The sequence below is a fragment of the Notothenia rossii genome (genome assembly GCF_949606895.1).
Source record: "Notothenia rossii genome assembly, chromosome: 5".
Classification (NCBI taxonomy): domain Eukaryota; kingdom Metazoa; phylum Chordata; class Actinopteri; order Perciformes; family Nototheniidae; genus Notothenia; species Notothenia rossii.
This window is the reverse complement of record NC_136903.1, coordinates 84,982,584-85,096,134: the sequence shown is the minus strand read 5'-3', so window position 1 is coordinate 85,096,134 and position 113,551 is coordinate 84,982,584. Positions and strand designations below refer to the sequence as shown.

The 113,551-nt window shown below is 41.2% G+C and overlaps 2 protein-coding genes across 3 annotated transcripts in view; one reads left to right on the top strand and one right to left on the bottom strand.

The window, feature by feature from the left end:
• Nucleotides 1–31,126: 31,126 nt before the first annotated feature.
• Nucleotides 31,127–98,384, top strand: LOC307040545 (semaphorin-3F-like). 2 transcript variants are annotated; one of them, XM_079683489.1, is made up of 19 exons: nt 31,127–31,519; nt 33,823–33,983; nt 71,250–71,410; nt 71,734–71,796; nt 72,260–72,379; nt 74,560–74,649; nt 76,316–76,409; nt 79,261–79,380; nt 79,605–79,744; nt 81,087–81,201; nt 87,492–87,561; nt 87,669–87,813; nt 88,298–88,520; nt 89,636–89,724; nt 90,595–90,636; nt 91,566–91,725; nt 92,103–92,183; nt 93,395–93,528; nt 95,079–98,384. In XM_079683489.1, exons 2-19 carry the CDS (start codon nt 33,866–33,868, stop codon nt 95,529–95,531), a joined length of 2,418 nt encoding a protein of 805 aa, XP_079539615.1. In that variant the 5' UTR covers nt 31,127–31,519; nt 33,823–33,865; the 3' UTR covers nt 95,532–98,384. The 2 variants fall into 2 exon arrangements, with proteins under 2 accessions (XP_079539615.1, XP_079539616.1); XM_079683490.1 differs by lacking the exon at nt 74,560–74,649.
• An 8,114-nt stretch (nt 98,385–106,498) lies between these two features.
• The window catches only part of LOC307041193 (caM kinase-like vesicle-associated protein), a 43,674-nt gene continuing 36,621 nt past the window's right edge, over nt 106,499–113,551 (bottom strand). Inside the window, exons 5-8 of the mRNA XM_079684518.1 lie at nt 112,787–112,923; nt 112,537–112,615; nt 109,872–109,959; nt 106,499–109,264 (exon numbers count right to left, since the gene is read on the bottom strand). Coding sequence (XP_079540644.1) covers nt 108,914–109,264; nt 109,872–109,959; nt 112,537–112,615; nt 112,787–112,923 — 655 coding nt within the window. The 3' untranslated portion in view covers nt 106,499–108,913. The remainder of the gene's footprint in view (nt 109,265–109,871; nt 109,960–112,536; nt 112,616–112,786; nt 112,924–113,551) is intronic.

The window sequence follows — 113,551 nt, the reverse complement described above, 5'->3', positions numbered from 1 at the left end:
TATTAGCAATTAGCATTTCTAGTAGAGACTGTATATACTAAGTGGAGGTGGAGGATTTGCCAGGTACCATCTTGTTTTTTTTGCAGCCAGAATTTAAACAAGAGAGTCAAGTTATACAAAATTCAGAAAAACATCACAATACAGAAAGTGAAAATATATATACTGTGGAATCGACCTTCACCCTTCACACGGTAGCCATGCCCTAAAATGCCCTGAGATTAAACATTTATGGTTACCCCTTTCAGTGAGGTAATAAATCAACTTAGTTCTGTCATTTTTTATAGATTTTTATACAATTGTACTTATTTTTGAAAGCAGTTTAGTAAGATTATCATGGCTGCTTTATTTGGAGATTAAGTGAGCACACATAAATATGGATAATAATTCCTTATACTGTACGAACAGGACAGTTCGGTTAATTTCTCTGTTTTTATGAAATCCCAGTTAGGAGGGTTCGGCTCACAGTTAAACAGCTTTGTCCTTACCTTTATTTCGATTCAGATTGGACAAAGTTCAAGACAAAGCAATCATATCACCAGACCTTTTAGGTAATTGAATCTTATTGTAAAACCTTCTCCCAAATAAGTAGGAGTTTGATTAAAACCTGTATGATCTTCTGCCCTCTCTGTCTCTTTTGTAATGATGTTCGCTCGTTCTAATCCCAGCAAGAACTGCAGTGTGCATAATTATATCATAAAAGATAGAAATGATGGTTAAATACACCAATTCAAAAGTATTGGTGGTATTCAAACTCAGACGCCTTTGTTCAGTTGGTTCGAGGAACATCATTAACCTATCCATGATTGAACCATGCATTATTTAGTAGGAACATCTAACATGTAAGCCTTTGCAAATATTTCCAAGGTGGTATACGAGGCGCTTTGTTTGGTTTGACGAAGATGGTGGATGATTTAGTTTCCTCGGAGAGAAAGTGAAAAGCTCTTTGTGTGTTTTGTGTCCTGTGTGTTTTCTGTGTGTGTGTCTGTATATGTTTGAGTTGGTGAGAGTGTATTAACCAGACTCTTGGGCTTGACAAGTCTCCTTTAGAGAAGGAAGGAGAGGGGCAGCAGAACAGGGCCGAGGCCTGTCACAGCGCATTCAACTGCCAACCAGTTAGGATTAAATTCAGCCAAGTTTAACACTTCGGCCTTCAGATATCCGCTACACTGTAATACGATAAACCGAAAAGGAATTAGCGGCCATTTCCGCAAATGCAAAAAACAGAAAGCTGCTCTGGCTCGAGTTCATGCTTATTCCCTGATGCAAGTAGGACGTGGAGGCTCATCTAAATGCTCGGTCAGGCCTTCACCATCAGGGCTGTTTATCCACCCCTCCCCTCATCGTGACCTGGCACTTTCTCAGAGTTCACTTTTCTGAAAGCTTCACAGAGCCTCTGCTGGCGTGAAGCGACTGCACCTCTGCTTCAGATCACACAACGTTGCCTGTCCTGAATCGTGTTCGTTTATAGGTTTTGAGGCCCCATATGTTGTCATTCATCCTCTTTTCCTAATCATGCTGTGTTGTTTTGCCAGTGGTAGTGTTTCCCTACATCTGTTTCCGATTCCTCTGAGGAAAGCAGGAAAATAAATGCATCTCTATCAGCAGAGATTTAGTAGGAAAGCGTAATTGAGATACGGGGATCTAGGATCAGATTACTCCTTTAAAAGCTTTTATTTCAATAAGAGTAATGGCTTGCTTCAACTCATTTTCATTTTCATTTTGATCTATGTACATGTATGGTGTTTGTAAAAAAAAGTGAACCTCTACCACCATTATGGCTCCCTAAAATCACTGTTACACACTGTTGTTAGTTCTCTTGCTCTGCGGCAGGGCAATTCATTTTTTTGTATGTCTTTGATGAAATATATATATATATATATATATAACTATATAAATCAGTTTTTCAAAACAGAGCATTATTTTCAAAACAGAGAAACATTCATATTCCTTTGGAGTCAGAAGTGTAAGGTAGCATACCAGCGGCAATCTCTGAAATAGTGACCCTACTTCTCAATGTATTTATAACCTTGGCAAACATGAGTTCATGGTCTCAATTACCAGCTTCTTCAATTCAAAATGATTTTCCTTTTGTATACATTTGTCCCATTTAGAGTACAATAGACAATAAAGCAGCGTATTGGGTGTGTCCTTGTTTTCGTCCTAGAACTTAACTTTCATATTACGAGTGACCTCAAATATCTTGTTCAGCATTCGATCCCACACTCAGCAATTGAGCTTGTTTAAAAAAATGGAGACAGCCAAAATGGCAAACCCAAGGCTTCAAAACCATAGTCCACAAACCATTAGCTGATGTCACATTGACTAAGACTGCTCCTTATTTTATATATACTAACCCTAATCCTATGTTGGCATACATTGGGTGTATTACCTTAATTTACCTCTTGACGATTTTGTTCAATAGAAATATACAGTAAAAACAATATAATGATGTGTATATGTTGTGTATTTATTAATGCTGCCAAATTATCGCGTTAACGGCGGTAATGATTTTTTTTAATGAATTGTTAAAAATATTTAACGCATTTAACGCATGCGCAGAATGGCCCGCCCCATACATCCCACCAGTGGGAGCACCACCAGGGTGTGGCTGGGGTAGGCTACAGCCATACCAAGAAATGGCTTAGCCCCACCATGAAAAATGATGTTAAAATAAACAAAATAAAGTCCGCCAACTCGCGCGGAGTAAATTGCACAGACGGCAGTTAGTAAGATTGATTTCAGCAGCCGCTTGTCTGGAAATACCGAAGACTAGAAACGGTTTTGAAAACTTTTGTCACGTAGTGATCGTCTTCTCAATAGAACATCTTTGATAATGTTCTGGCCAATCAGAATCAAGATAACGGCGTGGTGTTGTTGCACGAAGTCCAGACGGAGAATACTTTTGCTGTCGTACATTCTACATCGATACAACATTACGTTTTGATAGAAATCAACACGTAATGAAATACGGTTTGATGATTGATAGGTGTGTGGGCTGTCTTTCATTTTGACACACAGAACAATGTTATAATAAACATACATACTGTATGTTAGATGGATATATCCGCCTTCTTTCATTTATCTTTCCATTCCCACAAAAATATACATAAAGAAATGGCATATTTTGGACATAGTTCGAATGGTGATTAATCATGATTAATAAATTTTTAAGCTGTGATTAATCGGATTAAAAATGTTGATCGTTTGACAGCCCTAGTATTTATTTACTTCAAGAATATGTTAAGCAATATTCATTTATTTTTATTTTTGTTTAATCCCACAGAAACATCAAAACCATTAAAAACCATTTTAAGTACTTTCCTTCCTTATCTTGTCCTTTAACTTCTCGTATTTAAGGACTAATGGACTCACTTACTTGTAGTTTTGAAAGATAGAGGTCAAGGGTGCCGCAACAATCAGCGAGAAGGAAACTGCGACAAAACCAGGGTCTTTCTGCTGCAGACCCTGTTGTACATCAGCCAAAGTGATGGTGAAATGTTGTCACTTACGGTCCTGAAAACAAGGCACCTCCTTTCAGCACTGTGGTTTGGTCTGACTCAACTACTCTTTAGTCACTGACCTTTAACTTGACACTTAGCTGTGACACCCACTATTTATTTATTCATGTTTGGGTCGAGGTGATCGAATTCTTTGGCTAGATTGTACACTGGCGCATTATACAAAATGGATGGCATCAACAGAAACTCCCTGATACTTTGCCAAATTGCCAATTCTCTGCAAAAACAATTTTACGTGTTGCTCATTATTTCACTGCTCTGCCCAGCCACAACATCTGTGTTTGATGATGCTTTCAAGCTGAGTTCAAGGTAAGGTCTTTGCAAATTACAAAAAAAGTCACTACATTTTATTACAGAATGACAACAGGTATTTTAACTGAAGACAGTGAGTTATAACCATGCCTCCCATCGAGGAGAGTGGTATTCCTGTGCTGAGATATTATCTTTTATTGGATGTGTTACTCTAAGACCAAACACAAATGTCAGCCAACCCCCGATACCCACATTATTTCCTCAAAACAAGTCTTCCAATACTTTCGGACTCTAGCCAGTCACCGCAGTATCCTGTGTAACTTCCCTCGTGGCACAAGTGTTGCTTCTAATTGCCCCCAGGCATACGGGTGATGAGAGGATTCAATGGGGCAGTATTAGTTGGTGCCCTCTGCCAAACAATGATGACATCAGGATGTTCGTTTTAATTACCCTCTAATCCTCTCTGCTTTGAACAAGGCTCATGTTAAGCCTGGTGGTAATGGGCTGTCATAAGCCAGAGTAGACATGGTTTAGGCTTGTTGGGATAATCAACCAGCTGATGAAGAATGGAAAATCTGGGAGGAGGAAGCTGGCGGTCAACTCCCACGAGGCTTGAAGTTTCAGTAACTCACTTTGTTTTCTCAGTGTGTGAGGGGAACACAGACATTGAATGTATTAAAGTGTTTTAACTCTGCTACCTTTGTAAGCAGAATGATTGATTTTGAAACAAATTGATTTGGTTAAGACAACATGAGAATGATTTCACTTTTATAATACTTTGTTTTAATTTGATTGTTGATATTTTTGAGTTTTAGCACAGGTCAACTTTTCAACCTGTGACATATTATGCACTTTTTCAAGGTTCTTATTGGTATGTTGTGCCTCTCCCGTGAGATGTTTAATGTTCAACAAGGTCTACATTTTTCTCACACTGCAATATCGCAAAAAATCACGTACCATTTGTTGGAGGGCACGCCAATAGAGTGCCACAGTGACGCGTCCTAAAACCCGGAAGTAAGTTAGCATTTTTACCACTGCCGGTTACTTCGACAAAAAGCAATGCAATTTCTCCATAGGGTTTTGGAAAATATGTGGAAATAAGGTCTGTGTTTGACACAAATTGAAGAGACAGATCACGTTTTGTTCTACGACATTAAATACATCAGCAGTGACCCCACTGGTGATTTTTGAAGAGTTTACGTGTGTGAAAAACAATGGTTGTTAGCATGTGGCTGAATAGAACTACAGAAGTTGTCGATGACGTCATTACACCAAACACGTAAACACTCCCGCTAAGTTTGTTTGCCCTGTTCTGCTTAAAAGCAAGTACCTGCCTCCTGCAAGCTGTTCAAACAAAAGCTTCAACTTGTACAATTTAGAATCTGTAGTTTTTAATATGGATCTTAAGTTGGCGTGACGTTGAAGCAGCGACACTGCTGTAGTTCGTTTATAGCATAACGTTAGCATTTTGCTTCTGGCGATTCGATTTATGATTAGAAAATTATAAAAGTAGGAGACATGTGGATATTATACAGCTGAACAAAACGTGATTCGTCTCTTCAATGTGTTTCAACCACAGACCTTATCCAGCTATTTTCCAAAGTCCTATGGAGAAATTGCATTGGTTTTTTGTCGAAGGAACCGGAAGGAGTTTACTTCCGGGTTTTAGGATGCGTCTATAGAAGAGCTAGTGTTACATCGTGATGTCACTGTCACATGCACAAAAACGTATATATAACACACGCAGATACTAAAAAATACATCGAAGTAGTACAACTCATGTATCTGTTTTCTGAGTTTAATATAACGAGGGTTTGCTCAATAAAGAACAAGAAATATGCACATGTGCAAGAAATAAGTGTAATGTGCCAGCTCTCCTTTGTGTGAATCCCTTGTTTAGAGAATGGCAAATCCTGAAGATACAAACTACTATATAGATCAATGACTGATTTAATGAATACAGCAAATTAAATAACAGACAAACTAGCAGGAGAAATTGGATTTTTGAGTTTTGACCAAAGCCATAATTGCTTCTGCATGCGAGCACTGTGAGAAAGCTGGTGGTGGAGCTGCAGGGAAACTGAGCGGTGAATTCTTATTCAGATTGTATGTAAATTACCTATTTTCAAAGCTTCCAGAGGGGTGTAATGGATTTAATAACAGCACATTGTGCAATAGCAAAAATGTGCACATAGCATCCTACTTTGCATTGCCAACCAGATAATACATATGTTTAAAGAAATGTATCATTGTGTTTTTAGACAGCTTTACCCGTTGCACTTTGGTACAAAGCCATGTGCAATACATTTGGAAATGGCTGGAGGCCAAGCGAGTGTCTGTTGCTCCACACTGCGCACAGCTTACCTTTGATAATCAAGGCTTTGTAATACAACACTTTATCAGTGATTGCCATGCTGCTACTGGAACTGTGGTCAATGCGTTATAGTTGCTACTGTCAATTAAAATGTAAAAATATCATAATTAGGCTGTAGTTTATTCATTCTAAATACATTTTAATACTTTAATTTCCGTGTTCATTTTAGTGTTGTTGCAATAAAGTTAGTGTTTGGTACATTTCTACTTGTGGTACCAAGATTTGTGTTCACATCAGTGTATACCAGCATTCACTACACATTATAGCTGACCACATCTGCACTCGTTAACCTCTTAAATGGATGATAAATGACATTCATTTTGTCTTTGCTGGAGAGACAGAAGATGCACACAAAGTCTACTGAAAAGTAGGAATTTGACCTCTTGGAGCTGTTCACCCTCAGATGATATCGTAACAGCTGTATTAATCTGCAGAGTGAGTGTGTGAGGGACGCTCTCTTTTGAAGTGTGAAGGGGACAGCCAGTCAGTCTTTGCAGGTCAGAGTAATTACAGAGCGGCTTTAAGAGAGAGGTCAGAGAGAAGTGTCTGTTCTGGCGTCAGATTGCTGCGTGACAGCCTGAACGCACTCCAGAGGTTAATGCTAATACTGTTAACGCCTTTTTGATATGTCCTACTTTGACATTACGTTGGAATACTTGTCAGAGTTTAGAGTCAAGTATCTGGGATCAGAATAACTTTACTTTAATTCGTCACAGAATCAAATATTTGTATATTTGTTACAGCAAGTAAAGAGCGAATCAAAGCTTAATATTAATTAAGGAGCATGCATACACATATTTTCAAAATAAAAATAGAAATTACATAATCTAAAATTTACAAAATACACATCCACAACCAGTAAGCGTTTTGAGATATAGCACCAGGTGTAACAAGAGTTTAACCGGCAGAGAAACCTCGTCTGCGTGTCCACAGTCAGGTTTAAATTTAGTTTAGGCTCCAATTATCACTAACCACCTAAAGCTCTGAAATAAGTTGAATAGTTCAATAGGGTTGTGATGGTATTTGTGTAATGTTGATAAGACTTGTTAATCTGATTAATCGTTGCTGGAAAGAATATCTTTTATACCGCTTTCTTTTTCTTCCTGGGTTAAGCTATAACTCACCAATCTCCCTACAGAACCATTTCACATAATTAAAATAACTAACATTGTACTGTTGGATAAAAAATAAATCATGTTAGGTCCGGTCATTTTTGATAGCCCCTTTTCAACGTTTTAGAGAAATTCAACAAATGTATTTAATAAACATTTGAATTATTATATCAATTATTAGTTGAAGTTGTATTTTTCGAGATATTTTTTTATTTAAAAAAAATAAGAATGTGTGATACTATTATCAAAGTCAATTTATTCACAAATATATGATAGACTGAATGTAAACAGGTTTTGTTTTTTAATGCATTTGTAAACAACAATTAAAATAGAGTTACTCTTCACTGCTTGTTGGATAAACCCAAGATGGTGCAGATGCTGAAGCAGAGGTGAGAGTGGATCTGTAGCGGTAAGATTAAGCCTGTCGTTTGTGTCTACTTTATGTTTTGTGTGGAGCTTCTTGTCGGTCGTCCATGTTACTGTCCCGCTGTGTGACAGAGCCGCTGCTGCTCCACAGCTGTCTCCTGGCTTACAGACGCTGAGATAAAACACTGTAACATGTGTGCCAAACATGAGGTCAGTGTGTGGGAAAGCATGTCAGTCTGTGTGTGTGAATGTGTGTGATAGGTCACAACCCTGGACTGCCCCATGCCGTGAATTGTCCTATGACAAGTAGCTTTTTAGCACTTTCATAAATCAATTTTAGATCAATGCAATTCAGTTCGTCCTTGTTCTAACATCATTGAAGCCTGATTCAAGCAAACATTTATGAGTGTGTCATACAAATGAAAACAGTTTTTTCAACCATTGCCCTAATTGAATCTTAGTAAAAAAAAAATGTAAGCATATATTGCTCATGCATAGAGGTCACTACAGTGGACAGCTATTCAAAAGGTGTTTTCTTGTATATGCATTGTTTTTTTTGCATAGTTGCACCATCAACACCTGAGTGATATGCAAATCTCTTTGAAAAAACTAGATAAAAAAAAACTAAAGTTCAAATCTTATTTTTCATGCCCCAAGAGCAATAAAAACACTTGGTAAAAAAATCCTGACTGAGGTTTTCATAATTCATGCATGAAAGGGTTAAACACTGTGAGGTGTGTCTACTGATGGCGCCAAAAACAAAACTTTACTGTGCAAATACAGTTGCAAGAAAAAGTATGTGAACCCTTTGGAATTACCTGGATTTCTGCATAAGTTGGTCATAAAATGGAGGAAGCCGCTGCTGTCCAGAAAAAACATTGCTGCACGTTTGAAGTTTGCAAAAGAGCACCTGGATGTTCCACAGCACTACTGGCAATGTATTCTGTGGAGAGATGAAACCAAAGTTGAGTTGTTTGGAAGGAACACACAACGCTATGTGTGGAGAAAAAAAGGCACAGCACACCAACATCAAAACCTCATCCCAACTGTGAAGTGTGGTGGAGGGAGCATCATGGTTTGGGGCTGCTTTGCTGCCTCAAGGCCTGGACAGATTGCCATCATCGACGGAAAAATGAATTCTCAAGTTTATCAAGACATTTTGCTGGAGAACTTAAGGCCATCTGTCCACCAATTGAAGCTCAACAGAAGATGGGTGATGCAACAGGACAACCACCCAAAGCACAGAAGTAAATCAACAACAGAATGGCTTCAACAGAAGAAAATACGCCTTCTGGAGTGGCCCAGTCAGAGTCCTGACCTCAACCCAATTGAGATGCTGTGGCATGACCTCAAGAGAGCGATTCACACCAGACATCCCAAGAATATTGCTGAACTGAAACAGTTTTGTAAAGAGGAATGGTCCAAAATTCCTCCTGACCGTTGTGCAGGTCTGATATGCAACTATAGGAAACGTTTGGTTGAGGTTATTGCTGCCAAAGGAGGGTCAACAGTTATTAAATCCAAGGGTTTACATACTTTTTCCACCCTGCACTGTGAATGTTTACATGGTGTATTCAATAAAAACATATAAACATATAATTGTTTGTGTGGTTTTAGCTTAAGCAGACTGTGTTTGTCTATTGTTGTGACTTAGATGAAGATCAGAACACATTTTATGACCAATTTATGCAGAAATCCAGGTAGTTCCAAAGGGTCCACATACTTTTTCTTGCAACTGTACATACGCACAGTAAATTAAACATTGTTTGTTTGACATCTCAATATTGCCCGGTACTTTTGCTCTATGAGCAGAATTTGTACCTCAGAGTCTTCTTGGCCCTATACTAACTTAAAAAATGGATAATTCAGTTTGAAGCTCTTCGAGGCTTTTAACGAAATCGGATGTCATTGATCAAATAGTACAGTGAGGCGGGTCATTTTAGGGGTTGGGGGTGAAACTCAAAACAAATAATATTCACAGTTTTACAATCCCAACAGCAGTGAACAGTCCGGGCTTGATGGCTGGAAACATTTGAACTGATTTTTTACGTTATATGTGACCAGGTCATGCTATGCCAGATGGCCAGTACACCACAAGATGGATTTGTTTATAGTTGTTTTGATGGACTTTTGATTGAGTGATAGAACCAGTGAAATGCACTCTATAGTGTTAGGGAAGCGTTATGCAAAGCATGGCTCTAGTGCGTCACCAAGCCATGATTTCAGACCCTCCCAAATAATACTAAACAGAAAAATCTTATAAACACCAGCCTGGCTCCACAGTTTGGTACTATGAGCTTCACAGTCTTTTCACGTTTTAAACAATTATTTATAGCATTTTTTTAGAATCAAATAATTAATTTTACTGTCCCCAGACTTGAATTGTTTCCGTAGCGTTTGCATATTTCTTTCGGTGGCCAAATTGCACACATGAGAAGACCTTTTTCATGTGCTTAACCAAACAAAGAGTTAATCAAAAGCCACCTTCTACTTATTGATGGTGATCTCATTCATGGGCAGCCAGATGACATGTGTCACCATGGTGGAGACATAATGTAGTCCCCCCTCATCTATTTTTCTGCAGCTCTCATTATGTGAGGCTGGGTCCCATGAAAGACATGGTGGAGACATAATGTAGTCCCCCCTCATCTATTTTTCTGCAGCTCTCATTATGTGAGGCTGGGTCCCATGAAAGAAAGAGCAGGTCTGGGCCTGAGATGAAAGGGTATGTCAGTCAGCATCTGCAACAAGGCTGCCCACCTGCTCCTGATACCACACAGCTAATGAGATACCTGCTTGGATTAGAATACAGTATTTCATTAAGGGTCACCGCTCGCTTGCTGATTTCAGCCCAGCTCTGGTATTGAGCGGTGGCAGGACATGGATGCGGGACAATGAGGTAATTATCCGTCACTCGATAACCCTGCCAAATACCAGCAATGCCATGTTGATTGAGATGCTATCAAATGCCAGGATCATAGGGCTCTTGGGAACAGGTGGTAAATGCTTATCAGAGCCTCAAAAGCCCCTCCCGGGTCCCTCCTAGTCGACTAATGCTTATCTTATATAATGTGTGACAACTGGGTTTATTCTTTTGTGCGATTTTGCCACATTAAATGCACAGGGTTACCTTACTATAGCTAGAATCGCCCCTTGTTCCCTCAACAAAAAGTGATTTTCCGTTTTGATTGGATTATTGTAGTAAATAATCAGAATCAGAATCAGAATACCTTTATTAGTCCCACAGATGGGAAATTTGCAGCGTTACAGCAGGAAAGAGCCACAGACAGCTTAATGTTGCATATCTTAAATGCGTTAAAAAAAGTACTACGTTATAATATAATAAACAATATGCTAAAAAAGTTCAACCCTGTGACAAACATTATCATCATAGTGCAATCTGACCCAAAGTCAAGAGATCTTGCACTATAGTCTTCCAGCATCTCTGGTCGCCTATGGTAGTCACAAGGACCCCTCAAAGGCTTCCATAGGATAAGATCTGAAATGAGTTCACATTTGGTGGAGAAACAGTGTCCAGCAATCTAGTCCGCCATTGAATTAGGGGTGTTGCCATATAATAATAATAATACATTTTATTTGGGGGGCGCCTTTCATAACACCCAAGGACACCTTACAGGGCATAGGGGCAATATAGGGAACAAATTAAAACAGTGGATTTAGTGAAGTGAAGTATCAGTCGGGGTAAGACAAGACAAACAACAGGAAATGGACTACAAAAGGACACAAAAGGACACAGGGTACAGATTATAAAGAAAATGCCAGTTTGAACAGGTGGGTTTTGAGTTGGGTTTTGAATGTTGTTATGGAATCAGACTGGTATTCTATCTGGTATCTGGTAACCTATCTGGTATGTTGGGTAAATCTTCAGGGATACATTTTGTACCTTCATCATCATGACATGTCAAGGTCTCGGAGCCCTCCATTAGGATGCGTTCACAGGTGTCCTGAACTGATAACGTCTCATTGCGTTCGTCAGGTCAGATCGCAATATTTGTCCAGTTTATTGCATGCCAAACAGGCTTTGGGAAATTGGATGTAAAAACAACACATACTACATATGTGTATTTCAATATGTCATTTAAAAAAAATCCTATTTTATTGAGTGCATTCCTATAGAAGCAGCGTTACTGGAGCTGTATACTTCTTTGAATTGCTGTGGGCTAACCCGGTGCAACAATTCTTGACTCAGTAAAGAGGAAGCTGCTCAAAAGTGAATAGGTCTATATTATTTAAAACAACTTTGGTGCTTCTCACACATTAGCATTTCTAAATAAGAAAAAGGTTTTCTTGCCAGGTTCATTTGTAGTTGCAGATGAAGTCAGCAATTTACCAATAAGATTAAAGCTGAATTATTCACCTGTAATTTCTCAATTTTGTTTCTTAAGACCTGCTGATTTTGCCATTGCTCTTACAAACAAATAAGAAACCCAAAAGTGTTATCCACAATCCAGTGGCGAACCGTGTCTATCCCAACTGTACCTTCTGTAGACACACACACACATCCCCCCCCACCGTTATAATGTCCGTCTTTTCACTGAATTGTCAATGAACTAGCGGGCCTTCTAGACTAGAGTACCCTGGAACCGAGGGAAACTCTGAAAGAATATGCCCATTGGCTACAAATCAATATATGATTGGTTGATCAAAGTGTCAATCAAAATGTAGGCTCTCCTTCAGTGCAACGGCCAGGGCATTCTATCAAGGATACAGAATACCTTGTTTAAGGATATTCTACCCAGAGACCCAGAACAAGATCTGATTGGTTGCTTTCTTTTCTAACACAAAACCACTGAAATGCGTAGTGCATGGTCCGAGAAGGACAAACAAATCAACGTAACACTGTAATATTACAGATCAACAACACAGGTACCATTCTCATTTATTCATTTTACATACATTTTATTTATATAATTAAACTGATTTTTTTGTTTGTTTTATCTGAGTGTTCCAGGGTATTCTCTGAATACCTTGAAGGCCCTGACGGTTCGCCACTGCCACAATCACTGGTTGCTATGGGCACTTTCCAATTAAAGCGAGACTGAGCTGAGTGCTGCTAATACAGTTCTGTTGAAAGTAACATTAGCATGGCTCTGATCTAGCACATGAAAGCGATGTGTGCCAGACTCGCTTCACCCAACTGGAGACGCTCACATGGTCTAGACACACACAATGCTGGCAGAGAATCCCTGCCTTTAACTATGAGCTGGTCACCATGGATACCACATACTCATCACCAATTTCTATTACTCTCCACATGGCACTGTGTGAAGGCCACACTACCTCAGAGATCCAACTCAAAGCATCTGAAATGAAAGCTTTTACTCTTCGTGCCGGTTAAACTATCACAGGATAGAGATCATTATCAAACAGACTGTCATTAACTCCATCTTGTCATGTTTGAGCCACGAGCAAGGCTTTGAATATGGGGAAAGAAATCGAGGTATGACTGGATTATGAGGGATTTGAATTTGACTCAAACAATGTTAACTCCAAGGCACACCTTCAGTATCACAGCCCATGTGCTACTACAGTACTGCATATGCGCTTTCATTCATGAGGTCTCCCACATACCCACACTACAACCACAAAATGCCTCAATAATTTACAAAGTTTCTTTGCCTGTATCTCCTCTGTTTTTATCAGATATTCCTTTTGCTTGGTTGCTCTCCTGGGAGAAACAGTGCAGGGCTTTTTCAGAATTGAGAATTTCAATCTGGTTTATTAATTCCCCCCCATTCCATCTCCATGTCAATCTGAATCCAATAGTATTATTTCGTTAGCTCAAACTCACTTAGCATGCCATTGTTCAGATTTGATTTTACAACTGGCTTTTGTGCACTTTCTGACCTTGCAAATAGTGCCATTGCAGATATTGGTAGGATACTGAAATCTTGGAACTAATCGGCTATCAGTCTGACCACAATTAGCATCTTGGGGCAAGGGGCTATATTTCTGGGGTTTTGGTTTAGCGAGCGGATATAAGCCGAGACTTCCTCTGCCCCGAGCAGGTCAGTTGTTTATAGCTTCATTAGAAAACTTGAAATGCGAGACTTGACCTTACATTTTAAGCTAATAAATAGCAACAATTATCTGTTGTGTCCAACCTGATTAGCCGGACATGGTACATAATTCAGATAAGAAAACAGCTCAAGTAAAAATATGATCTCTTGATATTTAGCTTGTTAGATGTTTACCCTGCTCACCACCTTAGTTCAGCTTAATAGCATGCTAACTTTTGCTTATAAGCTCTTATAAAGTTCAACTCAGGTTAAAGAGAATGGAAAAGTTTTGCATTTGGTCACAAACTAAAAGTTTAAGGCAAATTTATAATTTTGTACCTCATAATAGCGCTACAAGTTAAATTAATGAATCATTAAAGTTAAACTTGGTCATTATCAAAACATACATTTCTTTACAAATGTAATTTCTTGGATTTCTTTCTCAGATTTTTGTTGAGATATTTAAATCTAGAGCAACATGTTGATCGCGTGGCTAAATATTTGTGCCAAATATCTTAATTTAGCCACAAATAGGATACTTGCGGAAAGTTTGGGATTTGGTTCTTCAGTCCGGGCAGAAGCAATATGTCTGCAGAAAGTCAGGCTTCATGTGGACTTGATGAATTGTGAATTGAAAAAGCCCTTCGCACAAAGTCTTTAATAACAAATTCCTGCACGATCTGAAAATCTGAAAGTGCTCGGAGATGTGGACATTTGGATTCAGCCTGTATCATTGTCAAACAAAGTGCTGTTTGCCATTAAGAACTCCATGCTACTTCATTTCACATGACTGTTTCTTAAAATTAAATATCTATAATATCTAGAGGCAGCAGTCTGCAACAACTGAAAGTAATAGGTGGGATCCACTTATATTGATCCGTTTGTTGTTGTTAATAAAACACAATTTCCTCTTAACATTCCCATTTCCCCGTCAATAGACCACCAGGGTCCTGGGGCTGATTGTGATGCAAATACCCGCAGCAGGAAAGCCTAAGGGTGAGGTACAGGTAGTGGTCGAAACAGTGTTTGTCTGCATGTTTGTGTGTGTAGTGGGTTTGTGTTGGGTTGTTGTGAGTGTTTGTTTTGACGTGAATACTGAGGAAGGAAACAAAGAGGCAGAGAAGAAATGGTTTGAAGAGGCAGAACAGGACTTCTGTCAGGCATGAGCTCTGTCAGTCACACCAGGCCAGGTCAGAGGTCACTGAGCAGTGTGTTCACTACAACCTCTGATGATGTCAGAAAGTGTTTCTTCAGACTGAAACATGATGGATGGGTTTGTTTCTGTAAACGGAGGGATTTCTTTCGTCAGTGTCTGAAAGGGATGCATGTTTTATGTAACAGTGCTCAAGTGACTGACCATTTAACACAAAGAAAGTGTGTGTGTGTGTGTGTGTGTGTGTGTGTGTGTGTGTGTGTGTGTGTGTGTGTGTGTGTGTGTGCGCGCGCGTGTGTGTGTGTGTGTGTGTGTGTGTGTGTGTGTGTGTGTGTGTGTGTGTGTGTGTGTGTGTGTGTGTGTGTGTGTGTGTGTGTGTGTGTGTGTGTGTGTGTGTGTGTGTGTGTGGTATTCAGTTTGATCAGCTGTTGGTAAGCATCACCATGCTGTCATTGTAAGCCAACCCAGTCTCACGGCATTTCGTGTTATAGTCACGACATTTCATCTATTGATTCGTGTCCACCAACAAGATTTCCCCCTTTTTTTCTTGTCACACAGAACGATTTTAAAAGCAATGTATTTCTATTGGTAGTATGTTTCGTGCCTGCAACACGTCTTTTTGTCTGGAAGACCGGAAGCTGTGTGGTTCATAAAAACATGTTCTTACTCAATATTTTTATTTTAAATCGTATAATGTCAGACTTTTTTTGCCGTCCGCGAGGAAAAGAAATGGGGCTCAGAGCCTCAGAATACTGAAATCTGTATTTTTAAAATATTATTTTCCTTCTAATTTGTTTAATCTCTCTGGCTTTTTTGGCGCCGTCAGGAACTGAATTTCAAATTAAAATAACCGGAAACAGATACACAGCCAATGATCTGATTACCCAAGATCCTCAGCTATGGTTTAAGCTCGGTGATTGGATTGTTTAGCCGCAATGCACGTTGGGATATGGTGTTAATGCGATATGAAATACGAAAAAAATAATACTTTAATCCGAGTGTGCTTGCTTTTCTCTTTGGAAGTCATCACATAAAGGCATTGTAATAGACGGTTAGGCTGCATTAAATATTACACATCTGCCGTAGTTCTTTATTTATAGAGCCCTGATGCGAAGACCTTTGGACAAACTGGAAGAAATGCCGCCGAAACTGAATATGTGACGTGGATCATAAATATATCAGCAATTAAACAACATCTTACATTTCGCTTCACACAATACGTCTCCTTGCAGTATCAACACTAAGTCGGCTGACTTTTATATTTGATCTAATTGGTAGATTGGATCAAATCTACCAATTTGGTATATTAACCCCATAACGGTGCACAGCTGATATAAAATGACTTTTTTCTTATATAAGAATGTAAATACTGAGTTGAAAGAATAGTCAGGGGTTTTTCCCAGTAGAGACGTCCCGTAGAACATTTTGCGAAACACAATAGACAGCATGTGTAGTTCTGGGGGGGAAGTCCAGTTTTGGATAGTCTGCCGTGATTTCGTTCCATTTCAAAGAGCTGTTTGACGCTCGGCGTAACCTTGGCGCACTGCCACTCCAACATCCAATCCCAGAGCTTGAAGATTAATCACGGGGTTTTTCAAGCAAAGGGACTGTAGTCCCAAACGATAGCTGAGGATTATGGGTAGTGTATAGTGTTTTCGGCCATCCTAAACTCCGAAATGTTTTTCGGATTTAAAATCGCATTAACACCATATCCCAACGTGCATTGCGGCTAAAACATCCAATCACCGAGCTTAAACCATAGCTGAGGATCTTGGGTAATCAGTTTAGTGGCTGTATACATGGCTGTGTATCGCGATGATGCTCGAAATGTCCCATATAGGCCTACGTCTGTTTCCGGTTATTTTATTTTGAAATTCAGTTCCTGACGGACGCCAAAAAAGCCAGAGATTATAGAATTAAACAAATAAATAAAAACAAGGATAATTGTGTGTTATTGTTGAGTAAATAACAGTGTGTCATTTAGAAAAGAATAACAAACTAGAAGGAAACAAATATTTAAAAAATACAGATTTCAGTATTCTGAGGCTCTGAGCCCCATTTATTTTCCTTGCGAACTGCAAAAGAAGTTAATAAAAAAAAACAGTAATCGTGGCTTGATATTGAGTAAGAAAATGTTTTTATGAACCGCACAGCTTCCGGTCTTCCAAGACCCGACCGGACAAAAAGACGTGTTGCAGGCACGAAACATACTACTAATAGAAATACATTGCTTTTAAAATCGTTCTGTGTGACAAGAAAAAAAGGGGAAAATCGTGTTGGCGAACACGAATCAATAGATTAAATGTCTTGACTATAACACGAAATTCCGTGAGACTGGGTTGTGTAAGCATGCTAACGTTAGCATTTCAATGCAAAACAGTGCCTGCAAGTCCAGCATCAGAGCTGCTAGCATGGCTGTAGACTAGTTTTGTATTGTGCATGCAAGTTATTCGATTTTTTGACAACCGTTGAAATACACTATCGTAGAGAAATCCTGGATGCTCCTCAGATTTTATTTAGTTTAACTGATGCTAAGCACACGTCAACAATGCAATTGTTTCTCCAGAAGTTAAAAGAAAAGACACAAAGTGCTGCAGGTCTGTGCATCTCTTCCAGGACTTTTGTTGTGAGACAATATGTTTAATCTGATTTGTTAATCCTTCCTCTCTCATCCCTGGGCTGTGTGTATCTAGACCTCCATCAGAGAGGAGTTTGCTAATACCTGAGTGTGCTGCTGGGCTTCATGCTGGATAGGGGGATTATCTGATCACCTGTTCACGCTGCATTCCCTCACTCTCTATCTGGGAGAGCTGCAGGTTTTAGATGTTTCCCTCTTTAGCCCTCCCTCTGTTATATATTCCCTCGTTACCTTTCCTCACCTACTAAGTAGTGACAGTCCTCAAATTAGTCCCTATTTGCACGCATCCCTGCAGGTATTTCTCACGAGAAAAAAAACGTCTCATTCAAAGGTAAGGAGTCCTTCCATTGCCACAATTGTTACTCCAGAGCCAAACAAAAGATCCTTTCATCCTTTCGTATTCAGGAGGGAAATAGTGTGTGTGCCCCGGAGACATTTGCTAACACGTTCAGGTAGTGGGTCATTTCCTAATGTAGTACTTCCAATAAAGACAAGCCAGTGGCGTTTACATTTAAGCCAGATGGCAAAGTACTACACTGGAGATATAACAATATCAATGCCCTTCTAGTCATAAACCTCAAAGTGTCGATGCAGATCATGCTGGGACGGATTTTTTTAACCCAAACCCCAATTTCTTCACACCCTATCTCCTAATCCATTGAACACATTGAATTGCCAAGAGGGGGAGATATGGAAGGGGAATTGTTGGGGATTGACCATTTAGATACACTTCATCCTACAGGCCTCAGGGAGGATTTTGATTGAGAGCTATGCAGTGATCCACGGTGTTTCTTTTCTTCATTTCTCTTTAACATGGGAGGTCTATAGTTCATGATTGCAATTGCCTGAACCCCATCCATAAACATTTGTTCCATTTTTGTTGTATTTTTGCTTTGACATGCTTGTAGTTTCTTATTTATCCGGGGATCTCTGATATGTTCTGGCCCAAGACTGATCCTTTCAAAGCCCCTTTTACAATCTGATGATATTACATGATACTTTTATAATGTGCAAGCTGATTACTTTCGTCAAGGAGGTCATGTTTTACTCTGTTTGTCCGTCAGGAGGATTATAGGAAGAAAAAAAAGGCATATTTGATTAGACTGTGAGAAGAGTGTAGTATGTGTCAATGAAGAACCAATTACAATTAGCAGCAGATGATTATTAATCAGGGGCTGAAAGTCAGTCAAAAGGCCCCTCAATTTGGAACAGCAATTCAAAAACAGCTATCAAGATGTTATTTAATCTTGATAGCTTTTATGTGTCAAAACAAAGTAATCTTTTGTGTTGCCTCTATGGTGTCAACACATTGCAACGTAAAGCTTTTGAGCATACCAAAGTTGGAAAACTGACTTACACATCTATGCCTAATGGACCATTGCGGATGTCTGAACTCTTCTAGTGCCATAGTAGCTAATGCTTCCTCTTTATTCTCCCTATCCACCCCTTTTTGTATTTTAGAGGATTGCAAAGGTGTGTTGCACACTGGCAAGGATTTGTTCACAGTCTGTCTGTTGTTCAATCATGTATGCTCGGATAAAAGCAACGTTCAAGTCCTGTCCTAAAAGTTTGAGTAAAGTGAAACAATGCAGATAACTAAGTGTACGGATATCTCTTTTAGTGTTTCACACACTCCCCAAGACACGCACCCCAAGACATGCAAAGACTGATGGCCCCTTCAATAGTAACCAGGCCAACATGCTAAGCCATTGGCTCCAGTCTGTGCTGTTGCGATCTGCTCATCAATCATGTTACAACTCATAGAGTCTCTCTGCACAGCAGATTTATTTCCCCCTTTTTTATGAAGCGTATATGACGAGTTCTTTGCCTGTCATCAATACTGCCTGCAGAGAACTAAGAGCCACAGATCCACCCTTGGAAATAAGTAGTGTTTTTGAGTTTGTTCCATCTGCGGCCTGTTTTAATGACCTGGCACCAGTCCGAATGGGTGACATGCTTACATTGTCCTCAAACTCCCCTCACACTTTATACCATACTAAGACTTGAACTCCTGGGGCAAATATGTTTACCTTATGCAAAACTTTGCGAGGGTGCTTTGAAGTTAAGTATTTTCTAACTGTGGGTGAAAGGGTGTTTTCCGGACCATGAGTCATGCTAAAAGACTTTGTGTCTTTTGTACATCAGGCTAATGTTTGATGCCAGGGAGCAGATCCGCACTGGAAATCCCTCTGGAGGTGAGACTGCCAATAGGTCGTATAAGGAAAGCGTAAAGGGTCTTCGCGGAAGGACATAAATCCAGCCAAGCCTAGAATCCAAAACAGTTTGTGGCTCAAAAGGTTCACGCAGTTTGATGAAGTCTTCTGCTCTGGTTTTGAACGAAATGAAAGCCATGGTGTCATTTCACGCAGCGCGGTACTGACAGGATTGCTGTGTTATTGCTAAATTGAAAGCTATTAAAGGACATGACAGATGGTGTTTAGAGGGGGGGCTTTTTAGCACAGGCTTTGACGGAACTTGCTCGTATATCATCTTAATAGAGGATGAGCCACCATGGCGCTCAACACTACAAATGATTAGAAAGGCATAAAACCAAATGAGTTTGTCACCTGGAGCACTGGGTAAAACATCTGTAGGATATGAGCACGGGATGATATCTGATCATGATGTGTTTCCCAACTGTCTGCTGAGTCATCCACGCACAGCTGAACCTGCAGTGACTCTTTTTTATAGCTGTAAATGGAAAATAATATAAATTGAAATAAGAGACCGAAATAGAATCACATTTTCCAACTGCGGTTTCTACCCATAAAGATGGTTTCATTTGGACAGGTTTGGAGATTTCGGTTGCCACAACAATACAATGAAGGTAACGCGATCTTTCTCTGAGACTACGGAAAAGGATATTTGACAGTTTACGAGGTTATTTTAAGCAGAGGGGCGGGTCTACACTTGTTTTACTGAGGTTGCCCAATTGGAGCACACACACACACACACACACACACACACACACACACACACACACACACACACACACACACACACACACTCACGATTCCATCATTACATTGAATTACAATGATTTCCCATAACCCTAACATTGGGAATCCCCTACTGTATCTTACCTAAACCAAACCCTCACATAACTTAAAAACGAAATTTTCAACCTATATTATTATAATATAAATCAAAAGTCGGATTAGCACCAATTTACCATTTCAGAATTGTATAGTCTCATACTGTATACTTAAATTACTACGCATACCATTATTGCAGTGTCTTGCTGCTACCCGCACTAACACATCCCCTTATGTGAGTTTTGGATTTTCTTCTAACATGGGTCTTTATTTCTCTCTTAATGCATGATCATTTTTGGCACCTGTCACATGACTTTGTGTTTTTATTGAAGAGAAGATTGAGGACATCCAGGGACACACAATGTGTTCAGCCCAGCCGCCTCTCCCATGACATCATTGAGTCCCGGTGGGTTTAGTTCACACCCAACACAATAAAGGATTAATGTATTATAAAGGATTGATCCTGTTCGCGTAAAATCTGCAAAAGTATTTTGTAGTGATTAGGGATAAATCAAAACTTTAAACCAGTAAAGTTAGTGTATCTTTTAGTGATGTTGACAGTGTTACTCTGTTCCCAACGAAACTAATTTAATCCAGGCTTTGGCCTTTAGCGCTGTTGGCGCTGTGTAGTCTACGAACTGAGAGGCAGAGCTGCACAGACATGCAGGCCCACAGCCCCTCCGGCACTATGGCAGACAATACAAGTACCTCACGTAGAGATGTATCACTGTACTTGACACACAATGTTACTAAATCTCCCGTCACCCTCAGATCTCACATGCAGCCATGTTCCATACAATTTAAGGAATGTGGGGTTATTTGTTCTCATTGCTATCGCTGCAGTCAGAGATGGCTTTAAGGAAATCTTTAGGATGCTGATAGAAATCCTTCCCGTTTCCAGTTTTTATTAGATTCTAGCTCAGAGATTTATGGGTGATACTGAAGTGCCAGTATTTTCCTCAGGCTCACACCTACTGTATCTCTGTCAAAGTAGCACAGCAACGGAGACACAATGTGAGTCAGCATACTTGGATTTGGTATAGGAGCGAACAATTGGTTTCAGGATGCCATGCTGTAATAGTTTACCCTTTTTGTAGTGAGTTTCCGTCACTATTGGGTGGTTCAATGCAAGGCACCGACTAATGTGTGTAGGGCACACCCTTGAATATTGGGACTGTTACCATGGCGCTGGTGACATGTGAGCTGGTAAAGAGGAAAGGACCCAACGTCAGAAGGGAAAGGGAAACAAGGAGTGTTCCTTAGCATCCCTGCAGCTGTAACCTATATGTGAGTTTTTTTTAAAAAGTGTGACATGGGAAATGTACCTCAGGTAAAGTTCAAGTGAAAACACAAATTTGAACCCACCCCTGTAACTTTGGGTCAGGGTTTTTAACATCCACACTTACCTGCTGTACAAAGGCACCCTTTACACTTTGCAATTATACCCAAATAAGGGTATATTGCATTCAACAATTAACTCAGAATTGTAATTACTTTGATTATTCAAGGTTCAAGGTTCTTTATTTGTCATACAAACATAGCTACAGAGTAGTTGTGTCGATGAAAATCTTGGGTCAAAGGCTTCTCCAACAGTGCAACACAATAATACAGAAAAACCGAAAAATATAGTGCAAGTAAATATTAAAAAGTAAATACAAAAAGAAAAATAGTTAAAAAAAAGTGAAATAGTGAAATGAGAGTCTATATGCAAGCAATTGGAATGATATATTAGATAAATAATTACTAAGTAGCAGATGAATGTTACGGATGTTGTTTCAACAGTTCAAGTTCAGTTCGCATTATTAAAATGATTAGTAATAAGAGTATATGCTTTAAATTGTATTTACATGAGTTTGGCTCATCCATTTGGGTTTGAATCAGGTCATTTTAATTTGGTAGAGATTCTGGGGGTGACTTCATGGTGGGACGGGTGAGGGTGTGGGAGAGGAAGGGAGTATCCTGTCTCTGCAGAAACAATAGATGTCAAGGCCAGTATCGAAGGTTTGCAGGATTAGGTCCCATAGAGAGTTAAAGATAACCTTTCAGCTCAAGCAGCGGGAACTCCCAGCACTTCAACCAGGCTTTGCATGGTTGGCATGGAAATAGAGATTCAGATAAAAAGTGGCACTGCCTTTGTTTTACTGGTTGGGATCATGCCACTGATTTACCCTTGCATAGTTATACTTTTCTTTAAAGGTACAGTATATGCTTTCTGGGGCAATTAGTGTCAGAAGTTTACACTGAGTCACATCAAGGAGTAGTACATTTGAAAATCATATATCAAAATGAGAGATTACCTAAAGAAATGTTTTGTTTTAATCCCTATAGGAAGTTGACAGGGAAAACGTACAAAAAAGTTAAATTGGTTGTAATGTTTAGGTTTTCCGTCGCTCTGCTAAAAACACTGTAGTTACGCATGCTTATATGGGCATTTGATCATTTAACATTGAACCGGTCAACTATCTGAATGTGTTTCAATACTTCACTTGAACTTACATGTCTTTGCTATTGATGTCTATAATCAAATCACGGTGCAATGGGCCGAGCAGGTTTGAACAGTGATCACAGTATTTAGCGCCAATGTCAACATGCCAGGAGCTCAGTCAGATTAGTAGAAGCTGAATATGCTTGACAGGGTCAGGACCTCACAGTTCCTATCAAAAGGCAGGAAGTGAACGAGAGCCTAGAGAGGAAGTATTGCGCTCTTACTCACCATGACATCCTCAGGAAACTTCCATGGAGTGGAGCAGTATCAAAAGCACAATAGATAATTAGCCAATGGGAGAGAGGGCACAGATTGTTCCTAATTTTCCTGGTCTCTTCTCTAACCCTGACCCAAATTCAAAGGAACGCCACTGGGCCTAGCCACTTTTTGGCAAAGTATTACGTTTAACTTTGAAGAGGAGAGTTAATGGCATGGTCTCTCTGCTTCTCTGTTAGCCAGACTGTCACAATACATGAGTTGCTGACAGAAGCGGAAAGAGTGGTATTAGCTATTAGTGCAGTGGTTGTGTAATGGGTTTCTCGTAAGTGTTTGATATTTGTAGAAGCATCTACTGCAGCTGTGGGAACAAAGTGGATATAATGTGGATAGCTTGTGAATATGAACACAAGATTAGGGAGCACTTGAGTTCTGACCATGCATTAAATCGGTCAAAGAAACCACCTTAACTAGAATAATGGCAGCCTAGCTCACTATACATAATGTTTATCCATCTTTAATTTGTACAAAAACAAGTAGGTACCAGTAAGTATATAAACATGTTGTGGTATTACAGGGGGGTCATGTGTGGGACTACTTTGTGGCAAAGTAGTCCAGTAAGTGAAATAGTACATATGAAGTATGAAGGTATGCAATAGCAGACAATTTGTTGGAGGAAATAGCTTTTGTCAGAGTCTTTACCATTTTTCTGGGACTGTTATGCTTTTATTGTCCCGGGATGGTAGCTGGACCTCCCAGATAACTACTTTTACAGATTCAGATATATTTTGATTATGTGTGAAAATGATTTCTCCAACATGCGTATCTAAACACTTCAGTGGCGCAGTGATGTAATCCAGTTTTTACCCCTCCCGAGAGTCCTAGCAGCACAGCATAAACTCTGTCCTCGCTCAGAACCTCCCAGAAGGTTGGTGTGAAGAGGAAGTATGACGCATAGTAAGTATGAATCATATAAGACCCACCTAGAGACTTTTTTACAATCAGACCCAGTCCTCTGCTGAATGAAATCACCATTCAAACTTGGGTGGATGGATTATTTGTTCAAATTGTGCCACTCAACTCTGCAGTGACAGCCAAAAAAACACCGGCCTCGGAGAACAGAGGCGTATTGAGAATCTCAAAGTGGGTTGGCTTTTCTCCCGCAGGCCGATGTCTCGGTTTGTGATTTTATTCAATTACACAGTATTTACCTTTCACATAATGTCAACACTGATGTAGAGCAGCGGCGGGTAGAAATTAAGTCACCTGTTCGTTAGCACACACGTTATATTGTATCCAATGGACCACAATTTAAATGACACAGAAATATGTGCTCACACACCGTGGTTTGCGTTTGTTTATCCGGCTCGGTCAGGACCAGCTCGGACTTTGTCCCTTTCCCAATTTGATGTGTGAAAAGTGGAAGGAAATCAAAGCCATTTCCTTTATTCTGGCCGCTGTGGGTTGTGGTTCCCTGGGGTAGGAGGGCCGAGGCTGGCAGTAAAATATCGTTGAGCGTGCAGAGTCTGGGAAGTGTATGGAGCTCCATATGTTGCCAAAAACAACAGAGGAAACCATGGCTCAAATGCACCAACCGCAGGACGGGGAAAGGAAGGTGGTCCAACCGCTGAATTGTAATCTCCGCTCCAAGGAGTTGCATACCCTGGTTCAGTGCGATCAGAGCCTCAAATCCCCTTCTTCCATCCTCTTCTACCTAATTGGTTCTTTTGGTTGTTTAAGTGCACACACTCACATTCAGTCACTCACCTCAGGAGATGAGAAAAGTTTGTTTTAAACACTCTTGAAATGTTGAACAAGTTTTACATTGTGGAGTGTCCCTGTGATATCTAGATATGATGCTTTTCTTTTCTCATTTAAATGCTAATAACTTTGAGAACATCATCACAGAAAGTGCTGGGAGCAAAGCTGTTCTGCTATCTTGTTGCAGCACAAGGTGAGCACCTGCCTGCTGAATTTGAAATAAGTCTTGTTGTCGGCGCTACAGGGCAGCCTGAGCTTTGTTTGAACGCTGTGTGCATTCAGTGTGTGTTTATGCGAGATAGAGTGTGTGAGGCGCAGACGTAATGCTTTCAGGAATCAGAATTATGTTCAAATGCCTAATAATGGGTTGACCAAGCCGATGTGAAGCAAAGAGCACATTGTGATTTAGATGCACTCCTTTTGAAAGAGGGCCGTGGTCTGTGTTTGAAACAGTACCTCAGGTTGTGATCAGAAAGCATCACTTAGCAATGCGTCAACATGTGATTGCCTTTCTTCAGCAACAAGTAGGGATTACTTCTAAATTCAGTATTTATACAACAGTTACTAATCCCAGTAACTATCCATTTATTTTGGGGCGAGATTTGTTTACAGGAGTTTCGTTCAACACTGATATCAATAATATTAGGAGTAGGATTTTTAAAAAACAATATATTGACAATGTAAATATTAATGCGTAATGATTATTAAATAAATATAGAAGACTATGTTAAGATCGACATGACAACTTTTTAAACATTTATCAGCTGATACTTAAGTACTTTTACTTGATTAACTTTTTATACCCATCATTCATTTACTTTTAATACAGTATTTTTAAAATATTGTAATGTTTTTTAACTTATGTAAAGAACCTGGATTTTTGTCCACTACTCTTTCTTTGAATCAATGCATGTTACATACCATTGATGCAATGTATTTTGGCTTTGTAATGATTTAAAGGCAAATTTAATTAAGTATGTGTACGTTTAAAAAGAAAAGTAACAGTTACAGTTTTTTAGGTAAAAGGCCAAACACTGGTTGTCACACATATTTCCCTCAAAACAGAAGTTAGAAGGAAGGTTTATCAAGAGGTGGAAAAGACGAATCAGAGCAACAGCAAGAGAAGAATCTTGTCACTGCATTTTCACCTCCCCAGCCCAAGATAGAAGCTGACACCTTTCATGGTTCAACCCTATACAAAAACACAAAGCAGCCTCTACAGAGCATGCAACAGAGTGTCACATCTTTCCACACACATTGAAACTGAGATTGTGATATGGATGATCTTTTCAACCATGTAAGAATCACAAATGCTGATATAACACCTGGCATCTGTTCATGCCCTGCAGCAGAGACCCACAGAAAGCACTGTTCACACCTCGCTGGAATGCAGGCTCCTCTGCAGAGCATTAAAACAACTTCATACCCCACTAAGATAGATGTCAACAGCGACTTGGAATCAGGCACTGGCAAGATTTTATCACAAATATTACAGTTAAGGCCCACTTAAGAGCAAGAAGTCCTTCTGCGTATTGCACACAACTCTCCTTGGATTCCCATGAAGCAGAAAAGAGGAACTGTGGGCAATCAGGGCCGACAGCTGACTTTTAAAAATGTTTTCAAGCCCTTTTCACTTTCCTTTCCATTGCACTGCAACACCTACATGTGTTACACATTCCCCAGAGGAGCTGTATGTGATAATTGATCGTTCAAATGTGCCATCATTCGTACCCAACATCATACTGACCCTATCAGACACTCAAATCCAGCACCTGACACTTTTTACGCTGCTCTGGACAATCTTGCACTAATGAATATTTCCCAAAGATATCTAAGTGGCTGTTATTTTGTATATAGTGATTGTTGTGCTTCTGTTTTTATTTGAATGTGTGCATATGTATACATGTGTCTGTTGATTGTGTATATATAGGATATACATATTTTATACATATTTTTATATATATTTGTATTTTTGTATTCGGGATTGTGGGAAACGGTATTTCGATCTCTCTGTCTCTACACACAAACTGAAAGATTGACAATAAAGTTGATTTTGACTTTGACTATCCTACCAGCTCTCTAAGTCTTTGTAATGTTTGATTGAGCAAATGTGTGAATGGAGCTGATCATGGTTGGAGCATTCAAAGCCAGATAGTGGACATGTTGAAGAAACTCCTATCGTGGCATGTGCGGAGCTAGAAGAAAGCAAACATTGGAGGGCAAATAGGAAGGTTCATTTCCATGAAGATTCTAAGGAAATTAGTCAGACAAAAAAACGTTGGTCATGAACTCAAGTAACGTCTAGAGACGTGGTTGTTTTTGACCAAAGTATGAGTCAGCTTTGTGACAGGGATGTTATCTGTGCCATGACCCACTAGGGCATTGAGTTCCAATAATTCAGGGTTATTGATGGTTCCTAGAAGTAAATCCAACTCAACATCCGACTGACTTTACCCTGCCAGCTCTCCTAATATAAACTCGGTGTAATGTCAGATTGAGTCAAAGTGAGAATAGAGCCAAATGTGATCAGGAGCATTAAGCCTTGAAAGCATAAACCCCGGTTGACCTTCAAAAAAAACGAAGAACTGTAAATGTAAAAGAAGGGGCACTTACAGAAAGATGCTGAGGAAACTTGTCAGACTAAAAATCAAGGAATGATAAGTGACTTGGTTGTTTCTGATCAAAATATGAATCGGCTTCATGACTGTGATGTAATCATCTTCGTGTCCCAGTAGGGCATTGCATTCCACGAAATGCAGAATAATTATGGTTCTCTGAAAAGGAAAATGAATGGAACATTTGTACCAGACATCAAAGTCACTTTATCCTACCAGCTTCATGGAACACAATATGAGTAATGTCCGATTGAGCCAATGTGCAATAGAGACTATCATGATCAGTAGCATTATAACAAGCAAATGACTTGGTTTATGACCAAATTCTGTAACCGTGGTTTAATCTGCATCGTGTCTTGCCTGCTGCAGGACACCAATCCTCGCCTAAACCAAACCATACCTCCAGTTCCAGAAAATGCTTCTGACACAGACAATCTTTGGTTTTGTTCACTAGATGTTGTCCGGAGTTCACGTGAGAAGACATCTTTAGAAGACTGAACCAGATGACGAATGTTTACCGATCTTGCCTTGGAGAAGAGAAAGGGCCCAACTCTCACAAAATCTGCCGTGTCCTCACTGGAAGATGACTTGTCTGGAACAGGAAGACGTCAACTCGGACTCATCAAACTGATCCCTTTCTATTTTACCTTGGCCAAGTCACTTAAAAACCAACCTTAATGTTTGGCCAAGCTGCAGAGTGGAGGCGACAGTGCCAACGTCATGACTTTATATGGAAGAAAAGTTGGGCAGGACAGCTTCCTTTGACCCCGTTGAGTCGAACACCTCACTAACTTTCTCTCTAACTCCCAGGCGTCTTCATGGTAAATCAAGTACATGCAATTTAAAGCTCCAGATTGAATGAGGGGCAGATAATGCAGGTGTGAAAGGACAGTGAATGGAATATGATTAAAAATGGGAAAAATGTTTAATTTTCTCAATGAGCTTTAGAAAATCTGAAGTCGCTTTGAAGCGTCCAATCAGTGTTTGAATAGAGAAGCAAATTAAGCATTTTAATCGTGTTTTCCGTGTAGCATCAAATGAATTACATTGCTCACCCTTTTCTCAAATCAATGGGTACATAACCAAGATAAGACTTTTAATTTCTGATAAGTTGGACCCATTAATTCTTACATTGTCAGTGCTCTAAGTGGCTCAAATGGACTTGAGAGGTCAAATATTCAATGGGAAGAAATGAATGAAACAATGTTATAAACTTGTATAATGAACTTTTAAAAAGTATAATTCAGGCAAGAAAAGTCAACTTGCATTAAAAAAGGATGTATTTTTAAAAGCACTCACTTGTTGATTGAGAGAAAACGAACACATGTAGACATCCCTTAAGCCAGATCCTGTTGAACAGTTTCCCTCCACACCTCACGTGTGGGTGGCAGACGGTAGCTGAATGGTTGTCACAGTGAAAGAAGATGAAAATACAGGCGACTTATTCAAAGCAAGCAAACACCCCTTCTGTGAAAAACACATAGCAGCTGTATAACATATACAATATGAACATACTGTACATTCACAGTCATTTTTTCTTTCTAATCGCTAAAAAGGAAAGCATAAGTTTAAAGTGTCCTACAAATTGATAAACACATTAGTAAGAACAACACTCTTTAACCCTCCTGTTGTCTTTGGGTCAAATCTGACCGATTCACTACTTTCATCACACTTATTTTTTTTTTTTTTACATTCGATTGCATTAAGGCTTTATGATATCCTTCACAGTAGACATTTGAACAATTGCTGATCCGAATGATCACCACTTTCATTCAATTTTGGATGATTTAGTCAAGTTTGAAACACCCATGGTGTTCCCAGTCAAAAATGACCGCCATAAAGAAAAGGAATTAGTAACCATCCGGATCAGATAAAACACACACACACCAACACAAACACACACACAAACACACACACTCTAGATGTGTTCCCCCCCCCCTTATGTGCCCAATCCCCCGATGTGAATCCTGGCACTCACAAACACACACACACACACACACACACACACACACACACACACACACACACACACACACACACACACACACACACACACACACACACACACACACACACACACACACACACACACACACACACACACACACACACACACACACACACACACACACACGGAACAATTTGACACATTTCCCGCTCTTATGTGCCCATCCCCCCACATGGATCACACCTGGCACACGCAATACATGTTCAGTGTCTGTTCTTTGTGTATTTAATGCAGTTTTTCATGTATACCAGTAGTCTGATACAATATGTACAGTTTGAAAGGGTGTTAAATGAAATTTGGTGATGATTAATGGTTTTTGTGTTAATGTAATAGCAGTTACAGAACACCAAAGTAAGGGGGGGGGGAATGAAGACAGTAGCCTAGTAGTTAAAAGTAAAAACTGCAAACATTACAACTCCAAGATATAGGCATTTTTATATACTTAAAAGTTGATGGAATATATGTTTGTGTACAGTACAGATTATATTTATGGGGCAATTTCACATTCCTATAAAGAGATGGATGGACTCCAAACAAGCTGTGCCTTCCAGCTGTTAATAAACTCTCAATATCCAAGGAGACAACATCTAATTGGATGAAGCATTAACAGGTAAACTATCTGTAAATTATTCCATTTTGTTGTCCACTATACTTGGAAAAGGTAGGTATAGCCTACTGCCTGCATTTTCATTAATGTTACTTTTATTATCTCTTTTTTTTTTACATTTGTTACCGCATGTAGACACCTAATGTATCAAACAAAAATACAATTCTCTTCAATTTATGTTTTAGACTTAAACATATTTAGTTGAATTGTATTGGCATTGCATTTGATATCGAAGTAATCCTAAAGTAACTGAAAGTAAGGTTACATTACTTTTACATTGGGATACTTAGTTACTGATTCCATTACAGGTTATCAGTCATTGTAATAGCATAATATTTGTTAACCAAACTTGAATGTTGTCTATATGTTCATAATGTTCTCTAATAAGACATTCTGAGAAAAAGTGTTTAAAAATGTAACGTGCAAAAAAATCTATTGGCCTACTGTTTATATATTATGGTCTTGGAAAGGTCAAATTGAGAAAGAAAAATAAAAAAAATATTTCTATTGTAACGTTAACCTCTACATTTGATATAAAGGTAATCCAAAAGCAACAATAAGTAATCAGATTACATGTAATATACTATTGTGTGATACTTAGTTCCAGATTACATACAAGTAATCAGTCATTGTAATGGAATACATCTTACCATCCCTGAATTTAATGTATCCTATTGTTGCATGTTATCTTTATATTGGAATACATGTAAACTAAGACTCCAAAGTATTAATATAGGATGTTCAATCTAAAAAAAAAAAATATATAAAATAATAAAAGACGTAACGGAATACATTTTTAAAGAAACCCTCCCAACCCCTGAATAAAATGAATGTTGTTCACATGTTTTCTTGAATAAATAAGATCGAGAAGAGATCCCTCTCTCCCGGCTGGCCGAGGGGCGGCTCTGCTCAGCCCGCCCTGTGGGTGTGTTTCCGGGCCTCTGCATCCACCTGCTCGCGCTGCCTCCCTCCAGTCAGGAGCGCCCAACTTTCCTGAGGAGGAGCACGCGCCGCTGGACCTCTCTACACCACAGGGACTTTGTTTCCAAAGCTTTTTCCCACGAGATGTTGATTGTGCTCGTGCGACGCCAGTATCTCCTCGCCTCGCGGTCTCGCACAAGCTAGAGAAGATTTTCTGCTTTACATTTTTATTTTTTCATTTTCCCATTGTGCACTGCCAAACTCCGGGGCCAATAACCGCGCAGTGTGCACAGGTACGGACTGCCCTCCTGAGCAGCACCGGGATTTTATATTCTTATTTCAACTTGGAGACGAAAGTGAGCGAGCTGTTGGATTTGGTTTGTTCAATGACTTGCGGGGTTGGATCTGAAGTTATATTCGGAGAGCTGTAACAATAAGGTAAGCGTTATTGTGCTCATTCATATCTATTTAAGCTGCGTTTTTATGTCTGGTTAAGCGTTTTTTTATTTATTTCTAATGCATTATTTTTCTCTCATACACATTTCAACTAAAACATCTTATCATCCCGATAGATCACACCGTTTATTCTTCATTATTACTATTTAGTGTATTGCTATTTCAATTTACGCTGCGCTCTAATACCACACCAGACTGTTTACAGTTCTGTCGTCCATGTGTGGCCAAGGCTGCCAGTCTGTCACACACAGTCTGTATCATTCAGCAACATTCAACCTTTATTTCTGCTTACATTTAGTATCATTCACTGCTGAACAACATAGAGCTGGAAATATACTAATAAAGTTTGATATTATTATATTTTTGTTGCATTTATTCTGATAAAGAAGAGTATTATTGTCTTTTAAGTTTTCCACTGAATATACCAGCAGGATTCAGGAGGAAGGTTATGTTGCCTCTGCCCTTACTTGTGGTTAATAGCTGTTGTTTTATTGGTTGCATTACATTTGTCCAACATGTGGCAGTTAATGACTTGCAGGATAATACGAAACTGAGAGCATTAGTGGATGTAATATCTTCTGAAGGAGCATGGATTGAAATTATTTCATGATGACCTTACGTATTCATTTTACAACATTAGAATCACCTGAGGACAGTATAAATGTTTATCGTTATAGCACAGTTTGAACCAGTGGACTCAGTCTTTCAGGCTCCTCGGTGCCTTGTTTGATTTAATCTGCTAGTGTGAAGGACTTGGCCTCTGTCTCAGAATAAACAGCTGGATGGTTAACAAATTGTCAGTAAACAGCCGAGGTTTAAACAGCTGGGTTCTGCTCATAAATCCACTTGCAGCCAAGCAGTCTGAGGAATCTTTGTGGCTCTGAAGGTGCGTTTGAGATGGAGACCTTTTCCAAATATTCAGGGTTTGCAGTCAAAGAAAGAGAGAAGAGATTTATCAGCTATTTTGGGAATAGTGAGGTGAAAAAAGTTTCATATGGGATATAAAAATGCAGTGCAAATGACAACATGGTCCAATGATTGGATGGGGTATAGCCATAGGGCAGAGTGGCTGTTAGACAAGCCTTTTCGGCTGATTTGTGACATTGTGGTTGCTCTCTGGTGTCGATGATTTATTAACTGGAGACTTTATTGATGACCTCACCTCTTTGTTTGTAGGACTTGTTAAACTGAACGCTTAAGCCTGTCATCATTTGTAAACCCTTTTTAGTTAGGAGTTAATATTTTACTTAAATTACACCAATCACAACTTTTTGTGTCTCTTTCGTTAGACCACAACCCGGTATTAGGTGATAATTACAGAGCAGCACACTCTCATACCGTGTCATGACGTAGGAATGTGTTTTGGGTGCGTGGAGAAGATCACTAGAGTCAGCATGATCTTCCCACCAGTTTGTCACACAGGCACACCCCGAAAAAAAAAAAACCCTAATAGTTCCCAAATGGAAGTGTTTACAAATATCTCTAACAGCTTGGCTCTTCTCCATCAGGACTAATCAGTTGTTATGAAGCTCTCAGAGATCTGGGCGTAATCTCTTCACCTCAGCAGGGATGGGTCCCTTGGGAGCTTTGATTTGACATGTCATATAAATTAATTAAAAAAACGGTGGCAGATTTTCTGTTATTGCAGAGTACAGTTGAAAAAGCATCTTGTCTTCTCACGTGTTTGTAGACCTGTTGAAATAATAACATTACCCTGTTATTCTACAATATATGGAGATCATCTTTTCGATTTATTCTACGATTTACATGGATGATTTTCACACTAACATCTCATTGTCTTATGAACATAACCCTGATCATTTTTACGTTTACGACTGATTGTATACCTTATGGAATTGAACCTCCAGTTTATGTGTTTTTGTCATTGTTAAACCTATACAGTACCTAACTTGTAGCTAATATCATTTCACATGTCCCAATGGTCCTAACCATTGGGAATCAGGATTGGTCGTATTTTACCTGTGAGGAAAGAATGACTTTATACTCCTGTGCCAATTGTATTTTATTAATTTAGCTGCAATTACAAGAGCCCAACAATCCTTTGTATTTATTGTTTGAGCTTTGTGGTTTTATTTAAATTATAATTCATTCACTTAGTTCCTTCATCCAATGTCTTGTGTGAATAACTAAACGTTGATTGATCTTTGAAAGTCTGTACTTGCACTATAATGCTAGTATATTGTCATTATTATATCAGGTAGACAATACATCGTCCGAATAAAGAGTCACAGAACAGCTCTAATCATTTCTTCTCGTCCTTGCAGGTGTTTTTTTATCTCTCTGTGTGCTGCTGGAGGTTGCTCCACCATGCAGCCGGCCGGTCTGTGGACGGCCCTCTTCCTCCTGGCTCTGTCCAGCTCCGCTCTGGGGAACCTGCTGATCAACGACCCGCTGGCCGCGCCCCGCGTCTTCATCTCCTTCAAAGGTAAGAACCAGAACCTGATCCTCTCCTCTTTACTCCCACCTGCCTCTCATTCCTGGTTTGCAGCCGTTGTTGGGACTCTTCTAATCCTGTGCTGGTTTAATCAACTCCGCCATGTGTTTGCTGGTTGTATGACTGATGACTTGACAGCTGTGTAATTGGAGCGATTGTGGCTTCGATAAGCGCTTAGGGGTTGTTGCAAATGGGGAAACTTACAGCATCACCGGACTCGTGTTTCACTGCAAGGAACACCGCAAACAAATCATGCAATTCTGATTTGCTGCCCCCCTCCAATAGACCTCCAGGCGTTTTAATAACCACCAGATGCTTCCGTTGGCTAATAATGTACAAACAATTAAGAAAAGCAGCTGAACAGAAGCACATATTGAAGATATTGTGCGTCTTGTTCCCTTCGAAACAATATGCTTGATTGTTGTTTTAGCCGATCAAATGCAGCGTCTTTAACTTCAATCATCTTTATAATGGAATCCCTAAATTGGAGGCACGAAGGGAGACGGGATAATAAGCAGCATGTAATAACTCTACGGTCATTATGTGATTATTCCCCGGGGATGCAGACGTGTACTTTAGTGGAGCTGCGTTCCAGCGCCCGTGCTTACGTTAGGTGAGATGGTTTCCAAAAGGGGTGCAGAGTGAGAGCGAGGGTATTATCAAGAGCAAATTGCCAGGATCAGCCGAGCAGAGCCACGTCCCCGAGGCCTGTCCTGCTCCGAGATCAAGCCTTTGATTAGCATCCAGAAGAGAAAAGCCGAGGGAGCGAGCAGAGCGCCCCTGTTTGCTTTGCTTTCCATTTCCCAGCGCTCCCCGCGTACAAGTTGACTTAATTAAGTGGACTGGCACAGTTCATTGTCGAAGGCGTTTTCCTGCTTTAATCAAGTAGGATTTACCACATCAGTGAGCACACATCCAGAGCTCAGCAGTATTTTTCTTTTTTCCCCTGAATATCATTTTAGTTCCACAAACGCTGTGTTGTTTTCAAGAGAGTAAATTGTGTTTCACTCTATAGGCTGTTGTATAGGTGCGTCTCTGGATGGCTGAACTCACTAGAAATATATGTGAAAGCAGCGGATATACCGAGGAGCAAAGTGGAAAAAGCTCGGCTCTGCTGCTTACCTGCGTGTTTGCCTCTCCAGTCAATATGAATTTCACAGTCTACTGCCGCTGCCTCTCTCAGAGGAATGCACCCCCCCTCTCCATTCAATATTATGACTCTCTCTCCCTTAATTGCTTTCTGAGAGGCCCTTGTAGTCCTTACCTTGGCAAGAAGGCTGCACTACTTCCCCTGATGCATCATGATGTGTTAAGTTTGTGCTTGAGCTACTCGCTGTTTTCCTCTGAGCTGCAACTTTAATGGAACCAGGATGAAGACAAAGTGTCCAAGCTTGTATTTTACGACACTCAGGAAAAGAATGTGTTAATAATCAGTCCCCTGTTTATTGTTATTGATCATTATGGCAGCACTGTTAAGGGAAAGTTAAATTGAGGCTATAAAGCGGGATGTTTCTCTCTGCGTTGAACACAACACATGTTTCAAACTGATTAACTCGGTAGCTTGAGGAGCGAAGTTGAGAACGGTGACCTCCATCTGGGAGGCTCTCACTTCCCTATTAAAGCAGGTAGAGTAAATCATGGGACCTAATTGCTTTGTTTTGGCTTGGTGTAATGCGCACAGGAGGAGGTATTGGGTGTCCAAATATTTAGAAGATATAAGCAGAAAAATGCATCCACTTGTACACATTTCAATGAGATTAGAGTGCGTGGAGTCTGGGGGGGATAAACCTTGGAAGTAGACTTTGTTCGGGCTTATCAGGTTTTTTCTGAGCTAGCAAGCTGAGTCGGCAAAAAGAAAGAAGTCTGCCTGAGTTCAGACAGCAAATAAATGAAATCAATGTCAGACGAGTGTTTTGTGGAACGAGGGAAGGAGCAAAACAAATCCGCCGTGGATAATCAGTAGATTTTAAGGTTGGTTTTGACAAGACTGCTGTCGCCAGAAACCCCCAACAGAGGGGTCAGAGCAAATAGTTGAGAGGCTGAGAATATGCTAGTTCCACGCCCCAAAGTGACTCATGGTCAAGACACTTGATTGTAAAGTTCAGTGTTTGGAACAAATGCCATCTACAGTATGTGAGCATCTTGGGCTTACTTTAAATATTGATTTTTCTGCTGATTCTTATAGAAAATAGTGTAAAATGTCTGTTATAGCGTCCCACAGCTCAAGGGAATGTATTTAGATTGCATATTTTCTACGACCATGTGTTCAAAACCTAAACGTATTCAGTTCGTTGACATATGTTACAAACAAAGCAACAAATCTTCAAATTTGAGAATCTAGAAACAGTGTGTTTTCACCAATCTTTGCTTGAACAGTTGCTAAATAGATTACCAACTGCCTTCACTAAAACGCCAATATTGACTTATTGATAAATCAACTACGTGTTGCAATAGCATTTTTATCCGAAGTGGGAACCATTTATTTTGTTGGTGAATATTTCTTATCTGGAATAGTTTAAAACTTTCTTTGAAGACATGTAGGTGTTTAAGCTAGTGACCAAAGTGTGCAGGAGTGAAGTACTAGTATAGTCAAGCCGTCACTCTTTAACTCCGTTACAATCTAGTCCCGCCAAATCAGCCCGCTCTTCTTTTTTTTTTAAAGCTTTCCATCACTAAAGGGAACTAGTGAATTAACATGTGAAAGGATGGTGTGGGAGCATCGCCTCTCCGTGAGACTCCTAAGTCATGCAAGTGCCTTTGAGGCGTAAATCCATTAAGAGGTCGACTGATTTAAATGTGTTGTTTTTTTTAGATTCTTGCTTTTGTATTACACTGTGAAAAACACTGCGTTTTCTGAATGAACAAAGCACTCTCCAGGGAAGTTTTGCCATGAGTGTAACATATCGCTGCTGGCCCACATTCCCTCCATGACATATTTGAGTTCATGCATTAAGAAGATCCCAATCTAAATCCATGCCTATGGCTCTGGCAGATAAACCACTGCTTCCACAACTTCATTCACTCACAAACTGAAGCACTTTGTGCCATCGTTGACACGGTAGAGGTAACAGGCGACTAAAAGCCTTCAGTGGCATTTTTAAGGTCTTTAAACAACAGCTTTTTTCAGTCTGCTTAGATAAACAGACAGCAGGTAAACATTTGTTCGGAGTAAACAGAGGCGCAGGGTCAAGTATCCCCACGATTGTACATTTTTGTGCGGACGTCATCTCCTGCTGAGGGTGGGGCCATGCATCGCACCATGAAGTCACGTGAGAACCGTCAACACCTCACTGGGTGTAAATGAAACTAAAACTGCTGCTTTTACGGCTACAGCGATTGAATTATGGTGTGTCAGTACAAAAGAAAAGTCCCTTAAATGCCATAACATAATAAGGATTACAGCCTAAAAGCCCCCCCCTCCTCCTACTGTGTACATACAAGGCCAAATCCACACGTGAAACACCACAATGTGGGTCAGCTTTGCCACAATGCACAAAGCTCAGCACTGACGGGGCAGGTGGCAGTGAAAGGAAGCAGCTCTGGCCCGTCATTACTCCACATATTTCTCATCTGCACGCCCTCCTGTGAAGGGCTAACAGCAGGCTCCTATTTTTACTCCTCAGCAAAAGTATTTAGTCTATATCGGGTGTGACTGTGTGTGACTGTGTGTGTGTGTGGGTGGGTGGGTGGCAGCGTAAAAGGTTAGAAACTCCCCTTTGGGGTTAAATGCCAGGCATTCTGATATGTGTCACCCCTTGTTATGCAGTCATTTGTCTTTTGAATTCCCAGGAATAACAACAGATAAGGATTACATATAATAAATGTGCAGTTTAGGAGTGAGGTAATTGTTTTGATAAGTCAACAGTTTGCTATCAGTTCATCTCTGGGCTTGCCCCATTACTGCCGCCCCATCACTCATACTAGTCAATGATTAAACTGTTATTACTGTCGTGCACACAACACTCTCCGGTGGTCACTTTCTTCTCTGCGCCCCGGAGGTACATCTCAGTGGTCAGGGTTTTTCTTATCAGACCTGATTGGCTGTGGCAGAATGCATTTATGAGGCTGGAGCCAAGTATAATCTACATAGATTTTTGGGTCTACATAATTATTATTTTTTATTTAGTGAGTTTGCATCTAGGCCTCTTTTGCTAAAAGCAACCTGATTTATTTTTATGTTCAATAACAATCATTATAATCTTATATTATTATTATTATTATTCTCTTTTTTTTGTAACGTATATTTGAAATGATTGATTATACTATTTCTATTATTATTTATGTTTCATTAATATTATTATTATTTTGTTATTTTTCTTTAATTTTCTTCTTTTTCTCTGTCGATCCCACACACACACTTTGTCATTTGTTTTCGATTTACCTTGTACATTTTCTTTTGTCTGTATATCTGACACTGTACTTGTCTCTACCTGCACTGTCAGTATTTAAAATACTCAATAAAAATACAATATGCAAAGTATCTTGTAGAATTGCTCCGGGTGATTTTCTATTATGATTAGCCGCTGTCTAATTTCCAAGACACCCGGAGCACATTGGCATACCTCCGCCCTAACTGAAATGTTGCAGTATTGTTGAACCACATGCAGGAGCTGCTGCCCCAGTAGTTTGGCACTGCCGCTGTGATCTCTAATTACACTTTGTGAGAGCTGAGTCCATATATCCCAACGGCAGCAAAGTAATGACTGACAAAGCACTGAAAACCACTATTGCTTTGGCCATGTCCCAGACCTCAGCTTCTCTCCACACACAGCAGCTAAGCCAGGTTATATTTAGTGTAAAACTCTCTTCTCCCTCAGCAGGCGCACAGCGGTCATTTGTAGCTCAGCGGTTCACCATTGAGCGCAGTCGGCAGGGTGGTGGCGGCGGTTTAAGTGCAAACGCAGCTTGGTTCAGAACAACTTGCACTCTGCTGTGATCTGGCTGTCAGGAATGTCACTTTATTGTTAGGTGCTGGCAAGCTAGGAGCCATCTTTGACTGTGTAAAACATTTGAAATGTGTGTGGGTGTAGAGAAGACAGCGCGTGATGAAGCAAAAAGTGTGAGGCCCAGAAGCAGTGTTAATCTTTTTCATTTTCACATGACTTGTATGTGTTTGTATCTTGGAGGTCACCGTACAGAAGCTCCCTAAGCTTTGTGGAGTGGAATTTGCACCACATTTAAATCCAAATATCAGACATAGTACACATGCCTTCACCTGTTTTTGTTTAAAAAAAATATATTTATCAGGCCACCAGTGCCTTTGTTGAAGTGACAGTGTTGAAAGGGGGAGACAGAGGCGATGGCATGTGGTAAATGTAGAGCTGGATTTGATCCTGTGTCCTCCACACGGGAACCATGTTTAGTTCATTCAAAATCATGTTGCAGATGCTTAAAAAATCGTAAATATCAGCTTGAAATGCATTCATCTCATTCGAAAAGACTTTGTTCTGAGCTCATAGTTTGATCTCGAACTGTCATGGTACTCTTCATTGCATTTTCAATCAGCAACAGCCGTGCTAAAGTGACATGTGATGGCTGACCTGCCGCATTCCTCGTCCAAACTCGGAGCATGTATGATTATCTAGTCATAGGTAATCGTTAGACGCCTACATAGCCAATAGTCTCAGGTTGACAGGTCCAGGAGATCGATTAGCTATCTGCCTGTGAGCCTCTGTCACATCAACTATGTCACCTATTTGGTGTATGACTGATGGGTCTATGATTGCAAATTATTTCCGGACCAATTGGTACATTGTTTGAATTGGTAATGCATTGAATATGATTGTGACAGCTGGAAAAAAAGTGCACTTTGGTCCCATCTGAAGCACACCGCCAATGGAATTCAATAAATCTATCTGGATGGTATTTCAACGCTTCATAGAGTTTGGGCACAACATTCTGTATATAAAGCTTTTAGTAGCAATTTGCTTGGAAAGATTTATGAACATCAATGCATTTTATGTTGGCATGTTATCCACACAAAGTAATGTAATGTGTGCAATGCTTTGTTCATTTGAATATGTCTCAAATTCTTCTCCATGAATCTTTGCAATTCACTGTTATATCTGTCAGCCTTGCGAATCTCTGTTATAAAAGGCAATATTGCTCCTTTTCTCACCCCTCTCTCCTTGTCAGGTGTATGTGTGGGACAGGAGTGTGATTTTTCCCTCAAAAAAGATGAGCATGTTGGCACCTTTCAGCACATTGCCCCTGAATCCAGAAGCAATCTCTGTGCTTGTCTCTGATGGTGCCAGCTTCCCTTTGTAGATAACATCGCGGTCACAGTGTCATCTCAAAGCCGAGGCAGCCACTGTCTGCCTCCCACCCAGCGCTGATAGAATATCTGTTTTATTCTCTCCTTCCCATGGTTGTTAAACGCACACAGCTCTTTCTTTATTAAGGCAGATGAATCGAGTCATTGTGCTTGAGTGCTATAGAATATAGCCACTTGACACCTTGGTGTAGTTGATTCTGACACCATATGGCCGAGAGGTTGTAAAGTGTATCGCTGGCAGTTTGGGTGGTCCTAATATTTGATTAAGAGGAAACTGTATCAACGCTTGCCTACTGATTCTCCAACATCTGGCCAATGGTTGCTGGATATATCTTAGATGTGCATGTGTTGGCAGGTAACAAGGCTCTCTAAGGGATTATTGTGTGCAGGAGAAGGTGAAGGTGTCGTCTAAATATAGTCCAACTCATCTTTGAATGCTCGGTTTCCTGCCGCAGTTCTGTCTGTCTGTCTTCCCTCCCCTTCTCATTTCTCTTCCCCTGGAATGGGAACGGTAGTAAATGCACGGCGCCCGAGGTGTTTGGGATTCCTGGCATGGAAGTCCTGCTCTCTTTTAGCATCTGCAGAAAGAGGGATGTGTTGTGTTGAGAGCGTGGTGTTCCCCTCTTTGGTCAGGGCTTCACCTGTGGAGCAGTCCCCTGAGTCGGGTTACGGTGCTCTGTCAGTGCCTCGCCTCCAAAGGACTGAGGACCCAGTGTTGTCTGTCCGGCTTGTCTTTCACAGGCATGTTGTTGCATCTGTTGCACACCCCCCCCCCCCCCCCCCCCCCCCCCCCAACCTCTCCTCTCCTCATCAGACTGTACCAGCCGAATTGTCCAGATACTGTGAATCACTTTCTCCTCACTAGTGCACCACATCCTCCCATGTGCTCTTTATTTATGGGACTACAATTGTACGTTTTCAATTAAAATGGCCAAAACTACAGAATTAGAGCAGCAATTACAAACAGAGCGGAGCGCACGCAATTATGTATTGCAGAATGTAGGCCAACATGATAGAGATGTAATTGATTTCACATGTTCAAACCAAAGACAGTAGTTGGTTATTTCCTGTAATCAAAGAAGTGCCAGAGGAAGGTTTTACTCTGACTCTGGTTGCTAAAGTTACATCATGGGAGCCCTGTCAGGTGGCATTACACTTTAAGAAACTCCTCAGTGCTGTAGAGAAAACTGTCACTCAGCATCCTTTGTTATTATTCTACCCCTTTGTTCAAGAAACTGTCAACAGATAATGATGAAGCGCTCTCAAGACATGACATTGTTCTCAATCTGAGCCTGCGACTCGGTATCTAGCACACCAGCCAAGCTTCTAGGTTGGTCCTTTTTCTAGGTGGCATAATTACAACTTCCTGTGGGATTTTGTGTCTTTTCTCCCGTGTGAAAGCAGGGCATTATGGGGACTGGATAAACAGGTTGAGGAATCAGACTGGCTTTGTCTCTGTAACGCCGTTGGGACTGAACACTGTATATTCTTAGCGCTGGTGTTTCTCTTGTGGCAGATTAAGGTGTCAGGTAGAATAATGGTCCAGGCGGATTAGACACGTTCGTGCAGCCGAAACCTGCCCTCGGGTTTACACTTTACAATGTGACGTAATGTGATAGATTAATCTCCAACTAAGGATCTTGTGTTGAGCGAAGGAAGAACCCAACATTTTTTGGAGCAGATCCAAATATTTTTTACTTCAAAATGGCCTTGGCCCGAAGTCTGCCCTCTCCTAGTACCGTTAAGTGTTTTTTAAGGGAAACAGTAACATTGGAGAAGAAGGCGATAGGGTTAGAGGATGTCGGAGAATATGCGTGAAAAGGAAATCATTTGGCACTAGGTGAACAAATATACATTGAGCACCTGCTAGGAAGTGCTACTTCTGTCTACCCATAAGCCCCCCCCCCCCTCTCAATCAACTTCCTCTTGACTGCCTTTTTATTTTTTTATTTTACTATACTTACTTGTTTGCCTGTCCTTGTTTGTCTACCCTCCCTCATACTGTAAAGCGTCTTTGAGTTGTGAAAAGCGCTATATAAATAAAATGCATTATTATTATTATTATTACTCGATTTGACCATGACGGCCTAGCATTTACCAAACCCAGACAAATCACGTTGTGTTAGTTCAACAGACAAGGACATGCACTTTATATTTGCTGTTTTAAAAATGGACAGTCAAAGTACTCCCTTCGGCCCCTGTCTAACTCATCCAGAACAGGGCAAACTGCCTGGTCTTCCACTTCTGCAAATTCTCCCAGTATCTCCTCCCTCCCTCCCTTCCTCCCTTCCTCCCTTCCTTCACTCACTACCCTTGCTGTCTGTTACTTACTGGTATCATATTCAAAGCCCAGTGCTGTGGCATACCATCCTTTGAAGGGATCTACTCCCCCGTACTTCCAGGCCTGTAACTCCAGCCCTACACAACACAACGCCCCCCCCCCCTGCTCTGCGTTTAGCTACAAGAAGACTCTTGGCTCCCACTTTGCTACAAAAAGCCAAGTCATCACTTGTTCACTCTTGTTCCTTCCTTCCGGCTCCCGAAAGGTTACATCGCTCTGGTCTGCCCAGCGGTGTCACTCCCAGTTTTGCTCACAGTCGTTTTTATTTAGAAAGAAACACTTACAGTGTCCTTGGGTTAAAAATGTTTTTCATGCATCAAACTTTTTTCTTTCATGGACAAGGTGTAGTTATGAGAAACATCAGATTCATGCGCTTGTTTTATTAGTTGGCTGCTTTTTTTTGTTGATCTTTGAATAAAATACCAAAGACTGATTTGATCTTCTGGGGCTTGGTTGTATTTGGACATTTATAGTGTTATTTTTACATCTTATATGTAGGGGGCACTTCCTGACCAATTCAAGGTTTGCTTAAAGCCCATCTCCATGCATGTGTAAATCCCTGAAGACTCTAAGTATATGGGAGTTTTGGGGAAAGGTCAAGTGGTGAGGCATGACCCTGACTGAAGAGGTCAAGGCCACTGCACCCACTCTGATCTACAACCTCAACATCATTTCTCACCCTCTGTCAGAGGGGGATTGAGTTTCAGATACGTCTCACTGCCTCGGAGACTCGGGCCCACTAATGTGACCTCCCTTCATTGAGTTCTACAGTAAATACACCTTGACTGAGATGCTCCACTGTACCGTAACCTCCGACTGAGGCGGAAAACAATTGTGTGTGATTCACAGATCAAACACAAGTGATGAGCATTTTGCAAGTAAAGCGGCGACATTGTGACAGACAATCAGTTTGTACTGCAGTTGTGGCAAAACATATTACCCATACTCAAGGACTGTGCATGCAAAATGGAACGATCACAATAAATTGTTCTAGTTTTCAACATTTTAACCATTTATTCACTTAATAAAATAGTCCAACATCTTGGTGGAACGGGAGGTTTTGATTATTGTCTTATTTGTTCAGTTCTGACCTAGAACAGAACTTAAAATGTACAACAATGTAAACCCTAACCTAGGCTGCTCGATTATGGAAAAAATCATAATCTCGATTATTTGGGTCAATAATTGATATCACGATTATTAAAAACGATTATCCATTGAAAAAAAAAATGTGTAGTATGTTTTTAACAGTTAATTACCCGGAACTTTAAGTGTAATTCAATTGAAAAACCAATAAAAAAATATCTAATCTTTTTTATTTTTTAAATAAATAATAATACAAAATTAAAGAATTAATCGATTATGTTGTTTTCATAATCGTTGCAAGCCAAAATCGTAATTGCGATTAAAATACGATTAATTGAGCAGCCCTACCCTAACCTTTACTCCCCATATAGTTAAAGGGTTAATACAGATGAAGTATTTGGATTAACTGCAGTATTGTTATAAGGGATCGTACGGTATTTATTGGATAAGATGGCTAATAAGTTATTTAAAGTTCACTTGCACCTAATCTTTGTTTCACAGTCTTCTTGAAAAAAGGTTGCAATAATACTGATTACAAAAGTAAACATTATGTCACGCCAATGATGATGAGGTAATGGGAATTAAGTGAGTATATAAACAGCTGAGTATGTTCAAAACAGAGCTACACATGCAAGATTAGAAGCTGTGCATAAATAAACTCTCCGTCTGCAACATGTTCTGCATGTACGATGTGTCTCAGGAGTTAATCAGCGCAGTTTGCTGCATTGATTAGGTGGAGTAATGTATCAGATCAAAAGGTAAAACTGATGGGAACCAGGCCGGGTGTGTTTCGGCTTTATATTACAAGTTTAAAAAATGTGAACCTACAAGATTAAGTACAGACACGATGCAGCTTCGCGACTGTTTCTACTCTATACTATATAAGGCCATACTGTTCTATTTTGTTAGAAGTTAGAGCCGAAGTAGTTTCTGTTAAGACCACAGTAACAGGATGCTATACTGATCATTGTTTCAGAGTTCACTGGAGCATGTTAAGAGTAAATTGCCGTCAGTATTTCACCCAACCCTCCAATCCAATCCTTTCAACATGTTTGCCCCTGCTTCCCACCTCCTCATCTGGTCAGTGGTGAGGTCATATACTTTTCCACTTTTGAAAAGGGAAATGAGGCTGTTGAGAAGACACACTGAAGAGTTTAGCCCATGAGAGCACTCGGGGATATTTCAATGCGTGCACTTTGATGCCTTTGTAGTGGCATGTTTTTGAAATGCTGATTTTGGAGATTTCCCTATTGCTGCCTGTTGGTGGAGTAGGTGTTAATTGCAATGCGTGGGGATGGACTTTCATTTACATCCATTGAGGCCGAGCCAGTGCCAGCGGTGACCCCCCGACAGGCGTTTTTTTGTCAATGACCCATCCTTTCAGGCCTCCCTCCTGTGGTGGAGCCTCCTCTTGAAGAAGTGCAAAAGAGGAGCCCTGGCATGCAATTCCCCTTGTTGTTGTTGTTATTTGGCGTCGCCCACACACTCTTCCCCACTGTGACGGTCCTATAGCTGCTGGGGTGTTTGTGTAGGTTTGCCTCTTATTCACAGAAGTTCATTCGCATTCTGGGAGACCTGGGGTGGGCGTCTAACTGGCATCAGACCCTTTTTTTTCAATGAATGCGCTGCACAGCGTCCCGCAGGCCTTTCTCTGTGTTGCCTTTAGATTTCTCAGACCAGGTCCAAGGAGGGCCGCTGTGGAGCTGCAAAGGCAGGACGGCGGTTTAGAATGGAGGTGAAAAATGAGGTCCTCGGACGGAGGGAAAATGAAAGTCAGGAGAATCTACAGCTTGGCCTTTTGCCAAACCAGTAGTGGGCGATGTGTTGCAATATGCACAAGGATTACAAGTAATGTTTGTGAAGCAATTTGGTAATGCCCTAATGATGCTCACTTTGTTCAGTGACGCACCCACAGTCTTTGATCTTGTAGTGGGGTTTACGTACTCTTGAGCTCTGCGAATCCTCTCATTGTTTTGTCAATCCTGGAATGGTGTTATTATGAGCGCTAAGTCCCTGTTTGACTTATTAACTCAGTTGCTTGTTTTCCTGCTTAGCCCCTTCAATGGAGGGTTAATGAATACTTTATTGCTACTTTACCATGTGGATCAGAGTGAAGGTATTTAATTTCCCCCCTGGGGACGTCCTGTGGCGTTTCCCAGAGTTTCTGAGCAGCCTACTTTGCATTTCCTTTCTGTGAGGAGACAAACAGGCCTAGAGTCCAAGATGAACCTCTCTGTCAGAGGGAGGGCACACGGAGAATATAGGGGACAGCGAGAGGAAGAAGGAAGGCTTGGATTTCACTCCTACTTCGTTCACTCTGAATCCCTCAAAACCTCTCTCTCCTGGGCTGCAGCGTAGATCAGGTTTTACCCCCGCTTGTCCTATCCCACCTTCCCAGTTTTGACATGCTTACGTTGTATCTTCCAGGGTTGAAATAGAAGACGGAGTGGTGCTCGCTGAGAAATTGGAGTTGCAGAAAGTGTAGAAGTTGTTGGATGAGATTTCAAGGGTAGAAAGTCCTGTCAGTAATTGTACACTGTTGGACGCGTCTATATTCTGTCACTTCACTGGAGCTGCAGTGTAATCAGGCAGCCAGCCACACGTTTGTCACCATGTTGGCTTTATTCCTGTCCCCTTCAATGCTGTACACTTCCCAGCTCCACTTCAGGTATGGACTGATTTTCTCACCCACCTTTGCAGAGTTTCCCCTTTTCTGCCCACAAATCTGTCAGGCGGACCTCAGTAACGCCGCTCAACCATAGCGAGTGTTTACTATTTTAAAGCCTGTAATTAAGCAAGTTAACTTCCCCTTCTTCAGTTGTACTACGCGACCAGAGAAGGGTTTCAGGGGGTCTGAGAGGCCACCTCTGTCACATTTTAGACCCCAAAGTGAGGGATAGCTTTTTAATGGAGGCCTGCCTGTAGAAAAAAAGGCCCTATAGCCAGTGAAACCAACTCGAGGGACATTTTAAAAGACAGGCAAAAGAGCAGTAATGAATAAGCAGCTCTTCCTGTTTTGTTAAACGTGGAAGCAGCATTGAGTAAAGGTAATTGATCGGAACTAATTAGTGGTGGAGGGATAAATGATGGTGAGGTGAGATGCTTTTAATGACGCGCTGTGGGGATGGAATGCACTGTGGAGTTAGCTCTACAGCGAGTAGAGCTCAGTCAGGTGTTTGTGTTGTGTTTGTGTTAATCTCCAAGCCACCTTATGACCCATAGGCAGCTCTACAGCGTATACATCAAGTACATTTTCCAAGCTGTTTTTGAGCTACGATTTTTCCCGAAAGAAAGTATTGCATTGGAAGAAGAATGTAGGGCCACTGAAGGTGTTTAAATGTGGACACTTGTTGCCTGTGCTAGTGTTTGATCCTGCTGGTTGTGGCCATTAGGAATGCAGCTGTAGGTTTTAGGGTTATCGTGCAAGTGTTCTTTATCCTTGGTTTCTTACTAAGAAAACAGTTTTGTTTTGGAGATGGGGACTAACACTGTATCAAAAACAACCATAACTTTGATATAATGATATAAAGACTCCAGTTATTTTGATCTGCTTGGTTGGAAGGAAACACAGGAATGCCTTTTGGCTGAAGCAGCATCAGAAAAAAAAGTGAGCAAAAACCATGGGATTCTTAAATGAAGTGCTGTTTCCCCTACCATTGTCTTGGAGGGGCGCTGCGCCCTGCCAACGGAGCCCCGCCAACGGAGCCCCGCCAACGGAGCCCCGCGCCCCCCCTGAAATTCAAGGTGTTTAAAAAAGAATATTTGAATTTTGTTTTTTTTATTATTATTATTTTTTTATATATATATATATATATATATATATATGCACCAAATTGCAGCTAATCTATATCTACTGCCACTTTTCACATTGAACATGTGCTCTTTTATTAAATAAACTAAACGCTTTCATATTAAGCTGTGAGTTTAGTGTTTTTGACCCTAAGAAACACTGATGCACTAATCAATAACAATAATCCACAGCTCCCCTCTCTTTAAAAAAAAATATATCCCAATGCCCCCCCCTCCCCCCCGACGCTCAGACAGCACCCCCCCAAAGCAGTACACCTAGGGGAAACACTGAGTTGCATAATACCAGCTTGCCATTTTCCCTTTTATCAAAACATGGCATGAATAAAAACCTCAAACATAATCCAAAATCCAAGTTGTGTCAAGTTCTGAAATAACTGGCTGATACGAGATTCGCTGATAGATGTGTTGAGGACTCTTCGCACAGCTGGGGCCGACCTCTGCCTGTTCTCAGTTCGACACGTCCCCAGGTCTCTTCCTTTGCAACATGCTTCCGCTGCTTTGCAACTGTTGTCTCTTGAGAAAAAAAAAATCACTTTCATGAGTTAACCAGAGGGGGAAGATCTGAAAAGAACTGTCATGGCCCGGGAACAAACACTGACACACCTGATAGTTTACCTGTCAAAGAGTTTCCTCTCCTTTTTAATTCTCTGCTATAATTTGTGAGTTGTTTTGTGATGGATGCTTTCATCTTATATTTAGCAGGCGTTGATAGCCCTCTGGACATTATCATTCTTTAATCAGTGTCTCAAGTAAGGTCTACTTTTGATAAAATGCTATTTCTAAAGGAGATGAAGGATACAACACTATGTCGGTATACCATTAGATATTTTTTTCTCTCTTATTTGGCACGACATTTGTTTAGTCAGACATGAGGAGTGGCAACAAAATGAATGTTAGAAGGGAAGTGCTACTGTTGAATGCTTCATTTCGCTGGAAGCTGCAGCCTTGATTCACACTTCACTCTTCACTTGCTTGTTAGGGAATAAAAAAGGCCTTGAGGTTGTTTGTGATAGGTATCTGAAAAAACAAGTCTGCACCGGTAATACGTCATTGTTAAACTCAGTGAGCAGTGGAGTGGGCAGATATTTATGAGGTATGTCTCTTTTATGAAACTCCTTGGAGAAACCGCTGCTTTAAAAGCGACATTTTATAAGGGGAGTCAATTAAATACATAATCCTGTGCACAAATGTATTTGAACTCTTAGTCTCTGCGTTACAATACAACAATGAGTGTTTCCAGATCTTTTCTTCTGTGGTTCAGAGCAGCTCACCCACAGCATTTTGCTGCCAAACCCAAGTGTGGTTTATACGACTGGTGGTGAATCATGGATAATATACTGCATGTCTTTTAAGGATAATTACAGTACTGCATGTCTTACTCACTTAACTGCTAAATGAATTGACTGCTGATTGTAATCCAAACTCTGATGCAGATGTTCACTTTTTTTTTTTATGTGTTCGTCATCAGAAATCCACCATGTAGTAGAAATCCCTATTTGAGATCATGTCAGTGAGGCGTGTGGTGCAGTGGGTTGTGCGTTGGTGTTCGGATCAGGGTTCAAACCCCACTGCAGCCAGCATGTTGTTGTGTCCCCGAGACACTTCACCCCAAATTGCTCCTGTGGGGATTTGTCCGCAGTATTGAGTATGTAAGTGGCTTTGGATAAAAGCGTCTAACATGTAATGTAATGTCAGCTGAGATCTTAGCACGAGTTTTGAGATCACTTTTGAACAGCAACCCTTTAATCACAACAAGCTGTCAGATTGACATCCCAATTATGGGCTGGAGACATGCAACACTTTTCAGTTATGGAAACAGCATTTTCAGAGATCTCCTAGTTGCCTTCAAGTTGATCGAGAAGTTGGAGATTTAATAAACATAGGACTTTACATAATCTTCACTCTCACTTTTTTCAGGAAGTTTCAAACATCAGCAATTGTATTTTTAAACAGAAATGAATGAAAAACTTCTTAGTGATAGACAAAATGCATCCACGTTTAATAACCTTTTGTTCTGGAAAGATAAAAGGTTGGTAGTCATCTAACAGTGAATGGGCTGAGATATGCAGGAGCATTGGCACGACCCTTTCCCTAATTTGTACCCATTACCCCCCCACCCCCCCCCTGTTTCCAGTGGTGATGTATTTCGGTTAAACGCACATCATTCCCAAATATTTTCTTTGCGGTGAACTCTCTCTGGCTCAGATACAAGCCACACATCTCTGATGAATAGTCGACATTCTCAAGATAAACTTGCCTGAGGAAGCAGATTACTCGCTCCTCACACAAAGGTTCCACGAGATCTCTGTTTTGACTTGCCTCGCTTAATTGCTGAGTCAATTAAAAATGTTTTTCATAGAAATCATGTGGGCAGGGAAGGGGCCGCGAGGCTCCGTCTTGTTCACAGCTGTGGATTGCCTGCAGTGTTGCAGCAGAGAGAGAGAGAGAGAGAGAGAGAGCGAGTGAGAGAGAGAGAGACAGTGAGGTTGGGTTGCCTGAGTGAGCAGCCAACACAAGCGATCGTTTTCCTGTCCAAATCAGATTAACGTATTCTGAGATAACAGTTACTGAGAGGAACCTTTATCAAGATTAATAAGGCAGAGTATTATAAATCTGTAGCTGCTGTTGATTTAAAGAAATACATATTATGCAAATGTTCAGGTTCATATTTGTATTTTGTGCTTCTACTATGACATGTTTCGATGTACAATGGGTTGGAGAACTAGCCAATAGAAGCACAATCTTTACATAGTGATGTCACTATGTAAGGGAAGTAAACAAAGGAGACCAAAGGAGGGGTTTCATTGTCACACTACAGGAAAGGGAATACCTCAAAAAGCATAATAGGGCTTCTTTAAATTGTACTTCTTTGTTTGGTAAAACATCTTAATAGTGCAGTATTTAGGAAATGGATAATAAACTAAATCAGTCACCATTACAATCTTTCCTGCTTTTAAAAATGATGGCAAATTACACTGAACAAAAATATAAACGCAACACTTTTGTTTTTGCTCCCATTTTTCATGAAATGAACTCAAAGATCTAAAACATTTTCTACATACACAAAATAACATGCATTTTTGCTTTATTGGGGGGGTCTGGGGGGGTCCGAAAACCAGTCAGTATCTGGTGTGAGGGTTAGGGTTAGGGTTAGGGTTAGGGTTAGGGTAATGTTGTGAATCGAGTGGCCTGTGTTCGTCGTCCATAACATACGCCTGCCCATACCATAACCCCACCACCACCATGGGCCACTCGATTCACAACATTACCCTAACCCTAACCCTAACCCTAACCCTAACCCTCACACCAGATACTGACTGGTTTTCGGACCCCCCCAGACCCCCCCAATAAAGCAAAAATGCATGTTTAAGGGTGGCCTTTTATTGTGGCCAGCCTAAGGCACACCTGTGCAATAATCATGCTGTCTAATCAGCATCTTGATATGCCACACCTGTGAGGTGGGATGGATTATCATGGCAAAGGAGAAGTGCTCACTCTCACAGATTTTTTCAGATTTATGAACAATATTTGAGAGAAATGGTTATTTTGTGTATGTAGAAAATGTTTTAGATCTTTGAGTTCATCTCATGAAAAATGGGAGCAAAAACAAAAGTGTTGCGTTTATATTTTTGTTCAGTGTATGTGAGGGTCATCACCATGAGGACTCTCTATGTATCTCTTGCATGAATGGGGCCAATGATAACATTCCCTATTAACTGCTTACGCATTGGAGCTGAGTTTTGTTCTTTTTGGCAAACTGCAAAATATCTATCAATGTTGTCTTTTGGGAGAAGAAGGACTCGACCCATGAGGGGCTTCATACCAAATTGACGGTTAATTGTCGAGGGCTGCAGGGCCACGGACAGTGTGAGAACAGGACATCCACAGTGGAGTTTTCTAGGTCTGTGGGACTTGACAGTCTAAATCTAGATTTGGATATTTGTGTATAAAGTTTTCCTTGCATTACAGATGGATTCTGGGTATTCTCAGGAACTATGGGATGAATAACCTCACACTTTGCCGCCACGCTATGAAATATTCTGCCATTAACCTCAGGGTAGCTAAGAAAGAAGATAACATTGATTACTTTCTGCAGAGTTGTGAGGTGGGTAGCCTTCAAACTGGATCCCAAACTTCCTGTATCATTGGTAATCTTCTCCACACCTGTAGCAACACGCCTCCACAAACACAGACCCTTTTTTGTTTATTTTAAACAATGCTCTTTTTGGTCTGAATACCCATGTCTTCTTAAAAAAGACGCCCTCAAGCTCTGTCAAAGCAGAACATTGCCTAAAACCAGGATAAGGTAGAGATAACTGTAATTATCTCAGTTACTCTCGCTCTCACTCTGGGCCCGGGATGCTTCATCCTCCACGCAGGATTCTTGTCTTTAGCATCTAGGAATTCAATCTAAACAAAAGCTGAGTTTTAGTCACTTTGCAATGTATACTTCCGGCCTCCCCCGAAGCTCATTACCTGCTGCCAGAACTTCTCAAGAGGAGGGCCGCGGGGTCACACAGGAGGATATCCTGCCTGTCAGTCAAACGTCAGGGCTGTCAGGTTTTATTTTTCCGCTGAACCGAAGTTGTGGTAAGACGGACTAGTCATTAAAATCTCGCAGAGGGAAGCCTAGTTTTGATTTTCGCCAAAGCTCAATATATTTTTCCACAGCTGTCAAACTGTCTTTATGCCTGCTGCCATGTGTGGAAGTCACCTGCAGGCACGACTGAGTCAAGAGAGACAGGTTTCCTCTGGGTTAATGAGGAAGATGGGGGACAGAGGTGAGGAGGACTTGCAGGGGTAGATGTGATGGCTCTAACGTTGTAGAAGTGTTTTTGTTATGTAGACCCCTCCCAGGGTCATATGGGACATGTTGTCTTGCATTTCTTAATTTTGTTGGAGGGAGAGCTTTTAAGTCATTTGACCATAAAGGAATTTGGTATTGAAATTGTAAAAATTAAGTAAAAGGAACATTGATTTGGGTTCATTTAACCGGGTTATAGTTACTGTTCTCTGACAAACATACTCTCTACGTTCTCTAAGTAGCATTGGCCTTTAGGGTAAAGTTGTATTTGCTCCATTTAGACTTTTCTTTGCTCTTCCCCTCCTGTGTGCCCACTCCCCCTCACTGCTGTCATGCCCGCCTCAGAAGTTATAAATGGCGGTGGATTTGTGAGCCTTTCATGGGTTTGTGTAGGGGAGTCCCTTTGTAAGCTTCAAATGTTTAGGGTCAAAGCGAGGCTATCATACACCCAGAAGAATTATGGATGTAAGAAGTGCGAGTTTGTTATTGAAGTGATAGAAGGAAGACCTAGAGGGATAGTATATCATATCACTCCAAAAAACAAATAGACTGTTGTTAGAGGGAGTTTGGATCCGTCAAATAAGGAGGGTGAATTCTCAGAATGAAACATAAAGAGGATTTTTTTTCCCCACCTGGCATGAGTGCAACACTATTGGAAAGCGCAGCTCTGACCTCTGAGTGCACTCGGTCTCCCGGAGAGATTTGAGCCTGTGACAGACCATGATGCCGTCCCATTAGCTGAGATAAGGCAGGCAGGGATTGAGAAGCTCTGATCAATGAGTCATTACAGGGAGTGCAAGGCTCTGGCCACAAGCGGCATGCTTATAGTCGTGGCTTAGCGGCAACGCAGGCCAGAAATCCCTCAGCCGCTTCCAACCAACCTGCAGTGAGGCCGTCCTGGAAGGAAAACCCAGCAGGATTTTCTCCGGATTAAAGGCTGATTCCATGTCTAATATGCTATCGAGGAATGATGAGACAGGGCATCAACCTTTCACCTGACACATTTCAGATGTGCAGCGCAGCCAGTAGGTTTCTTACCTTGACATGGTTTACATTAAGCACCATTTATGGATTCTGCTTTTCCGTGGAATGCAATAACTGGCTGATAAAAGATAGCTACTTAAAGGTGGGGTAGGTAATTCACTTCAGAAACACTTTTGGTTATATTGCATGGAATGCTCTTAACACCCCGATAGCAATGAATATATGAAATGCTTTGACAGTAAATATATACAACAAGAATCAATCAAAGTCAGCCTGGAGTTTTAAATAAGTCTACTTAAAAACAGACAAACCAACACAAAACCTTTTAACTACTGTATGATAGTTGTTTACAACTCATAGTTTGGGTAATATTTTGACCAATTGCTTTCGCTTTCAGTTTCTGTTCCTCTTCCAAAGAAGTACATTATGGACAACCAAAGGGTTTCTCTACAGCCTGTCAATCCTCTGTCTTCTTGTGTTGGTTGCATGTTTAGGACACATTAGTTGATGTGTATGAATGATTCTACATTTATTTCAACAATATGTTTACTTGCTAGTGTGTTGTGTCCCCACATTGGAACACAAGAGCAAAATAGTAGAAGGAAATACTAAGGGCTGCAAAGATTAGTTAAATGATGAAATCATAACTGCTAACTATTTTGATAATTGATTAAAGGTGGGGTAGGTAAGTTTGAGAAACCGGTTCGAGATACACCTGTTGTTATATTCCATGGAATGCTCTTAACATCCCGATAGCAATGAATACATTAAATGCTTTGACAATAAATACATAAAAAAATATCATCTGTGGAAGCCGTGGCGCTGTAAAAAGCACGACCAATCATCTGAGCCGGCTCGCGACAAATAACTGGATGGCCTACCTGCCTGTCAGCCTTCCATCTGTGCACAAGCATATCTCGTGCGCTCATTGGTCATGTGCGCGTTCGTGTGTGTTGGAGGAGGGGCTCTGTAAGGAAGGGGCAGATTTTTAACGGTTGTGTATTTTCAAATTCTAGCGCACTCGAGCTGGTTTCTCCAAAATGACCTACCCCACCTTTAAGCTTTAAAAATACATTCTGGAACATTTTCAAACCCTTAAATATAGAGATTTCATACTTTACTCTGATTTATATATTAAGTGGGTGTTTTGGGGTTTTAATCCAACAAACCAACATTTGAACACATCACCTTGAAGGTTGAGATTTAATTTGAAAGTTGTAATAAATTCTACACCTATTCTTTAAATGTTTTGTTTCAGTGTTATGGACCGTGGTACTGAGACCCCTCCCTCATCCCGTGCCCATTTTCAAATCCTCCCTGAGGCTCAGCGCTCCCTTAACAGCCACTCCTGGGTTACTCTCTGACTACATTTTGCCTGATATTGATCAAACTTGAAAGGGGAGCCCTGAAGTGAATGTTTAAAAAGTCCTGGTAATCAATGATTGACAGTTGGTATTTCGCTCATCAAGGTCACTTTGCCAATTTCGGCACGATGAAAAGCTGCAGGGCAATCAAGTGATGAGCGAGAAAGAGTGTTTGTTTTGTCTCTTCAGATTTTTGCTGTACCAAAGGGAGGTCAAACTTAGAAGGACTTTCAATCACAGTAGTACTTCAGCAGGACAGAGCACGGCTGAAAGGAGACATGGGGGAAATCGATATTTTGTCTCAACAAGCATATCTGCACCAAGCTACTGGAATAATGCTGCTTCAGTCCAGTATTACAGCTACAGCTAATCAAACTGGGACAAATCCACATCTCTGTTTTTCTCCTTTTCAGAATGAGTAAATCACATGTTAGTGTGTTATTCTTAGCCATTGGATTCCTGTAATATATACACACTGTTGAAAAGAAGATGTATTGCCCTGTAGTCAGAGCTCAGCCAAGACAACCTGTGGATTGGCATTTCCACCCTCACATTACTGCTTAACCCGCGTGCACCTCCAGTCACTAAATGAATTTTGACAAGCACATTTCCTCGTAATGTGTTTAAGTGAAAGTCCTGCTGGGCTGTCGGAGGAAACCAAAACCCATCAAGTTCAGCACTTATGAGCTCCTTATTTGAGTTCACATGTCTGCATCGCTCCTGGTGCAGTTCGTAAAGGTCTGACCTCTTCGAACACTCATCCAATTTGGCTGGGAATGGGAGAAACAGGAGAAGCGTCCCCTGATTTAGAAAACACATTGCCCGAGTTGGGAAAGAAATGAAGTGTTTATGGTGGGGTTTAGAGAAGAGGCCGTACTGAAGGGGTTTGAAAGAAGATGCTTTGGCAATGTGTATCTCTTTTTCCCCTCGAGGTTTTGGTCAACATCGCCAAAGCAAACACCTCCGTATTCCACCTCAGAGGAACCTTTCACACGCTTCTTGCCTTCTCTGCCTTCCAACTGGATTACCCTCATTTGTACTTGCTGGTTTTGCACGAGTAGCAGAACAGGCCATTTTCATTTTTTCTACCCATTACCATATATCATGATAGCTTTGTGCTTATGTTCCTCCAGCTGCTGCATGTCCAAACCATCGCGAGTCACACTTGTTGTGTGCGAGGTGCTTAAGCTAACGTGTGTCCATGTGCATGCTATGCATATTATCTGGAGTTTGTGAGACAGAGGGATAACACACACACACACACACACACACACACACACACACACACACACACACACACACACACACACACACACACACACCCGCTCTGCTTCGCTCTCTGTCCATCTCCCGCAGTTATCGAGCGGATTGTATCACCCTGTTAGCTGCAGGGAGATTACCAGTGACAAACTGGGATGGCTAAATCGGCTAAACTCTGTGACCCTGCAATCCCCCCCCCCCCCTGCCTGGCTATCTCCGCAACACCACCTTAAATGGGCATCGAGCAAGGTCTGCCAAAATAAGTCTTAACTCAGATAATGCTCTGAGGAGCTTTGGAGCTGAAGAATTTAAATATTATGCCCAAAATTCAGACCAATGTAATCAACTCATAAACCAAATACTGAGTTAAATAGAGGAAATGAAATGGACTGTTGGTAACATCTTCCATGATCTAGGGTTAGGGTGCTGACAATGTGCTGGTGTAGATGCACATGTTCCACAAGTCTGTATTATTTACATTAACCCAAATAGAAAGAGAAACTGGTCAGCTGGGGACATCTTCTTCCTCACGCCTTAAGGGAACCTATTATCTTGTTCTCACTCAGAAATAGGATCAGAGCACAGAGACTTAGAAGGCCCTTTAAACACAGCCGTGGTTTAGGAGCCAGCAGGATTATGGCAGAGAGTGCACACGACTGAATCAGTGACTTCTGATCTTCCCTGCTCTGACCTCTGAACCTTCAGAGGCTGAAGACACCGTGCTGGGTCAGAAGGCGTTAGGGAAGGATAAGTCCTGAATAAGCTAGTTCGTAAGATAAAGGCAAGGACAGGGTTTACTTTCATGCACTGGTAATGCTGAGATGTGTGGGCTATCGGCCTCGATACATATATTTTGGAAAACATACAAAAAAACATTTAGGTGTTTTTTAATTTACTATCTTTATTTCGTTGCGTAAAGAAACCCTCTTGATTTGCACTGTATGGATGTCGATTCAATCCCAGCCCCTTTCAGTCAGTAGATGTGTCCTTGGCAAGATACTTGACCCCCAGTTGTGTCCAATGGCATGGCCAACGGCGTGTGAATGTGGGTGAATGATGACTCGTTAATGTAAAGCGTTGTAAAGACCGGATAAAGCGCTATACAAATACAGACCATTAACCATATGTAGATTCCTCCTAAATCCCCCAAAGCTAAAGCCTCATTTACATAGTTAAACGTAACATTTCAGAAAACGTTTAGTACAAATGCCTTTGATGTATATAATCAAGCAGGGAACTTTCATTGCGATATATATATTTTTCTTCACCTTAAAATAACTTTGAATGTAATATGTTAACAAAATGAACCTACAGTAGCTTTACTGTATATGTTATCTACTAGGGATGTCCTGATCACCTTTTTTTGCTCCCGATCCGATTCCGATCATTTGATTTTGACAATTTGCCGATACCGATTTTTCCCGATCCGATCTTTATGCAATGCATTAAGAGAAAAAAAAGAAAAAAGCATTCAAGTTGTCCCTTAAGGTTATTTTTTTATTTAAATTGGATATTCTATCCAACATGGATATAGCTTCTTTCTTTCACAGCAGCATTGGATCAGTTCAGTTGTGCAGCATTGGATCAAAACAAAATAAAGCTTATCAGTACTCGTTAGCTTACTGCGACAAATAGACTCTGCGCCCAATCTGTTGCCAGATTTGAGAGAAATAAGCAACCAGGTCTATGAAAACAAGCCCCAAAGAAGCAACACATACATGATGTTGTGTCATTTGAAACCAAAACTAAGGCCTCAGGATGACTTTAAGACTTGAACATGGCCATTTTTGTTTTGTAACATTGAATACAAAATGTAAAAAAAGTATTTAAAAAAAAAATAAAAAATCCCGATCCCCGATTTTTTTCCTCCCGATTCCGATCTTTTGAAAATCACGTGATCGGCTCCGATCCCCAATCACGTGATCGGATCGAGACATCTCTAATATCTATTCTGGAAATATGCAATTGGACATATATTATTAACATTAACATTATAAAACGTTTGCATAATTCAACTCTAATGTCTCGTCAATGACTGCAGAACTTTCCCAAATCAGAAGGAAGTCAGGGAAGGAACATGCTTGAACAAAACTAGTTTGTACGAAGTTGTGAATGTGTCCTTTTAGTGTTGTATGAGACGCTGACTATTGCAGGCTTCCCCCGGCTGCAGCCGAAAACATAGAGCTGTTTGGAAAAGGCTAATCTGCTTAATTTCAGATGAGCGCTCTTTGAATAGAGAATGTAATTGATGAGGCAAAAAGTGATGACTCTGCTGACATACGCATGGATTGTCTCCTAATCCCACTTCCTGTCCCCAAGGCCTGGGAATCAGGGGCGCATCGGAACTCAACTGATCGCTGATCTGTTCTGAAGGGATGTCCCGTCTTGCTTCGGTCAACATCCATCACCTCTTGTTCAGAATAAATGATGATAGGACAGACAAACGGTAAAAGCTTCCGCGGCCCTTATTCTCCTTCCCCCCGCCCGCCCAAGGAGGAGGAAGATTAGCGCTGAGGTGGCACCACATGCAGTAACACAGGACTGAAGGAGCAGCGGGAGCCTGGTGGGAGGAAGAGACCTGGAGCAGAGCCACAATGGCTGCTGTCACAATCTGTCCTGCCTTCCTGTCACTCTCAGGAAGGGGGCTAGAACAACTGGCCTCCCACGCTGCGACCCCACACTGCTGCAACAAACAAGGCATTCATAACCACAGGGCAAGATAGTGGGCCACTGGTGTCACACATACATTAGGTCGCTATCCTGTTTCTGTTCAATTGTACATCTCCCACTGGCCTGTCAGGATGCACCTGAGAGGAATGTTTTGTCACAGCGAGGCAGTAGACAAAGTTCTCTCAGTCAAGCTGCCAAGAAAAGCTTTTTCTCTTTAAATCCACTGTTTTCAAGGATAAGATGTTGCTCCATTGTTACAAATAAAACCGTATTTGGATGGAAAGTACTTGGATGCAGAATGACTTTAACAGGGCACAGCGTGGAAAACCGTCGACGAGGTATATGAGAAAAAAGATAATTGAATACCTTAGCTGGGAGTCAGCCTGTGGGAGCTTGAACCTGCCTTTCTGACGCCTTTTGATGCAATTTATTATGTCAGGAAGTTGACATTAACGTTACATACTCTCTGTTATACCAGAAAGATCAACATAAAAAAAAAAAAATGAGAAGCAGTGTCACATATGATGACAAGCAAATATCTTTCCATTGGAACCCCAGGGCATTTCAAAACAAAAAGACAGATCCGCTGTGGATTCAGCTTTAAAAAAATTGCTTTGTTGCTAATGTTTGACAGATTTATACGTTTTGATACAACTAGAGGTAGAATTTATGGTATTAAGAGCTGGATGTTGGTTTAAAACAACTTTAATGGGCTACTGTCCACAGTCTATCTCCTATAATTCTCTTTTTGCTGCTGCATAGCAGGGTTTCAGATTATTTCCGTCCAATATTCCCATGGAGTTTAAGACCTCTCCATTTCCACCAGCTTTAACATTTTTGCGAGGCAGATCCATCTTCATTACAACAAGGCTGTTCTGGTCTCATGCCTGACTGTTTCTCCCAGCTGCACACATCCAGACAGCAGGACCAGATATGGTAGAGTGTGTCTCTGCCCCTGAGTGTGTCCACTATGTGGGGATTACAGTCTGACATGAGGCTGAGACATGCCAGGTAAAGATAAGGGAGGTTAAAGGTTTCATTCTGGGCTTTATGTTTAGTCTTTGTGGCTGCTCCCACAAAGTTCTTCTGCTAATTCTGCATTGCTGTTCCTTTGTTCTTCTGAAGCAAACACTTGAGTTCATGTTTTTCTGTTCTGGCTTCTGTACTAAATCAGAATTTAAGGTATTTGCTGAATGCACATACAGGCTGGAGAGATACCATAGTGATGCATTGGTTCACAGGCTGTATTCATTCACATGTGTATCTCCACTGGGCTGGAACTCAGGGCTGGGAAGTGTTTGAGTGACGGCAGAAAGGTTGCAACCCAGAGCCCAGAGAGTCATGCTGAACATACACTCTCTCTCCTCCTTTTATTCCCCTCGCCCCTGTAAGCACAGCCTCATTGGGATTCTGGACAGGCCATCCAGTAATGCCACTTTACCTCAGGCAATCCCTGCTTCCTGATTCCTGTCAGGCGGAGGAGAGATAACCCTGACCCTGAGCTAATCCCAGATTAAACCAGAACTGCCACTGCTGCCCAGCGACCTCTGACCTCCCCACGTCTCCCCGCCGAGCCTGCAGAAGCCCTGCTGACCAGCGCTTGCAAAAAGCAGATTTAATCCATATGCTATATACAAGAATTGGATATACAAACCGTCAACATCTTGTTTTCGTGGAGCCAAAAGGGACTTTGGAGCTGGAAGGAAGAGACCCAGTGGGGCCTGCTAAGATACAAGCTAACATTAGCTAACTAGCTTGCTCAGCAACTGTTATATTAACTAGGATGCTTATTTTGGCTAGCAAAACAATGCTTGAAACTAAATGTAAAAAAGGTAACAAACTGAAATGAACATCATGCTATCTAAGAGACCTTTGGACTTATTATGAAAATGTTAACTGAGACAATAACATTTTTCTCATACACTTCTACACAATCCAACTTATTTGTGTGGAGTCCCCTGCTCGTCATTCAAAAGACTAAAGGCCTGTTATGCATTTCAGACCAGGAGGTTGCCGCTCGGCAGCAACCAGCAACATTTGGGTCGGGTTTCCTGTGATTGAATAATGCAATGAAGGGGTGGCAGGAGGATTGAAGGTGTTGACATGTGGGATAGGAACAGGGCAAGATGTGTCGCTGCTGAGCTGGAGACTGTTAATAAAACACATGTCAGTTAAAACAGAGCCATGTTTGTGCAGATGTGTGCGATTTAGATCAAGACTCTCATGGGAGGATCTCCTTCCCTACTTGTTCTCCACGTTTCACAACCCTTCTCAGCTGGATCTCCACCTTTATATGTTTCTGCCAGATTGAGGGAGAAAGGTGCTCCATTTGTTTAGAGAGAGGTCCAACTGTGCACACGATTGGCCTTATAAGATTTAAAGGAGGAAACATGGGAGGAATGTTTTGTAATTTAAGTTCTCAGCGTGGATTTCTTATCTTCTCTTGTTCAAGCGATTCTGTACCAAAGCACATCTGTCTGCTGTTACATGAGTTTACATGAAAATGGAGATAAATGTGTACCCCCTCTAAACCCCACCCCCTCTGCGCCTGTCCATCAGACTCTAGGCTTCGCAGGCAGGAGTAGAGGGGCTTAGGTGATGGGAGCCAGAGGCCCAGTGATAAGACCATTTCTTCGCATGAGAGCTGACAGTGAATACAAATTGGTGCCATTAGCGATTGGGGGGGGGGGGGGGGGGGTGGGGGGGGTTGGTCAGTGGAGGGGTGGGGCACTACAGTGGCTCTAATTATAGAGCGGGTGAGCCCCCCAGGTCGGCAGGGGAGTGGCGGTAACGAGGTGGCGACAGTAGCAAACAGGGAGGTGTCGTGTCTCAAAGAGCATCACCGGGCAACTTGTGGATGTGCGGTCAGGAGTGATGCTTAATGATGTGTGATATGGAAGCGCTTTTACTGTGTATCCATTATGAGGGATCGCATTTAACACGTGTTGAGGCAAGAGAGGGTCACACCTTTTCCCTAGCGAGGGGGCTCGCAGCAACAGAATACAAACAACATGCCATGAATAGAAAGTAGCCAGGAGTCAAATCCCTGATTGTGTTTTTGCGTAATTCTGCTTTGGGGATTCATTCCAATGATATGAAGACAGATGGATTTCCCTGACTCTTTTCCTACATCATGAAACACACCTAATCCCTTTTACTGTGTTTTCAGTTAATAAGACGAAAACACAGAGAGCACCCTAACCAGACAACACCATGGTAGCAAGCTGACAGACACAGTCTATTCTACTCTTAATGAAAAAAAAAAAAAAGCCTGCATACTAATGATTACGACCATGAAGTCATTAGGAAGGTTTAATAAGGTAGTTATTAAAGTTAGAAATTAGGTGCTTTTCTCCTCAAATTTTAAACACTATTTCGACCAAGACCATTAATTTGAACAAATGTATATTTTTACGGCACTTTCACTTTTAATATTTGAAGAACTCAACATCCTGTTTTATTTTTGAAAATATAAAAAAGACAGATAACATTATATAAAAGGACGAGGACATATACAACATGTGTTATAGAAAATTGTTTGACAAAGAAAAATAGTGTTAAATTACTCTTTAAGCTGAAACAGATAATCATGAGCAGAAAAATGATGATCACAGTGTTTTCAGTTTCAGAATAGCTGTGTGGCGTGGCGTTGTGATTTATGTCAATTCTAATTTCACAGAGTTTGAGGTTCGATGACAGCGAGCAGAGGTGGCAGTGCCGATGCTTTGTACGTAGAGGACAGGTGTTTGCAAAGGCATGCTGTTATGTCTGTGTTTCCTCTCCGAGCGGCAGAGCCTGTCTCTCCACCAAGATGCACACACACACACACACACACACACACACACACACACACACACACACACACACACACACACACACACACACACACACACACACACACACGTACTCTCTCTCTCTCTCTCTCTCTCTCTCTCTCTCTCTCACACACACACACCGAGGATTCAGCGAAGCTTGACCACATCACAAAACATTAGCATTCCTTTCTGTTGCAGGCTCTTTTAGCATAACCAATGGGGTCAGATCATATCTCCGGATGCCCTTGCATATTTGTTATCTGCTGAATGACGTGTCCTATCTGATGTGACACAGCGGCCCGAGTCTCCTGACCGCTTTTATTATCCTCCGTCCCACAGAGGGACTAAGCCGAGGCGAGCAGCTGCTGCGTTCACATGCTGTTATCGGTCCTTTTCATTTAGCTGCACAGCTAACCTCAAACCCACTCTCCAGTAATCACACAGGCATTCTTTAACCACTGTGTCACTTCTCCACTGGCTTCGGAGCGTGGAGCTTACACAACCCCAAATTACTCATGTAAATGTTTGACGCGAAGACAAGTCGCGATGAAAGGAGCTGTTGAAGGAGAGTGCAGGAAGGCGATGTGGGCGAGGGAGCTGATTCGTAGTAACTCTGCTAACAAGATTGCAATGCAGGTGCCAGGACAGAGGCCAGCACAGTTAGCCATATGCAGAACAGGGCCCTTTAATCTCCATCGCCTTGTTTGTTAGCTCAGTAATGGCCCCTATATCAGGCGCTTCCTTATCTGAGCAGATACAGGAAATCACTGTGAGAAAGTTTAGCTAGATTAAGATAAGATAGAGAACCACAGCCGGTCTCAGATACAGGCGTCTGGATTTAAGCCAACTCCACTGTTACTGTGTAAATGCATCTTATAACAAACTGACTTAAAAACGCATAGTCACATTTTGCAGAACGTACACAAAACAAAGACTCTTTTTACGTTGCTTCAGGGCACTTTGTACAGTTAGAAGGTGCAAATGAATTTCAACCCAATACCAAAATACCACACAAAGTCAATAGTTAAACACTAAGGTTGGAACTTTCGGAGCTCTTATCCTTTTTTCTTTCCTTTTGAGTAAGTCGTGATTTCCTTGACATGTTCAAATCAGACCAGATAATTACTCACAGTTTGGGCGTGTTTGCAACGGTTAAGTGAACAGAAATCTTGTTGCAACATTTGAAGGCTATGTTAGAAGAAATTAAGAGACACATTGACCCAGTCACTAGAGCTGCAACAACAAAACAGATATTTAGATAATTGTTGCATTATTCCTGCAAAAATGGCAAAAACAATTGGTTTTAGCCTCTAAAATACAGATATCTTCTACCTTCTTCTATTTTTAACATTTAAAGTGAATATCTTTTGGTTTGGAATTACAAAACGAGAACAAATGTGCAGTTATACAGGTACATGGGCAGCAGACACTTCCTGAATCATTCAGACTCAAATGAATGAGATTTAGTAATGCACATTATGTCCAGCAAGTCTCTCAAACCTGTGGCACTGTCACCTGTGGCGTCTCAACTCATTACCCCCCCCCCCCCCCCCCCCCCCAAAAGCAATGCGTCTTTTGTGCAGATCTCCGTCACTGTTGTTGAAATGAAGCGTGTCTTCTGAAGGGTAATAATACTGTCTTAACTGCAGTTTTCCTCCTCTGCATCGACAGCATTCAAAAATATTTGGCCAGGTTTCCTGACAAGTGCTGCCTTTGAAGTGCGAGAGCATGCCACCTCCCCCGCCCCCTCTTAAACACCCTAATTATCACTCCTGTCACTCCGGTGCGTGTGAACCAACGCACCTCTTTCCTGACGGCTTGGAAAGCACCTCAGGTAGTGCACATTGTTTTTGATGCGCCGTGAGCTAACGGGGTATTTCTGTCGCTTTGTTGCACAAACCCCACAAACCGAACGCTAGACTTTTCAGTTTAGTGTTATTTCAGTAGAATTACAGCTTATGTGCTGCAGCTTCACTGTGATCTTTGGACAGGAGGACTCCCGGTGCAGTGGCTGCACTTTCTAATTATCGACCACACGCTCCACAAAGGGGAGAGCACAGACCCGTGAACTGAGCAGGTGATTGCTACACACTTCGCTCCACATTGCTCATCGCTCCCTTCCTGTTCGGTGTCAAAGCAACAGACCGCAAACTTTTTTGCCTCTCCCCCATCACCATCCCCCATCATCTTCACCTTCTCGGCTTCAAGCAGCAACACGCTCTGCACTGTCATTGGCAGCCGCATGCTCTTTTAATTTACCCAATTTCAAAGCAGGGAAATATGCAGCGGGCTGGAACACCCATATCAGTGTCATGAAGTGAGTGTGCGCCATGCTGTCAAATGCCAGGATGTGTAAATACCCCCCTTCAAATGTCCTCAGTATTCTTTGTTTTGTTTAAACACACAGTTTTCCATGATCCAACCACTTACCCAATGTTTCTTGTGAATTTGCCAGGAAAGTTACGAGAGGGGTGTACAGTTGAATCAAACTGGATGCAGCAATACATAATGTGAGGCAATTCTGATGCTAAGATGCATTAACTGCCTGAATACGATGCACACAATCCATTCTGTACTTTCCAAGCATGGCAGGAAATCATGTCATACAAGAAAGCATGAACAAGTTTGCTTTTTTTTTTCTGGAGCTCCTGAGAGTGCAGCGCTTGACATTGAACTTTCGTGTCCAAACATATTTCCAAGGTAAATTTGGCCCGTTGGCTATTAATTTAAGATGGGGAGATATGCTATAACATGCAGGCCTGCAGTCGGCAGCCAAGTGTTCTCTCAGGAGGAGGCTCAGGCTGACAGAGAGGCATGATTCTATACCTCATTTCACCAGGCAAGCTGACAAAAAGACTAGCATTATTTATAATGGTCTGAGGAAGGGGCTCAGACGCTTCCCAGCACAACCCATGTATTGTATGAGGGCTTGGCAAGAAAACTGCAAACAGGAAGACAGTGGTTCCAAATGTACAGTGAAAGATGAACTCAGATCTTAACATCAACCTGTCAATCTCTGAAAATAAATCTATTGGATATAATATATTTTGGGCCCGTAAATGAAATAAACCATCTGTACTTTCGCAATTTGGCTCCTTGTTTTCGTGTTGAACCAGAGCCAGGGTTATTGGATAGACTTCCCTCCTTCACAAGTCAGCAAAGACAATATTTCAGCAGGTGGTGATGGTGATTTATTAGGCATGCTGTGTGTAAGGACTGGGAGACGCAGCTTTTTTCAAAAAGGTTTCAGTGCGGAGAGTCTCATGAGTATACTCTGGAAGCATAGGAACATGCAACTCTGTCTCCTATACAATTACCTTCCCATGCAATGTGAGTGCATTCGCAGTTTAGTTTTTTCTCACAGATTACAGTAACAGTCTTAAACCTGTGGTTGATGGCTATCAAAACAACACAACTACTCGGTAAGGTTTAGACAAATATTATGGTTTGGCCTAAAAAAAAGTACGTATTTCGTTTTTTGAAGTTACAGAAAGAGTTGACTTTTGACTTCACATGGAACAAGAATAACGGTCTCCTGGGTGAAAATCATACCTCCTACACATATGCCAAAGGCCATGAAAGTACCCTCACTCATTCAAAAGGTCATTCGAGAGCTGTTTGGGGTGTTCCCTTTCCCGTAGTGTGTTATATAGGTTTTTGTGCATGTAAATGGTCTGCAAAGGCTACAATTCCAAAGTTACTTCCAGATGGAATTTCTCTCCCACACACCCCGACTAAAAAAAACACATTTGAACCTGAAAGTGAGAATAATATGTCCTCTTTTAACATCACAGCTGGTGTAGAGAACCATAAGCTTCAGACAATGAGTAAATTGTCTGTGAATTTGACTTTTACATCTCTCTCAGGACATGCTATGACTCTGACATTGAACTAGAATGTGTTCAGGACTCATCTTACTCAGCTCCCTGTTCTCAAACACTGGCACAAACCTTTCTACCGGCCAGAGAGGAGTGTTGAGTTGTGGGAACCGGCAGTGGGCTGTGTCACCTTGAGATGCTGGGAGAGAGGAGAGGATTGTCTGTGTTCAGCAGACTGGAGACAGCGGACCGGATTGCCTCTCCCTTCTGGAATGAGAGCTCTCTCCTGTATGCATTACTTGTGTACACGAAAGATGGAGCAATGAGAAAAAAGAAATGAAGGATGTCAGTCTAATTAAAGGACTTCTTATTTGCGTGGAAGTGCATGGCTGGGGAGACCTTGAGTGAGGGTATCATGTTCCCTCTCCGGCTTACTTTCACCTCTAATAGAGCCTTTGCCATTCCACAGGGGGAAGCGGTGCGTCCCCGAAACAAAGCCCTCGCTGTGTGTGTGTGTGCAGACCCCCCAGAGTGAACCTAAACCATGCACACAGTAATGGGCTACTTCAGGAGTTTATCTGGCTCTAATAGACACACTTGTTTGCTGCTCCAAGCCTCTAAATCTCCAGGATAAGTCTGTGTGTTGGAGAAAAGCTGTCATGCCCTAATGTGGAGGACAAAGAGCACAGCGGCCACTCTGAGCTGATCCTGTTTGAAAGTGTAATCTGCTACTGAGGGCATGTAGTGGATCGAGTGCGCGATGTAGGAGCTTTTTGCAATTTGATGAGATGTTTTTAGAGTATTGAATGCCAGCTATGCTAATTTGTTGCACAAACATGCTACGTTTTGGGATTTACCACACACTTTAACACAACCCTACACAATTCTTATAGATTTTACAGTGCAGGTATAATTCTTGATCGGTCACTTTGCGGCACAGTCTCTCTCTTCATGTTGCATTGCTGGAATATGAGTATTTACTGTACTGTACCTCCGTAAAATGTTGATAATCAGGAGGCTGTGGCACAGTGGATGGTTTGCTGGACTTCGAATCAGAGGGTAGCAAGTTCGAGTCCCACTGCAGTCAGCATGTCGTTGTGTCCCTGGGCAAGACACTTCACCTCAAATTGCTCCTGTGGGGATTGTCCACAGTATTGAATGTATGTTAGACGCTTTGGATAAGAGCGTCTAACAAATGACATGTGATGATGATAATCCAGTCATTTAATATATATAATTCCAAAGTGAGACATTACCTACATTAGTACTGTTAACTTCTGGACCTGCGTGGACAATACTTGTGTACTACAGGATGAATGCTGGATTTGTCCTTGTTACAGAGTATTTTGACAATTTAGTACTGCTACTTTTACTTAAGTCTGAGTACTTCTTCCACCATTGGCTGGTTGTGACTGTGTGTTTGCCGGGCACCAGTCTTCGGGTCCTGCTGGTTGTGTTTTCACAGGCGGTCTGACCCCCAGGCGAGTGTTTCAGTCCAGCTCAGTTGCCATTATGCGTCCTCCATCAACATTTCATAGCAGCACAATGCCGGCTGCCCCTGCCCGAGGCGAAGGTTGACTTTGGGACTGAGCTCAGAAAGGCTGACAGAGTAGGGATTGATGTCTAATAGCTGGATGACTTCACACTTTTTGTACCAGATCCCTTACTTCTTTCCTTTTACTTACTCGTGGTGAGATGTTTCAACAGTTTCATTCTTATGGTATTAAACGGCCCAATGGTATTCAGGCTAAATCATGAGCTCCATATGCAACCTATTCAGCTTTCCTCCTGTTGAGCTTTAAAAAGTCTTGCATAAAGGACTACTTCAACCAAAAAAAGATCTTTTGTATATCATTGACTCACCCTGTGTAAACATGAATTATTTATTTATAGAGAAAGAGAAATATTTGATCAATTAAAGCAAATGGGTGCCGTTTCTAACAACAACAAAACTGTACTAAAACTCAGTTTTAAACTCTCACACATTTATATTACTAACATCCAAATGTATGCTCACTACAAAACAAATGTTCACTATAATGTTACAATGTAAAACACACACACACTTTGCACATCTGCACAGTTAAAACCAATGTGTTTATGCGGACGTGTTTTTTTAACAAAAGTGCATGTGAGTATGAATAGTGAGCATACGACCGGATACAAAACACTTGGAATGCACTGAAGGAGTTGTGTGAGACTTTGTAAATAGAAGCCTTCACACAGTTGTTAATACATGCAGACTCTTCTCGATGTTTGAATTCTTCTTTCACAATAGCATTCCCTTGCTTGCATACTTCTTTCATAATAAAAACGAGGGTTTTATTTTTGCAACACCACCATCATCAAATAGGCAACGTTCCCCATGGTGTAGTATGTGTATTACAATTAGATTTGGAGGATAAGGAATGAGGAAAGTTATTTCATCACAGTGTTGAATATTTTGGCAGAATTTGAACATGTTGTGGGGTACACTGAGACTCCCCGCACGTTATTGTGTGATTATGAGATTAGATTACAATGTGTTTGTTTGGTAATGTGCGGCTCTCTATAGGGTGTGTTGTTGCCATGCACTGTTCACATTCCCTCTTCAGCTGACAGATGGTCCCATCCAGCTTCTCTCTGACAACAAACACACACTGAGAAGTTGCTGACAACCTGCTTCAGGAAGGGCTTCGACTAGCCCTTTCGGAATGTGTGTGTACAATGCGTTCTTATCCGGTGTGTTTCACTCTAGCCGCACGCACATATAAACATAGCAAGAGTGCATGGGGACTCATCATTCAACTTAGGTCTCCAACACAAATAATCACAGGGACCGGCCACATGTTGCATCTCCTCCGCCGTAGGCTCTGACAGCTGTCAATCACTCTGCTGCCCCGTAAACATTACTTTGGTGGGCAGTTATTAAATCAAACTGTACAAATATAGCAAATCTAATGCTATTAACCATTGCTTATTGACGTAACCCCTGCGTTAAATTTAGATCTGGCGGGAAAGACTTTTAATATCAGATTCCATAGGGAGTCTGTTTAAAACAGGTCTCTAGATGGTGTTTATTTTAAGGCCCAATGGTGGACATGTTGATGGCTTTGCATGCTTTGGTGTCCAGACCTCTTCCGCTGAGCCACCTAACAACCGCACAAGAATATTTCCCAGTTACTTCAAACACGTTGAACATGACTGCGCATACAGAGCTTGCAAAAAGTGGTTATCCATCAACCGCCCTAAACATTTTCAAATCTTGAAATTACTTATTTTTATAAGTCTTGGCCGCTGCTTAGTTAGGCCCGACTCCCCACGTCGACTTCATTTCACACTGCCTTGCTTTTATTATACACTGGCACACCTCTGCTCTGATATATCATTTGTAAACATTGAAACAAAGCTAACTGTATTTGACAGTTTATCCTTTGGTTTCCCTTCACCACATTTTTCGGCTCCTAAATCAACATTGAAGAACTCGGGTTAACCTCAAAGTGTGGTTCCCTGTTTCTGCTTTCTGTGGTCTGTTGGTTGTAGAATAAAGCCAAACAGTGAAGCGGGACTTTCCAGCTGTTTGAGAGAAACCTCTGTGTTTGTCCAACAATATGTCAGGGCCACCCTCCATTGCCTCTCCCTTAGAGATTGTAGAGGCGTGTGTTTGTCTATGGTGCGGCCTGGGGCCTTCGCTGTCTTAGCTGTGGCCTCTTTGCCCCGTCTGTACGTGGCTGCTGAACCAAGAAGAACACATCAAACAAACACTCAAACACGGAGCTAAAGGAAGATTGGGTTACTCTCAACATGAGTGGACTAGTTTACTGCATTGTCTTACCATGGTGCACACTCCTCTGACCTTTAGAGAGTACTTTCAAACCAGGGATGAAGCAGAACTTATTTCTAGAAATGTTTTCCCCATTGGCAACCATTTTGAGGTAATGGTAACCAGTTCTTGGCCTATGGGTGCCATCATTGGTTATCACTTTTTACAGATAAAAAAACACAACAAGAGAAAGCAAACTGAACAATTTGCACCCCAGCCCATCAGAGTGGGAATTCAGTTTTATCATAGGTATGATTAAAAACAATTCAAAGTCATTTCTGGAAGTAGACATGACTTCGAAATGATGGACAAGCCAATGTTGGTGTGACTTGATGGACCCAAAATGTAATATTTCAATAGTTAACATCCAATGGATCAATGGATCTTTGGTGGGAATCAGAACAAAGGTTTAAAAAAAACTAAAACAAGGTTTGAAATGGAGAAAACATTTAGAAATAAGTGACTTGGTGGATTCACTTCATAAGAGTCAAAACGAACATGACAATAGCTTCTACTGATATTTTGTACAATGAAGGTCTGCTCAATCGATGGGAACTATATCTAAATCGCAATATTGACTCGTGCAATATCCAAATAGCAATAAGTACAATATCTGGTAAAGGCAAAATATGTGAAAATATGATTCTATATTAAATATTGTGGTGCTGCAGATGATTTCGTATTTGAAAGACCTACTAAATAAAATCGTTGTTCAGGACTGATCCTCATTTTCATTGATTTTGTGAATGAAAATCGCAATTGCAATGTTAGTCAAAATCATTGCAATATAATGTGTTTCTACTTGTTTTTTAAAATTATATGGTGAGTAAAAGTAGAATATTTTCAGTGTTGGCAACCACTTTTCAGACACCTTAACTTCTTCCACACGGTATCACTTGTAGTAAACACATCTATCCGTCAAACTACTGTGTCTGTCTTTTCTAACTTCTGTCTTGCACTCAACGGCAGCCATTGATGACTTTTCTAGATCCTCTGATCCACTCAGGAGGTATTAAGCCATCAACACAGTGTGACAGACGCTCAGTAGCACTTGTCTCTAATGCGCAGTGTCAAGTTACAGCCGTGTTGGTGGAAAAAAACATCAGTAAACTCCACACGGGTATGCAGGAGTGGCACAAGGAATGTGTCAGTTGTCCATGCATGTGTGTGTGAAAATGTGCATGTGCACCACAGCTGTCATTAAATGGTGTATTTCTGTCTCCGTGCAGAGCTGAGATCCACCGGTACCGCTCATCACTTCGCATTCATCCTCAACACCAGCGACTACCGGATCCTGCGTATGGATGAGGACCATGACCGCATGTACGTGGGCAGCAAGGACCACATCCTCTCTCTGGACCTCCATGACATCAACAAGGAACCACATATCGTAAGACCATTCCCATCATGCACTTTCCCTAAACTCTGGCCCTTTTACCTCAGCACTACAACAGCTGCCCGTAAGGGAACAATCCTCCCCTCTTTTGCCCCAGCATCACACATGTTGCTCACATCTAGTTGTTCTTGGACTGGTATTTCTTCTGGTGCCGGTTCATTAAAACACTGTAATTGGGTTATGACAATCCCAACAGGACTAATATTAGCCTGGGAGGATATCCTTTTTGCAGTTTCAGCCGAAATATCTCATAAATGCCAGTGATGTATAACGGGTTGGATTGTAACTATGAAATGTCCTCTGTTCCTGCGTCACAGCTCCACTGGCCGGTGTCCGAGCGAAGAAAGATGGAGTGCCTTGTGAGCGGGAAGGATGCCATTGTAAGTACGCCTGTTGTTGACAGCACCCATAAGCTCAGCGGGGTCGTTCTGCTGAGGTGATTTCCATCAACTTGATAGGCTGAGCATGAGAAAAATACGAGCTCCCCTCCATTGTACAAATTGTTTGCACAAGTGAGGAACCTTGTTAAAATCACCTGTGGGTTCGGAGTTGGCCTATTAAAAGTGCTGGTTCCTTTCTGTCTTGCCAAAGAGACAGAAATGGATTTGGCGCGAAGTCAATCTCACCATCCTCCTCTCTGCCAGGCCAGGCTGGGCAGCACAACACTATTGGCAGATAGTTTGATATATTGTCCAGATATATAGAGAAGCACAGTATAACAGGTTTATTTTTATCCACTTAGACTTACGGTAAATCTGCAGGAGGTGTACCAGTAAACCACGGCTATAAATGTCTTTTTTATTTCGAAGTGTATTGCCCACTAATTGGTCTTTGTGTCTCCAGGAGGAGTGTGCAAACTTCATCCGTCTGGTCGAGCCATGGAACCGGACTCATTTGTACATCTGTGGGACGGGAGCTTACAATCCAGTCTGTACCTTCGTCAACAGGGGACGCAAACCCCAGGTTAGGATGAAAGAGGAGTGTTCAAGCAAAGGAGATGAACTCCCTTTACATCAACTCAGCAAACATAAACAGCTTTCTCCATCTGCGTCATGAATGGCATAGCTTGGCCTCTCCCTTTTTTTTTTTTTTCTTACCAAAGTTCTCCATCCACCTTACGCTAGGTTCCCTTTACGATTTCCCTCCATCATTAAGCCTGCTCGAGGTACCATGTCTCCGCGTCTGGGCAAGCAGCACAGCTTCCCCGGCACACAGCTGTCCTCCCCAGCGAGCTGTTAAAGCTGCTCTGTTTAGTCTCAGCCTTTTAATGGGACCTCTTGAATTTCCTAAACCGAGCCAGGCATCGCTACCTTTGCGTTAGTCCCCTTTAACACCTCACTCTTCCTTAAATATCACACTTGTTCCCTTAATGACGGCCGGGGGAGTTTTAAAAACCGGATAAATAAAATATACATTTCCCCATTGGACTCTCCCTGGAGATATACAGTGCTGTTGCAACGGCAATCGTGCCTTGCATGAGTCCCTTGTTGCATATGGTTCCTACATGACCCTTTGCTAATGAAGGGCTTCCATCCATTCACTCACCTATCCATTCACCCCTTCATGCATCCAGGCCACCCGCCAGCCTCCAGCGTGTGAGACGTTGGGTAATTGGAAGTGGGAGCTCCCATTATGGGGTGCCAGTGGAATGTTCCAGTTCTAGTCCATTAATGAGAGGACTGTTTTTTCCTCCGTCACACTTAACAGACAGGTCCGAGTCCCCCCCCCCCCCAAAAAAAACCCTCCATGACCACCTTTCTCAGCTGGGCTGGGGATTATGATTGGAAATGAATTGATACACACATATTCAAGATTCAAGGCTTTTATTTTCATGTGTGCAAAGCTACAGTGTAGTTATGACAACGAACATCTTAGGTCACAGGCTCCTCCAACAGCGCAACAAAATAAAACGGGTAAAATAGTGCAAGTAAATCAAATGAAATAGAATATATTAGTGCAGAATAGTCTACATATATCCTGCCACAGACCTTTCTATCATTAATAATTCAACTTTCAGACAGATTTTTGTCATTTGATTTCACCACTGCAGGGTATATTCTTAGGCTTGCCAGCTTTAAGTAGGCGCCCTGTCGTTTTTGTAAACGGTAATAGCCAAATGTTTTGCTTTGGCAGCAGCTTTTAGGGGAATGTATGAAGCATACTGTGAGCGCCTTTATTGACTCAACCACAGGATAGGGAACCATCTGGTCAAATAAAGCTACACACATTTGCTGCACAAACCTTCACACACATAGTATATGTATATGTACCTAATTCACTTGCATTCCTAAAGGTGTTCACGGGTCGTTAAAATTCTTAAATTCAATGGTTTTAAATGTAGGCCTTAAAAGGTTGAATGTTTTGGAACATTTTGAAAATAATGCTTTAATCTACAGCAAATGCTCAATCTGATTTATTGATGTTTTCCTCAGAATGGGAGCTCAACTGAAACAAAAAAAGCTTCCTACCTGATCAGATCTACTCACTATTATTCTACCCTTCCAGCTCCATGGATTTCAATCTTTAATTTAACAAGATTAAGACTCAGATGCAATTATTCTACACTTTGCTGCGATGGGGAAATGTACAATTGAACCTGAAGTGGATGGAGAATATGTTATTGAAGCCAGCTGGCAGCTGTATGAAGCCTGGGGCTGCCTCTTTTTTTATAAAGAATGTCAAATTAGTAATCGATTAAGCGTTTGAAACCCAGGTGAAAAGTGTCAAAACGATTAAGCCACATTAAAGTGCAACTTGCTAACAGACTCCAGCAAACCTTCATTATTGTTTGGCTGCAGTCCGCACTACAGTACCACAGCGGCCAAGATGAGCAAGTGTTTCAGCTAGAACTCTATCCGACCTTTTGACAGCGTTCTGGTCTGACTCAAAGAAATTCTATCACTTATTTTATATTTTATTTTAATAACATATTTTTGTTGAATATAACCATACAAAAGAAACCAGTATTACATCTAATTCTTAAATTCTTATCCTGCAGTCTAGTCTCAGTAGCATTGGTTTGGTGAGTTTCTGATCCTTTCTAAAAATCAGGACAGTTTCAAGCTGATGAAGCTCCGAAAGGTCCCTAATCCCTCCTCCTCAGTGGCGTAACATCCAGACTCTGTTGCTGTCTCCTGTTTTAGACCTCCATGTATCTGCAGATGGCCCAGGCCAGAGGAAGGGCTAGCCGCGCAGCTGAACCCAGCGCGGTGCACGACACACTTGGACTTAAGGTGCGATGTGGGCCCTGTCTGCACCGCAGCCCTGCGTTCTGCCCGGGCTCGCGGTCCCCAGCAGCATGCTCCCCCCCTTCCTTTTTTTGTGTCTGATCACATTTTGTCATCACCATCCCTAACACGGCCATCACTTGTTTATCTCCGTAACATTTAGCATGCCTCCCTTCCAGTCCGTGCACAACCGTTGAGGTTTGTGTGATGTGGAATTGCATTTAATGTCATCTTTGTTTCACTCATGTTCTCTTTGTGTGAGCCTCATTGTCTAAACACCCCTTTTGTGTTCGCCATTGTCCATTCGTGCTTTGCGTCTGTGCTAAATGTCACATGTTTGCATGGTGGAACTGGCTGCTGAAAGAAATCAGTTGACTTTTGCAAGACTCACATTTAATTAAACAGGCTTTCAGTTTGCTGTTCAGTGCATGGCATACTCTTTTTTTTTTTCATTTAGCATAGCCCATTAAATACAGATCAAATGATTCCTCCCGCTTATCTGAGACAACGCAGGATGTCCCGCCCCCATCAGCCCCTCCCCGCATCGGGCCCTCCTCCACCTTCTGCAGGAATGTGGTGCAGTCTCTCCCACTCCTCAGCATCTGACCTACTCCCACAGCAGGCTCTGTTAGCCCAGAGCAAACAGCAGCCATCTGTAGCCAACTAGCTGTGCAGCAAAGGAAATAAAAGAGCTGCATACTTGAACATGCCTCCACTGTTTGAGCTCTCCAAGCACTTTGAAACACTGAGAGAGACTCATGCAGGACATAAAGGCTCGAGGTGCAGGGGGGACTCTTTGAAAATGTTGCAAGTTTTTTTTATTTCAAACATGTTGCAACTTTTGGGAAGGGTCATCTTTTACGGCAAGGTTGTAAAAACACGTTCAGGGCACAGTTTCCCTCTGGTACACATAAATGTTTGTGACCTTTTTTCTTACACGTCAACATCTGGCATGGCTGGCAGTCAGCCTCCAGCACCTCCTTACTTGCACGAGTGTTGATTTTAATCAAAGATGAGTAGGGAATTACACGAGGCTGCGTGTATGATCCAATGAAGTGAGTTTGGCACAGTGCTTTATTCGCTCCCCTGATTTAGCGCTGATGGACAATGACAGAAATGTCTCCATCGCTGTACCCGTTGGGAGTGAAATATTTGGTTTTGGACATGCTTTGGTTTTTGAGGCGGAGCTACAGGACATGTCATTGCACGCCACTAATTCATTTCCCAAGCTCTCATACGCAAATTCCTGCCAATCCACTCGCAGTGCTTGCGTGCAGTGATGCTACGAGCAGTGAGCATCAGTCATCCAGCCTCCATCCCCGGCTTGTTTTCACTGTGCTGGATTACAGGTGTCAGCAGCCATAGGCACCGAGAAGCTGAGAGATGTCTGGCATGTAGCTTATAACGCCGAGAGAAGAAGCCCGTATTGTTTTCCCGCAGTAAAGTGGCATAGACATGGATCAGAAATTCCTTGCTTCCCTGCATGTATTTTTCCGTAAGAACGCACGCTCATTATTCTAATACTTCATCCCCCATCAGGCCGTAGAGGTCCCACAGGAGTCAGACGGAGCACATTGGCTGCCTCGCTTTCCCCACACAAGGGAATCATAGTGACAAGATGAAGAGTGCTGAATTTATTGCTGTATCCATGTGATTTCTTTTCCCATTTCAGGAAGAAATCTTCCATTTGGAGCCGGGCAAAGTGGAATCTGGGAAGGGAAAGTGCTCCTACGACCCGAATGTCAACAGCGTGTCAGCTTTGATCAGTGAGTATCGCCATGGGTTTGGTCACATGAGGGCGTAACCATGGTCAGGCCTAGCAACGACAGTTTTATGGATTGTTTATCTTTTTCTTTATATGCCTCACAATGCATATTTTTAAAGTTCTTTTCCGTCTGCCATTGAAGAAGAAGCCAAAAAGGTCACGCTCAGTGTCCTCTACATTCTTTGCCTATTTCCCACAGTTAGCTGCATTTACGCATCAGCCAAATCATCAGGAATATGTCCTTGTTAAGGTGGAGGTGGACATTATGTGTCTCTTAATGGGAACCCCTCACTGGGGAATCATGCCTTCCAATAAAAATACTTGAAGCATGTTGGGAAAGCATTGCTGTGCTTTCATTACCATTTGAAGAGTAAGATGATCTCTACTCACGTGTGTACTAAGGCTCACACAGTCTTACTTCCCACAGGGCCTGAAGTATTTGCACATGTTTTAATAGTTAAACAATCCTCTGCTTACATACCATTATATTTACAGACAGGTTACCGAGGAACTCTGTAGGGGGGTAATGGCGTTGCGTAATTTAATTACAAAATGAATGCAATTATAATCAGTTACAGTAACTGGGAAAAGACCTTATGTTAGTAATTACATAGATATTATTTTCAAGTTAAATATTTTCATTAAAGAGCTTATATGCAGAAGTAAATTATATTGGTTATTCAAGTTATATTAAAGAACTTTAAATACAAGTTTCACTGTACTCAAAAGCATGGATACAAACATTTTTAAATGAGGGAATAGTTTTTAACTTTTGTATTTTTTTTATTGTTATTTATTTTGGAGGGCTCCTTTGGGGTAAAATATAGAAAATAAATTAGATCTACTTCAGCGTCAAAGTGTGTCCCAATGTTTATTTACTATCTATCCATTATGTCCTGGTAACCATGATTAGTTTAGCCTTTCATCTAGTGTAGCATTCATGAGGGCAGTGTCCTCTGTCTCTTCGCCCAAGGTCACTTAGTGAGACAGACCACACAGTTGCCACCAGTGAAAGGCGATCTTCTCTCTGTGGGGCGAGGCAGCGGGTGTAAATCACTGCCACTGCCTTCCCACATTAGCGCAGTGCCAGCTGACCGGTATGGAACCAGCACTGTCATCCAAGATGGATTCATCCCCCACTTCTTCCAGTTAGCATCCTACACAGTGTTGATACGGACCGAGATCCACAACAATAGATGTACCGTTGGATTTGCTCACCACATTAGACACCCCATCATCCGTGGACGTTTTAATGATGCGTCATCAATCTCCATATAGCGCTGATGAACACCATGACATTGAATATAATGGTGGTAGGACAGTGTTTTGTGTTTTCCTCTGCTGTACCTCCTGCTGTCAGCTTACTCGATCTCTGACAGTCCCACCTGCTCTCCAGCGGGGCCCCAGCAGCTGGAGGACCGACACCTTGCCTTTCTGTGCCTTAACAAGGCTGTTGTATACATTTGTCAGTCTGCACACATGGATGTGCTCATAGTTTATGTCTTTATGGAGTGCGTGCGAAGGCTGTTTTCAGGAAGTTTGAGCTCTGTTTTTTGTAACGCTTTAATTGATGTGTGATGAGTTTTTCCTGGAAGGAATGGACTATTATCTTTCAAGAAAATGGCATAGTGGTCTCAAAATTGGGAGGGATGTGTCACAGGAAGTGCTTTGATGCTTACATCTTATTGTCCGGAGTTACCAATAGTATTTTATTTGTATTTAACAATTGGAAACGTACTGGTCCATATTTAATAATACTCTGCAATTTACAACTTGACAATAAAATATACTTCACCTGCTGTGTAAAGTTAATGACTACACTTTGGTCGTACTTAAATTCTAACTCTGTCCAGCGTGACTGACATATTTTAGCATTGTTTTATATTACAGACAATATGTCCACATTTAGATTTTATGAACCTCTTGTTATAAATACACAGTGGCGAGCCGTGACTTTTATACCTAGGCCCTCGTATTTATCATTGTAACTCAATCTTGAAAATGACTCGGTTAATAATTTTGCAACGATGTCATCACTATCACTGACACAAGCCTTATGCTAATCATAAATCTATTGATTAGATTTATGATTAGAAAATGATAAAAGTAGGGTAGACTAATGCAAAATATAACTAAACAAATATTAAAAATATGTATATTTAAAATAAAAACATTTTCTTTAACGTTTTCAAATATTCTTTTTTTTAATATCTAGAGGGCCCTGACTGTAAATACATAATAATAAGATATTAGTGTGGTAGTGGTGGTGGTGGTATTAGTGTGGTAGTGGTGGTCTAATGGATCGTGAGGTGGGCTGAAGATCGGAAGGTTGTGAGTAAGGCAGTTAGCCTTTGTCGCTTTGGATAAAAGCGTCAGCTAAATGTAATGTAATAAGATATCCTGGTTGGCAGTGTACTGTGAGCATTGCCTTACATTAGCAACTACATGTAATAGAATATACTGTATATATATCAATATACATATTAAACTGCATTGTGCGCCATGCTACAAATAAAGCCTAATAGGGAAAGCAAATGGACTGTGGTTAGGCAAGTTGTTTTCATTTCCCCTGTCATCGGTAATAAATGACACTGTCCTTATACAGAAAATTTCCTTAAAATATACAATTGTCTTATGGGATCCTTTGTAAGAAATGTAAAGAAACTTCTGCACATATTGAGCATCTTTGGCTTTGTGAAGCTGAGCGTCCGTATCATAAAATAAAACATTCCTGACATGTTGAGTTCTAAATAGGCATTTTAAATAAAAGCCACGTTTTATTGTGCCAAGGTCAATGGTGGTATGCCAGAGTGAAGGAATGTCCCTAAACTGAGCTGTTCCCTCTCTCTTAGATGGTGAACTATATGCGGGGGTCTATGTTGACTTTATGGGAACAGACTCTGCCATTTTCCGGACTCTGGGAACAAAGACTGCCATGCGGACCGATCAGTACAACTCCAGATGGTTAAATGGTAAATGTTCTTTAAAACTTTCAAAATGATACTCATCCAGTGTGTGAGGAAGAGGCTTTATCCCAAATGTGTGAGTACATGTTAAGATTCTGGTGTTGGCATGTGTGAAGAATCCCCCAACAAATGATAAACAGGAAATGCTCACAGTTTATAGAAGATTTCCAGCCAGATGTTTCCCGAAAGGCTTCTTCGACCTTAAGATCTCATCACCTCTTTCCCCACAGACCCTACTTTCATCCACGTGAAGCTCATCCCTGACAGCGCGGAGAGAAATGACGACAAGCTGTATTTCTTCTTCCGGGAGAAGTCATCCGAGATGGGCCAGACTCCGGTGACCCAGTCCCGTATTGGACGCATCTGCCTGGTGTGTACACAGTGCGAAGCGTGTTTGTTTTTGGGTGTAAACATAATGAAAAGAAAACCTGCGTCGATACGAAGAGCAGGCGGGGGGCTCCCCAGGCGGGGGGCTCCCCAGGCAAACTAGTGTTTAGTCAACGCTGACGTGCTGGAATCCACATGTGTCTTTAACCTTCCTGTCTACAATGCATCCCTCTGTCTGGGAGGTCGCCCTCTGACCTCTGACCCGGTGACCTCCTGACCTCTTCTCCCTGGTAGTCCTAAAAACATTTGAAGCATTTAGTGTACATTTTTTTCATTCGTTTTTTCGCAAGTCATTAATTATTTTTTAAAACCGAACGCAAGTACTACGCAGCGTAAAAGCGACATCGTTTTTTTTCTGGAACGACATCTATTTTTTTGAGCTTTTCCACTTAAGTTGGTTGAGTTCTGCCTGTATTTAAAAATGATTATAAACCAACAACACTGAAGCTCCATAGACCCACACCTCATACCATATACTTCTTCCATTCTTACTTTTCACAATCAAAGTCCATGATATATACTATTGATATCAAGTCTTTTGCATTGGTGTGTTATCCATTCACGATATTCCTCCTCTTACTGTAAGCCTGTTTACACTACAAATGCAAATGTAGCTTAGCAACAAAAACAAATATCAACAAATGTGAATAGAAAGTGTTCATACGGTGTTAGCGTGTGTCCATGCGTCCCCGTATGGATTTGCGTGCATATGTGAGCGGTACAGGGAGTGTATGAGCACGGGTATAGGTGAGAAAATGTGGTGTACGTGTGCTTGTCGCCTCAGCTGTTCACCGTTTTAATTATTTGAGGGGGTCAGGTGCTGACCCGGCACACAAACACTCGCTCGCCTCTCAGTGGGCTGTCATTCCCACTTCTCCTCACATCTGGATACTTTTATTGCCACTCGCTCCGCGCCCTGCACACCACCTTAAATACACTCAGTATACTGTAATTACACTGGAAATTATAAAAACATCTCAAATCCCAAAATGGGTTTCATCAGAAGTGCATGAAAGAGCCTACATCCAGCCTTCAAAAGGAAAAAGACATGCTTCCTCTAAAGATGCTGATTATGGAGGAGCACATACTGGTGTCAGCTCTTTCTTACTGGGATAGATTCTGGCCTCGCTCCACCACAGATGGGAGAGTCTAAATAGGAGGAGACAGTGTTTACCATCTCAACCCCCCCTTCCTCTTAGCTTCCTGGCTTTGCATCATGTACAGTGTGTGTGGGTGGCTCCACCTGGGTTTGTTTTCAGAAGGGAAAGACGGGAGGATGTGAGTTTGATCGAAACTGTTCTGTGTCTCCACCCCTCTTAATACAGAATGATGATGGCGGCCATTGCTGTCTGGTGAACAAGTGGAGCACCTTCCTGAAGGCCAGGCTCATCTGCTCCGTGCCGGGCGCCGACGGCATGGAGACGCACTTCGATGAGCTCCGTGAGTACAAAAACCTTCAGGAAAATTGCAGACTGAGATTTTGCTGTGGCTCCTTACACAATGTTCAGTTGAAGCAGTGATCTGTGGGTCACTTGGTGTGGGTGGGGGGTGTTGTTTAGACTATCATTGTCAATCAAAGAGACTGTCAGACATCTGAGGTATTTTCCATTTGCTTCCCAGCGATGTTGCCAGATTACATCCTACACATCTAACCCAGCAACTCATTGTTTCATTTAGTTAATTTGCACATTATTTGTCCGTCTAAAAACAAAGTGAATGCTTCAGAGTTTTGTTTGTCTGCCCGATGTTGTCATGAATTTCCTTTTTATGCAGTTTTAAGCCCCATATTTAAAATACACTATGATGATCTTTGTCGTTTTACAAACATTTTTAAAACCAGATAAATGGTTTTAGTTATCTGAAATATAAACACACCTTTTTTGCACCTGAATAAGAGATATTTCCTTTCTTCTGAGAATTGTATTATGGAAGTTATTGTTAAGAAGTGTATCTGTAGGCTATATCATTGAAATTAAAATGAATCAAACTGTGACATGGAATAGCGGACTTGTATTTAACACAGAGGCACTACTTTTTCAAAAAAAATAGTATCACTACCGTCTTAACCACTGTTTTTCGAGAGAAACTAAATCTTCTCTTTGTGCAGTTAATCATTTTGAAAGTCAGTATCACATCGAAAAGAAGAAAATGGCAGAATGACAAGACGGAATTTATTGCAGACATATTCATTTTCAAGTTCCTGTCACGTATGATCACATCTGATATATTAAGTAGAGAATAATCTACTGCGGGGTCTGATTCGACTGCAGCACCTGCCAAGAGCGTATACACACACACACACACACACACACACACACACACACACACACACACACACACACACACACACACACACACACACACACACACACACATACACACACATTCACACTAGAGCTAAGTCCTTGGCCCACTCCCATCATTTGGCCCCTATAGTGTACTGTAATGAGAATGACACACATGCGGTTGTTGACGTTGTCTTTCAAGATGTCTTAAACAAAAGTGTGTGTGTAGGGGGGTGTCCTGATGGCGTACAGATCAGATCGCCAGGCAGGAATGTTTGAGAGTGTGAGACTATTAGCATCTCCAGGGGAAGCTCTTTCCCTTTCTGTCTCACTGGTTTAAAATAAACCCAAACAGTGATAGGGGACTGATGCGTGAGGCAACTGTGGCTCTTGTACTAATCTCAAGAATGAAAAGTGCCATGCCTGTTGAATCTGATGATCGTTTTTGTGTCTCGTTATCTGGCTGACACATACAATGTTTTTATCTGCGTGTTTTTACAGGTGGCGTTGATTTTATACCTCTTTGAACAACTAAAAAATTGACAGACGTTTGGTCTTTCCATGTTTGCTGCCTTACAAATGAGGATTCTGTCTTTTCTCGGTGACCTTTCATGGGCGTGCTGCCACAGAGTGTTTTTGTGACAGAGCTGGAGGGTCGTCAATGTTTGGCACCGGTGATGGTTTAACGCTAACTGCTTAAATTAGACTGTAATTGTGTAGTGGAGCATGTTGGGGAACAACCAAGGACATGCAACACAGTCTCACGGCATTTCGTGTTATAGTCACTGTGGAGGAAATTCCACTTTAAAAACAGAAACCACCTGGTTGGCAAGAAAAGAACAAATAATAGAAGTTTAAAGCAAAGTTGTGTTATTTAATAAAGTCAATTAAAGTCAAAAAGCATTTAACAGAGTTAATCTATTTCAGCCGAAAGGACAGAGTCTCGCACCAAGAAGCCAGCACCAGACCTGCCCTCATCTAAAGAAAAATATCAATACTTTATACACTACAGGAGGAGGAAAGGGGAAGGTCTTCAGCAAGCGAATTTACATTACGAGAAGTGTTGACCAGATGGTTGAAACTTGACAGACTTTGGTTTGTTCTATGGAAGATGAAATTAGAGACTAGCTGTGAATTCAATCAGTGGGAAATAAACAGATAAGAACAGTTACAGTAATACTTTAAATTAAACTTAAGGATAAGTTGCTACAACAGTCACGACATTGATCTATTGATTCGTGTTCACCAACACGATTTTGCCATTTTTTCATGTCACACAGAACGATTTTAAAAGCAATGTAAATAATAAAAAATTAGAAGGAAAAACAGATTTCAGTATTCTGACACAGAACGATTTTAGAAGCAATGTATTTATATTGATAGTATGTTTCGTGCCTGCACCAAATAATAACAAATTAGAAGGAAAAAAAGATGACAAAAAATACAGATTTCAGTATTCTGAGGCTCTGAGCCCCATTTATTTTCCTCGCGGACGGCAAAAAAACTCAGACATTATACAATTTAAAATAAAAGGCTTAGGCTTAGGGTAAGATATTGAGTAAGAAAATGTTTTTATGAACCCCACAGCTTCTGGTCTTCCAAGACCCGACCGGACAAAAAGACGTGGTGCAGGCACGAAACATACTACCAATAGAAATACATAGCTTTTAAAATCGTTCTGTGTGACATGAAAAAAAGGTGAAAATCGTGTTGGTGAACACGAATCAATAGATTAAATTAATTTTGTGACTAACACGAAATGCCGTGAGACATGAGACATTTATATATACAGTCTATGGTTGGGACATGCATGACTGGGCAGACATGCCTAAAGAGAAGAAAACTGCATGTCAGTTTGAATAGCAAAGACTCCTGGAGGGAACAATACATTGGATATGATTGAGTTTGATGCTAATGGCTTCAGTTGTCTCTCTGGAGAGTTTGTGTTAAGTTTGTGTCGTCACAGATTTAAGGATTTCTCAAGGGCTAATTGTCTTTAAACTTTGTACACTGAATGTAAGTCCTTGAAGAAATAGCTTGACATTTTTTAAATAACCCTTGTAGTAGTTAGTTAGTATTGTTAGACAACTCTCATGCTTTAACCACAATATGAAGCTACAGCCATGAGACAGTTAGCTTAGCGCCGTTTAACTTAGCCTAGCAAAAGACTTGAGATGAGGCTAGTCTGGCTAATTAAAGTATAAATATCATACATGACTAAAGCTCACTAATCAAGTTATAAATATATTTTAAACAAAGTGTTAGGATTACAATGTTTTTCTCAGGATTCCAGGAAGACATTTCCCAGATTTCCACAAAACCACAAACTGTTTTTTTTACACTTCACTTTAAAGGTGCTGAAAGGAAAACATATTACTTTTCAGTTACCTTTTTTACGCTGTTTCTAGTATTCGTGATAAGCTCACCTTAGCCTAGCTGGCTCCTGGCTGTAGCTTCATATTTACAGTAGCCTACGCATATGAGAGTGGTATCAATCAATCTTCTCATTGAATTCTTGGCAAGAAAGCTTGTGAGCATATTTGCCAAAAGGTTAAACTACTTGAGAGTCTACATGTATAGGAGATGTGGTACTGAGGCACTGTAGATGTATTACATTACACAGCTGAAGATTGTTTCAAGCCAGGGAAAGTTCAGAAAGATTTGTTAGCCTTGCTTGAGTGAGTCTTAAACTTTCCCCCCTTTCTTTAAGGGTTTTAATAAAATGACTCTACAAGTTATTACTGACAAGTTTGTTGAAATATCCTGAGCAGCTGTATTCCTAGTGTGGAACTCTTATTCAGAAAAAGCTTTATGGCAAAGCACGCCTGAGACCTGGGGAGTTTTTACAGTTGGAATGAAACACTTATCGGCTCTACCTGACAACTTGTACCTGAATGACTGAAAGTGATTTAAAACACAGACCTAACATGATTTCTTACTGAAAAAGAAAGAAAATCCTTTAGTTTAGATGTGGAACATTTTAAAACAAGTCATCAATTGATAGAGAGAAGTAAAGGCAAAGGCAAGTGCCAAATGGAAATGTAGAGACACTTAGAGGCGCGGACAGCAGATTTACAAAAACAACCCAAAGGCTGATTAAGTTAACCTTTTTGTTTAGCAAATGGGATGTACAGTGTGGCTGAGACTTTATTGCTGTACAAATATCGCAAAATATGCTTTGCAATATGGATAGTGTCCTTACTCTTATTAGAACACAAGATCCCCTGGAGCTAAGTCATCACTGCCCTGTCAGTATAGCTTTTATTCTAAATCACAAAGCTTATTTTTCCACGTTTTCCTGAAGTTTTGATCTGATTTTAGTGCCGATATACCTTCCATGATGACAGCTATCGACCTCAGCAGTATCTTGTCCACATATATACGCACACTTACATGTTCTTGCGTGCACAATTTCTGCAGTACAACAGCTGTATGTCATGATAAGGATCATTTGTTGTGTGACACCCATTGCAGCTCGTCGCGCTACGTCCATGCTACACCATGACCGTTCTACTGTGTGTGTGTGTGTGTGTGTGTGTGTGTGTGTGTGTGTGTGTGTGTGTGTGTGTGTGTGTGTGTGTGTGTGTGTGTGTGTGTGTGTGTGTGTGTGTGTGTGTGTGTGTGTGTGTGTGTGTGTGTGTGTGTGTGTGTGTGTGTGTGTGTGTGTGTGTGTGTGTGTGTGTGTGTGTGTGTGTGTGTGTGTGTGTGTGTGTGTGTGTGTGTGTGTGTGTGTGTGTGTGGTATATGGGTGTGACTTTGGGGAATTTGGTAACTTCAGAGGAGCTGTAGGAGCTCTCAGCTTTAGGAATGAGATCAAGGCTGCAGACAGTTCCCAGTGGAGTGCAATTATGTGAACTAGTAGTTCAGACTCATAGACAATGCTAACCCTAACCCTCCATGTATCATTATATATGCATAGCAGCCTGACAGCTAATTTCTCATGCTGGTTCATATGGCTCTGCAAGTGCATAAAACTGAATTGGTATACTCTCTTTCTCTTTGCGTTGATCATGTCTCCTTCTGTTTCCACGCTTCACACAAGCTGTAATAGTTATATTTTTAGCTCGATACCTCAGTGTCTATTGCTTGTTGACTCTCTCACCAATCACGCCTTTACTTCACGGTCATTTACCTGTGCAACTAGGTTGGGAACGCATTCTTTGTTTTGTGCCAAAAGCCCCTTGTTCCTATTGTTGGCAGTGCCTCATGGGACTTGTATTTAGGTCAGGTACAGAGCAGGAGGGAGACTTATCACCCTTCACATGTAAAGCTTATTTGTTGCTATAGACCTTTCTTCAGTATCTTTAATCAGGAAGGGTCTAGTGCCAGAGATCTGTTAAAGAGTGTGTGAACATGTTTGGTTTAGATACCTCGGGAATTGGCCTAGGAATAAATGTTGCCCTTGTCTTTTGGGAGAGAAGATATATTTCCTTACCTTTTTGAAATTGACGAAATGAACTATGGACGACAGGAAAAGGAGAAAACCCTGTCACATTGTCTTTTAATATTCCGTCTCCTCGGGAGGTGGTTTAGCAATCACGTTGTTCCAGTCTAGACAGTAGAGAACCAGGCTGTGTGATTTCACTACTCTGCTGTTAAAAATCATTGCTTTCCGTCCCATGCTTGGATTGGATTACCTTGTTGATGTTAAGTGGTAAAAGATTCAGTTTTGATGTGTTATAAAGCCTTCACCTAACTCGTCCTTCCTGAGTCCCTTTCCATGTGTACCCCTTCCCATAGTTAGCTTTAAAGTCAATTCCTGTGGTTTTACACCTACTGTTTCCGTCGGAAGCAAATGAGAATAGCAGGAGGGCTGTCTAGACGGAAGACACTTTTTTTTGTTGACCTCTTGACATATTTACACTCTAAGCTAATGTTTCTAGTCATTTGAGCTTGTTAAACAGAAATGGGTTTATGTAAAACACATCGAAACCTGTTTGGTGAAAATTGGCCAGGCCTTAACTTGTCTAATATATTGGTGTGCGACCAATAAAAAAGCTCAGATGGGCAAGTTAGAAAGAAAATCTATTGATGCATTTTATACGTTTTCAAAATGTTGCTTGATAATCTGTCTTAGTTCATTAAAAAAGTGTTTTACAAATGTTGTAAGCAGCACAAAAAAACCTCTCACATGAACCCCTGACCTTTACTCCTTTGATGTAATTATGGATTTCAGAAGTGTAAAGTCTCAACACAAGATAGCACTTAGCTCATTATCTAAAGGCAGTAGTGATTTCCATGTGTTTTAGATGAAGTTTCAGCTTGCCTTCTATGGTCAGCTTCCGGCTGGATGTGTAACCAAAAGGTCCCTCTGGCTAAAAAAGAGGTTTGATTGCCTGAAAGCTGTGTAAATATTAGTGAAGACGAGTGCTTGTGCTGTGGAGCGTGATGTTTCCTTCATCGGGTATGTTTGCACCGACTTGATTTCCCTCCATTTTCTTACAGGAGATGTTTACATACAGCCAACACAGGACACGAAAAATCCCGTGATATATGGCGTCTTCTCTGTCTCGGGGTAAGAGCGTTATTACAGCTATTGAACAGACACAACTTATTTATAAGGCTCTGATTGAAGATTTTCCTGACTTTTTGTATTTGTCTTACTTGACTTTCTCTCCACAGCTCCGTCTTTAAAGGCTCAGCAGTTTGTGTTTATTCCATGGCTGACATCCGCATGGTCTTCAACGGACCCTTCGCCCACAAGGAGGGTCCCAATTACCAGTGGGTTGCCTACTCCGGGAAGATCCCCTACCCTCGACCCGGCACGGTGAGCTTCATGTCCACAATGACCCTACAAATGTATCCCACAGCAAGCTGGCATAACAGCTTTTATCTGAGTTGAATAGAAGCTGTTTTTCCAGGCTCAAATGTTATAGGCTCAACAATGGTGGAACAAGCACCCTAATTAAAATAAATCCCTTATGTTTGGCTTTTTCCTTGACTCATTAGCCAAAAATAAATTGTACAACTTAAAATATGTAGCTAATTTGAAACAATTTAAAGTGAATATATATTATTCTTAGTTTGTATCTTCATGGTTTATTGCACTCATTGTAAGTTCCTTTCGGTACCTGCTTCATCTAAATTAAATATATGTAAAAAATCATCCAACAAGAATGAGGCATCAGCATAACCAAACTCTGAATATTACTGCAAGAAAGTCTCTCAAATGTGCTTTTTTACTTGATTGTGTCAATTATATTTTCATCCTTTTTGACCAAAGCTCACACTTCTCTCCGTTTCTCTTTCAGTGCCCTGGAGGTACGTTCACCCCCAACATGAAGTCCACCAAGGACTATCCAGATGAAGTGATTAACTTCATGAGGAATCACCCTGCCATGTACAATGCCGTGTACCCGATACACAAGCGCCCCCTGGTGGTCCGGACCAATGTGGACTATGAGTTCACCACCATCACTGTGGACCAGGTGGCTGCTGCTGATGGAAACTACGAGGTGCTCTTCTTGGGAACTGGTGAGTGTTTTGTAATTAGGCCGGAGTCTAATCTCTGTTTATACAATTATCTCAGCTTTGTGGTTTTTTTACACAAAGTCAGTCTGAACCCTTTGATCATGGTCATTATGGAGAATGACAGTGTCAGTAAGAAGCTAAATAATGGAGGAAAAAGCCCCCCTATGGTAATAAATCCCATGTAAGTGGAGGGCTTGTCTCCCCTGCAATCATTTATCATTAAAAGAAAAGCATTCTTTCCCCTTGTGCTCGAGTGGAAATGTAACCAATCAAAGGGTTTGTACCTCGCTCTATTCACATGGAGTAAACAACAGGAGATTTGTACCTGGAGGGCAGGGGTGGATCAGCAGCAGGAGGGAGAGGAAAGAAGCAGGGGGTAAGAAGGAGAGAAAGAGGGAGAGGTGGGGGGGTACAGTTGGGACATCCATCACCTTAATCTCGCCCACTGGTGTAAGAGAGATTATCTGTCTGTCTGCATGCCTTGAACCTTTACTAAGGCCCCGGGTATGACAGCAGCAGCCACCACACAGGATGCAGCCCTCACATCTCGCAGCCCTTACATCTCGCAGCCCCCACATCTCGCACATGACGCCACTTAATCGGCTTCTTTGTTCATGTGGGCATTAACAGGGAGGAAACCAATGGGTTTGTGCGCGATGGCGGGCCAATGTGAAGGAATGTGTCCTTTCAGCTCCTGTCACAGCCCGCCATTCAGCCCTGCACCGTGGCTCAATGCACAAGTCAAAATAAATCTCAGGTATCCCGCTCGCAGGAATGCCAAACTCTTTGCAGAAATCAAACATGCCAGGGAAGGCCAAGGGGATGTCTTATGGCATCCAGATGAATAGGTCAAGACAAGAAGGGAGCGGAGGATGACAGAAGGTGTTTGTCACGGTGTCGGCAGCGAGTACACTAAGTGGAACGGACCTTGAGGAAAGGTTAAAGCGAGCAGAGCCACGTAGCACACGTGGAGAGTACAGTGCAGCCTGTTGATGTGAGGATTATCCCATGTTGGAGGCTGCTGAGAGAATACAATGCTAATCCAAGGGGCTGTTGACAGGCGGAGGGGGTGTGAGGTTGCAGGTATGTAGCTGACAGGTGTGTGTTGTGGTCCACAGACAAGGGAACAGTTCAGAAAGTCATCGTCCTGCCCAGAGACGACCTGCAGACTGAGGAGCTCGTCCTGGAGGAGGTGGAGGTTTTCAAGGTGAGCTTTTATCTAATCTTTTGCTCTAGCTTCTTCTGGTATACTCCATTTTACTCCCTACTTCGAATGATATCACCCCAGAAATCGCCGTTATCAGTAGTTTTCTGCGACTCTAGATATAGGTTGGAACCAGCCTGCTGCACTTACGAGTAGGCCGCCATTATTATCTGTTCATATTTGTTCCCCCGAAGACAAGAAGACGATGGTCCTGCCCTTTAGCGGTCCTTGTTCATATGACGGGAGCAAATAAGAAAGTCTGATGGCATAGTATATCAAAAGTCACTGGAAGGAAAGGATGGGTCAAATCAAACACATTACTTTTAATCAGAAGACCAGAGTTTGTGTCCCGTGTGATATCAAAAGGTCAACGTTTAGTCATTTGCACTGACATAAGCTTACGCCACTCACTTCCTTTTGTAATGAAGATGTAAACTTGGTAAATGGACTTCATTTATAGTTCTTTACGACTTCTCAAAGCACTTTACATAAACAAGTCATCATTCACCCATTCACTGGCAAGGTGCCACCTGCTCAAGGAAACTAACATTCCCACCGGGAGAATATGGACAACCCTTTTTTTAGCCCAAACCATCATACGAGAAACCCAACTTTCTTGAAATGTTATATGCAAATTCTGACTTAATGGTGGTTGCCCCCCCGCCTTTGATTGGAAGAAAAAATGACAACCATTGCCTGATAACATTAGTAACGAGTGATCCCGCCTTCAATGCTCTTCTGTTTTCGTTCTAACATCAAAACCTTGCCCCTATGTCTTAAGTCCTTCTGATCTTCTTTTTACATTTTGCTCTCTATCTCATCTGCTATGAAGACAACACGCTGTACTCACAATGTATTCTTTTCTCCTTCAAGGTCCCTACTCCCATTACAACTATGAAGATCTCCTCCAAAAGAGTAAGCATGGCTGTGCAGAGAATTTTCTTAACCTTTGTCCACATAAAGAGAAAATAAACTGTATTCCGATGAAAGGGAATGAAGAGAGCTACATATATACAGTTGTTATTCACTGTTGCTCTCCTTCATAGAAAAGCTGCAAGTCTGAGGGAGAGGATGAAGAGGAAACGTTTGGAAAAAACCCTTAGTATTGACTTTCAACGCCTGGCGTTATTACACAAAGCCTGCCAAGCTGACACATTTCAAACAGCGGATCATGAAGTTAGGATAGTAACCTGATAGATATGAGCTCAATGTTCTCCTAGGGAATCCAGAGCCTGTTGCTGTGTCAGCACAACACAGAATTAGATGTGTTGCAGTTATTTTATTACATACATCTGGGTTTGTGAAGTCTTTTTATGGAAGCACATCATGGACAAAAAAGGTTTTAGTCTTTTGAGCCACTGAAAATAGAGATTTTTAGGGTTAGGAAATTCTGATTTAAAATGAAAGTCCCTAGGATCCTTCCATGGTGTCTCAGATGTTTAGGTATGAATTTCACATCTGGATATTAGTGTCATTTTTTTCAGTAGGATTGCCTCTGAGATATCCAGTATTTGCAAACTGAAGCTAGATTTTACAATGGTTATGGAGGGCATTGTATGTTTCGGATAATTGTATTTGTACTGACTGAGCGCGGGTTTGAATATTCTACATTAAGAATTTCAACGTGTAAAAAAAATAAAAATCAATACATCAAAAAATGTAAATAGTAAATAGATTTAATTAAAGTAACAGAAGAAATCATGGAACAACAAACAGTTGATGGACAACGGTTGTCGTCGAAACGTATTGCATCCAAACACATATTTGCAAAATTCACAAAAATATCCTTACTAAATTGTTACATCGCGTTGCATTTAACACATTGTTCTGTTCTCTCTCAACAGCAACAGCTATATGTGTCCTCTGACATTGGACTGACGCAGTTGGCTCTTCACCGCTGCGATGTGTACGGGGAGGCGTGTGCTGACTGCTGCCTGGCCAGAGACCCTTACTGCGCCTGGGACGGGAAGTCCTGCTCCCGATACTCCGCCTCTCAGAAGAGGTGAGCAGCGGTAGCAGTGTTAGCATGAGCTACACTAACTTAAGAACTAACTGGATTGGTTTGTTGAATGATGCTCAATTAGACGCCTGGATGGCTGATAGGCTGTTTAACGGCATCTCTTTAATGTGTGTCTCTAGTATATTGAGCTTGGGGTAAACTGTGGTTTATGCTCCCCTAATGCATCATAAACATGTGGTTTTATAAGTGTAACCACTAAATGAGGTTAATTTAAAGACCTGTTATGTCGTAATGGGGTGATGGTTTGTGGTTAGGTCTATTTAATGTGATTCTTTAATGGCTCTATGTGTTGTTGATTGGCTTTGAATGGCTTGCGGTTGCTTTATTGCATTTTTTTCTCTCCTTATTCGACAACACTGGTCTGACCCCTTTAGACGTAGCCGAAGGCAGGACGTCAAATACGGGAACCCCATCCGCCAATGCCGAGGCTTCAACTCCAACAGTAAGGCACAACTCAAATCAACTAAAAACTTTATTCATACTGCACTTCACAAACAACACACTGGTTCCAAAGAATACAACTAAGTCCCAATGATGGGAAGACAAAGAGCTCTTGGTAAAAAAACAGACTTAGAGTGCCTTTTTTTTAGATGCAGTTTTGAAGGAGTAGACTAAAGGGGGTCACATTCCCTAATATTTGACAGTGGAATTTGCATACTTGGCAGTGGAGACCACATTCAAGCCACAAGCTCTAACCACTGCTATCCGGCACCCAATATTATTATTTTTCAATTTGATTTAGCTTATGCTTTTATCCAAAATGACTTACAAAACACCTCTACATTGTTTGCCATGCCTCCTGGGGCAATTTGGAGCTGAGCTTTGCCCAACGACTATTTGACAAATGAACTGCAGGGGCCAGGAATCAAAACACTGACTCTGTGATTGGCAGAGGACCATGTGCCCTTTGAGACACACTTGTCTTCAGTAATTTGGGCATTTTCCATAGATGTCTTCGGTCAGACCTTATTGTGTGATATGGGGACAGGAGATCTGTAATATAAAAGGGGGAAAAAACCTTTAATACCTCTTAAACAAACATGAGGATGAGGATTTTTCCAGTTCAGAAGTACAGATAATTCATCGGACATGATGCAGTTTTATGAAGCTTATTTTTGAATACCCATTCATTTGTTTGTGTTGCAAGGGTCTAAGGACAGAGGGTGTCATATGCTGCAGAAACTGTAAAGCCTCTTGAGATAAATGTGTAATTTGTGATAATGGGCTTTAGAAATACAATGTTATTGATTGGTTGATCCCAGATTGTGGTTTACAGAGGAACCATGACGAAGAGAAATAATGTTCATGAAAGGCTGTGGTCCAAAATAAATTACTTCAGCTTTATTCTCATTGGGGTGAATACTCCTGGTTTGTAACCTCCATCTATTGCTTCTATTTGTTTATTAATGACCTAAAAAGGTAGAAAATAATGACACGTCTCATTATGCTGCTCCTGGCTCCAGGTTGTCACTGCTTTGGGCTGTAATGACTGCATTCTGGCAGCTTTATGGTAATATGGTAATATGGTAATTTACGACAGCCCGTGTTGCTAAAAAGGACTTTGATTTGCCACGACTGAGATTTTGGCGGTGTTGGGGTTCACGGTAATGATGTTTTGGTTGCCATGGTAATCCCCCTCTGTCTGCCCCGCAGCCAATAAGAACACTCTGGAGATGGTGCAGTACGGGGTGGAGGGAAGCAGCACCTTCCTGGAGTGTCAGGCCCGCTCTCCACACGTTCTGATCAAATGGCATTTGCAGAGAGACAACAGCGACCGCAGGAAAGAGGTGAGGCACCACACTCTCAAAGATCCTGGTTAAAAAAGCAATCAAGTGTACTCAAATTCATATTTACCCAATACAAAGCACAATACACAGTTACCAGAGTATAACATTTGGTTTAACATATAGAGAGCGAATCAGAATAGGGTTGGTGACAGTTTCTCTATTTTGTAATTAAATAAATAAAAGATAAATAAAAAATAGACAAGAAATATGTATATCTAAAAAGTAGTTTAAGCAAGAATGTGCAAGAAAAATGTTCAAATACAAATATGTATATGAAAATATGAGTCAAAGCAAGAATGTGCATTTAAAAGAAAATACAGATATTTATATATGCATGAGAAGTTGAAGTAAATTGTCCAATAAAAGATTAAATCAAATATAATATCTATTTATATAAATATAAGGCATGGTTTAGTGGTGGATTTTTTTTTGTGGATACAGTATATGACACATAAGTTATGATTATCCTCCACCACCATCAAGTGATTAAGGCTCTGACTTCTTACACAGACCTCCGACTGTCCTCAGGCCCGAGGGAAGGACATATAAAGGGGAGCTGTGAGAAAGCCCTCTGCTATGAAATACAAGCCTGAGGCACTAGTTAAAGTTTTATTGTGGAGCTATGTAGTGTTGCTGCCTCTCTTTTATTGACTATTCTGTTGGATGAGCCTCTGATCCCACAGGCAGGGCTGCTTTCTCGCACTTCTGATGCTGAGCTAAGGAGCTGTCAGCACCTCATCAGATGCCTGGGTGTGGATGTACAGATAGAGATGATATTCATAGGTGCAGCTCTAGTTACTGTGGGATAGCATTAGATGTGTTTGATTTTTTGTTTTTTTAAAAGGATATTATTCTCCAGTACAGGTCAAGACATTAGGAACTAGACATCATTTACTATAAAAAGATCACTCTACAAAATCTAAGATGAGGAATCCCTGAGGAAAGATGGCAGCAAATCTATTTAGAAATCAGAAACAGACACTATGTATAATCATAAGATTTATACTTTGTTTGCAGTTTTAAAATATTCTAGGGATTGTTGTCGTTGGTGAAGATAGTTTAAAGATAGAAATGTATTCAGTGAGGTCCAAATACCTTTCATGTTGCGCATCTTTTATTTGTATCTCATGATAGATATTGAAGCCTAGCACCATGACACTAGATGAGCTGAGGTTAGGGACTGTCTCAAAAGTGCAGACACACAAATTAAAAGGCAGCTTTTCTGATTGTTGTCCATTTTTCATTCTTTGTTTTGTTTTTAAACATACCCATTTTTTTTCATATAAAAAAACATGGGAAAAATGGTATTGTCTACTTCTAGTTTTTAAGGAGAATTTATGCAATTCTGCGCAATTCCATTTTTATTTTCCTTCCTATTGTTAAAATATCCTTTTCTTTTTCTATGGTTGATTTTATAGAAAATATTAAGGTAGAGAATTTGAACGATAATGCCGAAAAACGAATTAAGAAAAGGAAGATGAGCTTGTTCTTAGCATTTCAAAATGCTAGTTATAAATCACAGGTGTTCATGATTTTGTTTTCCTCTGCAGATCCGCTCTGATGGTCGTGTTTTGAAGACAGAGCAGGGTCTTCTCCTGCGGTCTCTGCAGCCCTCCGACTCCGGCATGTACCAGTGTACGGCCACGGAGAAGAACTTCAAACACACGCTGGTCAAGCTGCAGCTGGTGGTGCTGTCGAGCCGGGCCGTCAACAACGTGCTGGTGGAGGGCGGAGGAGGGCTGGTGCCGTCTTCTATCAACTCAGGCAGCACCCAGTGGACCCCCAGCGCGGGGCAGTACAAGGACCTGCTGACCATCCTGAGCCAGCCGGAGATGAGCCTGATCAATCAGTACTGCCAGGACTACTGGCAGTACGGAGACCCGCTGATGGGCGCCCTCAAGACCAAAGACCTGAAGGAGATCAAGGAGCAGAAGAAGCCCCGCAACCGCCGGCATCACGGGGAGGGGGAGGAGGAAGAGGAGCAGGAGGAGGTAGAGACATGAGGAGCCCGGCTTTGCATCTGAACCCCCCTCAACCACCCTTTCCCCCCCTTACCCTGTGAAAACTGGGAGAGACTCATTGAGAGTAGCAACAAATATTCAACCAACCGAGAAAAAAAAGCAAACTGAGAAAAAAAGAGGCTTCCGAAACAAAAACCCCACATACACCCTGTCAAACAGTAAGATATATGATACACAGTATTTATTGTAGGTTGTATATAGTATCATTCTGTGGATTTCTTTGTACTTATAGAAAAAAAAACATGCTCTTTGTGTATAGGTACCTTTGGGGCAAATATTATTGTTATTATTGATGTTGTTAATTTTATTGTTGCTGTTACTGTCATTACAAAACTCATCTGTCAGCATCATGTGACCTCGGCGACTGTTGGGAATGTGTTATCAGCGTGTAAGCTGTTCGGAGCTGTGAGAATGAGATGAGTTGATGACAAGGGGTGATGGGATCTCTGTCGTTTCTTGCTTGCTTTGACTCGATGCCAGGACTCTTTTTATTTCTGGACGCTCCAGGGACGCCTGCGATGCATCCCCCCTCGTGGATGCATGCGGACAGAGACGTATTATTGCAAGGGGACCATCGACACATGGTCCCAGTTAGAGAGGAAACAATCCTTTCTCCATGGGAACCCGGACGCACAGAGGACTGTTCCAATATTCTCACTGGTGTAATTGGGTATATTAAAAGGAAAATGGTACTTGCCCCTCTTCTAGTTCCCTTCTGATTGGAGGATTGAGGATCCTTGATATGGATTCTGACATTTGAATTCTCAGTGTTACTCTACTTTGAGTTAACTAATTCCTTTTCCAGGCCATGAACTCAAGCTTAGCTAGAAGGGCGGCGATTGTAGACTTCAACCAAGGCCATTTGGATAAGTGAAAATGACTGCATGTATCCGCAGCCATGAGTCGGATCCACTTCAAAATACAAAAGGTTCTGCCTTGGCCAATGCTATACCCTTCCACCAAGTTTCATAACAATCGGGCCAGTAGTTTTTCCGTGATCCAGCTTACAAAAAGACAACCAACCCAACAAGCTGAACACTGAAACAATTTGTAGACGCAAGCATTAGATCAGTTCTTGTTATATTATGAGAAAAAGTAGTTGGTTTTTTTACAAATGCAAACATCCTCTGAGCTGAGGTTGAGGTGCAATAAAGGGTCAAGGTTATGCACAAAGGGCATTATTCTTTTACTTTCAGGGGATATTGGCTGGGGCCAAATGCAACAAGCACACTCGGGCAAGTTACTTCTGTAAAATATTTTTTTTAAATCCAATTTAAGATGAAAGCTGTGCCCAGATCAGGCATCAGTTGTTAGCTCTGAGATTTATTTTGTTCTTTCTTCCTTTGACATTCATATGTGAAAAAAAAATAATTGCCCGTATACACAACAGAGCATTGTAACAATGTTGTGACACTAACCAAAATGTTGGGAAGCTGGCTTTCATTGTGTGCATGAACCTGTATTTGTACTGTAATTCTGATAAGATTGTGTGTGGTCGTTCTTTTTTTTTTTTTTTTCTGTTTTTCATCTCTACAGGTGTACAGTATGGTCTCTGAGGGACATTCTCAGTACAGTGACACGGGGACAACAAATGCTTTAAGAAGCCCTTATTTCAAATATACCCCTGTATGAAGCACGATGCATCTTTTCATTGATACCATTTGAATCGGAGTATTAAGTGATATTATTTCAAAGTATCATACAATGGCATATTATCTATGTGGATAAAGCAGATTCTGATGAGAGGGCAACAACACATTATGTTATAATATTGGATTACATTGTAACACAAAATGTAGTGAGTGAGTAATGATCCGCTGGAGTCTGTAACTACCAGTTTGAACACAACAACTAATACATTTCCCAGTATTTTGTAATAAATATATTGAAGAAGATAATATACTTATCTAATGAAATAATTGCATTTGTTTAATGTATTTAATGAGGCAGTACGATTCATGCTTGAGTGCATAATTATAATTAGTTTAAAATAGATTGTTATAATTTTAAATATTTTTTTATGAATCAAGACATCCATTTTGTTTTGTCATGACATTAAGTATTATACAAATTATTAGAAAATAATAACATAATGCTGTTTTATCACCTTTATCGTCACAGGGTTTTTATTTAAAAGATGAGTGATGGTTCTATTGATGAGAATTGTTATGCCATATTCAAAATATTAGTACAGCAGTCCTTCAGTAAGTCAAATGAATGGCTCTTTCATGTATAAGATTATATGACGGGGGGGAAACAACTGAATTGTTCATTTTTATGTCATTTTGATATTTCAAGGCTTTTAGTACATGTGCCTAGCTTATATTCAGACTGTGTTGAATACTTTTGGGAAGATGCATCCATAATCCATACAGAGGTATATCTGCTATTTAATCTGTGATGTCTGTCTGCGTTCCCAGAATCAATCACAGCTCCTGATTGTCTCCTCCAAATGAGACCAGGGGTAATACAGCAAAAAAGAAAAAAAATGCAAAGAAAGGTTGTACAAATTGTTGGTATTTTTAAGAAAAACGTGTCTGTAGTTTTTGAGTGTTTTTTTGTTTTGTTTTGTATTTTTGCATCATCAGACTTTACGGAGAGAAAAAAGAGAAAAAAAACGAAATGCACAAAGGTGATGTTCTTGTAATGACTTGTGTAAATTACTCTATCTTCCCTTTCCATTGTTGTTGCTGACTAATAAATTAAAGCTCTATATTTTATAAGAATGGAATGTTCCCCCCACCTTCATTGTGATTGGCTTGATACTGGATGTTTTCCATGTTTCTGCCCAGAACCCTCTGGATCCTTGGAATAAAGTTGTACCTGTTAAAGAGATATGTATGCACATTTGTATAAAACATACACATTGCATTTGTGTTTGTAATGAAACTATTGGAAGGTAAAAAACCTCCAATGAAAGGACGCAGGATGACATTTTGTCTATGGGCCTGATGGGTATTGATTATGCAAGTTCCTAATCCCCGTCAGTTAATCAAGCTTGATCACGACCTAAAGGTTAATAAACTCCGATTAGAGGTGATCAATAGTGCTAGATAGTCAGAATATACCTGTGGGAGATAGATAGGGTTGAAAATCAATCCTAATTTCTCTAAATTTACCAGAGGCATTCTGCCTTTGAAAATCAAATTAAACACACTAGCTTGCATTTTAAACTAAACTATGTAAAAAAGAAAATTACTCACCGATGGCCAGCTCAGGCGTAGGGGCCCAAGGGTCAACGTTCACCCCTGGCCCTGATTAAAGAGGTCGAAAACAACAAGAATGTCTCGCTTCAACTGTTACCAGATCGAAGTGGTGGTGATTTTCAGTTAGCAAACATTAGCATAATCTTTCTAAAAGTTAATCTACTAAACAATTACTACTTGGTTGACAAGAAGTAAAATATAGTTAGCTTGTTGGGTAAAATCACTTTTATGTCAAGGTGGCCTACTGAAATCTTAGTGAATAACTGGTAAACTCACATTGCCTTTCACACTTTTTTAATAGAAAATCAAACATATTTTCCAGATTTTATAATACCTCCTCTCAACACAATAACGAATTTACAATGTGACTGGGCTAACAAAATCAAATATCGCCCATACAACAAGTGTTAAAATTGTTTAATTTAGGGGGTTAAGAGGTTAATGCACCACCCGGTTGGCATGCTAAGTGATTCAAATCAAACACACTTGACAGGTGCATTCTGGGTCTGGCTAACATGCTAAATGCTAACGCAGATTAATTTCAAGATTCAAAGGTTTATTGCCCATAACATATATACACAACTAAGGTGTGATCATGGTGGATCCTGAGGAACTGATAGGTGTGTGAGGATTGTTTCTGACTGCAAAGCCTCATTAATGGATGTATAATAAGAACCATTAAACTCGACATGTGTCAAACATTTCCGGAATGTAATGTGACAGAGACACTGGGACTGGCAGCTATGCTCTGAGATTAAAAAACAGAGGAGTTGAACCATGGAGCAGCAGATTATGGAGGATTTGGCGGTGCTCAGGACTCAGACTACGGTTCAGACAGGTGAGTACAACAACAACAACAACAACAACACACTGTGATAAATCTCTTCAGAGAGGAACGTCGATGTTGCTAGGCAACGAAGCATTGTGTGTGTACAGTTTGAGGCTGCTGTGGAGTTTCTATTGTTTCTACAAGAGGTCCTCAAAACATTTTCAGGCAGACACCTTACAACATGAGCAGTGTTAAGGAACACCCTCATGATCCTTTCAATAATTTCCAGTACAACAATTTAGTGGTCTTCTTTTTTTCATTACAACAAAAATATATGTTTAAATGTATATTCTACAAGCTATGTGTTATGTAAAATGTAGTTAATTCACAAACAGTTGAAATAGAAGTACACACATAATACATTATTATATTATTCATTGGACTAATAAGCCCTTTGTGTGTAGACTAATTAATAAATACTTTTTCTATATCAAGATCATCCAAATTGAATAAACTTAAAACCTATGCCAATTTGAGAATTACTTTGTACATCTGTATTGTCTGCTTTGGTCATGTTTTCTTTCTGTTGTTTATTCCTGGCTGGCTGTGTAACTTACTGTGGCTTTATACAAAAAAATGTATGGTCTGCGTTTTGACAGATTGCTTTATTTAGTTTTTTCCTGGTAGAATACCTCCTAAATAATGATTAAGGAAGTAATCCTACTAGAGAGAAGCTGACTGCATTAGCAAACTCTAATGAGCCACTACCCAACCAAACTCTATATGTTGTTGTTGTTGTTATGGAGTGCATGCTAGTGGCAGAAAATGACATGTTGTACTCGAGTAAAAGTGTCAGAAACATTTTAGGAAGGAGCCCTTAAAAATTGCCTACAGTCTTTCTAATAAGTCTCTTCCAAGATTGCTTACTCTGCAGTATTGTTTCCAACCCATAATGAATTGCAATGATATGTGCTTGAAGTACATGAAGGCAAGTTTGGCTCAGAGCACCCAAGGGGAACGGGCTGTTATCGGGTCAGAGGAGTGTTCTTCGGTTCAGCCCATCAGGGTTTCTGCACCTCATAAAAGCCTTGATGGTGGAGTTGAGTCCTGGTCAGCCCCAGAGTGACTTCCATCTGCCTACAAATATCTAGGTCAGGAACAAAGTGGCAAGAAAAGCCATGGATGGGGTTACATGGAGTACAAGAATGTATGAAGATAACCTCAGGTCAGCCGTTTATCCAGGGTTTAAGGCATTTTTCTATATTTTGTTACTTAAGGAGCCGGAGCCTTTCTGGTCGTTAAAAACGTTCAAAGGACCGCTTTACTTTGTGTTATGGCACTGTCAGCTGTATTGGCCACACAACATGTTCTGCTTACCATCACCCATCACTGCCTGTTATGATTCGGTATTCATTGTGTTCAGTATCATATTTTCTTACCACTCGCTTTGGTGCAGGGTTTTCTCCCACATCACTTGGAAACTGATTAATGTAATGTCTTAGCATTTTAGGGAATGTGGCTAACAGTGGCGAAACCTGTTTGTCCCTACTTGATGATGTGTCGTGACTGCCGTGGTTTTATTCAAACCTAAACACATTTTATTAATGTGAACTCTTGAGCACATATATTCAAATCAACATATTTAAGAAATAGTACATTTGTAAGACACCGATAGACTCTAGCAATGGTTCCCCAACAAAGGGTTGGGACCCTAGCAAGGGGTCATCAGGACTAAATATCACAGTCCTATTGAACTTCTGAAGGGAAATTTGTTGATAAATGTACCAAATAATTACACTCAATGCCTGCCATGGGGCAATCACGTGTACAGATAGGCATATGGCATACTGTTTTGGTCATTGTTGCATTTAGGTAAGCAAATTAATATGCCTCCCATCCTCAAATGTCTGTATCAGATTGAAATGTTTTTGCTGTTATAGTAGTTGTGAAGTGAAAATTGATATATATAAATAATGTTTTGGAGAGTGTTTCACATCCTGCAGACACCTGGCCAATAACTACGTGAAGTGTGAATGCTTGTTAAATTGTCTGTTTTTGAATAATACAAAATAGTTTGACACAGTCTCCCCAGTTATGATTTGGGAATGGTGTAGTGGGAGGGGGTTCAGACGCTTTCAGTTTATATAACAAGCAGTTTGTTGAAGCATATGGCAGCTTAATTAAAGTGGACCTATCATGTTATTTTTAGGCAATAGCATAGGTCTCAGATATATAAAAATATATAAAGAACATGTCTATGAAGTGTTTTGCTCAAAATACCAAACAGATCACCCATTATAGCCATGCCTCATATCCCTCAAATTAACTTCCTGTTTCAAAAGTGCTGATTTGGGGATTTATGCAGTATGGAGCTCAAAGGCTTTCTCTCTTGCCGGTTATACCACAAGGTGAGTTCCTTTTTATTTCCTGCTTCTTCACACACATGCTCTATCCATTACAGGTTAGCTCTGAGTGTTAGCGATGCTAATGTAAACATGCACCGACCATATAGAGTGCCACAGTGATGCGCCCTAAAACCCGGAAGTAAGCTGCGCATGGGTTCCTTCGACACAAAAGCAATGCAATTTCTCCATAGGATTTTGGAAAATAGCTCGAAATAAGGTCTGTGGTTGACACACATTTAAGAGACGAATCACGTTTTGTTCAGTCGGATAATCTCCCTTCTTTTATAATTTTCTAATCGTGAATCTAATCGATAGATTTGAAAATTATTATTATAATCACTGTGGCACTCTATTACGTCCAAAACAGTCGGGCATTGTTTCTGATAGCAACGTTTCTGATAGGGCCGTGGGTGTAAAGCCAGCCTACATTTCCGATATTAAAAACTGGATTTTTTCTTATTTCTCAATCATTTCAAAACCACCTATGTGTCATGGTACACCTGCTGTGTTTGTGTTAGTGTCTCTGTTATGCAATAATAGAAGAAACAACGATGCAAAACACGTTATATATTTGTTTCCACTTGCATAAATTATGAATACAAGCAAAGCACAGTGCAGATGACATTTGATCCTTTCTTGTGTTCGACAGTGTCTTCACGAATACATACATGAAGTGTACATCATGTAGGTCTAGATTCTTGTTTGGAGATTATGCTCTTCGTGTAATGTGTACAAAGGTTATCCACTTCATCTGCTCTATTTAGCAGCGATGACATATTGTAAAAACACGTCTCCAGGCGCCTTTTTATGCTGCCATGGGTTTGTTTCAGGACAAGACGGAAAGAGGTCAGATGGTTCGGGAAACCATCACAGGGCATTCCAGGCATCAGATGACATCTGGGCTTTCCAGAACTCTTTTGTCCCCTTTTAATTCGGCCCCATAGACAGAGCTCTGTTCCCTTCTCTTATCTGATCCCTACGAAGGACGCAGAGTCGGGGTGAGAGTCTGACGGTCCTGAATAAGACACACCAATCACTTCAAATCCAACCACCTCCGCCTCTGAATCAGAAAATGGCTTGAAACCAAGAGACTGATCTACTTTTTGGAAATTCAAAACTACCCACAACAAAGGTCAAACCAACCAAATCTGATCAGACATTTCTGTGCACCATTCATGTATTATCTCCTCAGAGGCGTATCACATGACATAATGCCAAGCAACAGCATCGCTAACATCATTCAATTGACTTTTCAGACGTGTAACCCAGCTCGGCCGTTATCGTCGTGAACGATCTGGGGCTCGGTGGCTCAGAGGCAGTGAAGACATTCTGTGGTTATCTGCTTCGTCTCTCGGACACTTACTGCTTTGTTGGAGCAGAGACTCAGTAGTTGGAAAGTGAGAGGCAAGGTTTGGCATGTCGTGTGAAACTGGTTCCCCGGGCATCCTTCTGACCTACAGGCTTGGCAGCTGTTAAATACTAAGCTCGGTCCATTGAGGACATGATGAGCTGACATTAACTTAATGTCCCAACCAGGGATCTGTCCATACTGGGTTGCAGGGTTTAGCTTTTAAAGTGACTGGGTGTTTTATTTGAGGCATCGCACCCTTTTTTTGGCACTAATTAACTTCTAGTTCTCATATTGCCAGACTTTCTCAGGCAGTGCGGAGTAACTACTGGAGCCATCTAAAGGAAAGCAGAGCAAATAGGGAGCAACACTGCTCTCTGTTGCTTCAATGGAATCACAACAGCAGTCGTAGTAAAAGCTGCATTGATTGTAGTCCACCAGCAGATGGCAGGATTTAACAGTGTCTGCAGTTCTGTTCAAATGGAATAGAAAGCCTTGGGAAAATAAATCTACTAAGCATACAAAAAAAAGTGTTTGAAAACTGGGGTAGTTCAAACTGTAATGTCAAATTGCTTGCAACATGTTTGCTGAACAATACACAGGGAAATGGGAAGCGGTTCGTGCCGGAAGAGATACCTGTATATTTGACTTCAGTAAATGTAATTCATTCTAAAATTGACACGACAAAACTGCATTAAACATCCACCAAATCACTGTATGTTGATTTAGCTATTGAAGCTTTTAGATGTTGAAATGGTTTGATAATGGCAGAGCTCTGTTTTAAGTTCTGTTAATTGATAAAGAAACTGCAATTGTATTGGTATGTCATTTCTGCAGGAGCTCAGTGGCATGCCTTAGAGCTGAAGCAGTAAACTGATAAGGGAGGTTGTTGATTGATGCCTTTTAAACCTGTACTTGCCAATAAATCAATGCACCGTACCTCCTCCATCTATCACAACCATAATTATTCTCTTGGAAAATTATCATTAGTTTGCATCCCATGCCTGATTGAGTAACCTATGAGATGGAAACATCGATAGAAGAGCATGGAAACATGTATAACATGCAGACCTGTGTGAGGTGTGTAAGCAGAGTCATTCTTGCTTGCTGCTGAGTACTTCTGTATCGATTGCACTTCATATTAATAATGCACTGTAACGTAAATTCAGGATTCCGGACACCACTTCAAAACCATGGTCAGAAACTATAATTAAAAAGCAACAAATCCTATTTTAACATACATACTTTATGTCACACTTTATGTTGTTAATTGTTTTTGTTGGGAAGTTTAACAGCTCATATTTCTATCTATTATATATTGCTATGAAAACATAACTGTAGCCATCATGTGATTAATACTGTTCTCACCATAACTTCATTGTACAAGACTATATTTGATTACATCGTGAATCTTTACTGCAAAGACCTTTCTTCACCTGCTTACAGCAAACGGATAACACAAACTAACTTACTAGGATTTGTTGTTCACTAGGTAGCAATATTGGGGGGAAAATAGTGATGCGTCGATAGTGTGTCATCCCAACAACATATGTTATCGTCCCTGGAGCAACAAGACTACATTAGTTTTTAGTCCTCAGGGTAACGTTAGCCTCCCTACCTGCCCCCCTATGTAGCTCTTGTATCTATGTGCAGAGTAGTACTTAGTTTAGTTAGTATGTACTCTAAATGTGGTTTTGCCAAGAAAAGGTAATATTCAGTAAACTTTCCTTTCCTCCAAGGACAGAATCTGATCAGTAGTCTTTCATCCTTTGATTGCCTGTTGAGAGAGACAGGAAACACTTCTTCCACCCTACCAGTCTTAATGAAGTCATCCAACTACACAGAGCCGGTGTTAGGATCCCCCTGAGCCCCGATGAGTGTATGGATGGCTGCATACCTTTGTACAATGGGCATGAAAAAGAGAAGAACTCCAGAGAGGAAGCCTATTGAAACCCCAGAGGGCCTAGAGAGTGAGCTCTCTGCATTATTATTCCAACAACATGCAATTCGAGTATCTCGGAAAGTGTCACCAAATGGCACTGCTGGGATTTTTCGAACACGAGTTCACACCCCACCAGGAAGGCTGCTAAGCTTGTGCTAATTGAGAGTGTGTAACACAGATGCTCTCCTCCGGGTTAGAGGGATATGAGTGTAATGACGCAGGCTGTTTCCCACATTCTCTCTGAATAATCCTGCAGATCTTCAGCAGTCGCATGAGACATGGCTCTCCTTTTTTTGTCCTGTGGGGGACATGACACCGAGGCCTACATTTCAATGCTTGCCATTCGTTTAAGTCTTAATGTACTGTAAAGAGAACATTCTGGACTTTCTAAGGATGTAACACACATCGCCGTGCGGACTTCTTCCATCTTTTTAATTGGGAATTGCAGTGCACAAGTGATCCCATCTATAAATATGTATTGTTCCTGCTCCCTTAAAATATGTTGCTTTTAGTTTTCAGTGTTAGCTATAGGATCTTAACATTTTAAAGGTTTACTTCAAGGCTTTCATAATGCACATTTTAGCCCATGTACTAAGATTTAAAGAAATGGTAATAATTCAGCTTTTTTTTTTTTTTCATAGATTCAATTCACCTTCAGCTCACTGCCTGTCTAGAAAACGTTTCAAACTCAAGGCCCGGGGGCCAAATCCGGCCCTTGGTGGATTTAATTTCGGCCCGCAGGATAATTTTTAATTGCTATTAGATCTGGCCCGCCGATATGTTGCACGCACACCTTCACTCAATCCTGAGGGTTTCCTCCGCTCATAGCCTGACCCCAAACATTGATGAACTTGCACCCAAGATGAGATGCCAAGTATCTGCTTGAACTAGCATCACAGAGCAGCACACTGAGCTGAATGGATGTTTCCTCCTGCACTTTTTTTCTTGTGACAACAGGGCATGTTTGGTTTTTTCTTTGAGGGAAATATTTTTTTTGAAGCTGTTGTTGGCCTGTGGAAAAATGTAATCATAAGAAATGACTCTGCAGATAGAGCCATAAGAAATGAATGCAACTGATTATTTAAAGTTGTTTTTATAGGCAATAATTTAAGCTTTGTTAGTTCCTGGTTTAATATGTGCAATAAGTTCATTTCAATAAGTTCTGCAATAAACATTGAACCAGTCCGGCCCTCGACTAGTACCCATTTTTTTATTTTGGTCCACTGTGTGAATTTGACACCCCTGATCTAGAAGATAAATGATGAGGATAAGAGATGAGTAAACAGATGAATTAGAATTTTATTAGCATCAAAGTCATCAACTCAGTACAATGAGTACGGTACAGAGCTCACAGATGCAGGACAGGACCTGCAGGCGACCGCCGGTCCTGGCAAACATCACATCTACAAATACACCTGTAAGTGCGTGGCGAAATGAACAAACATGGTTTTTAATAAATACAGTGAGAAAAGAAAGCATTGCTTTAAACTGTGTTACAGTGTTCAAACAGTATTTATTTGCCATCTAAACAAAGAGAACGGACTACATGATATAATTTATTCACACATAAATCAGATATTTTGTCTCTCGTTAAAATCTAAATATTTATCTTCAACAATGTAAGAAATAATGTAGCGATATAATCTGAATGATTGGCATTTCTACCAATCTATAGAGCAAATTAAAGAGATAACATGTATAAATAAAAGACTCTGCGCTGAACAGAGTCAAACCTTAGATTCTACGGATTATAAATATCTTCATTTTTATAAGAAATGCACATTTTAATATAACTTCACAGGTGTTTACAGTCAACAACAGATTGGGTGGATTAAGACAGTGGCCGTGCACGAGCCGAAACATATTTAATTTTTTGACCTTTTTTACTGCTGTCTTTTTGTGACCAGGGAATGAAAACCCCATGGTTCAGTGTGTGAGTCCCCACATTAGTCTCGTGCTAACACACACACTGAACCACCACTTATCTGACAGCAGCAGACATGCGTTAGTTAGGCGGCCATGATGGGCCTGACAGCTGGCAAAGGACTATAGACTTTTACTTACAGGGACATGGACTATATCGAAAGGACACCAGGAATCACAGTTTCTGCAGCCATTCGAATATTGCTCAATTTCCTCTAGAGTGATTACAGAGAACTCTTTTTCTGTAGCTCATTATTTATACTCGAGGGGACCAGCGACAAGAAAGGAAATATTGTTATTACTGTTAATCAAGTATAAGGAGAAACATCTATGGAACAAACATGAATGAAAGAGCTAAAAAAAGAAAGGAATAAAGATATGGCATTTAAAAAAAACGTTCAGAAATGTGAAACATATGATTCATAATTATTTCAGTACAATACAGGTCAGCAAAGATGGTGACCTTAAGTTACCACAAATCTAAAATGATGCATGTTTTCCCTTAAAAGCTGCATGTGGTCATTCAATGCACACTTTGCTTTACAGTTACAACCAAATATTAAGACATGTGTGGCGCCGTTAGTCAGTGTCTAATCACAAAGGACACAATCAAATACAAAGTACATACAAGTAAACTGAGATCTAGCAAAGAAAAATACATTTTTAGTCGCGTGATGAATAACGATGTCATGACGTTTCTAAAAAAGGAAAAGCTACAAATGAATTTGGATGCATAGAACTGCTATGTAATGAAGACTTTTTCAGTTTCATTCTACTTACATTGACAACAGGGGGTGCTAAATGAACAGTGGTGACAGACAACATAATATATAGTGTGCTTTTTAAAGTAGCCTCGGCATGGCTTGTGGCAAAAGGCGTGGGTGCTCTGGCCTGCGATACATTTGGCGGCAGCGCATCTTTAACCACCAAGTGGCTGTAAATGTGAAATGAAAAAGTGAGAATGCATGCTGTTTTGGCTACTTCTACAAAGGTCTCTATATACAGAATCTTTACACTTACAGCTATGAGGTTCTTTCCTGAGCAGGAAGTAAGCAAAGGAACATAGTGTTTTCGTGTGTTCTTATGTGAGAAGCTGCCTAGTTCAAAATACAATACCGGGCATAATAACTCCCAGTCACCAATCCCAGCATTGTTTGACGTACAATAACTGGTTAGTGTGGACAATAACAGATAGGAAAGATTACCATATTCCCTCTGTGACAGGAATATGTGATCTTCTCCATGCGAGAGGACCAGAACTTACTGAGTATCACGGTACAAGGTCAACATTTCCGAAGCAAACTTTTCTACTGATTCTAAGAACAAATACTGTAATTGCAAGACTGGCGCAGAGAAGTTTCCCAAGTCGGCTCATTAAAATGGAATCAAAGCCGTATTCAGCACAATTATGCCTTTCCTATATTCTCTTATCTCTTAAGAGAGGAATAAGAAAGAAGACTTTAGCTGTAAGACGCAGCTTGACGGCAAATCTGTTTCTGCCCCTAGAACTCATGTGTGGGGAGATAGAAGTGTTTAATTTAATCTGACGTAAATTACCGGAGGGGGTCATTGAAAAAAAGACACAATAAGTGTAAAAAGAAAGCGGCACTCGGGGAAAGGTAGCACACAGCCTCCATGAGATGATACTAATGCTGCAAGTGAGGGAGAAGCAGAGTCAGTGTCACCATGCTAGCAGCTAATGTACAGTGGTGGGGACTGCAAAGGTCACATAGGAAGGGGTGGGGATTCGCAGTGGGGGTGGGGGGGGTCTCTAACCCTGCTCGTCACCGCCCTCGGTGGCTGTGTTGAGAGCAGCTTCTCCATTACAGCGCGATGTCGGCTCGGCCTCCTGCTGCGCCGGCCTCGGCTGCTGTGGCTCCCCGTCTGAGGCGGCCTCCTCCGGCGCAGGTTGGCTTATCTCCGCCCCAGCAGGGAGCTCTGTGATGACAGCAGGCGTTCCCTCGGGGGGTGCCGCAGCGGCTGGAGCAGCAGAGGGGTCGCTGGCAGGTAGGGGAGCAGCAGCGGTGTCTGGAGGGGCAGCAGCAGAGGGGCTGGCAGCCCTCGAGTCGCTCTGCTCAGGTGCTCTCAGCCTCTTCATGATGGTGGTGACACGCACTGCTTTCTGTTGAGGGAGAACAAACCACGTTCAAATATGTGACGTTCTGTTTTTTGTTTTTCAACCATTTTACTCTGTTTGAAAATTAAATAAAATTGATTATTATTATGTAACCTGAAAAATCAGCATGGAGCACAGCAACTCTTACTGGACTGCCTGAACTGTTATGACCACATAATTAAGTTTTTCTGAGCACCAGCGCCTCTTTTCAATTGTTTTGAAAAGAGAAGTGAGCACATGGGCGTCACTTGTGGCAGCCTTGTGAAAAAACGTGGCATCGAGCTTCTTTTACTGATCTTTCTGCTGTATTTGTGCTGCAACTCCAAGCACGTTGATTTCTAATATTTCGTGACGTCATTATAGAAATTGCAGTTTCTTTCTGATGAAAACTATCATAACAAAAACCAAAAAGCCTGTTTGTTTGAGCAGATTAGCCGAGCAGACCCTGCATGGTGCTGCCTGAGTGTGTGACTTTTAACGTTGTACTTGGATCGCCTGATTGGTGCTCATATTAGCCCAAATAGATGGATAGAAAAAATGGCAAAGATAGAAACTATTCAAAAAGCTCTGCGAAGGGTTTTCTGATGAAACGCCAGTAGGAGCAGCGACTTACCTTCCATTTAGCCCTGGCAAAGTTCTTCTCTATTTGTGCACACACGTTTTCCTTGATGTTCTTATCTGAAGCGGCACCGCCAGAGATCCTGTTAGGAAAAAAATGGGAAAAGCACAACTTTACTTGATATCCTATCCTTAGATGCCCCTGGCTGCAGCACAGTATTACTCAATTTGTTTTTTGTTGACTTTTGAACCTTTTAAGGATTATTCCAACTGAGACATTTTCTCCTTGTCTTTGTTCTTGTTACAAATCGATTGGTGTCCACAGTTTATACTTAGCTGCAACTGCCTCTGTCAGACACGTCTAAGTGATTGATGAAAGTATTTAATGCAAGCATTTTAACCCAATAATACTTTGTTTAGTAACTATCAAAACTTTACAATACCATAATATATCATGAAAATATGAAAACACTGTGACAAAGGGAAAAGGGCTTGCTTGAAATGATCTGCCTACAGAGAATGATCAGTTGAATCCTCAGATTCCCTCGGGTTAACAGAGCTTTATAGCCAGTATCATCAATAGGCAGCTGTTTTCAGCCAAAGAAAAGATAGAATGACATGTGTTCTCTGCATTTAACACATCCTAGTACCAGGAGTCTAGTACTAGGAGTCTAGTACCAGGAGTACCAGGAGTCTAGTACCAGGAGTCTAGTACCAGGAGTCTAGTACTAGGAGTCTAGTACCAGGACTCTAGTACCAGGAGTCTAGCACCAGGAGTCTAGCACCAGGACTCTAGCACCAGGACTCTAGCACCAGGACTCTAGTACTAGGAGTCTAGCACCAGGACTCTAGCACCAGGACTCTAGTACCAGGACTCTAGTACCAGGAGTCTAGCACCAGGAGTCTAGTACCAGGACTCTAGTACTAGGAGTCTAGTACCAGGAGTCTAGTACCAGGAGTCTAGTACCAGGAGTACCAGGAGTCTAGCACCAGGACTCTAGCACCAGGACTCTAGCACCAGGACTCTAGTACTAGGAGTCTAGCACCAGGACTCTAGCACCAGGACTCTAGCACCAGGACTCTAGTACCAGGACTCTAGTACCAGGAGTCTAGCACCAGGAGTTTAGCACCAGGAGTCTAGTACCAGGACTCTAGTACTAGGAGTCTAGTAACAGGAGTCTAGTACCAGGACTCTAGTACCAGGAGTCTAGTACCAGGAGTCTAGTACCAGGAGTACCAGGAGTCTAGCACCAGGAGTCTAGCACCAGGAGTCTAGCACCAGGACTCTAGTACCAGGACTCTTGTACACCACCGGTACACCACCTTGTACTAGGAGTCTAGCACCAGGACTCTAGCACAAGGACTCTAGTACCAGGACTCTAGTACCAGGAGTCTAGAACCAGGAGTCTAGTACCAGACGTCTAGCACCAGGAGTCTAGTACCAGGAGTCTAGTACTAGGAGTCTAGTACCAGGAGTCTAGTACCAGAAGTCTAGTACCAGGAGTCTAGTACCAGAAGTCTAGTACCAGAAGTCTAGCACCAGAAGTCTAGCACCAGGAGTCTAGCACCAGGAGCAGTGGACAGCTATTGTACTGCGCCCGGCGAGCAATGGGAGTGAGGGGGGAAGGGGGATGTCCGGTGCCCCCAAATAGCAGTCCCCACTACTAAAACTGGCAACCCTAAGGCTCACAGTCCAAGCCCCTACTGACTGAGCCACTGCCGACATTAAACGCTCTATAAACACACGGTACACCACCTGTCAGCTGCAAACTGCTGACACACACAGTTCTAGCTGGTGAACTGAGTGGAGCATTAAGCAGCTAAAGAGACCCATATTTCCCTCAGGAGTTGGTATGGACCAAAGACTGAGCCAAAAGAGATGAATATTGGGCTCACATTTCTCCGGTGGCCATACATCGTAGTGTATAAAATAAGTGGATTTAGTCTCCAAGTCTGAAAAGTGAAGCCAATGTGGATGGGCCTTAAACCTGCATTATTTGTAATGGCCAGAAAGGGTGATCCTATTGGTTGCAAGTCTGATTCTATAGAAGTCTATGAGAAAATGACTTCCTGAAAATGAAAGTTAACATTTTCCTGACCTGTCAATCAGTATCAAGATGTAGCAATGTGTTAGGGTTAGGGTTATGACACTTTATGTTATAGGATTTATGTCATATTGGATATGTTGTCATAAATCAAAGTAGTGGACACAAGTGAACTTCTGCCCTGATGATGGCGCTAGGTAAAAGGTAGAGGGATCTTTTTTTTAACGTCATTTAATTTGATTACTAATGCCCCTATTGGCAAACGTGAATCTCTGTACCAAATCTAATGGGACTGCAGTCATTGGAGTCATTGGATCACCAAAATCAGGAGAGTACATTGCCTGGGAAACATGAATCTCCGTGCTTAACTTGTTGCTAATCCCTCCAATATTTGATTCAGATTTTCCAGACATTTCTATTTTTAGAGACTTAGTGCTTTGGTTTATTGTTGAGTAAAACATCAATATCGTTTCGGTGGTAACTTGCAGCTTAATCAATGCTGTTCTTGTTAGTGATAAACCTTTTTTAGGGTGAAGTATTTCTTTATGTTATTGTAAGAGACACATCAAACGGGAAGGAAAGTCTGTCTTTTCAGCCGTTCTGATCACATAACAGTGTGATGAAACTGCTTGGGTTTAAATGGTCTGCACAATACATCAAAGCTCTTGTGCCTACCATTCATGGTTTATAGCCTCCTGGGCTGTCAGTCTCTGGTCTTGATCCACTTCCATCAAACGAGCAACCAGACTTTTAGCTGTCAGAGAGAAAACACAGAAAAACTCAACAAAAAGGGATTGTTTTCCTTAAGGACAGAAACATGATGTGTGTTTGGCCACTCTAGGGGAAAGAAAGGAAGAACAGTATTTTGATTTTGAAAGGGCTGTCATTGTGTTTCTTTACAGTGTTAACTTTGTCCTAAAAGCACCTGAATCTGAGATTTCATCCCAGTACGGAGAGTCAAACTCATAATCGCCTGCCAGGATCTTTCGGAACAGGTTCTTGTCGTGGTTTTCAAAATCCTCGTCGTCAGTTTCATCGTAGAAAGGAGGGTTGCCTGACAGTCTTGGCAGAGAAAAAAGCACAAACATACTAAATATAAACAAGGCCTGTAACAGTAGGTTATATTACATGGACATGTTACACTCCCAGACATTGAAACTGCATTTGTTCTACTACTTTTCATTCAGGTTATTCATTGTATTTTTTTTCTTCTGGATTGCGTCTTTTGAAGCATAACACATGTAATTCTAATCTACCAATGCAGTCCTGATTCAAACCAAAAGTCAACAGATCTTTTGCGAACCCATGGTCTTTTAGAAACTAACTAAGTACTTTTGTTGTCTTAGTGTAAGCCAGCGGTTTTCAAAGTGTGAGGCGCGCCTCCCCGGGGGGGGGGGAGGGGGCGCCAGAGAGCTTCAGGGGAGGCGCAGCGTGAGAAACAAATAACGAGAAACAGTCAAATCTAGCTAGTTAACTTTAATGCGAGCGGCAACATGGATCGATTTTTTGTGAAGTTACCTAAAGTGAGAGAGGAGGAAGTATGACCATGATTATTTGATGGTAGCATTTTCATGAACCGGTCCTGGCAGGGGCGGACTGGCCATCTGTGTGTTCTGGAGAATCACAGAACGGCCGGTTCTGTGATTCTCGGCTCGGTTTGCTGACGACCGGCACGGCGGCACCGCCCTTC

What these genes read in the sequence shown, in the direction of transcription:
- LOC307040545 (XM_079683489.1), top strand. Translation starts at nt 33,866, where the DNA reads ATGCAGCCGGCCGGTCTGTGGACGGCCCTCTTCCTCCTGGCTCTGTCC. An exon ending in TGAAGATCTCCTCCAAAAGA is followed by an intron (nt 90,637 to 91,565) that starts GTAAGCATGGCT and finishes CTCTCTCAACAG; the next exon opens with CAACAGCTATATGTGTCCTC. An exon ending in ACAGCGACCGCAGGAAAGAG is followed by an intron (nt 93,529 to 95,078) that starts GTGAGGCACCAC and finishes TTTCCTCTGCAG; the next exon opens with ATCCGCTCTGATGGTCGTGT.